This window comes from Ailuropoda melanoleuca, chromosome 9, assembly GCF_002007445.2.
Source record: "Ailuropoda melanoleuca isolate Jingjing chromosome 9, ASM200744v2, whole genome shotgun sequence".
Lineage (NCBI taxonomy): Eukaryota > Metazoa > Chordata > Mammalia > Carnivora > Ursidae > Ailuropoda > Ailuropoda melanoleuca.
In genome coordinates this window covers 48825968-48970146 of record NC_048226.1, presented here as the reverse complement: position 1 = coordinate 48970146, position 144179 = coordinate 48825968, and the positions used below count along the sequence as shown (strand labels likewise).

At 34.0% G+C, this 144179-nt stretch overlaps 1 long non-coding RNA gene across 1 annotated transcript; it reads right to left on the bottom strand.

Annotated features, from left to right (window-relative positions):
- Positions 1 to 70906: 70906 nt before the first annotated feature.
- LOC117803845 lies at positions 70907 to 143650 on the bottom strand. The gene is made up of 3 exons (XR_004627980.1): positions 143539 to 143650; positions 122968 to 123073; positions 70907 to 71061 (listed from the first exon to the last, which is right to left on the bottom strand). It is a non-coding gene; the product is annotated as an uncharacterized LOC117803845 (long non-coding RNA).
- Positions 143651 to 144179: the final 529 nt, after the last annotated feature.

The following is a 144179-nucleotide window of genomic DNA, read 5'->3' as shown; positions in this document are numbered from 1 at the left end:
AGGTGCATATATATTTCTAAGCTTAAGAAAACCACATTCAAAGATACAGGTGCTTCAGATCCAGAATTTAATGGCAGAGCAACATGGATGCATACTATGTTTGAAATTCTAATAAAGATGAGATTGAGGATAGCAAACAATAAAAAGAGGAGAAAGGGGGCAAAAGGAAGGGGAGAGATCAAAAGGAGAATGTTGCAGTTTGTGAAGGACAAAAGGCATACAATCACAGTGACTGCAGAAGTGCCTCCAGCCCTGGGTGCTAGAAACTGTTTGCTGCAGTTTGCAGACGTTTTAACCAAGTGCAAATTTATACAAGCTCTACTGAATCGAATTTCATCAGTTTGTAACAGTTGCTGATGAGAGCCGTGATTATTTTGTAATTATTTGACAAGTTTAACTAATTAGGTATCAGTAGTTCATTTGAAAGTATCCTTGTTATTTATGCATTGATAATAATTTATTTGCAATTACCTAAACTTGATCATTTTTGTCCTGTGTAAAGCTGTAAGTTACATTAGTAGTATATACACATTTAAAGTCATAGAAACGTGTGCCTAAATCGAAGTCTATATTAATAAAATACAAATGAATATGAAATCAACTACCTATAACGCAGTGGGCAAAAATTGTTTACTTCAGAAAATCCTGTGGGCTCGATCTATATGGGTCAACAGTGGAATGCATATTTGTCAATTCCAATAAAATAATTTAATGAAACATGGCATGGAAATGAAGAGATCATAGACACTGATGATGACAGGGAATAGCAGGCCGCTGTTATAAAAAGTAATAATAAATAAATAAACAAATAAATAATAGGATTTGGCAAAGTGGAGTCAACATGAAGAATGGCCAAGTTATTGCTCCCTTTAACTGACAGCCCACTATCTGGATTACTAGCATCTGGTATAAGTAAGGTGTACTGCTTTATACATTCTTTTGTAAACATTGTGATTTAACTTGTAAATTTATCTACGTGGGTTCTAAAATTACTGCAATTCCCACATTGTTTAAAATGTTCAATCCTTGAGATAAACAAACCTGAAGCAGAAATTTAGTACACACTGAATTTTTTTCTTTTTTGAACGAAAACAGTTAGGTTTGTTTTCCACCCCCACCTCCAACCCCTGTTCATCATGGAGAATTTCCCATAGCCATAGCCAAATGTTTTAATTTATAGAACATTCTGTGTTTTGCCACTGGCAATGAAATCATAACTAATAAGTTCCACAGACTGCAATAAAGCCCTAGAGAGAACTATATGCTATCTGTCGAGCATATAATTTTAAGGTTTAATAACGCAAAATATGTTTATACAGTTTATCAAAGCACATCTCTTTTTCAAAAGAAAGAAAAAGAAAAAAAGGGAGAACCTTAAAAATACTTCTTAAAAGGCACTGCTTTTTAAATGAACTATTGTTAATTGCTTAATAATTGAAAATATTACCATTTAAAGCAACTGATTATGTGTTCATTTCATTCGGGTCTGTGTTATCAAAAACATTAGCAATGCTATGGTTTTAACAAAAATCACAAAGGGATTATATCTACCTCGGAAGAGAAATTTACCAAATATATTTAATTTGGTGTGTGTCCTTGTTTACAAAATACTGAAAATTTTGGTATTTTGAATAATCATTCAGTCTTAAATGCTACAAAAATCTGAGTTTTTTAATTTTTCTAACATTTTTCTTAAAATGCAACCATGCTCTGCTTTATGGTGTTGCTGAGACAGAGAGGGAAGACAGTGTGCTTAATGGCATACCTTTATGATCTTGAATGAGAACCAAGAATGTTTTTCTTCTAGTTATTAATACTGCCATGCTTACATATCCTTCATTGCCAAAAAGTCTGTGTAGGTGATATGATTTGACAGGGCAGTGGAGAATTCTTATTCTACATAAAATCCATTGGGAAGTAGCTAGGTAGTAACTACAGGACCTGTATTCCCCAGATATCTGTATTAGTACAATAATTCTTACTACTGAATTCATATCTCATATTGATTTGTAAATCACATAAATTTCTACATGCAGGTATTTTTTCCATGATCTTACCTGAGACTTCTGGGGCCTACAGGCTCGTAAACTTATCAAAAGCTAAGTGGGAAAATAATGTAGTATTTTAGATTATATGGGATTTTGAAAAAAGGAACATGCTAAAATGAAAAACAAGAAAGGGAGATATGTGTTGGGATTTTCCTGATAAGGCCATTCGTATGAGATAAGAAAAGGAAAAAAGAATACCATAAGAAATACATGGGTATGAGAAATGGGACATGAAAAAATGGAATTAGAAAACGAATTATCTCAACTTGGCAATAAAAGAATAAATGTATATATTTAGGGCATGGAGTTTCAGTAATTTGGATTTATTAAGTCTAGCTTTTATATGAATGATGAAATCCTTTGGATATTTTCATTTTACGGCAGAAAATCTCTCTGTTCTCTACCAAAGAAAACTAAAGGATCACACACACACACACACACACACACACACACACACACACACTGAATACAAGTATCACTTTGTTTCTAATAGGTAGAACACAAAATTAAGTCAGAAGGATAAAACATTTAACCGTTATATAAATAAATGAAGATATTCACAGTGTGATATTAAGGAATGAATCATAACATGAGAGCAGTGCATCATGGAACCAAAGTGTGTTTCCACCGTGTGTGCATCAATTTGAGGTATTAATTTTTCCACATATTGGGCTCACTTAAATATTAGTTCTAGATTTCGTTAGTTGAGGTTTCTTCTTAAATATAGCAGAAAAATAATGAGGAAGGGTAAGTGGTAAGTGATGAAATGTTTTATCACAGCAGTTGTTATTTTAGAGCTTAATTGATTTTTCCAGGATTGGAAGCACCAGGGCCAGTAGATACAGAGGCTTGCCTAAATATTGCCTAAAGGAATAAAAAAAATTACCTAAAGAAAATCACCATGAAAATTTCAATGTATGGTAATGAGTAAATGAATAATAAGTACAGAGGAGTAGGTGGGACTCTGAGAATTCCTGGCAAAACCGTTTATGAGCTGTGTGGCTCTGGATGTATTACTTAAAGCCTATATGTTGGTGTCCTCATTTTAAAATGAAGGCAAGTATCCACTTTTCAGAGAGCCATAAAAATTAAAAGTAATGTTTGTAAAATAATGTACCTAGCAGAAGTATATTTAGCTTAGAAGCAAAACTCCATGTAAAGCAGTTATTATTATTGCCAACATAGTGTCATAAACATATTTTTCTTTGTTTTCCTCAGCAATGTCCAGCAGTTATCGACGACACCCAGGACTCCACTTCATGGTGGACCACTTGGCCTGTCTTGTTCAAGCAGGGCTCATCCTCCTGATTCTTAGAGTCCTATGAAAACTTAATGTCCTATGTCCCATTACCTCATGGCCTTGCCCTATCTCATGATGGCTACCTAGTTTTACAGCCTGTGATACTCTTAATGAGCTACAAGATTTATTTAGGTCTTGCTTAGAGAATGTAATAAATATGTGTTGATTGATGTGTAATTTTCCCAGGATATTTGAATTTGTCTTAGAAATTTGAAATAGCCAGAAGAGATATTCATGGTCAGTCAAGTCTCACTGGTGTTCTTCGAATATGAGATGCAGCATAATCGGTTGTCAGCATAAGGCATCCTGCTTGTACAGATCCTCTGTATCAGAGTTAGCAACACATTCAGAATAAAATAGATGCTGGGAGCTCGCAGGGGATCTGGCAGTGTGATGGCAGGAATAGGGGGTGGGTGTGTATTGAATCTCAATTACACACACACACACACACACATAAACACACGTAATAATATTAAAGAAAATATTACGAAAAGAAAAATATGCTACCAGTAGTCCTCACTCTAAAAGAATACTTATTTTCTTTTTTTTAAGATTTTATTTATTTGACAGAGAGAGAGAGTGAGTGACAGAGTATGAGCAGGGGGAGGGGGAGAAGCAGACTCCCCGCTGAGTGGGAAGCCCACGTGGGGCTTGATCCCAGGATCCCAGGATCCCAGGATCATGACCTGAGCTGAAGGCAGAAACTTAACCAACTGAGCCACCCGAGCACCCCAAGATTATACTTATTTTCATCTCTTACCTATTCTCTTCCAACATTAAGTTGACTACAACTCCACCATTGGACAGCATTCTGTGAGTGTGGTCTTACTGAGTCTTACTGAGTGAGTGATCTTCTTACTATAAAGCTGATCAGTAGGGAAGGTAAATGAATCAAACCTTCGCCTACTGAGCCTGGTCCAGACTTTCTCATGTGCCACCCTCTGTTGCATACTTTGTTCCAGGTGGGCAAAAACTGCTAGAAAACTGACCCTTATTTCCATACACTGATAAACTGATGGTGGAAGGAGGTACAAGAGATCATTTCTCTGAAACAGCTAGGCACTGACTTGTTCTGGATTCATAATATTTATGTTTGAATATCATAATACTAAAAAAAGACAGGAATTTTAGCATACTGGAACTTAAGGTATGGTAAAAACAAGTTTAATTTAAATGAAATATACATATTTATAAATGTAAGTGTATATAATGTATAATGTATAAAATATTTTAACACACTTTAAATGTTTTATAAAATAATCGAACACTTTAGTGAACATACTACATCAATCAAAATAGGAAATAGAAAAATGTTTTCTTAACAGATATTAGTTATTTAAGTTTAATAAATATATTTCACTTGTGGATTCTTCTGCAGAAAATAGGTTTGCAATTTGCTCTCATTTCCTTAAAAATGTCAAAGAAGGGTTTTATAGTGACTAAAAAAAATCAGTCACTTTTGATGTATGGAAAATCTTTTTAAACAGCAGATAGCATAGTAAAGTGACTTATTATGAGAAAATACAGATACCAAAGTTCTGAACATATCCACTGGAATCATCTGAGTGCCTTGTGATGCTTTTCCTTTGCAAGTTGTCCCCTCAGTCTGCAAATCTGCAGTATTTTTCTACTCAGTAGCTAATGTCCTTCATGCTATTAATTCCTTTCATTAAATTTGAATTTTTTACAACATAAAGTTGCCACCAATAGCTGCATTGTATCTGCTACATGCAGTCTAGCTCAGTCCTTCTCCATCTCTTGGCTTATACTCCTTCAACATAATGTTTTTAAAATATTGATATACAATTTTTGAATTATTCTATTGTTAGGCTATCTTGCTCATCCAGACTCCTACCTACATATTCTTCCACTGCATAGCAAAAGAAGCATACAAAGCATCGGTTCTGGAGTCAGGTATAATTGGAATCCAGTCCTGGTGCATCATTATTAAGGGAGTGGTCTTGAGTATGGTATACACTGCCTCAAAGCTTCAGTTTCCTCATGTGTCAATTGGGCTTTTGGTCACCATCCACATGATTGTTGAGAAGGCTAACTGAAATAATGTATATAAAGCAATCAGCAAATATCCAAGTTCTTAATAATTTAGGCCATGTACTGATTTATCCGTTAAATTGATAAAAATAGGACATCTTAGAACAATTTTCAAAATGTTGGTTCCCAGAGTTTGTAAAAGACTTCCTGGGTAGGCTTAACTGAGTGCAATTTTCCTTTCTAAACTTGCTCTAATTGTCAAACCATGCCTCAAAAATCTTTCAGAGGAGGTGTGACTGTTGCCAATTTATGGACTTCCGTCATCTCTTCTTAATACTAATCCAGATATAATTTCACTTCAATATATATGCTCTGAAACTAAGGAGGGACTTTGCACTTTATGTAGAATCTGGTCTCTGTGCAAATTATGCTTTTCCTTTGTACAAAAGGAAAAATAGATACTGAAACTCATTCAGTGATATTATGTTACAAAAATATATTTTATAAAGAAGCTCTCAGTATCAAAAAAACTAATGTTGCAGATAACGTCTCATTTAAGTTCATAAACAGCAAATACCCAATAAGTGCTAGGTTGTGTATTTTTCTTTTAATTTTACTCAAATGACATTTATTTCATAAAAATCTCAATAGTAGAAATATGGAGTTGGATTTATTTATAACTAAATTTAAAGAATGATAAAAATTGTTTGACTAAGCAGTAAAAATACAAAACCTTGTGTTCAATTTCTCAATTTGCCAATTGTTTCCAAAAAGCATATGGTCAAATGTGGCACAAACCGTAATTGCACAGGATCTTAGCAAGGCTTTTTTGAAACAGCAGTCAATGAAAATAAAATTATTTTTATGAAAGTTGCTACTATTAGCTTACTATCTTTGATGGTAATGATCTGCTGGTAAAAGGACAAAACTTCATTCTATTAGCAATTTTTACCTTTCTATTCAACTTTCATATGTATTCATACTGTGATGACAATTTAAGATTTTATAAAAATGTTACATAGCACTGACCTTGTTGTTGCGGAATGCTTGGACATTTTATATCATATGGTCCCTATGTTTATATTGCCGAGCCACATGATGAAGATGCAATCAGTCTTGAGGAGAGTCAAGTGTATTCCATTACTCTGAGAATATATTTGCTGAATTCTATCATGGGAATAAATTTAAACTTGCTTAATCATTTTGGTCAGTTCTAACCTTCACTATTTTCAGAGATGTCTGGTATTTTAAAATAAAACTTCACAAAGATAAACATTTAAATATCAGGTCTTATTTTTAGAACTGAATTTTAGTTACCATATGTATAAATAATGGCATTCTTGAATTTATTTGGGAAATGAGTATGGTTTCCAGGAAAAATGATTAGAGCATACACATATGCATATACCCTCTCTTTCCCTCCTTCTCTCTCATATAGATACAGCTAGACAAGCTTAAAAAAGAATTTGGATAATATCACATATAATAGAGAGCAACAACAAAAAAAAGGCAACTGTAACCACACAGGAAAATCAACTTTTTAAATTTTTTTTATGATTTTCTCCACTTTTTGTTTATATGCATGCATCATCTTGGTTGGTTTCAACTTTGCACCAGTAGAAAAATAATGCTGCAATATATTTTTGAGTAGAATACTTATTAATTTTTTAGTGTTTCTCTGAAATAAAAATTTCAGAAATTAGATTGTTGGATTTTAGTTCATGAATATTTCCACAATTAAAAATATTTCATTCATGTCTATAATTGTAAACCAGTTTATTTTGCCTTAAACAATATAACTACATACATGGAGGTTATCGTGATCCACAGCATAATTGTCAAAAAGAACAAATAATAAAACCATCTGCAATTTGACATTTTTTTAAATAGTAAAGGAGCAAATATGGTAAACAAATTTTGCAATCTCAGCAGGAGATCTGAATGCGCACATTGGATGAAGAAAATCAAGACAAGCAAATAACATGGATGTTGAAAACAGATGCAGGGTCAACGATTTCTTCTTCTCTGTGTCAAATTAACAATTTCTAAAAATAGCTCCAACCAATTCTCGTGCTAATTAAGTGTTTGACCTACCAGGAATGCCATTCAGATTTTTTAAGCACTTCCAACACTGAATCCAATGAACCAAATATTTAGGGTCCATTTTTTCCTTCATCACCACTGGATACTCGGGCTAGAGACTCTGTAGATATCCAAATCCAGACTGACGCTAACTCTTTCAAGAAAAAAAAAAAAAAAAAAAACCCTACCAAACAAAAACTAATACCCTAGAGGCATTTATTAATATCAACCTGGCAAGATTAATGAATCCTATAACACAATCAGTCCACTAGTGTTTAAACATTACTTGATATAAAATAGGTCCACTGAGCTAGATTTATGAAGAAAATTGATGATAGAAGAATGCTTAATAAGATCTGGATAGCACGCTGAAGCCAAAGGAAACAGGGCAGTCAGAAAAAATGAGAACTCGCTAAAATACAACTTCAAGCAATACATCATTCCTGGAGGGCACTGGGTAGCACTGGCATTGGGGACACACAGGTGGCTCCAGTAATAAGAGACCTATTAGATTTCTGGAGCCTTTTGGGTAAAGCACAAGCAAAGAAAACTGGGGGGCAAAAGGTCTGTTGTCACGATCCACAGAACTTTGAAGAGGGTCAGTGATAATTAATACTGCTAATAATCCTTTCCAGCTCTTCCACATTTGGATTAAAGTGAGAAGTTATGAACAGTCTAGGGAAGTGTGAAAAGGAACTATTATTTGTTGATTACCAGCACTACAAGGCACTCTAAGTTATGTGATTTAGTGCCACTTTAATTCTTACAATATTACTTATATTTTATAAATGGGGAAATGTTGGCTTCCATAAATGGGGAATAGTTCACAAGGACATGCAACTAATGTGAGAGAATAGTCCGATTAGCTCCAAAGCCCAAGCTTTTAGCCCTAAAACCTTACTCTAGACTATGTTCACACAAGATTAATACTAAGTGAAGGAGAACTGAAACATGGTTTAATATTATATTCTGCTGTTATACATAGTTCAATTTCTGTTGGTGCTTCCATATAATTCCTACATGAGTGTTTAATCAAGCATCTTGCTTTTACCCTTACATTGTTGTGATCTACCATTTGAAAGACGTTTGATGGAAAAAAGAGAAGAAATCATGTAACTGAATTCTTGCCTCACTAGGAATACATTAACGTAACATGAAATTTACATTAAATTATATTTAAATTCAGGAAAGGTGTTCTATAGGAAGCAATGTATTAAATGTGATTGTTTGACTAACTTTTAACTTTTACAAAATGTCTGTGTCTCTAAGACCAAATGCATTGTTCACCATATGGGGATGCATTCTGAGGATGTTACCACTGGAAATCAGACTCCCTAGAGATCTCTTCAGGGCACTTACTGAAAAGTAGACTAGGAACTACATAGGAAGGTTGGAAGATTTCAAGCCAAAGCTGTAAAGTAGGTCTCATTTTCAGAGAACTGGATGCAACTGCATAAATGTCTATCATTTAGGCCCTATCGATCCAATATTTTAGGGAGTATTCTTTTCTTTAAAAGTAAGCTGAAATACACTTTTAAAATACAATGAAAGGTCTAGCATCTAACAATGATTTGACATTTAAAAATGGTACCTTAGAAATGAAATGAAATAATTTAATCAACTCCTTACTCAACCTGACACTAAAGCTCAAAATCTAAATCAAAGTCAGAGCTTCCTGACAATACTGTTCAAGAAAACCATCACTGACTGGAAGGCTGACTGAAACTTAAGAAGAATCTATTTTAATAGGGATAATCAGTTCAAGAAAAGAACAAGAGTAGCAAATCTGTTTTGTCCTGTGAATCTACATTGCTCTACCTGCCTCAGGAAAAGTAAAGGTGCAGATGTCTAGCTTTTATGACAAAATTAATGTATCAAATAAATCAAATTTGCTGAAAATTTGGTCACTGTTATGCTTTGCAAAACTGCTTTGCAGGAAATCCTCAAATTCAGATGGCCTGTATTCCAAAACTGTATCTGGAAATTGATTACAGGAATTGAGACAGAAGTTTACCCTTCCTTCCTTCCTTCCTTCCTTCCTTCCTTCCTTCCTTCCTTCCTTCCTTCCTTCTGTCCTTCCTTCTTTCTTTCCTTTCCTTCCTTCCTTCCTTCCTTCCTTCCTTCCTTCCTTCCTTCCTTCTTTCTTTCCTTTCCTTCCTTCCTTCTTTCCTTCCTTCCTTCTTCCTTCCTTCCTTCCTTCCTTCCTTCCTTCCTTCCTTCCTTCCTTTTTTTCTCCTAAAGACAGCACAATTGTATTTATATATGAGGTAGTCAGGGGAGGGGATAATCTTTCCCCCAGAGAGATACTTTTGGTAACTTTTCTAGATTTACCTACTAGATATTGTTTCATTCCCAATATTTAAAGTGAAAGGAGGGGCGGGGAGGGAAGAAGGATTTTGAAAGCAGGAGAATCTTTCTCAAGTGTGTCATAAAAAGCTGCATTATGTTTTTGTGTGATTATGTATGAATCATTATAAATCTAGATTATAATCTCAGCAAGGGCATAGCTCATGTCTGCACTGATTTATTGATGTCATCCAGTGTCTACCACAGCACTTTGCATGTATTAAATGTCCAATGAATATTTCTTAAATGAATAAATGAACTATGGAGAAGACAGGAAATTGGAGAAACTGAATTCAGTTCCCCTATCATATGTTTCTGAGGATCCTAGGTAGATCTTAGAATTTCCAATTCCTACACAAGGGAGCTTACACACCAGGGGCATGATTCCAGCCTCATCGTCCTGTACCGTGATGAGCTAGGATGCAGGAAAGAGACACAATAGCAAGTAAATATGCGTTGTGGGCCAGTAGGTTACCAGGTGAGCATCCGTGTTCCCAACCCAAAGTACAAATTATGTGTTTGTGTGTGTGTACACGTGTGTCACTAAATCAAAGACACCCAGAGGAGAATATCACTTAATTGCATGATTTTCAAACTTTTTATTCATAGTGATTTTTGAAATGGAGGTAATGAGTTGTGACTAGAATTTATAAAAATAAGATAGTCTATACTGGAATAAAATTTAAATTAATAGGATGAAAGAGGAAAGTGAATAGAATACAATACATTAGCAAAATTTCTTAAATTTCATTCTCATATATAAAGCATTCTGACAATCCCAGCAGGTGGCAAGTATCTTTATTATATATGATATATATTATATATAGCTATATATATACGTGTGTGTGTGCGCACGCGTGTGTGTATATATATAGAGAGAGCATTATTCTATTCTGTTTTGTGTTGTGTGCATTTCTAGTGACACTGGAACTACAGGAATACAGCCTGGGGCAGAATCTTATAGTACTAAGTACGTCCAACTGTTGGAAAGTTGTATTTTTGAAACAGCATATGAATTGGTTAGGGTCAGCAGACCTAACCTCAAAATCTGTTCTCCCCATTTCTTATTTACTATTCCTTCAAAAGATATTCAATCAGTGTAGACCCATGCTTTTTCATCTGTAAAATTAGGGTTAAAAATTTTCTACATGTTAATTGATAATAATTAAAAGAAAATGGAAAGCATGTAGCACAAGCTGGCATGGGATTTGTACAAAATAAGTGCTAGTTATCATTATTATAGTTCAGAATATGTATCATGCAGTGTATTCCACTAGTATTTATAGTTTGGGGAGCTTTCAAACAATGTCAGACTTTCACACAAAGTCAGAATATCTTTTAGATTCTTGCAACTACCCAGCTCTATAAATATTAAAACTATCTTACAAGAGACTTAAGATTTTAAATACTACTTAGACCCTTTCAGCTTTTTTTCCCCCAAAGATTTGTTTTTGAAAAGGAACATGAAAAGAGGATTTATTTTATTTATCAGGAAGCTGTGCCTGAATTAAGTTAAGAATTACAAGGATTTCAAAGAAATTGGTAACAAGTAAACACAGTAGTATTTTAAAATTAATTGAATAAATATTCAATTAAATTAGTTCCCCCTGCTGTAAAAGATTACCTTGCGATGAGTTAGTAAGGTGTATATAAAATCAACTTTTGATTTTAGAGAAAATAGTGAAAAGAAGACACGATAATATTATTCAACTATGTTGAATATTTGAGGTCCTTTCTTATTTAAATCTTCTGATGAGTCATAGAGAAAATAAAATTAATTGTGTACTAACAGTGAAGACACCAGAAATTGTCTGTATGGAGCTACGAGAATTTTTGATGTTATGCTGACATATATAATTGCAGCTATGATCACTCTAAGGAAGGAGGCTTGATTCAAACACAGATTCATGGTTACGTTGAAGGAAACATTCAATCTACACCTCAAGGGTAAGGAAAAGTAAGGTATACAGTGGGAGCTCCAAAGCTGAATCTGGATTTGTAAAATAGTTACTAAATTATTTCTTTAAGATATATTATAATTGTGGGCAATGTTTTTGTCTCTGGTTGTAAGCTACAATGATTAGACTATTAAAACTTTATGAATCATAAATATATAGCAAAAAATATTTAAGAGTGTCACATTGTTGAGCAAACAACTGAATTGCATAGAATATCTCTGTCATACCTATGACAAAACTGGCTGCCAAAATAAAAAGCCATTGTTATGCATTAAACTGTGTCTCCCCACTCCCCCCCAAAGATAGGCTAAAGTTCTAACTCCTAGTTCCTCATAATATGATCTTACTTGCAGATAGTCTTTACAGAGGTAATCAAGTTAAAATGAGGTCATCAGGGTGAACCCAAATCTAATATGACTGGTGTTTTTATAAAAAGGGGAAATTTTGGACACAGCGAGAGACATACACACAAGGAGAACACCATGAGAAGCCTGGAATTAAGCTGCCACAAGCCAAATGACTACCAGAAGCTAGGAATGAGGCCTTGGAACAGGCTCTTCCATTGAACCTCCAGAGGGACCATGGCCTAGCTGACAGTCTGTTTTGGACTTCTTGCCTCCAGGACTGTAGGGCTATAAAGTTCTTTTGTTCTGATCCACTCAGATTTGTGGGACTTCATTACAGCCATCCTAGCAAACTAATACAGTCATAATTCCATTGTTTCCTGAATTAGGACATATTACCACCAAGAAAGTGGTTATTCCTTAAAGCCACTGAATTCTGATGAAATGTTAACCTCTCAAATGCTGGTATTCCAAACTCGAACCTTAAAACTGACAGTTAATATCACTTTATTCAGGTTGGAAGTTCTGAATGTAAATTGAAAACGTAAAGTGTCCTGAGATTTCTAGATAATCTGTTACTATACATTGGATCAACTAGGTAGCTGAATGACTGATTGCAAGTTTTCGTTTTCAATAGGATGCTTTGGTGACCAAGTTCTAAACTATAACTCCTAACTTTTAGAAACAGAAGAGTTTTGTATGTTAAAAAAAATTCCAAACTGTTGCCACAGCAAATGATTTAGAACTGATTTTTAAGTAACTTACTTTCCTTCCTTTTAAACAGTGTTTTTATTTGTCTTATTTAATCAGTGCATGACTTACTCCATGTCTGGGGTTGTAAAGTTTATGTAATAAGATACTTTGTGGAATAGAAGTTAGGCTTGCTCTCTGTTGCTCAGCCCACCATTAAGTCATCTGGAGTGTGTTGAGCTAAGACAAATGTATTAAAATTTATATCAGTACAAATCTATAGTTATTATTTCTTTAGGTAACAAAAGAGCAATGAGAGTTATTTTTATGGTTTAAATGCCAAATTATTTAATCTTTTAATGTTATTTGCAAAATGTCTGGCCTTGGATGGAAACTTTCTCTAACTTTGTTAATAAAGGGGATTTTTAACCACTTCTACTCATATATACCAAACTATACACAAAATAAGATGATGAATTAGGAAGGAAATGCTGTTAAGAGAATTACTATAAGCATGAGGAAACTATTAGACTGGAGTTTTCAGTAGTCTAAAATTCTGAGATTTGATTTTTAAATGATGAAACATCCAATAAGCCAAATGACTCTGCATAAACATGTACCATGGAATAAATTATTCCAAATGAAAGCATGGATATTATTTGTTCAGCTGTTTTAGTGGTTGGAACGTTAGGAACAAAAGCTATTATTGTTCAATGTATTTTTTCACAGGAAATAGACAGTGGCAAACATACAGTAGTTCAACACATGAGATCAGAGACATGGTTTTTATAGTAAACTAAGAACAGATGTTGGAACTATTCAAGACCTTTACAGAATTATTAGTTATGTTTGCCTTTGAAAGCAAAGAAAGTTTATAAAGACTCACATATCTGATTATATTAAGAAACAGACAGGTTTTCAAATCCAAAGCTTTAATTCATTCAAGCTAAAAGTTTCTGCTGCATAAATTTTGAATGTGTTACTCAACACTATTGCAAATAATTACAATAGGTTCCATGTTACCCTACTGTTTTCAAAAGTATGCTTACTTTTGCAAGATATAAAAACTACTGATTCCTCACATACAACCTAAGGAGCCCCATGCATTAAAAATCACATAGAAGTAGGATTTATGCTGCAGCCAAACATTATTATTTAATAGCAATCACTAGAATCAATTGATTCATGTACAGTTAAAAAAAAAAAAAGAAATTGTCTAGGTAACTTGAAGGCATATTTTCTGAGGTTGAACCATAGCCAACAAAAGCCCTTTGCACCATATATGAAACACCTGTATAAAATCATTTTACCACATCAGTCCCTCTACATTATTGAGCTCTAAGCTTCAAGCTTTTTATTGTTTCTCTTCTGTTTCAGGATATCTATCCCCTCTCACTCAGTTTATATTCCATGGTATATCATGATAATTACCCCTTAAGAGACATTCTCAGTTTCTGTGTTCCTCCCCACTCTCTAGCACAACTTGGACAAAACCAAATCTGGATTAGCACCTGATTAAGTTCAATTCAGTTCCTACTCTGAACCTCTATCTTTACCTCCAATTATGACTGAAGAAAATGCCCAACTGTGCTGATGAGCCTTATCTTAAATTTATGACCTCTAACTTCAGATGGGTCCTTAGAGCTGCATAACAATCATTTTCTTAGTCAGTTCCTTCTCCTAGGTACGAGTTCATATCTTTGCCATTCCAGTAAATTTCCAGAGAGCTCTCGCACCCCCACATAGACAAACTTAAACTTTTGGTTGATGGCTCAACTTGGAATTCCCTGAGAATATGGAACTGATCATTAGAGACTTTATGGAAGCTCCACCACCAGGTCTACCTGTATCTCTACCGACATGGGCTACTTTTCTTTCTTGTTATAAGGGATACATTGTTTTTACTCCTACATAAGGCTAACATCTCAATTTCTGACTGTATACTATACTTTCTAGGTCATACTGAACTGGCATTTTTTTTCCTCTTTCTGGATACGTATGTGACTCAGATTGTTCCCATCCTCATATATACAAACTAAAATATCTCCGATTATAAATATAAATGAATTTTAAAAACCTCCCTCTATCTTATATTCTATTCCAGCTTACTTCTCCAATTCTGTGCTCCCATTTACATCTAAACTCCAAACTCAAAATATCATCTATCTTATGATATGGAAAATATATCTTGATAAAGTTGTTTAAAAAATGTGTTGTCTGCCATGAAAAAATGTTCAAAATCATTAACCATCAGGGAAATTCATATCAAAACCACATTGAGATACCACCTTACACCAGTTAGAATGGCAAAAATCGACAAGGCAAGAAACAACAAATGTTGGAGAGGATGTGGAGAAAGGGGATCCCTCTTACACTGTTGGTAGGAATGCAAGTTGGTACAGCCACTTTAGAAAACAGTGTGGAGGTCCCTTAAAAAGTTAAAAATTATGATCCAGCAATTGCACTACTGGGTATTTACCCCAAAGATATAGATGTAGTGATCCAGCTACCCTACGATCCAGCAATTGCACTACTGGGTATTTACCCCAAAGATACCGACATAGTGAAGAGAAGGGACATATGCACCCCAATGTTCATAGCGGCATTGTCCACAATAGCTAAATCGTGGAAGGAGCTGAGATGCCCTTCAACAGATGACTGGATTAAGAAGATGTGGTCCACATATACAATGGAATATTACTCAGCCATCAGAAAGAATCATTGCACAACATTTGCAGCAACATGGACTGGACTGGAGGAGATTATGCTAAGTGAAATAAGTCAAGCAGAGAAAGACAATTATCATATGGTTTCACTCATTTATGGAACATAAGAAATAGCAGGAAGATCGGTAGGAGAAGGAAGGGAAGAATGAAGGGTAGGGAAACAGAAGGGGAAATGAACCATGCGAGACTATGGACTCTGGGAAACAAACTGAAGGCTTCGGGGGGGCGGGGAGACTGGGGTACCGGTGATGAGTATTAAGGAGGGCACATATTGCATGGTGCACTGGGTGTTATACGCAAATAATGAATCATGGAACACTACGTCAAAAACTAAGGATATACTGTATGGTGACTAACATAACAATAAAAAATTATTATAAAAAATAATAATAAAAGAAATGAAAAATGTGTTGTCTGCACTTTTTTTCACTTAAACCCACTGAATATGGACATGCAGGTGCATAAATCTCAAAAGTCTCCAAACAGGTTCAATCCAAAGAGGACATCACTGAGACACATTACAATCAAAGTGTTAAAAATTAGAGAAAAATAGACAATTTGAAAGCAGCATGAGAAAAGCAACTCATCACATACAAGGAAATACCCATAAGACTATGACTGGCATTCTCAGCAAAAACCTTGCAGGCCAGGAGAGAGTAGTATGATACACTCAAACTGCTGGGGGAAAGAAAAAAAGAAAACCTGCCAACAAAGAATACTTTAACTAACAAATCTGTCCTATAGATATGAAGGAGAGATCAAGACTTTTCCAAACAAAAGCTGAAGAAGTTCATCTCTACTAGACTTGCCTTACAATAATAGTAAAAGGTCTTCCCCAAGCTACACTTACAGTGGCAATTAGTAACATGAAAACATATGAAAGTATAAAACTGATAAAAACAAATACATAGTCAAATTTAGAATACTTTAATAATGCAAATGTTATATAAATCATTTTTAATTCTAGTATAAAGCTTAAAAACAAAAGTATCAAAAATATATATAGTTAAAACGATTTGTTAATGGATACACAATATTAAAAAATATGGATTATGACATCAGAAACATAAAATGTGGGGTGGGTAGTAAATGTGTAGAATTTTGGCATGCAATTGAAGTTAAGTTGTTATTAGCTTAAAATAAATTGGTATAGCTATAAAACATCTTATGTAAGCTTCATGGTAACCACAAAGCAAAAACCTATAATAGATACACAATATACATAAAGAAAGGAAACAAAGCATATCACTACAGAAAATTATCAAATCGCAAAGGAAGACAGCAAGAGAATTAGACAGGAACTGTAAAACAACCTGATAACAATTAAGAAAATGGGATCCTAACCTACCAACAATGTTTTAATTGTAAATGAATTAAATTCACCAGTCAAGACATAAAGTGACTGAGCAGATATGAAGACAAGATCCAACTGTATGCTGCATACTATCCTGCAACTATATGGTGCATACATTTCAGTTTTAAAGCCACACACACACAATCAGTGAAGGAAAGGAAACAGATACTCCATGCAAATGGAAAACAAAGGAGAGCAGAGGTGCCTATATTTATATCACACAAAATATACTTTAACTCAAAAACTGTAACAAGAGACAAAGAAAGTCATTATATAGTGATAAAAGGGTCAATTCATCAAGAAAGCATAGCAATCATAAATATATCTGCACCCAACATTGGCGCACCCAAGTATACTAAGAAAATACAATGAGATCTGAAGGGAGACCTAGACAACTATACGGTAATAGCAGGGAACTTTAATACCCCGCTTTCAACAATGGATACATCATCCAGACAGAAAATCAACCAGGAAATGTTGGACTTGAACTGTATTGTAGACTACACGGTTCTAGCAGACATAAACAGAACACTGCAGCGGAATATACATTCTTTTTAAGCACATGTGGACCATTCTATTGGATAGATCATATACTAGGCTGTAAAACAAGTCCTAACAAATTTAAGAAGATTGAAATCATACCAACTGTTTTTTTTTTCTGACAACAGTGGTATGAAACTAGAAATCAATAACAGCGGGAAAACTGGAAAATTAGCAGTAAGTGGAAATTAAACAACACACCCCTGAACAATATATGCATTCGTGATGGAATCAAAAGGGAAACAAAAAATACCGTGAGATAAATGAAATTGAAAACACAGCATATGAAAGCTCATAGGATGCAGCAAAGGTAGTTCTAAGAAGGAAGTTTATAGTGATAAATGCCTACATTAAAAAAGAGGTCTCAAATAAACAATTTAAACCTCAAGAACTAAAAAAAAGAACTGAGCCCCAAATCAGAAAAATGTTGGAAATAACAACTATTGGAGGAGAAACAAATGACACAGAGATTAGAAAAAAAGGTAGCGAAACTTCAGCTAGACTATCTAAGAAAAAAAATTGAGAAGACTCAAATATATAACATTACAAATAAAAGAGGAAATATAAACACAAAGGATCATAAAATACTACTATGGACAATTATATTCCAATGAATTGGCTAACCCAGGAGAAATGGGTAAATTCCTAGGAATACACAACGTTACCAGACTAAATGATAAAGAAATAGTAAATCTGCACATATCAGTAACAAGTAAGGAGATTGAATCAGTAATTAAACATCTCCAAATGAAAAGCCCAGGAGCAGATGGCACTAGTAAAGTCATTTTTATATACTAAAAACAAACTATTTAAAAAAGAAAAGAAAACAATAACAATCAAGTTAGCATCAAAATTAATAAAATACAGAGATAAATTTAACAAAAGGACTGAAAGATCTGAACACTGAAAACTAAAACACTAACTAAAGAAATTGAAAAAGACACAAATTAATGGAAGGACATTCCATGTTCGTGAATTGGAAGAGCTAATACTGTTAAAATGTCCATACTACCCAAAGCAATCTACAAGTTCAATGTGATCCCTATCAAAATTTCAACGGCATTTTCACAGAAAGAGAAAAAAAAATAACCCTAAAATTTGTATGGAACCACAAAAGACTCCAATTAACCAATTTCATCTTAAAAAAGGGCAACAAAGTGAGGCATCAGACTTCCTCATTCAAACTATATTATAAAGCTATATAACTCAAAACAGTATGGCTCTGGCATAAAAACAGACACATAGACAAATGGAACAGATAGAGAGCCCAGAAAGAAACCTATGCACATACGATCAACTCATCTTCAACAAAAGTGACAAGAATACACAATGGGGAAAATGTAGACCCTTCAATAAATGGTGTTTGGAAAACTGGATATGCAAAATAATGAAACTGGACCTTTACACTATACACAAATATCAACTGAAAATGGATTAAAGGCTTAAACCTAAGACCCAAAACCATACAACACCAAGAAGAAAACATAGGGAAAGAGTTCCTTGATACTGACCTTTTCAATTATTTCTTCAATATACCATCAAAAACACAGACAAAATGATCAAAAATAAACAGGACTACATAAAACTAAAATGCTTCTGAAAAGCCAGGAAAACAATCAACAAATGAAAACACAATCTACACAAGAGAGGGAAATATTTGCAAGCTATATGTGCAGTCAGCATCACCAGTAAGGGAAATGTAAATCAAAACCAGAAAAAGATATCACCTCACATCTGCTAGAATGGCTATTATCAAAAGTACAAAAGATAACAAGTGGTGGTGATGTGGAGAAATGGAAACCTTGGTACACTGTTGTGGGAATGTAAATTGGTACAGTCATTATGGAAATAGTATGGAGGTTACTCAAAAAATTAAAAATAGAACCACTATGCAGTTGAGAAATTCGACTTCTGGGTATATACCTAAAGGAAATGGAAGTGGTATCTTTAAAAGATATCTGTACTTCCATGTTCAATGAAGCATTATTCACAATCAACAAGATACATAAGTGTATCATAAGTCCATTTATGGTTGAGTGTATAAGAAAACTTTGTACAAACACACACAGTGGAATATTATTAAGCCCTAAAGAAGAAGGAAATCCAGCCATTTGTGACAACATGGTGGAACCACTTGGAGGACATTATGCTAAGTGAAATAAGACAGGCACAGAAACACAAATAGTGTGCAATCTCATATGTTCAATCTAAAAAGTCAAACTCATAGAAACAGTGAATAGAATGGTATTTGCCAGTGCCAGGTGGGTGGGGAGGAAAATCAGGAGATGTTGGTCAAATGGTATAAATTTTCAGTTATTAGATGAATAAGTTCTAGAGATCTAATGTACAGCACAGTGACTACAGTTAATAATTATGTTATAAAATGGAAATTTGCTAAGAGAGCAGATCTTAAGCTTTTTTTGCCACAAATAGACAAAACCCTCCTCTCCCCATCTCCTTCAGTTCTCTGCTCCATGTCACTTTGTTAGAGAGCACCTCATTACCTTTCCTGATATCCCTTTCAAAAACACAAAGTTCAAGTGTATTTTTCTATATTTTTTACTAACACTGCTTTCTCCATAGCATTTATCACCATATGACATACCATACATTTGTTTTTTTAAGTGTCTATTTCCACTCTTGAAATATTAAGTTCATAAAAGCAGAGATTTGTTTTCCCCCATTTTGTTCATTGCTATGTCCTTACTACCAAGTTTTCTAGAGTCTGGCACATAATATTTATACATTAAGGGGATGAGTGAAATAAATGAAACAAATAATATCATGAAAATAGCGGGGGTTTTAACTTTTAGGAACATACTCAGTTTGATTTGATCTATCCATGTGGATAGAGAACTCTCATTTTTATCTATGAGACTTAGTTTACTCATTAACTTCTCTGTTAAGAGTACTTACTAGTAAGGTTGAGCTAATCAATTTTTATTTACATGAGTCTTTGAACGAAAAGATATGGGAACATAGAAAGCCCTCCATAGGTGTTGGCTCCTATCATTGCTATTGTTATTAAATATATAAAGAATAAATCATTCCATAGTTCAACTGAATAATTTTTTCAAACATATGTACAATGTTGATAATGCAATTGATTGAATGTTCCGGACTCTTGCTATACAATTTCTAAAAGCATATAATCTCGATTAAAGAATCTCACAAGAGAAAAGGTGCAGTTACAAGATTCTGGCCAAGTAAAAGAATTTAATAGATAAATTGCTGTTTGCTTATGATTAGCCAGTGATGTGATTTAAGACAAACTGCATGGCAATATATCCTATTTTCTTGTGAGCTTTCGGAAATGCAACACTTTATTTCAGCAACTCTGTCATTATCAGGATAATTCAAGCTGAATAAATTATAAATTAATTCTCTACAATAATAACTAGCAAGCAGTAGTCTGCACTTTAAATAAAGTTACCTGAGTTTTTTTCTTTTATTATTCAACATTTCAGAATAATTTACATATATGTGTGTATGTGTATATATGCATGTATATAAGAGTGTGTGTGTGTGTGTGTGTGTATGTGTATATCTCTGTGTATGTATGGTTACAGGTATCTACTAATATAATATTACCAAAAATGAAAGAAAACAATGAATTTAATTAAATATATTAAATCTAAGCTTTCTTTTCATATATCATTGTCAAAACATAACAGAAGCTGAGAAGACAGGCGTTAGGTTAGTCTTAGATTCAGATACCATCTTTAGCATCTGCTTTGAGACCTCAGATAAGTACAAGAATTGCATTATCCTCAGTGCCTTCATCTGCAAAACTACTGCACTAAATTTTCTCACACATGGTATGATTATTTAATGAGGTAATGATATAGGTACTTAAAACAGTACTTGGCATATAACAAAAGATCAATGCATGGAAAGGAAAGTAATTCAATGAACTCAAAGAGACAAGCTACTTTCAAGAAATTCATAATTAGAGGGGGGCATGGGTGGCTCAGTTGGTTAAGTGTCTGCCTTTGGCTCAGCTTAGGGTCCTTGGATCAAGCCCCCCCCAACCTCCACCCCGTTGGGCTCCCTGCTCAGTGGGGAGTTTGCTTCTCCCTCTCCCTCTGCCTCTCCCCCACTTGTGCTCTTTCCCTCTCAAATAAATAAAACTTAAAAAAAAAGAAACTGAGAATTAGAGAAAAGAAACAGTCTAATACTGATTTACATTTACATTAATCACCTTAAAAAAAATCTACCTTCATTTTTTTTCTTCATTTTAAACTTTATCATCTTAATTGCAGTGTAGTCAACATACAATGTTGTATTAGTTTCAGGTGTACAATATAATGATTCAACAATACCTCCAATTTTTTTAAAGCAAATAAGCCAGCCAGTGTTTCTCAACCAAAGTGTTGAGTAGAAGCCACACAATAGTTACTACGGCACATCCCCAGAGGACTTTTTTTGTAATGTTCTGATGGCTGAATGCCAAAGCAAGGACTACAGTATGGAAGAAGCTTGAGAAATAATTTTTTATGGTGTTTTCTCTCAAACAATTGAAAAAGGTTATCAGATGGAATAAAAATTTAAGTTCAAAATCTGATCCAAAGTACCACTACTATTCCTAATGTGGCTCTAGTTAAAGAAAATTAAGACACTATTTTTATGACCTTATTTAAATGCTTGAAATTGTTTACTGAGTAGTAAAATGTAATGCGAAACTGCTTCATCCTTAAAAATTCTGATAAAATTTATATTAACAGGAATTGCATTTACTGTTATGATTGAAGAGTTAAAAGTACAATATTTTATAATCCAGGAAAATCTCAGCTGTGATAGGAAGAAGCAATTTATAAATAATTTTCATTTACTAAAAATTAAATAATAGAATGTTATAGGATATCTGTTTTGTATTTTTAGGATAAGAATAATTTAATCTTGACCACCACCTACATATTTGTTACATTTAATTTTTTCATTTAATTTTTAAAAGGTTGATAAAATGTATTTTATTAGAATATAAAATTGGCACGTAAGCAATCTACTCTTGGTAATTATAAAAGTACTTGAAACATTTAAGAAACAACGTGTACTGGGGCGCCTGGGTGGCACAGCGGTTAAGCGTCTGCCTTTGGCTCAGGGCGTGATCCCGGCGTTATGGGATCGAGCCCCACATCAGGCTCCTCTGCTATGAGCCTGCTTCTTCCTCTCCCACTCCCCCTGCTTGTGTTCCCTCTCTCGCTGGCTGTCTCTATCTCTGTCGAATAAATAAATAAAATCTTTAAAAAAAAAAAAAAGAAACAACATGTACTACTTATGAAAAAGGAAAGGAGGGAAAGAAGAAAGAGAAAGGGAGGAAGGAAGAGAGAGGGGAAAAGTAAGATGAAAGGAAAGGAAGAAAAGAAAAAAAACAAAGGAAGGATAGATGGAGAAAAAGGCAAATCCTTCTTTATTTAAAATGCCATAAATTTAAAATTAATGGAATCATAATTAATGACATTATATCATAACTAAAACACCCTCCAAATACAAGGAAAACAAAGTGTTAATAGATTCTTAGGTGTGACAGATTTCAAGTATACCTTCTTATCTGCATGTGACAAGTTCATTTATCAAAACAAAGCTCCTTTCCAAGCCTATGCTATAGTACTCTATGTCATAGACCATGGGGGTTCAGGATGCCCTACAAATGTGTTTGTTCTAAGCAAGTATGAAAATGCAGCTTACCTAGCTAAGCCTTAGAAAGACTACTTCAAACAACTGGAATAAAAAGGTGTAACACCATTCTAAAATGTTACTTTCCTATATTTTCCTCATAAACATCTAGATATAAGATACATAAAGTAAAAGCATTCCATTTCTAAAACTGTTCTAGTAATTTTGTTCCCACATGAGAACCAATAAAAGAAGGAAGAAAAAAAAAAAACAAATTCAAGCATTACCGTGCATGAAACCTAGCCTATGAAACCATAGAAAAGAATAACTTCCAAGGATGAAAAAAACACAAAGACATAATATTTTAGATAAAATTTATGAAAAAAGTTATTATACTTATTTCACATGATCTGTGAATCCTTGGCATATCTACCCCAACTTATGTAAGATTTTAAAACAATCAGTAATCCTTATACCTCAAGTTACATTTTTTAGAGATTGTCTTTTTCCAAAGTATCTTAATGGTATCTATTATTATGATTTTCAATAAGATTACTCCCATGTATGGTGAGCAGATGGTTAGAAAATAAACATGAGCACAAGCAGGAACAAAACAGATAATTAGAATTTTTGATGTTAAAAGCAGACAACACATCCCTTACTAGAAACCTTGAAAAGTTTTGGTGAGCACTTACTGAAACTCTACTTTTGACTCCGCCTGATATATTGTAGGCACTGAATGGAAGGCAGCATGTTATAATAGAAAGAGCAGTCAGATAACAAAGACTAAAACTCAGATCTTCCAATTACTATGTATAATAATTATCCAATTACTATCAATATAACTCAAGGAAGATAATGTAAGTGCCTAGCACAGTGCCAGGGCACAGTAAATGCTAAATAAAGAATGGCACCATTTCACTGTGAAACAAACCTGGCCTAAAAATTATAAATAAAATTAAATTTTAAATAAAAATTTATTATGGAATTTGAGTCCCATAAATCAAAAGAGGGTAATGATTGCTTCAAATATGATTAAACAACTCAAATATTAATGGCATAGAAATCCTTTAATATACTTTTTATTATGTTACAATATGACAGTATACTTAAGACCAACTTTTTCAGGGCACCGGAGTGGCTCATTCAATTAAGTGTCCAACTCTTGATTTTGGCTCAGGTCATGATATCAGGGTCGTGATATTGAGCCCCCCGTGGGCTCTGTGCTGGGTGTGGAGCCTGCTCAAGATTTTCTCTCTCCTTCTCTTTCCACACTGAAAGCAGTTTAACAGTTTCATAACAATAGTGTTAGAAATTTCATGTTATAATTTTTATAAGTAAATGTATAATTAATTATATCACTTGGGGCATAACTTGTTCAAATTGTTTGTAATTCGTATTCATTTGGCTTTCAATTATAAGCTTAACCAAAAAAAGAAGAGATTATATCAGAGAAGACTATTATCAATTTTTTAAATTCCAGTATAATTAATATACAGTGTTACATTAGTTTTAGGTGTACAACATAGTGATTCAGCAATTCTGTACATTATTCAGTTCTCATCATGGTAAGTGTACTCCCAGTTTAAAAAGGATTCATTAAGTGCAGAAACTAGTCAATAGTTCTCCATTTTGGCCTTTTCATCTTAGTGCTAGAACCTCTTATTTCCTTCATAAGTATAAAAATATTAATATAGGGCACCTGGGTGGCTCAGTCGGTTAAGCGTCTGCCTTCGGCTCAGGTCATGATAGCAGAGTCCTGGGATCAAGTCCCTCATCAGGCTTCTTGCTCGGCAGGGAACCTGCTTCTCCCTCTGCCTGCCACTCCCCCTGCTTGTGCTCTCTCTTGATCTCTTTCTCTCTGACAAATAAATAAACAAAATCTTAAAAAATATTAATATAGATTTCAAAGATAAGACAAAATTCATTTTATTGTGGTAAAATATACATATCATAAAATTTACTACTTTAACCTTTTTTAATGTACAGATTTGCGAGATTAAGTACATTACATTGTGTGTAGCCATCACTAGAATCCATTTCTAGAACTTTTTGATAATCCCAAACTGAAACTATATACCCATTAAACAATAACACCAAGATGCCTGGTGATCTTGTTAAAATGTTGAATCCGATTCATCAAGTCTAAGACAGGCATTCGTGTGTGTATTTTCTCCCAAGCTCCCAGGTGCTGCCAATGCTACTGGTCTGCAGAACTTACTTTGAAATTAAAATTCTAGAAAGTTATACAATTGACACGTCAAGTGAGCAACATAATTTGAAATCACAAGAGTTACCGGTCTTCCTCAATTTACAAATGTAAATGCTATGGGTGAATTAAATTGTATTTTCCCACTAATTGTCATAACATCAGAAATACATGTTATGGAAAAACAAATGAGTGCATAAATTTTCTCCAAATCCCTAGGAATAGGTAACATTATTATCTAACTGGGCCTTTCCAAATGCTATATAAAGCATCTCTGCTTGCCACAGACTCTAGGAATATTATCGGGTCTTAAAGGCTCCAAGGCGCAAGTAGCAGAGCAGCTTAGAGTATGACCTGGATCTGCTGCTCTGGCAGTCTTATGGGTTACTAGACAAATGGGTTATACCAACACTTCGACAATGATATGTAGTATCTTCAATATTCAGAGGCCCTTCAAGCATTAAACCGGAAGCTTAATAGTAGATGATATAATGTATGTAACTTTTCAAGTTTACTTTGGCAAGTATAGCTCTAGACAAATAAGCTCCCCAAAACTTAGGTGAGGTGTCAGGACTCTGAACATAGGGTCCTTTTCCTACTTTATTAAGGTATCTATGATACTTGCCACCTCCTCTTCATAAGATCTAATCATTATGATATAATCAGTATATTGGAATAGTATGTTGAGGGTTATCAAGACAATTAAAATCTCTTCAGATTGCTTTACAATAGAGAGCAGGAGAGGAGAAACCTCTCCAGTATACTGCTGACCCTGCTAAGTAAAAGTAAATTTATTCTGGTAATCTTATAAATAAGAATAGAGGAGGGTAAACAACTGTCAGACTGACAACTGTACAGCAGCTACCTGCAGCTGTACTGTTTGCTCCCTTAAATATGTTATTTTTGGTATTTCAACAACAGTGGAATCACCTAAGTTTGCAACCATCCACAGGTGTTCTCCAAGATATACTTACTTTTTCACAGGCTAATCATGCCCGGTAAGTGGAAATAGTGGTCAAAATCGTTTCCACCTCACGTCATTTATACAGTTCCTTCAGGGAAGTGATATTGCTATAGCGATACTATGCTTCCACTCAGTCCTTTCCAGAACAATAGCCCTTGGTGCATGGAGTGCCAGTGTGGGAATTATGCCTATTTCTGATAATGTCTAATGCATTTACTACTTAAGAACTGAAGAAGTAACCATAGGGTGGTTCTGAGTCTTGGGAGTTGAATATAGCCTGTACATAACCCCTATTTATCACCCAGATGTCATAATCCTCCACTTTTATAATTCAAACGTAGCACAGTCCTATATAAAATAAGTAATAGTATCATAATAATCTGGCTTTCCTTTCAGATATTGCATTAATATATCAACAAAAACCAACATGAATAATTGTTTATTTGAGAATTATGTCCCAATTTTAATTATGAAATAAAAACAAGATACAATCATATTTATTTACTCTATATCATTTGATTTTTTTCTATGAATAGAAAACATAAATCTTATAATGAGTTGCAAACTCTGCACCACAAATTAGATTTCCAAATAAAATTCTCAATGCATATGGCAATTTATCTTATTTTCACTATATTGGAGTTGGTGCTGGGTGACGTGATGATATGCAGGCAAAAAAGGTGCACTTTGATAACATATTTTGGAAGGGAGAAAAATAAATCAAGTTATAGTTCAACTAAAATTAATTATTGTAAGAAACATGTAATGTGAAAGGCCTGGAATGTCACTTTAAAAATGTTTCAAGTTTTCTAAAAGAATAACATCAAAGAAAATAGTTATAACTGGAAAAATTATTATTTGGATTTTCCAAATAATATCTTAATCATTGTAGCACTGTTTTCAGTAACTATATCCAGTTCATTAAAGTCTCTCTTTAACAAAATGCTTTAGTATCAGGTTCTGTATAATGAAAACATAAATACTTGAGAAAAACTAGAAATAATCTCATATCACATTATGATCCTAAAACACATTCTGAGGCTAGAAATATTTCGTTTCTATTATATTAATAAACCAGGATCAAATTCATATTAATTAAAAGATGAAAGACATTAACAGTCTTAACCACATACTAATTTGTATACAAAACTATCAATTATCCAGAATGACCTTTCTGTAAAGATTATTTCCATTTTAAAAATGTTATGGGTGAATTAAATTGTATTTTCCCATTAATCACCATAATTGCAGAAATACATATTATGGAAAAACAAAATTTTACTGGAAGATAATGAATACAATACTTAAAAAACTATTAATGGTTTTTCTAAACATCTGCTTTTGTAGGATAAATTCTCCAGAGTTCTAGGTAAACATAGAAAGATTAGAAACATAGAAAGTATAATTTAGTATCCAGAGCACTATAACCATGTAAATAAATTCTACTTTTTAAATTTATTGAGCAACTTATTTTTGTATTAAGTATATGATAATCAAAGTTATATTGATCAATCTTAAATATAATCTCTATTGACTCAAATATCTTAAAATATAAATTAAATGGAATACCATTATACTTATTTTTCTTCTTAAGGTTTACTGATAGTAATCACTGGATAAAGACTTAAGTACAAATAGATGAATTAAGGAGGCAATATTTAAATTACAAAACCGAATGACTTCTGAAAAAACACAGCAATCATATCAACTACGTAAATGAGAAACTAGCTCCTGAGTATTTTCACTAGCTAGAGCAAGGTCAGCAGAATTGTTTTCTGAAATGGCCAAAGAGTAAATATTTGGGGCTTTATAGGCCATAAAGTCTCTTTTGCAATGAATCACCTTGGCACTATAGAGAGTTAACAGCTATAGACAAATGAGCATAATTCCATTCTAACAAAACTTGATTTCCAAAACCGGCAAAGGGCTGGATTTGCTTTATGGGACATAATTTGTGAACCTCTGAGTTAGGATAAAAAGAAACAAGTCTGCAGTTTTTTGAGGATTTTAGAATGGTCAGTAAAAGGAAATAAGGAAACACTATAAAAAGATGTTACCCTATTTGCAGTAGACACTCTGGAACCAAGATTCCTGGTCATCTTGATTTTTATTTTAATGTTAATATATTATCGAAATAAAATGTGTTTACAAATAGAACATATCAACAAGTATCAGCTGATGGCATATCCCTTGAGAACTTCATTAGGAATAAAAGAAAAATTTAGTAACTGAGTACACATTTGTAATATCTCAGCCAATGATGACGTGATCACCTCAAAGTGACAGAAACAAGCTTGTTTGGGGCTCCCAGTTAGCACCACCTGAGTAACAATGCCACATGGACCAAAGTAAACATCTCTGAAACTCTCTGGCTCTTAACTATACTTTTCCAACCCATGTGTCATGAATAGAAGTGAGACCAAGAAGGTTTTCTATTCAATGAAAAAAAGTTTTGCCTAAGATATGTGTCCAAGAACAGGAAAAACATACCAGGAATGTAACCTTCAGGTGAATAAACCTTTTGTTATCTGTTCTCTAGAAAGAACTGGTGAGTCAGCACCATGAATACCACACAGAAGTATACACCGAACAATTGTAGATGGACAGCAATTGAATGATGGCATCTTAAAATATATTGAAAATCAATTTGATCTTTTACCTTTTAAAAGAGATTTCTAAGAACTAGACTTAAGAAAAACTTTCAAGTGAAATCAGAACAGGCAATTACAGTGTCTCAGAACATCTGATCATCTGCTCTCATGTCCTTTAAAAAGTAACTGGAAACATATCAGTAATGATATAAATTCTGAGAAAAAAATAGACCCATAATATAAATGTTTTATCAGACCAATGAAAGTATTAATATCAATAAACTAAAAATAAGCAATAAGTGGGGCGCCTGGGTGGCACAGCGGTTAAGCATCTGCCTTTGGCTCAGGGCGTGATCCCGGCGTTATAGGATCAAGCCCCATATTAGGCTCCTCCGCTGGGAGCCTGCTTCTTCCTCTCCCACTCCCCCTGCTTGTGTTCCCTCTCTCGCTGGCTGTCTCTATCTCTGTCGAATAAATAAATAAAATCTTTAAAAAATAATAAAAATAAGCAATAAGAAAAAAGGAAAAAAATTACATCTTTTGATAATTTAATGAGTGCTATAAACTCAAATTGACAAATTGTCCCCTAAATATTTTCACAGGAATGAGAAGATAAAGGAAAGTTTCTTAAATCCATTTTAGAAAATCCATTTTAGAAAATCCTTTTTTTATTAAAAGTGAACACAATAATTATATTTTTCTGGGTTTATGTATGATGAGAATAATAATAAACTATTTAGAAAATACTGAAAAGTTTCAGCACTGCCCCAATAACAAGAATTCAAATGCTTCAAGGTTTTATATGCTGAACAATAAAAACCTGTAAGGAGTGAAAGAACTACCACTAAGCCTAGTTTCACTCACACACACACACACACACACACACACACACACAAGTGGGCATGGATATGTGACTATAAACCCCACTATTTGACTGCAGGCTTAGTTTGGTTCATAAGCATCTCTCACTCTCTAATTTTGAGATACTTGCTTTAATTTATAACATTGTTTTCCTATGCAATTGTTTCATTCTTCAGAAAAGTTTCTACATATGGTGAGAAATCCTTATACCACTTCAGAATTACAGGAACCTTGTAGTTTGTGATCTTAAAAACAAGAGACTCATGTTTGCTGGCACCTGTTGCAAACCACACAAAGGACTGTGGTCCTGCTTGAGTAAATTACCCATTGCTAGAAAATACTCCTCCAGAGAGTAGGAGTACTGAGTCAATTAAACCTCACCATTTCCTTACATGCAGACTATCAAATTCATTTCAAATTCGTTTGAGTAGGGATGCAGATTCATTACATCCTTCCTCCCTTTCCTACTTCTCTGTTTAGGCTTCCCTTTCAGTTTCTCACAAAACTATTATCCTTGTTTTGGTCATTCCATTTGTATGCACTTGGGATTGAGTTTTACTCCTTTGCCTGTCTAGGTCTTCTTTAGATCTGACTAATCAGATATAATCGTGTTTTCCTAAACCTGTCAATCAAGAACATACTTGAACTCTCCCTCAATCCATTCCCTCAGTCGTAGGTCAGGTCCACCGTATCTGTGAGCCATACCCAGGCCATGCACCAAGTCCAGGCTTACCCAAAAAGAGATCTGGACATGAGTTCAGTTTGTCTTCTAATTTTGCTCCTTCTACCCCCTAATACTTTTTTGTGTAAGACACTCAACACCGAGTTACATCAAGTTTATTAATGAATTAATTTTGTTGCCCAAAAAGTTGATGACATCTATGCCCTCCATTCTCTACTTGTCACATATTTTATGATCAAAGCGAAACACCCTCCTAGAAATGAATGACTAAAATGTCTTTGTCAGTGCATTAATTTTTTTTAAAAATATACACTCAAATATAAATAGCATTCAGTGTTACATTAATGTCAGGTGTACAATATAGTGATTCAACAATTCTATACATTACTTAGTGCTTGTCATGGTAAGTATAATCTTAATTCCCTTCACCTATTTCATCCATCCTCCCACCCACCTCCCCTCTGGCAACCATCAGTTTGTTCTCTATAATTGAGTCTGTTTTTTAGTTTGTCTCCTTTTTTTCTTTGTTCATTTGTTTTGTTTTTAAATTCCACATATGATTGAAACCATACGGTATTAAGAATATATATGTTCAGCTTTATCATGAAAATTTAAAGGATCAATTTTCTCTATTCTCCTTCTACCTGACACCATGCAACCAGAAAATGTTGTACACTAAAATCATTTTTTTCTTAATGGTAAATTTATAAAATGTTTTAAGATTACTCTTCTAATCTTATGCTTCCCACCCATATGTAAATGTAATTGCTTATTTTTAAATTATATGTACTGGGGAAAAAATGCTCAGTAGTATCTATTCGGGATAAAGAAAAGTCACCACATTCTCAAATACTCTTTAGCTTACAACTACCCATATTCATGGCTGTTATGCTTTCTTGGTTGATACGTAATGAAAACATTGTTTCTGGTAGGAAAATGAAGCAGGTGATATTTAAATAGTCTTTGAGAACTAGGACCTTCCTTAAAGATCTTAGGGCTGAAAAACAAATCACAATGGGTACTTCATTTCTTCTTTCTTTCACTTCCCAAAATATCCCTGTATATCTGAAAGGAAGGACACAAAGAAGTTAGAGAAATGTTTCAGAAAGGGAAAAGATTTGGGACAGAGGGGCACTGGTATTCATTCATTTAGTAGATCAGTATTTGGGGAACAACAAGGCATTGGTAGTATTCTAAATAATCAATTCAGTAGCAAGCACAATAGATAAAATCCATACTGTCATGTGTCTTCATTCTAGTGGGAGGGACAGCAAATAAACAATAAATAAACATGTAAAACAAATAAAAATCATTTTAAAGAGTGACAAGGGTTCAGAAAAGGGAACTGTTATGAGATAGAGATCTTTGGCAGAAAGGGGTTATTATAGGTTGAATGTTCCGAGAAAGCTTCTCAGAGCAGGTAATATTTCCACTGAGATTAGAGTGGCAAGAAGTGATTCATGCGAAAAGTGAATATCTGGAGTGGAATATTCACTATCTTTACATGCACTGTCTTCTGTCCTTCAAATATACGAAACTGAGTCCAAATTCAGAGTCTCTTTGCTAGAACTTCTCTCTGCCTGGAATTACAGCCCCTCAAGAGCTCGTGTGGCTTAGAAAAGACTGAAATTAGTAGATATGGAGTGAAGGGTGTATGGAAAAGTAGATATTAAATCTATTCAACAGTGTTACTGGAAATTGCTGTGCAGTATTGGAGATATTAAAGATTACTCCTAGTTTTTTTGAAAGGGAAATGAAATGAGTGTTATGTACTGAAATGGGAAATATTAACTGGAGTGACTTACAGGGTTTTTTATGGGCTAGTAGATTAGGTCAGGGTGGGAATTTAGACTTCATGGAAATTTTAAATTAAAGACGTCTATTAGGCATCTTATCTACCTGCTGCCTGTCATATATAAACACTGTTGTTAAATTACTTGATAATCCATTCCCATCTTATTCCTTCCTACCAACATCAGAATTTTGCAACAGGGGATTCTAGCCCCTTCACAAGCTCCAGGTGTGTTACACAACTAAGGTATGCCAACTGACAAATGAAATTCCTCTAGAAACTATCTTTGGTCCAGGCATGGACAAGTGACCTAGGTTGGACCAATCAAGCTAAGGGAATTAGCTCTAAAATTCTCTAATATTGTGAATGACAGGCCACAGAGAAGGCGGGAAAATATTGGTCCTTGATGCAACTGAATCAACTCACTCTGGAAGCACACTACCATTGGACTTCCTGTTATGTAGAATATTAAACTCTCTTCTATTGCTTAGCCCAGTTTGAATGAAGAATTCTGTTACTTGCAGCCAAAGGCTTTCTCAGTGATAGACAACCCCTAAGATAGGAAAGGAATTTATAATTCTAGTCACATTCATCTGTCTCCAAAGGTCATGTGTATGACTCTTATCAGCATGAGATAAGAATACATTATTAATTATATTGAGAATATGAACATGGATGTGAAAATTGGTATATTTCTTAGGAGGTAGGTTATTTCCCTTTGATTGAAAGGTATGTCTTATTTCTCTAGATCAGGGTTTTCCCACTTTACACTACTGGCATTTGGGGCTAGATAATTCCTAGCTGTGGGGGGCTGTCCTGTTGTCTTCTGCATGTTTAGCAGAACCCCTGGCTTCCATCCTAAATGCCAGTAGGAATTTCCCAGTTATGACAACCACAAATTTTTCCAGATACCACCAAATGAATCCTGGGTGACAAAATTATCCACTCTTCCAAATTACTACAAAAGTATACAAAGAGAAAGTCACTGGTAACAAATTGTGATTTTTACTTGCCATGTGTTTCCAAACATTTTTTCATATGCCCCTTTCAGAATGAATTCTTAAAAATCACCTTGAAAAATTGTCCAAACAAAGGCAGAAAATACCAACTCTACCTGTTTGGTCCTGATGATAGTAAAGTGGTTTATGGGCTAACTGAACATATGTCCAATTAAGTTAACAAGGTAGAAATGACGATCCCACCCTCCACTTCAAACATGTTTCTGCCAATATTTGATACCCTCCACATGCAAGGCTCAGGGCGATCACTCTCCTTCCAAAAACTGAAAGGATAATTGAATGTCAGGTCTATCCACACCACAGTTGCAACCCCTAGGGAGGTAATCATTCTAGGATCTATCTTTATGTAATGCATTTGTAGTCACACAGTTTGAGAACATTAACAACATAAAGAAAATTATAACTATACTGAGCACGGACTCTTCCATGTTGTTTAAAAAATAGTAGGCTTAATACTTGCATGTGAAACATGTACCATAAGACATTTTTTCTAAAAAAAACTCATATTTTTTTTCCAAAGGATAAAAGCCTTACTTAGTGAACCAGTTAATTCTAACTTTCATCATATTAGCCTATGGTCGTATAAACCTAATTAATACATATGAATGGATTATTTAAATTGACAATAAAAGTGACACAAAGAAAAATTACTTAAATCTATGGACTTGTATAAGTAGATGCAGACATCCCCATTTTCATTATCAGTTTCTTCTATTTTTTTCCATATGAATTATGTCCTTTTTATAAGAGATCTGCAAGGTCACAAAATGAAAAGATAAAAGTCTACTTCTGTGAAATCAGCTCAGAAATTTCACAAAAAGCCTTAAAGTAATAAATCATGACTCAGAGAATGTCAGGAAGTTGCAGTAGTATTCACCTCATTTGAAAGTACATCTTGTTCATTCTGAGAAGTTATAACAAGGCTTTCAGTCCTAGCTTAAAATCGACTATTTTTCTCCTCCATTTCTTGGTATAGATGTCATGGAACTGTTTAATTCTGTTCCTCTTCTCTCTATTCTAATTGCAAACTTTTAATCATAACCTGCTAAATATTAAAAGTAGTCAATAGCTATATTTTAGTGTTGAAAATAGAGTAGTCCTATCATAAAAAATTCACCCAAAGGATACAAACCAGATAAGCATAGTTTCAATGTCTGGAAAACGACAACTTTAATAAAAAGAAGAGTTCTGTTACATTTTTACAACTGCTATGTTTTAAATATCTAGTCTGAAATTTAAAATTTATTTTCTTAACAATGTTTTCAGGTTACAGATTAAATTCAGATATCTTCAAATACATTGTCTTTCTCTTATTTTACATAAAGCCTATGTTTCACCCAACTAACCATACAATAAAGAATGTTGGGTACAAGTAGGGTAGTCAATAAAAGGCTCTCAAAAGAATCCTGACCCTTAAATGACCCTTGGAGAAGTGTAAGACATAATTTCTATTTCTTATTAATTCATGATATGAATGAAAAACAAAAATTTAGATGAGCAAAACAGGAGATTTCAAGGAAAAGGTGAAATTTGAAGGATAAATAAGACTTTAATAGTAAGAGACTATGTGTGTTTGTGTGGCACATGCAATTGTATGTGGGGAAGGGGATATGGTGAAGATGGGGAGTAAAATAAAATTCCACTTGGAAAATCAAAGACTGGAGAAACATATCTAATTCACCTAACAATAGTAGTCATAGAGGTAGAATCTGGATAATTTAGAGACATTTGGTGGCTGAATGTGCATATAGATGGGCTGAGGAAGAATTCAAGGTTTTAGAAATTATTGCCTTTTGCTTTGTGAACCCATTTGCAGGGGAGAAGATTAATTTGTTTGTTTTAGATTTCTTAGATTTCTTGGTTTTAGGCAACAGTGAAACATCTATTGGTTATGGGTAAGGAATGGTTATGATAAATAATAAACAATTAAAATTATACTGAAGGTTCTTTTCTTTCAAAATTATTTAAATATTAATATTTATTATGTCACAGAGGAACACATTCAATATTGGATGCTTTACCAACCAAGAAAGCTATCTTAATAAATTAACGTATATAAATGTGAGCAAGCTCTTGCTCCAGGAAAAATATATAAACTTAATTCTTGTAGCTCAAGATTTATTCTTTAATACTGATAGACTAATTGGAATTCACAGAATACGTACAAAGATGCCTGGAAATTTCAGTCTAATTCCTGTGGAAGTAGAAGTCCTCGTGCATGTTTTCTGTGGATTCTTTAGTGGCCTCAAATTCTTACACCATTTAACGATGTCTCCTCAGGAATCCTTCATGTATGTTTGTCATTGTGAAATCCAGTCTCTAATCCTACTTCCCCAATAAAACAAGAGTTATTAAGAGTACCTAGGAGTGTAGAATATTTTACCTGGTAATCTGAGGGTACAGAGAAGAGGAGTTTACATTATGATTATAAATAACTTCAGAAACAACTTCTGTAACAAATTCTGTTCTTAAAATTCTTTTTGGTTTTTCCATTCCAAGAAAATGTATAATAGCCCTTTACATCATACAGAAATCTCCTTTATGCCACCTCACTGACTTCTCTTTTCTCCATCTGATGCCTGTCAGTAATAATAAAATTAATAATTAAAACATCTCTTCTGATCATTTCTATTTGAACCATTTAACTATATCTGCATTGGTCTCACAGTCTACCCTAATTCGTTTATTTTTTTTTTCTACACAAAGAAAATCTACTGCCTAAAAGGAATATATGAAATGGAAATAATGTCAAATAGTTCCAAAATAAACTTTATTAGCAAAATGTAAAGACATTTTCTAATGTTATGGCAGCACTTATTTAGAAGTATGTGATTTAAAGTTTATTAAATGAACTGCAAAGTTGTTTTTTTTTAATTTACAATGGGACCACCCATTAAATGTTGGTAGCACTTTTAATGACTATGATAATCAAAAAAGCCTAACATGTTTAGGGGGCATTTTATAGAGTGTGGGACCCTCCCTTTGAGAACCACTTCATTAAGACAAACATAAGACAGCTTGTACAGAGTCTCTATCGCCACTGCCCATCTCAGAGATCATCTCTGATGAAAATCAAAAAAGATCTTCCAAGAGGACAAAACTGGAAAGGCAGATTGGTGGACAAAGAAGTTTTCTCCACTGCTAGGCAGCAGATATTACTGATATCTATATAAACTAGGTCTCTGGTTATTCCTCTTTTGAAATGGGAACTTTTATTGAGAGTATACTGCCTGTTTCCACATTTGCATATTGAGAGAAGGTAATTTAACTTATTATCTATCCATCAGATGTTAAACAATAATAGACTATCATCTGTATATGATTGAAAGGAATGCACAATTATCTAGAGATCTGGATTTTGCTGAATATCTCATTTTCTGTTATATCCTTTGGAAAGAGCTGAACCCCAGTGACCACACTCCTGGCTACAGGAATGTGCAGATAAACCAATTGGATCCGATGGTAGAAGAGGAAATGTATGCGGTGAATTCTGGGTTAGAGAAAATCACTATATTTTCGGATGCCCTAGGAGCTATTAGGAAGGCCCACTTTATTTCAATTGGGTTTATAAATGTGAAGACTGGAAAGGATTCAGACACTTGCAAACTCTACAGGGAAGGTTAAGAAATGCACAGAGAGCTACTGCATGGATTCATGAAGCAAACCCTGCAAAGGCAGAATACAGAGAGGGAGAGAAACTCGACTTCCCATACCCTACAAAGGCCACCAAATCAAGCACATTTGAAACTCAGTTAACTTCTGGGATTTTAACTTTGTGAGCTAATAAGTTCCTCTTCATAAATGAAGTCATTCTGAATTAGATTTTGATCATTTGTAACAAAAGAATTTCAACTGATTCACTTGCTACTAGATATTCCAGAGGAAGTAAAAGTAAAAATGTGTGGGAGCAGCAAAACTGTCATGATTGTGGGACATAACAGCACCTTCAGTGAAAACAACGTGCAGGTTTCTTGACTCATCCTCCCTCCTAATAAGGCTTAATAAAAAGTTACTGATGAGCTCAGTCTGCTATCTTATCCTCCATCACACCTATGCTCCTGACTCACAGATCAAACTTATGTGGAAAAGAGATAGCATTGGTGAGTATGTATATGGGGTGAGAGTGAGGGGAGTGTGAGTAAACATGGCCCTGAATTGCATAACATTTGTCAAAGCAATTCTGCCTTTTTATGCTTATATATTTGATATCCAATTAAAATTCATTAAAAATATTTAGTTATTTAAAAAATGAATGAAAGAATTTTAAATTAAAACTTATGAAAACTGTGTGCAAATTCTCTAACTTACAGATGTTAATTTTTCTGTTAAATATTCACATCCAAATACTTGAAAGTTACAAATCCAGGACACCCAAAGATGAATTAAAATGTTGATCTGCTTGAACATGTTGGAACGTGGACGGGGCCATGAACCTGCGCAAGTTTAAGCTTGGGCTTTAATGGCAGAGCATCCACATTCTGTTCTCATGGCCTCATCTTTGGAATCACTTTGACTTAACAACTGCCTCTCAAGAAAATTTTCCTTTTTCATGTAATTCATCAGTTGAGAACCAACTTGAGGATACTTGCTGGGGAGACACTTGAATCCATACAAGAGCTTTAACAAGTCAAGCTTAACCTCTCCATAGCCCCTCTCATAACTCTGAATTAGAATGGATTTTGGAGCATTCAATTTAGCATTGACTACTGAGGCTTTGCACCAAAAATATAAAGCTCAACCTCATTAGAGCTATAGAATCCACATAAAATTTTATTGGAGTTTAAACAACAAATAAAAGACTTGAAGTTGGAAAAATAATTTCCCTACAATTGAATCCTTAGGTTAGCTTCCCAGTTTCCTAAGTGTTCTGTGTCTTTCTAGTCTCTATGAAGATCTTCATGGTGCCCACTCACGGGTGCTCAGGTCATAATATATATAGTTCAATGCCAAGCTGCAGCTCCCCAAAATAGCTTGAATTGTTACCTCGAGCTAACTTCGTGATCTTTATTTTAGCTAAGAGCCATGTCCACTGACATTTGTTGGTAACCAAGGCCTGAATTTTTCCAACAACCTGGGGGCCTAGCAACGTGGCTGAAACCCTTCCAAATCTTTACATAAGGTCACATGGTTGAGTCTCTCATGCACTATCCTAAGGCCAGAACTATTTTGAGGCCCTGAGAACTTTAATCAAGATCTGGTAAGTGCTGCCTTTCTTCTATAGAAACAGCAAAGAATCTACTAAAAAAACAAAACAAAACAAACAAACAAAAAACAGCTTCTCACCTAAGTTACAGTCCTCTCTGAGGCCTAAATAACATAAAACCTAATCCTCCAGCCAGTTCAAAAGAAGTCCATGTGCTGTCAAAGTCAAAATGCCCTGCCCGTATGCTAATGTCCAGAGTCCAAAGCCAAAGCCGTGAACCTGACCCCAAGCAGAAGCTTTATCCATTATGTAGATTTTGGTCTCCAGTTGCCCCAAAACTCTAAATTGAACTAACAACTCCCCAGCTTCCAATACTGCAGGCACTCCCTTAATCACAGGGTTATTACAGTATGAAGACAGTTTCTTCTCCCAAGGAGTAGCATGCTCTGAAAAGATAGGAGAAGAAAAGGGATTGTCAAATATGCATGCACAAATTCTACTTCCAAACCAACCAACTTCCTCCCTTGGGAAGATGTAAGAAGACATGGAGAGAGTTCAGATATGTTAGTTCTTGGAATCACTATGAATTGAAATAGCTCCACAGTACAAGGAAAATTACTTTTCTACTAGTTGGGCATAGTGAAAATTAGTTTTAATTCTTTCACCTTCAGATCTTACTGATTTAGTGTTTTGGATATTGTCATGTTATGAGGAAATTTGTCAGAATTAATAATTAATATATTCTTATTTTTATTTATTCAATTCATATATTTTATTAAAATATTTTCATATTTTAATTTATATCTTTTTAAATGGAAATTTTATAGATAATAGAAAAATGTCAGTGACCAAGAAGTCATTCAAATTTCAGCTCTGTTGTAAAAGGATACATAGCATTCTCTGAGTCTCTGGGTGGCAGGATTACAAATTATTTTATTTTCTTCTATATATGATTATAAATTCAAAGGATGTGTATGTAATATTTAAATATTATTAAATATTTAAATGTATTAAATATTACACATATGTATCTTTTGAATGTATAAACATATAAATAAATATTCCTATATTTTATAAATAAATTCCATATAAAATATATAAATCTTTTATATTTTATAGTTTTGTATATTTACATATAATTAGATATAACTTTCCATTAGAAAAAAAGGGTTTTTTTAATTAACATCTTTCCCAACAAAGTTTCCCAGATCTGTCAATATAACAGTATGTAAAATGAAGCATACTAAATGAGTGCTAAAAAGGGAAATAACTTACACAGTCCATCCTGTAGCTGTAGTATATTCACATAGTCCTTTTATTTCTTAACTTTATTTCAGTTGTAGTTCATGATGTTGAGCCTCACGGTATACCAACATAATTTAAGATACACAATTAAAAATGAAATGCTATTTAAAAATCTTGGTTGCACTGATAAATTTTCTTCTCTTTACTCTTTTTTTAAAAGACTGATTTATTTATTTGAGAGAGAGAGAGAGCATGGGTATGGGGAGGGGCAGAGGGGGAAGGAGAGAGAGAAACTTCAACAGACTTCCCTCTGAGTGTGGAGGCTGCCACAAGTCTCAATCCCAGGACCCTGAGATCATAACCTTAGCCAAAATCAAGAACCAGACACTAAACTGATTGAGCCACCTAAGCACCCCTCTTCTTCTCTACACTCTTAAAAACATATTAACAAGCATGTAATATAAGAAATACTTGTTTCACTGGCTGAGAAAATTATAGTGTGCTTGCATGGATTACTATATTATTGCATCATATTTATATAATATACACACACATACACACACCTCACTGGACAATATGAAATTCAAGTCCAAATACTGTGCCATTTAATTTCTTTGAATTCTATATTTCAAAAATTAAGGAATCAAAGTATTTTCAGGTATATATTAGGTAGTACACATTTTAATATCCTCTTCATTCTCAGACTCTTTTATTTTATAATTATGCCACTTTCAAAGTTATGAAAATGAAATCACATATGTTAACATACGTACAAAGCCAATATTGAGAGTAGCAGCTGTAGTGGGGTTTGAGATCATTACACGTTGTTACCCCTTCCATTGAGAGAGAGCATCAAATTCATTTTCCCTTGAATCCGGGCTGACCTTAATGACATGCTAAAACAATGGAATGTGATGAAAGTGACATTCTCAGATTTGGAACATTCTTTCTGAGACTCTTGAGTTTTCAGATAGGAAGCCTGATTACCCCGATACTTTCCAACATGAAGAGGCCACATGCAGGTGCTTTCAGGCCCAGCAGATTCTACTTTTCCAGTCATCATTGCCAAGGCAGAAGACAAAGGAGTGAAGCCATCTTAGACCCTCCAGATGAGCTTATCCACCAGATGGACCCCACACAGTAACATTAACGATGTCACAGGAAATAAAAGAATTTCCCTGCTGATGCCTGCTTTAATTCCTGATTCACAATATCATAAAACATAATAAAATTACTGTTTTAAACCACTGTATTTTGACATAGTTTGTTATTCAACTATAAGTAACTGGCATAGATTCCTAGATATGATCCTCACGAGAAGACTTGAGAGTTGTGTTTATTCAGTGAAATTGTCTAAATGATTAGTTTTTCTCAAGCTTCTCTTTTCCTTTTCTGACATGACATAATTAATGGATGACTTTAACATGCTCAAAAGACTGCCATTAGCATCACTTTTTGTTTGGTCTGCCTCACATCTACTTTACATTGTGGCACAATTGTGGGTAAGTCCCAATGCACTTGTTATAATTCAGTCCCTTTCTCTTCTCTTTCTCTTCTCATGGTGACCACTGTATCTAAATCATTGTTGGTAAACCTCTACTCTAAGGTATAAAAAATGTCAAAGATATACACAGAAGTTGAATTAAGGTCATGAGCATTAGACAAAATAATAACCCAAATAAAACAATTCCTAAAACATCTATAATCATAATCCACTTCTGTAACCTAATTCAAATGAGCCACTTTCTTCTATTTTTTTTTTTAGATTTTTATTTATTTATCTAACAGAGAGAGAGACAGCCAGCGAGAGAGGGAACACAGGCAGGGGGAGTGGGAGTGGAAGAAGCAGGCCCCCAGTGGAGGAGCCTGATGTGGGGCTCGATCCCAGGACTCTGGGATCACGCCACTTTCTAATCTTGGAAAAATTAAAGGCCTGGATATATAAACATAAATATTTATTATAATCTGTTAATGTAGTTAATATAATTCTTTATATTTTACTTATTTTAAGCAGATATTTGCTTCATATATTTCAAAATTTTGTGAAACAAAAAAAAAGTTTTCTTTCATATATTTGCCTAGGTTTTTACTCTTCATCAATTAAAAATACTATTATCACCACTGGCACTCAAAACCAATATATTTCACTTTAGCATCACACATTGGTTTTCCAATGAGTATCTGATGTGGTAAAAGAGACAGAGAGGATTTCTATCTTTTCAGAAGTCATCTCCAGTTTTAAAAGTCCCAATCTTTAAGTTCTGGTCACTATGAACAAAGTTTATTTCATGTGTGCCAAAATAATTACAGTTTGCCAATATGATATACTTTTTCCTGTCCTTTTATCTTTTTTCATGTTAGTCCTTCCGTTTGCATTAACCTTTACATATTCTTCCCTGTGAAAAATTGCAACCGTAAACTGCACACTCAGCTTAAAAATGACCTCTTCCTCTGGTCTCTAAAACCTAAGGCAATTGGATATCTCTCTACTTCCTACACATTTCATTCTCTTCCTCTATAAATTGAATATAGTAGCACACCCTAATTTATAGGTGGATGTTAATATTAAATGAGATGAAGTATGTTGAGCTCCTATAAGAGTTATATTCTTAGAATAGGATATATTGGCCATATAGTCTCTAAAATATATATACCTTAATACATCTTCAAACATTAAATTAAATATAAATGACTATTGATAGATATGAATACTGTATTTTTTACTACAAAACAAAAATAGAGAAAGCAGACGAATCATTAAAGCTTTTGCCTCTTGAAAGCAAAAGGGACAAGGACACTATTCGGGTTAAAGGTGTTTAGCTGTTCTTTAAAAAAGATTTAAAAAGATAAAATAAAAATTAGAAGTCATAGATTTCCTATATTTAGATCTCGAGCAACTGTAAAATTAAAATATTTTTTCACTTTAAATACAACCAAAACTATAAAATCAGTACCATAAACATTAAAACAAATGTAATATTGCAAATGATGTTGTTTGGCAAAAGTTGCTGCGAAGTGAATCTGAGGGGATATATTGGAAAATGCACTGTGGGGGAGAGAGCCTCCATAAGCCAGCTACCAGAAAGTGATATAGCCCCAGATCACAATATCGGAACTTTCAGAAATCCAGTCCAGTGAGAGACATCCCTGCCTGAAACGTTCTCAGGTGCAAAGCGGGGCAGAATTCTAGGTGGGATAATGTGGTTTCAAGATCCCTGGGGTCACAGAAAGAATGGGGGTGCCTGAGCCAACAGAGTTTGCAAGCACTGGAGCAGGGAAACTGGCTAAGGTCAGCAAGCCTGGGAGTGGGCTTGCAGCTTGATTTGCCATAAACTGGAACTGCAGGGCGATCTGGCAACCGCTTTCTACGCAGGGGCCCTGCAAAGGGCAGAAACATGGTGACCCTTTGCCTTCCCCCAGGAGGTTTGGTGCAAGTGCACATGGCAGGAGTCTGCAAAGTTTGACGCACACAAAAGTGAAGATTGCCTTTCCCTGAGGGTTTACTGAAGAGAGGGTGCTTCGATCTTTCAGCTCCAGGCTGGAGATCGGGGCATGGCCATTTTAATTTTCATCCTCTAAAGAGGCAGGGAAAGCCTTCAGGGAACAAAAGTCACATACGGCAACCTGGAGCAGCTTACACTGAGCCTGGCTCCCTGAAAACGGGCAGGGCAACTCCATCCAGGCAAAGACACCTAAGAATCAGGCCCCTCCCCCAGAAGACTAGCTAGAACATCAGGGGAATACCAAGTTTACCAGGCACACAGAACTGCAAAACTTCAGCAGAGGAAAAGAGTATATAGAATTTGAGGTTTTTTCTTATGATTCTTTTAATCTTCCAGTTTAAAATCTTCCTTTTCTTTTTTTCTTTTTTTCCTTTTCAACTAGTTTCTTATTTTATCAACTTTTTAAGTCTTTTTTAAACTTTCAGTTTTACATTTACATTTTACATATATATTCTTCATTTTTGGCTTCCTTTCATTGTAATCAATTATATATATTGCATATATATATTTTGCATATATATATACAACATATATAAAAACTTATATATATAAATGGATTTAATGTCTTCTAACAAAGACCAAAATGCTAAAATACACCAGGGAAGTTATATTCTCTCTTTTTTCCTTTTGTTTTCCTTTTCCTTTTCTTTTCTGGTTTTCTGACCTCTTCAGATTTGTCTAGTGTGCATTTCGCTTGAGTCATGCTTGATATTTTCATTTTTTCCTCTCATTCATCCATTCTTCTCTGGACAAAATGACTAGAAGGAGGAATTTGCAACAAAGGAAAGAACCAGAGGTAATACTCTCTGCCACATATCTAATCGGTAGGGATATAAGTAAAATGTCAGAGCTGGAATTGAGGATAACAATTATAAAGTTACTAGCTGGGCGTGGGGGAAAAAAGTATAAAAGACACTAGAGAATCTCTTAGTGCAGAAATAAAATCGAATCAGGCTGAAATTAAAATGTTTTAACTGAAATGCAGTCTAAAATCAATGCACAGAAATCAGTTGCATTTCTATACGCTAACAATGAGACAGAAGAAAGAGAAATTAAGGAACCAATCCCATTTACAATTGCACCAAAAACCATGAGATACCTAGGAATAAACCTAAGCAAATAGGTAAAGGATCTGTACTCTAAAATCAACAGGATACTTATGAAAGAAATTGAAGACACACACCAAAAAAATAGAAAAATATTCCATGCTCATAGATTGGAAGAATAAATATTGTTAAAATGTCTATGCTACCCAGAGCAATCTACACTTTCAATGCAATCCTTATCAAAATATCATCAACATTTTTCACAGAGCTGGAACAAATAATCCTAAAACTTGTATGGAACCATAAAAGAGCACAAATAGCCAGAAGAATGCTGAAAAAGAAAACCAAAGCCAGTGGCATCACAATGCCAGACTTCAAGCTGCATTACAAAGCTGTAATCATCAAGACTGTATGGTACTGGCACAAAAACTGATGTATTCATCAATGGAACAGGATAGAGAACCCAGAAATGGACCCTCAACTCTTATGGTCAACTAATCTTTGACAAAGCAGGAAAGACTATCCAATGGAAAAAGAACAGTCTCTTCAACAAATGGTGCTGGGAAAATTAGACAGCCGCATGTAGAAGAATGGAACTGGATGATTTTCTTACCATACACAAAGATAAAATGGATGAAAGACCTAAATGTGAGACAGGAATCCATCAAAATCCGAGAGGAAAATCAAAATCCAAGAGGCAGCAACCTCTTCAACCTCAGCCACAGCAACTTCTTGCGAGACGCTTCTCCAAAGGCAAGGGAAACAAAAGCAAAAATGAACTATTAGGACTTCATCAAGCTAAAAATCTTCTGCACAGCAAAGGAAACAGTCAACAAAACTAAAAGGCAACCTATGGAATGGGAGAAGATATTTGCAAATGACATATATGGTGAAGGGCTGGTATCCAAGATCTCTAAAGAACTTAGCAAACTCAACACCCAAAAAACAAATAATCCAGTCAAGAAATGGGCAGAAGACCTGAACAGACATTTCTCCAAAGAAGATATACAAATGGCCAACAGACACATGAAAAAATGCTCAACATCACTCAGCATCTGGTAAATACCACAATGAGATACCACCTCACACTAGTCAGAATGGCTAAAATTAACATCAGGAAATGACAGATGTTGGTGAGACACAGAGAAAGGGGAATGCTTTTACACTGTTGGTGGGAATGCAAGCTGGTACAGTCACTCTGGAAAACCATATGGAGTTTCCTCAAGAAGCTAAAAATAGAGCTCCCTACGACCCAGCAATTCCACTACTAGGTATTTACTCCAAAGATACAAACATAGTGATCTAAACGGGCACCTGCACCCCAGTGTTCATAGCAGCAATGTCCACAATAGCCAAACTGTGGAAAGAGCTGAGATGTCTATTGACAGATGAATGAATAAAGATGTGGTATATATATACAATGGAATGCAACTCAGCCATCAGAAAGAATGAATACTTAGCATTTACATCGATGTGGATGGAACTGGAGGATATTATGCTGAGCGAAATAAGTCAATCAGAGAAAGTCAATTATCATATGGTTTTACTCATATGTAGAATATAAGAAATAGTGCAGAGGATCACAGAGGAGGGGAGGGAAAACTGAATGGGAAGTCATCAGAGAGGGAGAAAAGCCATGAGAGACTCAACTATAGGAAACAAACTGAAGGCTGCTGGAGGGGAGGTGGATGAGGGGATGGGGTAATTTGGTGATGGGCATTAAGGAAAATACATGATGTAATGAACACTGGGTGTTATATGCAACTGATGAATTATTGAACACTACACTTGAAACTAATGATGTACTATTGGCTAACTGAATTTAAATTTAAAAAATAAAGTAAAATGTTAATCTCACCTAGAAACAGTTTCAGATACAACCAAAATAATGATAGACCAAACGTTTGGCCACCCTGTGGCCTTGTCAAGTTGACACATAAAATTAACCATCACATACTCCTACCACTATTATATGTTCAAACTGGTCTTGGGGCACCTGGGTGGCACAGCGGTTAAGCGTCTGCCTTCAGCTCAGGGCGTGATCCCGGCATTATGGGATCGAGCCCCACATCAGGCTCCTCCGCTATGAGCCTGCTTCTTCCTCTCCCACTCCCCCTGCTTGTCTTCCCTCTCTCGCTGGCTGTCTCTATCTCTGTAGAATAAACAAACAAAATCTTTAAAAAAAAAAAAAAACTGGTCTAAAAAAATTTTTGTTCATTTGCACATCATGACAACTTTTCTTTTTTCATACATCATCATTTATACATTAACTTTGCTATAGTTCTTTTCACTTAACCATTGGCTATTGGAGTAAAATTAATCATTGCAATGAGATTAATTTCTATGCCTGAGTTTTTATTTGAGTGTTCAATATGAGAGCATCCTGCTGAAGTAGTGTCCAACTGATCCAGGATATGCTTATACTTTTAACTATAACATATAAATATTATATACATGAAAGAACAAAACGAAAGAAAAAAATCATAGAAAATATCATCGATGGATACGCTGGACCAAAGAAATACATGGACTGCAATTAAGAAATATGTGATTTAGTATGTATGTAGTAAGTACCAAAGTATGCTATTAAGTCCTCTGAATATATATATATATATATATATATATATATATACATCCACATAAAAAATATATACATTTAAGTATGACAAAACAAATAGGCAGGAGCTAAGGCATTCTTTTAATAAAAGGAAATTTGGGAAAAATGAAACAACTTATTTCATTACAAAATTATTTTAGTATCAAAGAAAAATTTATTCCATCATTTTCTCCTTTTCTTCACACTACTTTGTCAAGTACTCAACAAATTAAAATTTCTGGGCTCAATCAGTTAAGCATCTATTTTCAACTCATGTTATGATCCCAGGGTCCTGGGATCGAACCCCACATCAGGCTCCCTGCTTAGCACGGAGCCTGCTTCTCCCTCTCTCCTTACCCCTCCCCCCAACTCATGTTCTCTCTCACTCACTTTCTCTCAAATAAATAAATAAAATCTTTTAAAAAATTTAAAAATAGAATCTGTGTTTCTTACAAACCAAAGCTCAACATTATCCACTGCATGATACTATATATATACACACACACACACATATATACACTATATATTTGCATATATATATATACTATATATGTATACTCTTCACTATATACTATTCACTATATATGTATACATACACAGTATACTGCAGTATAAATTCTCTATAGATGATGGATGAGTAGATAGATAATGGATAGATATAGAGATGATAGATGATTGATGATAGATGATTAATAGACATAGACAAATAGGTAGGTAATAGATTGATTTCTGGCAAAAGACTTTTTTCTAATAATTGCTTAGAGGTATTTTTATCAGCAAATGTTAGAATAAGGAATTAACCATTTTATTTTAAATGGTCTGGCAACAAGTAAATTTATAGTTATTAAATTTTTCTCTCACAGTTAGAAGCCCTCCTCCACTCTTCTTTATCCTCTTTCTCCATGTGATATACCAAATCACTTATTGCCACCCTCATCACTCTTTTCTAAACTCATTTGAATCATGTCTGTGCCAGTTATGGAGCCTTGCATTGCATTTACACTTTTTGACTGATCCTTGGAAATGGATGTGGGCCCTTTAAATATTTTTCCTTTGTCAGATGGCACTGAAGTTTAGTCACTTTCCATCTAGAGAGGAAAGGGTATTGCTTTCTGATTTCAGTGTGTCCACTTGGCTGGCTCCTGCAGTCCCAGTTTCTCCAGCACTAGGCTCCTGCTGGGCCTGGCTGCCAGAAGCATCTAGTGGCCAGCGGCTTTCCCCTACAAGCCCTTTAGGTGGTTTTATGGCAGAATGCTTCTGGTGAAATCCCTCCTGATCACAGCTTTCTCCTACAACCCAGGAGGCTGATTTCCAGCAGTTCCAAAGGTCAACCTCTGGCAAATTCCACCACTGGCAGGGCACCACAGTAACTTCTCTGCTTTCCGGTGTACTAGAGTCAGGCTTTCTCCACAAAGGTCTGGATTTCAGCCTTGAGGAGATAGTGGTATTTACTTGAGTGCTTTGCCTCAGCCCTGGGGATAATTTACTATAGTATAGTATAGAATAGTATAGGATAGGATAGTAGTGTAGTATAGTCTAGTGTAGTATAGTCTAGTGTAGTATAGTCTAGTGTAGTATAGTCTAGTGGTGTAGTATAATATGGTAATATAGTATAGTATAGTGTAGTATAGTATGGTGTAGTGTAGTATACTGTGGTATAGTATAATGTAGTGTAGTACAGTAGTATAGTATAGTATGGTGCACTATAGTATGGTGTAGTATAGTATACACTATTGTGTGGTGTAGTATAATATAGTAGTATACTGTACTGTAGTGCAATAGTATAGTGTAGTATAGTATGGTGTAGTGTAGTATAGTATAGTATAATATTACAGTGTATTATAGTATGGTATAATATAGCATGGTGTAGTGTAGTATAGTATAGTATAATATTACAGTGTATTATAGTATGGTGTAGTATAGTATAGTAGTATAGTGTGCTGTAGTGTAATATTGACAGTGTATTATAGTATGGTATAGTATAGTATAGTAGTATAGTGTGCTGTAGCGTAGTATAGTATAGTATAATATTACAGTGTATTATAGTATGGTGTAGTATAGTATAGTAGTATAGTGTGCTGTAGTGTAATATGACAGTGTATTATAGTATGGTATAGTATAGTATAGTAGTATAGTGTGCTGTAGCGTAGTATAGTATAGTATAATATTACAGTGTATTATAGTATGGTGTAGTATAGTATAGTAGTATAGTGTGCTGTAGTGTAATATGACAGTGTATTATAGTATGGTATAGTATAGTATAGTAGTATAGTGTGCTGTAGCGTAGTATAGTATAGTATAATATTACAGTGTATTATAGTATGGTGTAGTATAGTATAGTAGTATAGTGTGCTGTAGTGTAATATGACAGTGTATTATAGTATGGTATAGTATAGTATAGTAGTATAGTGTGCTGTAGCGTAGTATAGTATAGTATAATATTACAGTGTATTATAGTATGGTGTAGTATAGTATAGTAGTATAGTGTGCTGTAGTGTAATATGACAGTGTATTATAGTATGGCGTAGTATAGTATAGTAGTATAGTGTGCTGTAGTGTAATATGACCGTGTATCATAGTATGGCGTAGTATAGTATAGTAGTATAGTGTGCTGTAGTGTAATATGACAGTGTATTATAGTATGGTGTAGTATAGTATAGTAGTATAGTGTGCTGTAGTGTTATATGACAGTGTATTATAGTATGGTGTAGTACAGTATAGTAGTATAGTGTGCTGTAGTGTAATATGACAGTGTATTATAGTATGGTGTAGTATAGTATAGTAGTATAGTGTGCTGCAGTATTGGGTGCTGTAGGGTAATAGTATACTGTAGTATAGTATCGTAGTATAGTATGGTGTACTATAGTATGGTGTAGTGTGGTGTAGTATAGTAGAGTAGAATAGCGTGCTGTAGTATGGGGTGCTGTAGGGCAATAGTATAGTGTAGTAAGTATAGCAGTGTAGTGTAGTATAGTATAATGTTATTGTATGATTATGGACTAAACTATGTCTCCTCAAAATTTGTATGTTGAATTCCTAACCCACAGTACCTCAGAATGTGACTGTATTTGGAGACAGAGCCTTTAAAAGGGTGAATAAGATAAAATGAAGCCCTTTGAAACCCAATAGTATCTGACTGGTGTCCTCATAAGTGGAGGAAATGTGGACACAGAGACACAAGGGATCCAGATACACAGAAGAAAGACCATGTGAGGACACAGGGAGAAGCCAACCATCTGCAAGCCAAGGAGTGTGGCCTCAGGAGAAGCCAGATCTGCTAACCCCTTGATCTCAATTTTCCAGCCTCCAGAACCATGAGAAAAAGAAAAATTTGTTGCTTAAGCCACCTACACTGTGGCATTTTATAACGGTAGCTCTAGCAAACTAATGCGTATATAATCTCCTATTACATTACTTATATCTGNAAGCCAGATCTGCTAACCCCTTGATCTCAATTTTCCAGCCTCCAGAACCATGAGAAAAAGAAAAATTTGTTGTTTAAGCCACCTACACTGTGGCATTTTATAACAGTAGCTCTAGCAAACTAATGCGTATATAATCTCCTATTACATTACTTATCTTGCTACATTCTTTAAAGTTCTTGTTAATTCTTACTGGCCAATCCCTCCTTACTCTAATCTCTTATTATAATTTAATAATTTCTATATTAAACTTTCCTTGTTCAAATTGCTATTTGGTTTCTCTCTCTCTTAACTGGACCCAGACTGACGGAATGTTCTAGCAAACACAATTTATCATCCTCCCTAAATCACATAATGCCCACCAGAGTGAGACGGAAAAGATCATCAAAATTTCTGAAATTTTCTTTATAACCATACTAAGAACGTCACACATGATAAAATTTTTCTTAGATATATCACATCTTTATTATCCACATAAACCCACATTTTCCATTTGCATGTGTGTACCTTTATCACACTTTTTTAGTGCAAACATGTCCATTTTTTCATTTAAAAAATACCTTGCTTACATTTTGCAATCTTGTACCCACCAAACATTAGAGACATTATCAAATACCCTGGTGAAATCAAGATCAGTTATAGCTATAACATTTCTATTAAGAAGTTAGATTTTAGTAATATCTCTCCTGTCATTCATGATCAGTCATTAATTAAATTCCTATTATTGCCCTGTGTATTCTGGACAAAAATGTGTAGAAGAGTAATGCATGCAGTTCTCATTATAGCTAATATATAAACAAATTATTACAATACAAATGAGAACAGTATTGCAGCTGAGGAAGTTTGAATAAAATTTTATGGAGAGTAGATAAATTAGTTCATACTGGTGTGGTTTGGTAAGACCAGAGACACAGCAGAGGTGCTATATGAATTAACTTTTAAACTTTCAGTAATAATTTACCAAACTGAGAAGAAATAGGCAAACACAGTATTAACAAATGAACGATATTTTTTAAATGTGGCAAATTTTGACATTAGCGAAAAATCAGGTATGAATAGATCTCCTGATTAGCAGCATGGAAGAGAAGAAAACTGAAAATAAATTATAAAATATGTATGTGAAAAAAGGCTTTTTATTCTATCAATAATATAGTAGAAAAGGTTTCATCAAGCTCGGCTCACATAGTGTTGTATTTGGGAGTGTGGTGTTAGCCAAATGACCACATTCTCAAGGCTGTATGGGAATACATGATATTAATAATAGAAGGCAGTACTATGATATGAGAAAGCAACTTTTGGTGCTGACAAAGTACTCCTTCAGCTTATTTAGGAAATAATTTCCTAGGTTCTGCTGGACACAAAATTTCTATACAGCCAATCCTTCAGGTCTTATTTTGTTTTCTTTGTTGTCTTAGTTGACAATGGACTCTGGTACTGGAGATAGAGCTGTTAAGAAGTAACACAGTCCTATCCTTGTGGCATTTATAATCTAGAAGAAAGCTCTTTAACAAACAATTACAAATATGTGACTGCTACTGGTAACATGGAGTGTTAAGAAGCATACTAAACCCTACCTCCTTAATTACTTTCCTTCCATATAACTAATTTATTCCCAAAGTCTAAAAGTCATTACATAATTGTCAAATTGCACTCCCAGCCAATATAGAATAATAGAAAACTGTCCTACAAAATTTGCCACATTCTAGATTTTGCTAATTACATCCTTGAGATGTTAACACTTTTCTCTGAGCTCTGTAATTTCTTTTAATGGCAATTAGACCTAAGGGCTATTTGTTTATTTAATTACTTATTTATTTGCAGAATATTTTACAGATGGTAGCAAGTACTTACTATTATATTATACTTGAGGGCCCATAAGGGCTTGTTGTTTCTTTCTATTTTATGTTAATATTGGTCATTTTGTCTAGGTTTAAAGATTCCCATCAGTTTTTCATTTAATAATTTTCTCAGCCATTGATGATCATTATCTAACTCTAGTGTTTTTTTAGGGATTATAAAATGGTCATATCCTATGCTTTTTCTTCATTTATTAGCTGGCATTCTTTTATTAAATATTTTACATTATCAATAATTTGATTTCTTTCAGATACTATTTTATAGGAAGAAAAATATTTTATTCCCTCTTTTTATTTACTAGTATTCAGAATAAGTTAATCACCTAGCAATCTCAAGAGTAACAAATGAGGATTACTTTTAATATTGAATTTGGAATAGATTTTAATATTTTTCTGTCTTTCAATAAACTGCAGTTATTTTTATTTTTATGTTCAAATTGTACCATCTTTGGACCAGAGAAAGCCCTGTCAAGTTGGTTTCGAACTCCTTTTTTACCTTGGAAAAAAGGAAAACATTTTCTTTTCTCTTCCAGTATATATATAACAGGACTTTTATTTCTAGCATTTTGAACGGCAGTCCATATTATGGAGTTTTGTTTTTGTTGTTTTTCTTCAAGATTTTTTTTAAATTCCATTAGTTAACATGCACTTTAATATTAGTTTCAGGTACAGAATTTAGTGTTTCATCAGTTATATGCAATACCCGGTGCTCATCACAATCACCCTCCTTAATACTCATCACCCATTTAACCCATCCCCCCCTGCACCTCCTCTCCTATAACCACCAGTTTATTCTCTGTAGTAAACAGTCTGCTTCTTGGTTTTCCACTCTCTCTTTATTCCCCCTATGTTTGTTTGTTTTGTTTCTTAAATTCCACATATGAGTGGAATCATATGGTATTTGTCCTTCTCTGACAGACTGATTACACTTAGCATAATATTCTCTAGCTCTATCCATGTCATTGCAAATGACAAGGTTTCATTCTTTTTAAGAAGGAAATTATCTCCTAAATAAGCATATATATATATATATATATTTATCCAGTCATCGGTCATCAGTCAATGGGCATTTGGGTTCTTTCCATAATTTGACTATTGTTGATAGCAACAATAGTCAAATTAAGCAACAACTTAATTATAAACATTGGGGTGCATATATCCCTTCAAATCAGTATTTGTGTATCCTTTGGATATATACCCAGTAGTGCAATTGCTGAATCATAGGGTAGATCTATTTTTAACTTTTTGAGGAACCACCATACTGTTTTCCACAGTGGCTACACCAGTTTGCATTCCTACCAACAGTGTAAGAGGGTTCCCCTTTCTCCACATCCTCACCAACCGCTGTTGTTTCTTATGTTCATTTTAGCCATTCTGGCAGGTGTGAGATGATAGTTCGTTGTAGTTTTGATTTGTATTTCCCTGATGATGAGTGACGATGAATAGCTTCTCATGTGTTTGTTGGTTATCTGTATGTCTTTGGAAAAATGTCTATTCGCGTCTTCTGCCCATTTTTTAACTGGATCATTTGCTTTTTTGGTGTTGAGTTTGATACATTCTTTGTATATTTTGGACACCAACCCTTTAGCAGATATGTCATTTGGAAATATTTTCTCCCATTCTGTAGGTTGCCTTTTAGTTTTGTTAATTGTTTCCTTCCCTGTGCAGAAGCTTTTTATCTTGATGAAGTCCCAGTAGTTTATTTTTGCTTTTATGATCCTTATATTTTTGTTTTTGCTTCCCTTGCCTCAGGAGACATATCTAGTAAGAAGTTGTTATGGCCAATGTCAAAGAGGTTACTGCCTATGTTCTTCTATAGGATTTTGGTGGTTTCCTTTCTCACATTTAGGTCTTTCACCATTTTGAATTTATTTTTGTGTTTGGTGTAAGAAAGTGGTCCAGTTTCATTCTTTTGCATGCTGCTGTCCAGTTTTCCCAACATCATTTGTTGAAGAGATTGTCTTTTTTCCATTGAACATTCTTTCCTGCTTTGTCAAAGACTATTGACTGTATAGCTGTGGGTTCATTTCTGGGTTTTCTACTGTTCCATTGATCTATGTGTCTGGTTTTGTGCCAGTACCATACTGTTTTGATCACTACAGCTTTGTAACATAACTTGAAGTCTTGAATTATTATGCCTCCAGCTTTGCTTTTCTTTTTCAAGATTTCTTTGGCTATTCGGGGTCTTTTATGGTTCATACAAATTTTAGGATTATTTGTTCTAGCTCTGTGAAAAATGCTGTTGGTACTCTGATAGGGGTTGCATTAAAGGTGTACTTTGCTTTGAGGATACGGACATTTAACAATATTTGTTCTTCCAATCCATGAGCATAGAATGTCTTTTCACTTCTTTGTGTTAGCTTAACTTCTTTCATCAGTGTTTTATACTGTTCAGAGTATAGATCTTTCTCCTCTTTGTTTAGATATTCCTAGGTATCTTATTGTTTTTGGTGGAGTTGTAGATGGGAGTGATTCCTTAATTTCTCTTTCTGCTGTGTCATTATTAGTGTATAGAAATGTATCAGATTTCCTTAGATTGATTTTGTATCCTGTGACCTTATTGAATTTGTTTATCAGTTCTAGCAATGTTTTGGTGGTGTCTTTTGGGTTTTCTGTATGTAGTATCACGTCATCTGTGAATAGTGAAAGTTTTACTTCTTCCTTGCTTTCTTTTATTTCTTTTTGTTGTCTGATTGCTGTGGCTAGGACTTCCAGTACTATGTTAAATAAAAGTGGTGAGAGTGGGCATCCTTGTCTTGTTTCTGACCTTAAGGAAAAGGTTCTTAGTTTATTCCCATTGACGATGATGTTAACTGTGGGTTTTTCATACATGGCCTTTATGAAGTTGAGATATGCTCCCTCTAAACGTACTTTGTTAATGGTTTTTATCATGAGTAGATGTTGTACTTTGTCAGATGCTTTCTCTGTAACTATTGAAATGACTACATGGTTCTTATCCTTTCTTTTATTGATGTGATGTATCACAGTGATTGATTTGTGAATATTGAAACACCCTCACAACCCAGGAATAAATCCCACACTTGATCATGGTGAATCATTTTTTTTTATTGTATTGTTGGATTGGTTTGCCAGTATTTTGTTGAATATTTTTGCATCTATGTTCATCAGAGATATTGGCCTGTAGTTTTTTATTTTTTTTGGTGTTTTTGTTTTTGTTTTTGTGGTGTCTTTATCTGCTTTTGGTATCAGGGTAATGCTAGCTTATAGAATGAATTTGGAAGTTTTCCTCCTTCTACTTTTTATAATAGTTTAAGAAGATTAAGTATTCACTCTTGTTTAAATGTTTGGTAGAATTTGCCTGTGAACCCATCTGGCCCTGGACTTTTGTTTGTTGGGAGTTTTTGTTTGTTTGTTTGTTTGTTTGGTTTTTTTTGATTACTGATTCAATTTCTTTGCTGATAATTGGTCTGTCAAATTTTCTATTTCTTCCTGTTTCAGTTTTGGTAGGTTATAGGTTTCTAGCAGTTTATCCATTTCTTCAAGGTTGTCCAATTTGTTGGCATATAGTTTTTCATAATATTCTCTTATAATTGTTTGTATTTCTGTGGTGTTGGTTGTTCTTTCACTCTCTCATTTGTGATTTTAGGTATTTGGGGACTTTCTCCTTTTTTCTTGGTAACTCTGCCTAGAGGTTTATCAATTTTATTGTTTTGTTTTGTTTTGTTTTGTTTTGAAAGAACCAGCTCTTGCTTTCATTGATCTGTTCTATTAGGTTGTTATTTTATTGTTTTGGGGTTTTTTTTTAGTTACTGTATCATTTATTTCTGTTCCAATCTTTATTATTTTGTTCCTTCTGCTGGTTTTGGGTTTTGTTTGAGTTTCTTTTTCTAGCTCCTTTAGGTGTAAGATGGTTGTTTGAGATATTTCCTTCTTCTTGAGGTAGGCCTGTATTGCTATAAACTTTCCTCCTGGAACCACTTTTGCTGTGTCCCAACAGTTTTGAACTGTTGTGTTTTCATTTTCATCTGTTTTCATGTACTTTTTTATTTCTTCTTTTATTTCTTGGCTGACCTATTCATTGTTTGGTAGCATGTTGTTTAACCTCCATGTATTTGAGGTCTTTCCAAATTTTTTCTTGTGGTTGCCTTCTAGTTTCATAGTGTTGTGGTTAGAAAAGATGCATGGTATGACTTTGATCTTTTTGAATTAGATGACACTCGTTTTGTGGCCTAATTTGTGATCTATTCAGGAGAATATTCCATGTGTACTTGAAAAGAATGTATATTCTGCTGTTTTAGGATGAAATGTTCTGAATATATCTGTTAAATCCATCTGGTCTAGTGTATCATTCAAAGCCATTGTTTTCTTGTTGATTTTCTGTTTAGATGATCTGTCCATTGATGTATGTGGAGTGTTAATGTCTCCTACTATTATTGTATTTTTATTGATTAGTTCCTTTATGTTTATTAACCATTTTATTTATTTGGGTGCTCCCGTGTTGGGTACATAAATATTTACAATTGTTGTGTCCTCTTGTTGGATTGCTCCCTATACTATTATATAGTGCCCTTCTTTGTCTTTTATTACAGTTTTTGTTTTAAAGTCTATACCGTCTAATACAGGTATTGCTACTCCAGCACTCTTTGGACATCGATTTGTATGATAAATGTTTCTCCATCCCCTCACTTTCAATCTCTTTGCAGCCTCTTTTTGTCTTATTGTATAAATAACTTGAAATTATTCCTCTCTGTGTAGTTAAGTCATTATTTATAGGAACCATTTTTAAGAATTTTTGGTTTATCATTCCACTGACTGTTTATTTGAATACATGCATACCTTCTTTCCCAGATGAAATATTACAACACACACATCTTCTTTCCCAGATAAAAGTTTGCATAATCTACCCAATTCTGCCTTATTTATTTGTTTGTTTGTTTTGCCAAATTATATATTCTGGAATTCAACACATTATAGTCTACATAAATATTCCTCATTCCTTTTACAGCTTTATCATTCAGTGAATGCACTAAGGTTCATTCAAGCATTACTATATGATGATCTCTGGGGTGAAACATTTATTTTCAATAAATATTTTCAAAAGGTATTTCAGTATAAAGCATCTCCTTCTCCTGCCCCCGTACCTGATTAGTTACCATCAACTCATTTTATTAAAACTAAGTTTCCATTTCTTGAACATGTTCCAGAACTTTACAAGTATCTCTGGGTCTTCCTCCTGTGAATCTCTTATATTTCCATGACATTCTATTGATTACACCATATATAAGACTCACCAAACGACATTGTGCTAAATACTTTTCTTCTCTACTTCAGCTAATAGGTTGTGAGAACTGTGAAATTAGAGTTCTTACCTTCATGTTCTCACTACCAACCTGGGTCCGTGGTCAAAAATGTTGAATAAATGAATTAAAAACAAAGGTGACAAATCCACTTGAAAAGTCCATAAATAATTCCTTCTACATTAAAATGCCAAAGAGTAATATCATTGAGACTAACATTTATAAATTCATAACAGAAGAAACCATTTTCATACTTTCAATGAGCTCTTCAATAAAGATATTAAAACATATTTGTAAATTCCCACAATTCTCAATATTATATCTGACATTCCCAATAATATATTCATTTCTACTCACGTGAAACAGAAAGCTCTTTTTATTAATTAAGAGGGAACTACATATGAAACATTAGCCAGTAACATGTGCTTGGTTAGCCCAAGGCTTTATCCTCTTGCTATTATCAGAGTGTCAGATCCTTTCTAGTCATGAATTTAAAAAAGGGAGAGTTTGTAAGAACAACTTGTAGGCTATACCATGGTTCAGATTTGACTCTTAGTTTTAAGGTCAGCACAGCACAGTACTTTACTCAACCTGTCTCACTCACCCTCAAACTTTTCTCTTTTACCTACATGGCCCACAGAACAAAGGTGTGATGTTTCCCACCTACAGGGTATTTTTTCCCCCACTTATTTTTTGAAGCTTTTCAGAAATGCTTTAAGTGGGTTTCATGGCCCTCTGTGCTTCATAGGGATGTTTTAAATTAACTTTTTCCCAGCATTCTAAAGTTGAAAAAAAATACCGTTTATAGGATCATATAATTTCATCTCATGCTCATCAAAAACCTAAGTAACGCAAAGGATCTCACATCTTGCTCTTATTGCGTAATCTTTGTAGAATACGGTCTCAATTTAGCATAAGCCTCTTATTTACTATATGAAAATCAATTGTCTTATAAGTTTACTTTTATTTTGTCTAAATGAATATCTCTACCTCTAATTGAGTTAGTCATGTTCCCCGCTTATCAATCAACTCTTACTTCAAATACACAAATATTTATAAATATTTTGTACCTCACTACATCACACATTAAATGTTCTCAAGGTACCAAAGATTAGCATGCACTTTTTCCATTGTTAAATGTGGGATAGCTTGTGCCCTTAGCTACCTTCCACCCTCAATATCACCTACTTACTGTCCACCCTCCACACTCTACCCACTAAAATAATTTTTAAATAGATTTTAAAAGTACAGGTAAACACACATTCCAGTGTTATATCACAAATATATAATGAATTCAGGGTGTTTAACAGAGACATACAAATCATATATATCAAATTAATATTGTGTGGGTTTCAGTAGAATTGCTTTTAAAATCGTCACCAAAAACAATGCTAATAAAGTAATTTAAAACTATTAGGAGAAACACAGATTACAATTCATCAATGGAAATAATAATACTACTAAATTGCTTAGATATCATTCAAAAAATTAATATTAAAATATAATGTTTTTGTTTCTAAAAGAGACGTGAAATTTCAAAATAATATTTAAAAGCCCTACCACATAGAGAAATATATTGAATAATTTCTCTAAATTAGCAGTTTAACTTTTATAAATGATAGCAGCTATGCAGATTATAAGATATTTAAGACATATTAATGTGTATAACTTTCCATGTAGTCAGCAGATAACTTATACTAAGCATATAAGTTATTATTAATATATCAATTAATATAAATATTTGATAGTTACATTAGTAATATTTGACAGTTACATTAGTATTTACAGATAAATTAATATAAATATTTCATTGCAAAGCACTAACAATAAAATTGAGACTATTTCAGAATATTTTCTTTTAAAATCCTATACTTTATAAAAATTGCTTTTGCTTTAGTTTGTAGTTATTTTTAATCTCTCTCCTATATAATCTAGATATTCTAAAAACTTGTGATTCTCTTTACCATATTTCTCTTCATTAAAAGTTCAGAGACATTACATAACAATTTAGAAAGAAAATAAAGTCTGACTGATTTAAAAATATATTCACAAATCATATTACATAGGCAGAATTTTTGAAAAAATATGAAAGCATTTTAATCTTTTAATGTGTTTTTACCTATGCATTAAGTGAACTTGATTTCTCTATGTAAATCCAAAATCTGAGGATACCTGACCACTAGGCAAGTAGGTGCATGCCACCCCAAATGTATAAAAGCAATGTGTAGTTCCTAAACTGGAGCTCTTCCTTGGCTTAATTCAAGAAAGAAAGACTTGCCCACCTCTTTTCGCAATCTTTTCTTGACCAACCTCCCCTTTGCTCCTCCACTAGAATGACATACTTGATTCCATCAGTTTCATAACCATTTAGCATGCGTTATGTATTTGGATTAGCCAGAGTCCTGGTAGAAAATAGAAGTCATAGTCTAAGTGGGAAATGCAAGGAAAGTTTAATACAGTTAAGAGACCATTTACGAAGTTGGGTTTTGGGGGAAAACAAACCCCAACACAGTAACTGGTTGGTAGCAAAAGAAAGGAAGCCCTATCTGAGTTTGAAGCGGCAAGGGAAGGGGTGCATTCTAGAACCCCAAGAGTGTGGCTACACAGAGAAGGACACTTGACAGAGCTGTGACCTTCAGCAGAGAAGCATAACCAAAACACAACAAACTATCAGGGGGAATAAATACTTCAACCTCACTCTTTTTCAGACCCTCATCTTCCGTAGACACTTCCCATTAGTTGAACACTACCAGGAACCTGAAGGCAAAGGAGGCTTTATGCAACCTGATCTGGTCACTGCCTTTCAGATAAGAATGAAGGGGATTCAAAGAATTCTGGAGGGACAAATGAAAGGTAAGTAGCATGATATTCTAATTGATAATTTGAAAAATAGCAATCAATTAAAAAAAAAGTACTGGGCTATATGCACGTTTATTATAATTTTATAATAGAAATATAACCCTGTCAATCCCCTCTAGTATATTATTCTTCATGTACTTATCACCATTTACCATAAAATATATTTTACTGATTTATTTTGTTATTGTCTTTATGCCCTCACTAGAATATAAATACCATAGGGTATTTTTCCGTTTAATTCCCTACTATGTTCCCAGAACCCTGAACGCTGCTGGGCTTATAGTAGACACTGGAGTAGTTTCTGAATGAATGAATTTGAGAATATAAAGACGTTTTAATATAAAAACTGTAACTAAAAACTAAAACCTGTGAAAGTAAACACATTCATATAATATAAATACCTCACATATAGAGGACTATTTGGGGTTCTTATTCATGTTTGTAAACTGCTTTGGATTTTGAAAGGCATGAAAAATAAGGGGTTTCTTTTACATTTGTATTTCTCCACAAAAATTAGTTCTGTGCAGAGAAGAAAAGTGGCATGTGTCTGAAATATAAGAAGCAATAAACTCAGCTGTAGTAAGTGCCAACTATTACCCTACTCATTTTGCAATAATTAATTTCTTTGTCTTCAATTCCAAAAGACAATAGTGCATTTTCTAATTATTTTCCAAATAGTCCTAAATGCACAAAATAGTGCATTTATTTTTAAATGAAAGATACCTGGAAGATAAATCTGTACATAGGTGTAGGAACCTCAAAACAAAGAAGGTATTATAATAAGTACACTAAAGTGAAATGTGTGTCATGGCATCTTCTCATTTGGCTTTATCTTTTGTTACAAACTGGTATCTAAATGTGCTTATAAGGAAAGAAAAAGGAAGCAAAGACTGAAAGTCTTCTAAGATCTTAGGACTGAGAGTAATTCTGTCATTTGCCAGCTGTTTGACTTTAAGAGTTGTTACACTGCCTCTAGACTTCAGTTTTACTGTCTATATTATGAGATTAATAATATCTATTTCTCTGGGTTGTGCAGATTATAAGAGATAATGTATATAAATCGTGCTGGCCTCCCACTACTCTGCTTTGCAAGGTATTTCCTGGGCCTATAAGCTTCTGAGACCCATTCTTTGGTAATCAAGAGCCAAATTGTATACATCTTTAAATCCTAAAATAAGTGGCACTAAATTAAAATCAACCAGTAAATTCTTAGTTATTCCACATGCCATCTTTGCCATCTTTCCAAGCATTTAGTCAATGTAGTAGGAAGTTCTATTATGTTATCTCCAACTGCAACCTCAAAGTTCACACACTGAGAGTCTGGGTTACATGAAGTATAGCAATTTAGAAATACAGACTTTATCTTTTATCTATCTTTTGCCTATCTTCATGCTCTTTCTTCCCTTCCAACTCTAGAAGGTGATAACAAGGGATGGAATGCCTTGGCTTACTGTTTTTATTTTCTTATTAACATTCTATTGCAACAAATAAGTCTTCCATTGCTTTCCTCTTTTAAGAAATGAAGGGTTAAGTCCATGCAATTAGTCTTCCTCAGAACTCTTGGTTAATCCACCAACCGATCCAAAATACTGCTGGATCATGTTTCTATTTGGTTCTGACTTTGGACTAGAGGGACTGATATGTTAGATCTTTTATACATTTGCTGTTTTTATACATTTTGCTATTTTTTTTTCAAAACTGTCTGGTTTATTCACAGTTCCTTGTATGCACTCTTCTCAATTTACATAGAGATAAAATATATGCAGAAAATTATGAACAGATGTGTGCTTAATGCAACACTGATTTATTTGATAAATATTTATTGAGTGTCTAACATATAAGCCAGAGACTATTCTAGATGCTTGGAATACATCAAAAAACAAGTTGACGGAAATCCTGGCCTATATGAAAATTATAGTCTAGTAAAAGTTAGACAACTGTTCACCTCAACAGAGAAATCCATATATATCTTTAACAGACAAAGATCTATACATCCATATAGGTCAAGAGAATAATTGATTTTTAAAAAGCATTCTTTCTGTACTTATTTTAATCCATAATATTATCCAAACATGGACCAGCCAGGGAAGGAATAGGTCCTGAAAATCTAACTAGGGTGGAGATTCCTAATCAAGGTGAAATAATCTGTGACACTGGTTTATTGAAATCCATAAAGAAGAATAAGATAAAAAGAAAAAAACTGCATTTGGGACAAAGTACAGAAGAGGAGCTTTGAATTGAAAATGGGTAACAGAATCAAAAACAATCTAGGAACTAGATCAGAGCAGAAGCATCTCCACAAAATGTGTTAAGCATCATGGCAACTGCCAAACATACCATCATATTTTGTTCACTTTTAAAATTCAGTGAACTTGAAGGGGGTTGAATAAAGAGAGATAGGTACACATGTATAGAAATTATTAGCACCCTCACTTCCATCATATCGTATTAGTCATACCTGGAGGCAGTAGACCTGGTCTATAGCTAAAACATCCCTAACCCATAAGGCAGAGAGGACGGTGCAGGACCATGAGTAATTATGCCAGACTGTTCCTTTTTTTTCTGATTATAGGTAAGAAAAATATTTTTGCTATTTTATTCTCTTATACTCATCATTCATTTCATCTTCAATAAACAAGGGTGTCCCATACATCCATTATTTAAATATAGCCAATTGAATCACAGCTATGTATAACTTACACTCCTACCGGATATCATGAGCTAGAGCATCTGAAGACATACTCCTCATAAACTACACGAATTCTTCATCTGTGCCTATTTTCAAATGTTTTTCTTACTATCAGTACATTATAGTTTTGAAAATACGCAAACTTTTTTTTCTTGAAAATAAATGACCAAAAGGAGAGTGCCCATCCACAAAACAATGGAAACACAACTATAACAAAATGAATCCTTTTTATTTCACCAAAAACTACCAAGAACCAAGAAGAACAGAACTGACATTTTTTAGACTAAAGAAAAATAGCATGTTAAAATTACACCATAAAAAACACCCCCGTTTTTTCCCTTGAGAAGCAACAGGGAAACTTTGCATGTTATGAATCCTAAGCCTAAAATGAAAGAACATGGCTAACCTTTCTAAAACAATTGTCTCTCCTAAGGGTTTGGTTCTGCCTCTGTGTTCATATAATTTTCATGTTGTTTTATGCATTCCCTATAGCTGAATCAACTACAATATCATTGCATATTAAAATTTCAACACAGAAACGCACATTTAAATTCTGTGCTTGATATAAAAGTCATAAAGAGACTGGAGGCAAGTTGGAGAAAAACTGAGCTTAATAAAGAGATCAATATAGCTGAGCAGACACATTATAGCCCTATATTCCAAGACTTCTCATACAAACACAAAAGGAACCAAAAGAACAAAAAACAAAAACAATCCCCAATTTCTTCAGAATGCTTTTGGTGGGAGAGTAGATCTCCTTATGAAGTAATAAAAACGTCATTATTTTTTGTATACTATTTTTGAAATAATTTTAATCTGGCTCATATATTTTTAGCAGTCCATTAACTCTCAAAAGTTAGAATGCACAATATATAAATTGATACCTAAGAATTATTATCATCGATTTATGCACTTATGTAAATTTATAATAGAATAAATGAATTTATTATGAATGTCATCTGAAAATTATATTTCAGGTAATAGGTAGATGAAAAAGTCAGTCTTTCAAGAGTATCTATTTTATCCATGTCTACACATTCACACATATAAAAAAAAGTCACCCTTCCCTCAGAATTTATGTAAAAAGTTAGTCTTTACACAGGTATTCTGTTCAAAAATAAATGTCCTCCCAAATTGTGACTACCTCTCTTCCTCAACCAAATCAAGTGTTCACACCACACTCACACACACACACACACACACACACACATACGCACCTTAGTGTTTTAAGGTAATTTAAAAATTTATTTTATTTTTATACTCTAAAACTTTTCAACTATTCAGTACTGAATCTATATTATTAGAAAAACAAATATCTTAAAAACAAAAAGAGAACATTTGATACCATGGGCCCCAAGTGCCAACAGCTTATTTTCCATAATCATAAGAAACATTTCTTTCAAATTAAAACATCAAAGGGAAACTTGGATAGTTGGAAAATTCACTGATTAAGAAGATAGTGACTATTTTAAATGCTTCAGTTCCATGCTTACTTATGCTTCAAATTAGACATAATTTAAAATAATCTATTAATAAAAGGAATAAACAGCCCACTGTTTTTCAAGCCAAAGGATGTAAGTTCCTCTTTAAGGTAGAAAAATATCCCATCCCTGAAAAATTATTCTGGGTCAAGTCTGAGAAACAGTGATAAAAAACCAAAATACTGTCATGAATACCTCTCAATTAGATTTTCTGAAAAAATCACAAATTATATTTACAAGTGGTTCTTTTATTAGTTATTATAAAAACAAAAATGCAAAATAAAAATATTCTCCCAGAACTACTGGATCTCAGAGAATAAATCCACAGACCATATTGTGGGAAAACATTGAACTGAAAACCTAAAGCTCATACTAGGAAATGTCTTTCAATTACAAATCATGTCTTAAGAAGTCTTTATTATTGATAACATTTTCCTGGAGGTACAATCAAAATGAGAATTCTAAACTTTAGAAATGTCCTAGACTTCTGTTTTCCAGATTATGTCTTCAGACTAATTGAGACTCTCTGATGAAAATAACTGCATTGGGTAGCAAGACAATCTCATTGTAATAATGAAAAAAAACCCACTTAAATATTCATATCTATACTTGCATATGGCCTGTGGCAATTTTGTAACTGTTTATATTTTTCAATAATGCATAATTTAGAGCATGCAAAATATTTCTTGGAACTAGACAGGTTTTTTTGACTATTTCACATGATATCTAGTAGTTTCATTCCTATACATAATTTTCACTTGCTTGAATTATCTAGATAATTGAAGTCAAAGGTCATTTTTGGTTTCAATATCCAGACAATTTATGCATAGATTCAACTGCTGTTAATTTATAGCAGAGAAATAAAGTGTGTTTTTCAAAATGTATAATGACATATGAGATTCAATCTGTGGCTGTACATGGATCTTAGTGCACTCCCAATACTATTTCGTGAACCTTGATAAACATTGATTGGTGGTCTCACTTACTTGCCACATATGCACTACTTTTTGTTATATGGAGGGAAGAAAGAATTTGTTCAATACCACAAGAAAACCATATACACAACTGTTATGTACACACAGAAATGCATTTCCTTAAATTTATATCTAAGCCTACCTTAATTGTCTCATTTCTGCTATCCTGTCTTTAAATTACATGCAGATGATTTGTTATATAAAAACCTCTGCATTGTGTTTTTATTAGAAAATACGCTGAAAAGATATTCAACATAGCTTTAAGAACTAGAATACTAATTCTTTTTTACAATGCATTGCTGTCAACAGCAATATCAGGGCAGAGCTACACAGAAAATGATTCAACCTCCGCAAGCTGCCAGTGTGAATACTATACACCACATTCATAAATATGAAGACTGAAAGTATCATTATTCAATGTCCCAGAGAAAATGAAAACACGAGATTTTCCAGGATTCATCCTTTATGTGGAATAATTTAATTTAATTTTATCATATACAATATTTTCTCTTAGCAAAGACCTGTTTAAACTCTTTTGATTCCATAAAACAATCGAATATTGAATCAGCATGCAAGAAAATATTCAGATACGTTCTTCTTTGCTTTTTTGCATTCCCATAAAAGCATTTATGATATGGCATACAAAACAGAGAGCTATAACTTCAGCTCCAATTATGATAATTTGATCATTGTTTCTTAAAAGTCTTAAATAATAATTAAGAATATTTTATCACATAAGTAATTGTTCTGTATGGCAAATTGGGCAATAAAATTTTCTGAAAAGAGAGACTACATATATATGTGTATAACAGGAACAACAGGGCACATAGAAGTCAAAAGGTCATTATTTTTCTAAAAATTACATATTCTCATGCAAAATCTGATAGTCTTTATTGATGGACAATGTCATAAAGCCATCACTGTGTTTATAGACATTTAATTGAAGACAGCATAAAACGATAAACTAAGAAACATGCATGGTTGACTCCTCCAATTCAAACCATAAATCATACTGATGTTCAGACAAGTCGCCCAGACACAAATTCTGATGATAGATGAACCATTTAACTTTGATTTTTGAAAGCAATGAGCTTGCTAGCAATACCTCACACTGACTAATACCACATATGGTCATATAAGAACTCATCAAAAATCCATTTTTCCCTTGTGTGGATGCTAAAATTATCTTCTAAATGATCATTATTAAAAGTATGCAGTGTGTAACATCTTTCTAATGTGCATAGCTGGATTCAGTGTCTCCTTGCTTCAGTAAGCAATGATTTTATCACTATTTCTGTCTTTAAAAATTCTTAAAATACAATAAAGAGATAAGATAGTGTGTAAAATTAATAAATGAAAAAAACAGTATAAGCAAGTTAATTGAAAAATGTGGAAAGAAAAACATCTTAAATTTCTTAACATATTGCATATTATTCTGTGGTCACATATATATCAGAGTAAACACAAATCTTGTATCTAATAATTTCATCACATATCACCCTAATAATCAATATGTCATGAGAAAAATAAAACTTCCTCCTTGTAGTCATTTTCCAATTTTCAAATTCTAAGTAAGGGAAATACAAGCATATGAGATGTCCTTAATGATTCCTGCAACATACATTTTTGAAACGGTGTAACTAATTTAATTTTTATTCAACCTAAATATATTGTTTTCCTTGAATACAAGGAAAAAGCTATATCTTACCACCAAAAAGTTAACAATATGCATGGTTACATTAATCTTTTAGAACTATTTAATGTATTTTTAAACTACAGGTCGCTAAAAAATGTTAGCATGTAGTTTAGGATAAATGAACTATTTGAGAATGTTTTAATATACAAGTTTGTGCTCTTTAAAACTCTATAGACAAATAGTTAAATAACCATTTAAGAACAGAATAATTTTATGCTTCTGTATTACACAAAACCAAAGTGAAGTAGTGAATGAAGAAAATCCTTGCACATTCTAAATAAAATACCAAATTGTTAAATAATCAGAATTAACCTCATTTTAACTGAATTGCACACTTCAATCCACAAAGCATACGATTAAAAATCTGTGTAATACAGAGGAATACCCCTTCAGTACTAGAAATTTGTTTTTAATCTACCTGAATTTTGTTGTCAATAATATCACATACAACACTTTTTAAAATATTATAACAGTATCTTGGAGATTGAGATATATAATAAGAACACAGTTTTATCTTATGGTTTGTAAAGAAAAGATAATATTTCACCATGTACACTACAGGCTCCAGCTGGTGGCTCTCTCCAACTAGCCTAAGCCAAATAGCTGCTAAGGAGTCAACATTTTAATGCAAGGGCAAAGGATCAGAAATTTCCTCTGGGACTTGTTTAGCTGTGTAGCACAATGTCAGATTTGGGGTCTTGTTAGTAAGCAGTATTAGGAGGATATAGTTTTGGCATAACTGATAGTCTTTAAAATTCGTTAAAATTACCTGCTTTATTTTTCTTCTCTGTTATCTGAATGCCATCTGCCATACTTAAAAGGGTTTTTGTTATCAACCTCAAAAAAAATTTGAAATTAAGATAGTAGATTTGAGAGCTTTGAAAGTAAGAACTATGCAAGATTGAGTCCAAGAATGTAAACTAATATAATAGCTTGTTTTCAAAGACAATTGAACATGTCCCAAATCCCCATCAAAACATTTGAAAGTGCAGTGCTTCGCACAGCAGTGCTCATTCAAATGATGTTCTGGCATGTTCTCTTACTTCAGCCCTTGCCAAACCGCATTTTTGCATGACCAGGACAAGATCAGAATGCACCCCTTCTGCTGTTTTTGTGGTACCATACAGCAATAATAAATGAAAGAACGGTGATATTTAGATGGATGAGTTGTGTGCCAGGAAGAGAAAACTACCAAACAAGGACCTAAAGCGATCCCCTGTCTTCACATGCTTGATTTCATTCCTTAATTAGAGCCATTAATCAATAGGTATGAGATATGAGGCTTTAGAAAGGCTTGGTGACACGACACCTTGCCACCTGTCAAAATTACAGCTTTCTGTTCATGCACCATCCCTCAAATAGTTATTTTCTGCAAGCCTGGCTGCATCCCACAATTCATTATTTACTATATAGTTCTATCCCAGTGCGATGTCAGAAGATAACCCATTGATGATAAGTAATGTTTTACATTGAATGGTTAATACTCGTGTGTGCGCACATGCACACACACATACACACACACACACATACACACTCCCTGCTTTGTAGTTAAAATTTTCAAATATGTGATCATTGTCCCTGGTTGGCACACTTGCACTATACTAAAACAATAATTTGCTACTAATTAAACATTTTATTTTAAAAAAAAATGTATACTATTTTTTAAGTTAAAGAAGGACAAAATTTTCTATTTAAAGAAAAACACATCTAACAATGTTCATCATAGAAAAAAATGACCTATTACTGTATAACCTTATTGGATGATGTTAAAATATCAAAGAGGAAAGCACTTTGGTGTATCTAAAAGTAGATGGCCATTCCAAAATAAAAGTATTTCTGAAGGAGATAACAATATAGTGAAAATGATATATACATGGGTATTTTTTCTCTTGAAAAACAAGTCAATATTCAAAATCCATGCCAGTTTACCCTAACATGCAATCTCTATTAATATAGCTACAAAATGGATTATTTCAGACAAGCTTTCATAGAATCCTGCCAAGAAATACAGAGGGTCCAGCTCTGCTTTTTACTCAGAATAGAACAGTGACCCTCAATTAATTTTTCCTAGAGAATACCAACAACCATCAGATAGCTCTCAATCACAAATGACCTTGGCATAATTTAAACCTTGAATGAAAGAGTAGAAAAAGACTACATTTCAGTAGCCATTCCTTGTATCACCCAATCCCCATACACTATTTAATATAATTGCATTCTATTCAGTATTATTACAATACCTATCCACTGAATGTCATGACAGCAACCTCTCTAATTGATGCTATCCTGAAACAAATACTTTTCTCATATTAACTGTCTTAAAACATCCATGATTTAGCTTGTCATTAGAAATTTGGAGAATAGTTCATTTAAAACTGATCTTATATATAGACATTGCATATTAAATGATGATTGTTTCAAATGAGAAACATGACATCATCTACAAAGGAAATCATCCCTTAAATTATTGACCTGCAGCATACTGTCTTTTGTAATGTTGCTGATCTCTTTAATGTTTCAAGATATTGCCTGGATTGGCTAAAACGACACACTTTGAATTATAACAGAAACAACATATGCAGTAAGTAAAATAAACCGTAAATGTAAGAGATGGAAATATGAATTAGAAAAGTATTTGCACATACTATTTATAAGAAGTGGTCACTGATGACTTAAGAAATGAATTTACTTATTGTGCTCATTTGGATTTCTCTTTAACTATACACATATACCTAACACAGAAAATACTATTATGTGCAATATGGGAAACAATGGGGGGAAAATCCAAGCATTATTATTCAACTTGAGAATTTTGTTTGTGAAAAATTATGCGGGTTACTAATAAGTTTCCAGATAAACTTTATGCGATAGCCTCCCAATGTCACTACTTTTTACTTTCAAATATTTTTTACATATATGATTGAATTTTCAAATGAGTTCTGGAAATTGACACATGAAATACATTGCACATATTAATATAAGTGTATTTATTATGTATTTACTCTGAATTGATGGTATACAGCCTAGTAATTTACATATATAGTAACAATATTGAGATCAATATCCATCAGTGGTCAGCAATGTAGTAGAATGCCTATACTAATTCTGTTTTGAATTTAGTGTTTGCTTATTTAACAGTAATAGAGTTCGTCATCATAACTAATTGGGGTTTGTTGATTTTATATGAAGCTATAACTGTATTCATTTTTTCCTTGTTGTTTATCTAAAAATTGAAAAATTTGGGACTGTAATTATGATAATTAATAAGTAAATACTTAAGTGGAAATAAATATGATATCCCGAATTCATTTAGTCTTCTAAATTGCTGCTCATTTTAGAGGTGTCTGGGTGGCTCAGTTGGTTAAGCATCCGACTCCTGATTTCAGCTCAGGTCATAATCTCGGGGTCCTGGGATCAAGCCCTGCATTGGGTTCTGTGCTCAGTGGGAGTCTGCTTGAGGATCCTCTCCCTCTTTCTCTGCCCCTCCCCTGCACGCTTGTGCACATTCTCTCTCTCTCTCCTAAAATAATAAACCTTTAAAAAAATAAAAATAAATTGCTGATTACTTTAGCTTATATTTTCTAGGCAAACCCTGGTCTAAAACAGCATTCTGAAAATTATGTTCCTTAGTACACTAACCTCAGAATATTCCACCATAAAAAAGAGGTTCATAGGATAAAAACTGGGGCCTCATTATAAATAATACACTATACTTGTTTCTTGTGTATTCCTTAATGTATTTGCATTTTAAATACAGTAGTCCCACCTTATTTCCAGGGGAGAGATTCCAAGACCTCCAGTGGATGCCTGAAACTGGGTAGTACTGAACTCTATATATACATCTTTTGTTATACATACCTATGATATAATTTAATTTATAATATAATTAAGCATAGTAAAAGATTAACAACTAATAATAAAAAACAATTATAACAACATACTACAGTGAAAGTTATGTTAATGTGGTCTCTCTCTCTCTCTCTCTCTCTCTCAAAATATCTTATTGTATTGTACTCACCCTCTTCTTCTTGTGATGATGTGAAATGATAAAATGCACTCATGATGAGATGAAACGAGGTGAATGCCTAGACATTGTGATGTAGTGTTAGGCTGATATTGACCTTGTGATGAAACATCAGAAGGATCATATGCTTCTGGTCTGCAGTTGACCCCGGGTAACTGAAACCAGAAAGAGAAACTATAGGTAAGGGGGGACTACTGTATTCAGAACAGCATTATACACATAAAAACCATTTAACTTTTAGCCCTTATTAATCAAACATTTTACACCAAATGCCTTTTTTATGAAAGCACTTTTCAACATGCCTTTGAACGAATTTTTCAATAGAAGACTCTTTGGGAAACACTAAGTTTCTCAAGAACTAAAAAAATAAGAAATAGAAGTTAAGGACATGAAGATAGTCTACCTTTCTGGGAAAAAGAGTATGGATGAATCAAGCAGATTTCCATGCTAATTTTAACTCTGCACCCAACTAATGATTGAAGAAATTATTTAACCTCTTTGATGCTAAGTATTCTCATCTCAAGTAGTAACCATGCTTAACCATTGGTTTATTATAACAATTAGATTAGATATAATGAAGTTAAAAACTCTATTAGAAGCTACTCTTAGATTTTTTTTAAGCAGCTCCAAATTACCATTAGTTTTTTCAGGATTGCAGGGCAAACGTCTACCAAGATATTGGATTATGTCCTCCCTATTGGATGACCCTTGTATTATGTAACTTTTGGAGTCACGATGGACACACTATGACCTCATTCTTGTCCCAATCCCCACTCCATATTCCATCTCCTTATACCATAGTAGGTGAAATTGATTCTCTCTCTCTCTTTTTTTTTAATATCTTATTTATTTATATGCCAGAGAGAGACAGAGCATGCACAAGCAGGGGGAATGGCAGGGAGAGGGAGAAGCAGGCCCCCCACTGAGCAAAAAGCCCTATACGGACTCGATCCCAAGACCCTGTGATCATGACAAGAGCTGAAGGCTGACACTCAACCAAATGAGCCACCCAGGCATCCCTGATTTTTTTTTTTTAAGGATTTATTTATTTGAGAGAGGGAGAAAGAGAGCATGAGTGGGAAGGGCAGAGGGAGAGGGAGAATCTCAAGCTAATTCTACACTGAGCACAGAGCCTGACTCCAACTCACAACACTGAGATCATGACCTGAGCCAAAACCAAGAGTTGGACACTAAACCAACTGTGCCACCCAGGCACCCCAAAATTGATTATCTTAAAAAAAAAAAACAACCTCTGGCTCCATCCATTCTTTATGATGGAGTAATATTCCATTATTATATATATCTATATATTATACATATTAATTATTCCATTATATATACATATATTTATATCATATCTTCCTCTTTTCTTGGTGTTCTTTTTTAATTTATTCATTTGAGAGAGAGATAGAGCCTGAGCAGGGGGGAACGGAAGAGAGAGAGGGAGAAAAAACCCCCCACTGAGTGGGGAGCCCGACATGGGGCCCAATTCCAGGACCCTGAGATCATGTCCTGAACAGAAGGCAGATGCTTAATAGACTAAGCCACCCAGGCACCCCCACATTTTCTTATCATTCATCAGTAAATGGACAATTGGGCTGTTTCCATAGTTCGGCTATCATAGACAATGCTGCTATAAATATTGAAATACATGTATCCCTTTGAATTAGTATTTTGCATTCTTTGGGTAAAACCTAGTAGTGCAATAGCTGGATTGCAGGGTAGTTCTATGTTTAATATTTTGAGGAATCTCCACACTGTTTTCCAGAGTAGCTACACCAGTTTGAGAGTACAAACTGATGGTTATCAGAGGGGAGGTGGATGGGGGAATGGGTTAAATAGGTAATGGGGATTAAGGAATGCACTTCCTGTGATGAACACAGGGTGATTTAGGGAAGTGTTAAATTACTATATTGTACACATGAAACTAACAGAACACTGTATGTGACTAACTGGAATTAATATTAAAACTTAAAAAAAAATAAAAGCTCTAGCAAGTAACTAATATAAACCTAGAATCATAGGTTTAAGCTGTTTGAGATTATCTAAATTCTAAAACTTGTCCTAAGGCACTCAGACTAGACCTGGATACCAATGAGGCATCATGACATATGACACCAGCACCATAATTATTCATCCTACATACCTTATATAGATCCAGTCATTTGTCTTTTCCCAAATTCTTAGGGCATTATATCACTGAAGTGATCTTCAAGGGGCATTTATACTGCATTCTTCTATACTAACCCTTGCTAAGGGTTAACAACATTTTTTTTTTTAAATGTCTTTGCACATTCTTTTTTTTTTTTTTTAAAGATTTTATTTATTTATGTGACAGAGATAGAGACAGCCAGCGAGAGAGGGAACACAAGCAGGGGAAGTGGGAGAGGAAGAAGCAGGCTCACAGCAGAGGGGCCTGATGTGGGGCTCGATCCCGTAATGCCGGGATCACGCCCTGAGCCCAAGGCAGACGCGTAACCGCTGTGCCATCCAGGCGCCCCAGGGTTAACAACATTTAACAATTAAATGATGGTCCCTGTTTTTGGAAGCAACATTTCTGAACAAAGTTGCATATAATTTTAATTTTTTATATTCAACCTTCTTAGAAAATAGGTATTTTTTTTTCCAAAAGGAAGAAAAAACTCTCATATATAAGTTGCTGAGCTGTGAAATAAAAGTGTAAGAGAGTCTGGGAGGGGATTTAAGACACCCCAGGATTTAAAGACTACATTCCTTTTACTTAATACTTTTATGTCATAATAATAATAATGTATATATGTTTTATTTATTAATATTGCTTATTGTTTGTCTACCTCCTCAAAAATGTAAGCTCAAAAATATTAGCTCAAGTTTTGTTTTAACTCACTGTCATACCTCTAAGACTTAATACCTGGCACATCACAAGAGTTGGATAAATGCTTATTAAATAAGTTAACCTAGAGGGCTGTAAATGAGAGCATGTCAAGTGCAAATATTTGTAAAGACTACCAAAAAGAAAATCCTAGATATTTCCTATTTCAATTTTCTGTGGCTAGAGTATTAAAATTATTAGAAACTGTATTTTAGAAAATAAAAATAAATATCCTTAGGTTATATTAATGAGAAGTAAAAGCTGCTTTTCCAAAATAATTATAAATCTCTGATTATAAATTATAATCATAGGAAAATATAAATATATCATCATTAAAAACTTCTGTCTTCCATTAGTAGGAACCCTTCCTGCCTTCAATGAATGCAAGGCTGATTTAAAATTTCTGGGAAACTTTTCACAAAATATGGAAAAGCTAGTAGAAAAAGGACACTAGAAAAAAAATGTGATGAGTAATAAAAGGTGTTGCAACTCAACCCATCAAGAAATTAATATGAAGATATTAGCCCCAAGAGTGAGGGAAAGAGGGCATAGATAAATTTAAATAGATATGGACATGATTACCAATAGTATTTATAAATGGCAGCTAAAAGAAATTATGATATTCTTAAATCAGATTTGATAAAGGACATGAACTAGAGGCCCAGCCTCACATATCCTGTTTGAATTCTGTGAGCAACACCATGTGAAAAAGTTCACATGATTCAAGGGTTTTATCCCAGATACCAGTTCCCAGGTTTTTATATCCCTATGCTATATAGTACAGCATTATCACATATATAAAATAATCTCCATCTGTGTGTGTGCCAGTAAACCAGGTAATTTGGCAAGGAGTCACATTCCTCAAACAGCATGTGTAAGATTTTTCCAAGGCAATGCAGGTAATATTATTCCCTAATGTGAGTGTGTGTGTGTGTGTGTGTGTGTGTGTGTGTGTAATCTTAATTCTGTATTTTTCATTCATTCACTCATTCATTCATTCACTAAATTAAAAGTGTTTTGGGCACTCAAGTATTATGCTAGTTACTGGGGCTGGAGAAATGAATAAAATATATTTATCTGCCTCAGGAGACTCACAATTCAGAAATATGAATATATCACCAAAAAACTGACACTACAGTTGGATAAACACCATGGCTTAAACAAAATGTTTTTCATTACACATGGACTGAAGCTCAAAGCACAATAATAAAAATATTATTTCTGTTTTATGTATTTAAATCATCACTGTAAAATTCCCTTTTGCAAGATCTGATAAGCCTGGTAGTCAGGTAAAATGTGCATAATAAATATGTTTTGTAATAACATAATGCTAACTCATTTGATTGTTACTGTAATTATCATTTGAACACCGAAATTTTAACTCCATAATTTAGTCTTTTAATACAATCAGTTACAGTTAAAAATCTTCAAAGTCTTTTATATTGCTCCAAATAAAACACAAAGCTGCTCTCACCAATTCAACAGGAAAAGGCCTGTTTCTGAGAAAGCATTTGAGTATATATTTTATTTGCACAACATACTTATTCAGGACTTAATACACCAGGTAAATCTACAGACCTTTTTGCTATAAAAAGTTATGCAAGAAATATATACCCCTGATATTCCTTAGAGGAAAGACTTCAAAAGCATTACTCTCAAATAGGGATAGAATTTCCAAGAAGTTCTTCATATCCCTGATTTTAAGCTAGACATCTGCAGGAAGAGAGAAATTTGAATTTGTTGGGAAATAAGTGAAAACAAATTCTGTACTTGATGAATATTGCTGAGTACTCAAACATAGATGCCCGTCAGAAATAAGTCATCTGCAACAGTAAAAACACTAAATTTACCCAACACCTTCTTCTGAGAAATTCATTTAGCACTAAGTTGGAAAATGCAAAAGGAAGCACTATTACACTTTAAAAAGATTATAGAAAGGAGAAAATAAAACTGGCTGTGACTCCCTAGCAAGACGATAGACCATTTTAAGCAGGAGTTAAACCAATTGAAAAACAAATTTTACCGATTTAAATCAGGGAATTAACCAGTTGCTTGAGATAAATGAATCAACAAACTTATGGTATCACCTACATAGATGATCACATTATTTTTGAATAAAGATCAAATAATACCAGAGGGCATTAATTGAAAAGTTAACGTTTTAAAAAATGTTATTTTGAAGTAAAAATAGACTACTTCAGATGTCAAATGAAACTATTTAACAACAAAATGAACCTGAAAGCATAGAAGACAATCATCACATCAGAAATAATAATAGGAACCATTATTGATAAACTTCCAATGATAGTATTAAGACCTTATTTTTTTATCCATCTATCACATTTTTACTGAGTTTCTTCTTTGTGTCAAGCAAGTTACTGGGCTCTGGGGGATTTCAATAATGAATAACACCACCACAAAAAAAAAAGAGAGAGAGAGAGAGATTTCTTCCTTTACGGAGTCTTATTCAGTGAGGACATTGCTCTTTGTAAAATGTGTTGCTTTAAATCCAATCAGTCTTAACTGATTATCCTCTTAACATGAAATTTAAAGAAGAATAATACTGACAAAAATTTGTATTAGTTATTTCTCTTCTTTTTTTTTTTTAAGATTTTATTTTTCTATTTGACAGAGAGAGACAGCCAGCAAGAGAAGGAACACAAGCAGGGGGAATGGAAGAGGAAGAAGCAGGCTCCCAATGCAGGGCTCAATCCCAGGACCCTGGGATCACACCCTGAGCCAAAGGACTGAGCCACCCAGGCGCCCCTGTATTAGTTATTTCTTAACCCTCTGTAACTCCAGTTTTCTAGTCTTTTATTTTATATATAAAAATATATTCTATCTATAATATATACTATTTAGTATAATACGTATGCAAATATATACATGTGTGAATACGTATAATACATATTTATACATATATATACCATATATATACGATATAATCACACTGCAATACCTAAGAACAGTTTAACATTGACCCAGTAAAAGCCTCTGACAACTTTTTGAACTTACATATGGTAATTTTCACAACAGGGAAGTGTTTAGGACAGATTCTATTGAAAGCAGAGCCTGAGGCAAGGATTAAAATGCTGATCCTTTAGTTGAGAAGTACAAGCCCAGGGCCAAGAATGAAAAAAAAACGGAAGTGAGGCAAAGGTGCAAAGCACTAGTATATAGTATTATCCTACTGACTGCCATTGTAAGAGGTACCCCTAAGACACAAAGCATGTTGTTCAGAGGCAGGATAGCTTGATAATGCTGAGAGTTACAAGTTATCTTGAGGCTTATGTGACATCTCTTGGGAGACTCTACAAAATAAAGACCAATGTGTAATACAAGTTTAGGGAGACTCTGAACAAAATTGGGCTTCTCAGAATCCTGCTTTGCAGGACCCAGGTAAATGTTGCTTCCTAGACAAAGTAACTCATTGGTACCTAGACCCTCCATACGATTATGTTTATTTCCAAGGATCAAAATTAGGTATAGATTTTGGTAAAAAATCAGAATATATTCTTGTTAGTTTGACATCAAATCTATTAAAGATTATTTTTAATATTACACAATGTTTCTGTGCTGCATTCAAGTGTCTTTAATCACTGTTTTTGTTAGTTATTGAAATTGCCATCACCCCTACTTTCCTACAGTTTTTTATTCTCCGAAAAAGGATTTCCTTCATTCAGTGAGTATTCCGATTTCTCTAAACACTGAGCAATCTTAAACTTTCAACGGGGGAGTCTAATCTCATTCATCACACCTCCTAAAACACTGCAGACTTTAACAATGCAAATCTTAGGTATAAATTCTTACTTTACAGCCATTAAAAGGTCATGCTTTCCTACTTTTGTCTGAAAATTTTTTTTTCATTGAGAATGGGTGAATGAAATGCTGACAGCGTAGTGGAGTGAGGAAATAGCTTTGTCATCTTATGTTTATTAAAGTTTTTAAAAGCAATTGCAGTAACTAACAATCTATTTATATTAATGCTGATTAAATAATCCTACTAAGTGGCAGTAGATTCCAACTTTCATTTAAAAATAAGCATAATAACAGCCACACTCCAAGGAAAAACATTCCTAAGGAAAGAGATAGGGCAGGGATTTTGGCAATTTTAAAGCAATTTTCAATATTCAGAGTTACAAAATACAGTTGAATTTGCTAGCGACACATCTGAAATAGACTTGAGTCTAAAAATGATCATTGCCAGAGTATTAAAAGGTACTAACTCAATGATAATTTTTTTTTGCTTTGGGTATTATTAGGTACCTGAATAAATGAAAATCTGATATACTAAATTAAAGAAGCATGTTTAATTTTCTTCCATTCAAATAACAAGAACAAAGAATATATACACACACTAACTTTCTAGAATAATCAGTTAAATATAAAAATATTGTGAGGGAAAACAAATAAAATAAATTCTAGAAATAAGCAAGAGAGCTATACAATAAATTTAAAAGTTATGAAATCTAAATTCTAGTCTTGACTCTGTCCACAACTAGTAGTGGGCCTTTAGTAAAGCAAATATTCTTCCTGATTTTAAAGTTCTTTATTTATGCACCAAATCAGAGTTGAAATAGACGTCACAAAGACCATCTACTACTGTACAAATATGGCAGACAATGCAAACATATCCCAGCCCTCTTTGCCGCTGTGCCCAAAGTGGCAAAATTAATTCTTATCCTACCACTTCAAGCAGTCACTAGTAGCTAATGGACTTGGCACTAGACAAGAATAATTCTGGCATCTTTTGATCAGATAATCTCTAGTAGCTCTAGCATTTCTTAACTCTAAGCATCAGTTCTTTGTCTACACATTTGTAATTAATTGTTCTTTAACAAAATAAAACCAAATTCTGGTTTTCAGTGAGCCCATTTACAGAACACCTGTGTACTGCTGACATTCAGAAATAGGGAACTATTCCATTTAGCAGCTAAGGCCTAAGGGAGAAATCAAACAGCTATTTAAATTAATGACAGCTGAAAATTAATTCAATTTGAGTGACTTAAGTATCACACAGACAGAATAAATTGCAGAGTTAGAAGGTCAAGATTTGTGGATTAAAAAGCTATCTTCTCATCTTTATCCCAGTTGAAGTATTCATTCATTCAACAAATATGTTTGAAGCCCAGATACTCTGCTAGGTGGTAATACAATGTGAAATGAAACTGACATAATCTTTGTTTTTGTGTTGCTCACAGTCTTGTGCAGGAGTAACGGAATATAAATATATTTTTCACATGAAATTAAAAATTTACAAAATGAATTCTATTATTTTATTAGTAGGAGCTGTCATGAAAAATATGATTAAAAATGGATATTCAAGCTAAGATCTGAAGAAGCTAGACTAGAACTAGAGTTGGTACTCTGAGGAGGAAAGAAGTGGGCAATCTTCGAATATATTTTGCAGGAAGGTGAAATATGGAAAAGGATTAGTTGGCAAAGGATTACATTTAGCAGATAAAGGAGATAAAGTCTGACACCAAATTTCTGGCTTTACTCCTAAGTAGATACAGGTACCATGACTGAAAGGGATAATTAAGAGGAGTGAAAGATTTGGAGAAAATCTTAAGAGCTCAACTTTTGAATTAGAAGCTTATAATGCCAATAAAACATTCAAAAGATAATGCCAAGTAGAAACTTGATCTGTGGGTCTGGAAATTAGAAAAAGTATCCAGGATAAATATTAAATGTGGGGACCATAAACATGTGTATTGTATTCAACACCATGGGAACGGATGAGTTTGCCAAGGGAGAGAATTCTTCATGAGAAGTTATAAGAGTTACATGTGTGTGTCTTGAGGATTTTTAGTGATCTTATAGAAAATTTCCTCAAACTGTGGTCTATGAAATAACAGCATCACTTGAAATCTTGCTAGAAATACAGTTGACCCTTGAACGACATGGGGGTTAGGGGTACCAACACCCCACAGAGTCAAAAATCTATATATAACTTTTAGGGGCACCTGGGTGGCTCAGTTGTTAGGCGTTGGCCTTTGACTCAGGGCGTGATCCCCGCGTTCTGGGATCCAGCCCCACATCAGGCTCCTCCGCTGGGAGCCTGCTTCTTCCTCTCCCACTCCCCTTGCTTGTGTTCCCTCTCTCACTGGCTGTCTCTCTCTCTGTCGAATAAATAAATAAAATCTTTAAAAAAAAATCTATATATAACTTTTAACTCCTCCCAAACTTAACTAATTAATAATGTACTGTTGACTGGAACCATACCAGTTACATTAACAATCAATTAACAATTTATGTTATATTTATTACATACTGTATCCTTATAATAAAGTAAGGTAGAGAAAAGAAAATATTATTAAGGAAACGATGAAGAGAAAATACATTTACAGTACTATACTGTATTTATAAAAAAAAAATCCATGTGTAAGTGGATCTGTGCATTTCAAACCCAGGTTGTTCAAAGGTCAACTGTACTGTCTCAAGACCCACTGCAGGCCTACTGACTCATAACCTGCATTTAGAAGACCACTTGATGATCAATATGTTTAGCTGTGAGAAGCACTTGAGTAAAAGAGAAGGGGTTGGCAAAGGAAACTGAGAAAGAAAAATGAAAGGAAAACCAGTGTCACGGAGGCCATTGTAAAAGAATGCAAGGAAAATGAAGTAATAGTCAATAGTGTGCAATGCTGTTGGGAGGACCTGTAAGATGACAGAAAAAAGTGTGCATTAAATTTAACAGTATGGGGTTTGATAAGTGATATTAGCCAGGTAAGTTTTGATGGAGCAATGAAAGTAGAAGCAAAAAGTTTAGTTAGTTGAAAAATGTATGGAACGTGATGAAATGGCAATAACCACATGTAAACAACTCTTTGAAGAAGTTTGCCCTTGAAAGAGACAGGCTAGGTCAAGAAGTGAAGAGAATGAGAGGGTGATGGGAGAGTCAAAGTGGATGATATTAACGCACTGACAGATAATGTTTGAATGTTACTGAGAATAGTCAGTTATAAAAGAAAAAACTCGAAACTAACAAGAGGTGGGCAAATTGAAGTTCAATATTAACAAAGGGAAAAAGCAAGGAGTTTGCCTTTGAGAGATGAGAAGTTTTCCTTCATTGTTAAAGGAATAAAGACGACGAGTATAAATGACCACAGGCCCAAAGATTTGGAGGATGAGTGTCCACTCATCTATGGTTTCTAATATGAGAAAAGGTCATTTGCTAAAAATGAAAGTGGGAAGGGGGATCAAATATTTGAGAAAAGGGAATATTTTTATTCTTCCTAGATAAAAATGTTACTTTATTCAATTCATAACAACCACTCCAGATATGCCCTTTTATACCCCAATATTATAGATAACAGATTTCAGGTCAAGTAAATTAAAAGACTGGATACAAACCTAGCAAATTTACTTCAGCTGCATTTCTTGTCAACTATGTTTTTTTTATGGAGAGAGTGAATTTATTTCAGAAATATAAGAGTATGATGTGATGATGAATTTTAATGACAACTGTCAGCCAGATGGTATTACACTAGTAAAACACTGTCCTTGCACAAATGAAAAATGACTTAATCTCACTCGGACTCACTTTTTGTCTTCACATTGAATATACTATTATGGACCATTAAGAATGTATAATAATAATTAATAATAGCAAAAATAATTAACCTTTATATAACAGTTCATAAAACATTTTAGCATACTTTATTTTACTACATATTATCCCATAATATTTAATAATTGAGTATATTTTCTTACAAAAATCAGGTTTTTTAAAGATATTTTTGATGTTGGGTCAAGAAGTAAATGTTGATAGGATAGTTTCTTTCTCATAGCATTGTTTTAAGGTCAAATTAGATAAAATAGATGAAAGCATGTTATTCAAAGGAAAAGCTTAAAACTTCATTACTAAGGATGAAAAAAGAAAAAAGAAAGTTCAAGGAATGAATGTCATTGCAATTTTTAAAACTATGAGCATAGTCCTAACTTGTCATTCAATAGATTTTGATGAAAGTTATCATTTATGGTTGATATCGACTACTGTACTTGACCATAAATCAATGAAATGTAAGTGTCCATTTTTTATAAGCATACTTTTGAGATGACTGGGATAGTATGACTCTGGCACAAGTCTATGAAATAAGAAACTTCCATAGGAAACTATTAAGTACACTAGAAAAACAATATGTTCTAAGAAACCTTACAAAATGCTCAGAAGATTACTCTACACAGCCCTTTGCAAATGTTGCCAGGACAGTAGAAGATTTGAAGATATCACCATAGGATTTGGTAACAGCCAGAGGACAACTGAGAAATAATCAGCATGCCAAGATGTTAAGAGGAAATCACAACAGCCCAGAGCGATGACACAAAGGATAAAAGGGTCAGGCACCTAAAAAACAAACAGTGATTGCCAACTCTGTAAGAAGTATCCTATGGGCCTAGGGCAATAAAAACAAATGAGCAAACAAACAATTCATCTTTGTCAAGAGGCCAAACCATATACTCAGTAAAACAGGCTCTGGCCAAATCTGGCCAAAGACTATCTCTTGGGAGGTTTGATGATTCTGGCCTATGAAATAATACAACAAACTAGCAAGAGAAGTAGGAAGCTGTTAAAAATACAAATGATTAAAATTCAGCAGGATAAAATACACCCATTCCATCCAAAAAGTTTAACTTCCTTTTACTTTTACACTGTACCTTAGGATAAAGATGACTTTTATTTTTAAGTACAGATTTTCTTTTTTATAAATGTGTGGTGAATCCTAATGTGGATAACGCTATACAGGCATCATTCTAAATGGGATGTCATTTCCCGAGGATATCAGAATCTAGATGTAACTGCCAACTGGTCTAACTTAAAAAGGTTTTTTTTTTTTTTTTTAATTTTAAGAGTTAAGGTTTTTATAAAGAAAACAAAAACACAAAATACTTGTTGAAAGTAACTAAACTCATAACTACAGAGTAAAGTCTATATAGTTTTAGTAAACAGGAAACTGAAAGACAAGTTTACATAAAATGCAAATAACATGAAGACTGCATCTCTGTAGAGTTAGTTTCAAATTTTTCTTCAGTAAATATTGCTCAAAACACTACTAAACAACACCAAGGGAAGTATCTGTTTAGATCTTTCCTGTCTAGACATTATTATACACTAGATTCTTGTTCAATCAATATTGATGATCTTTTTGTATTTTTTTGTATTCATTTAATCTTTCTTCTTTATGGTAATCACTGCTAAAATGATCCCTTCTTTCCATTTATAGTGAAAACAATAATAAATGAAAATAAATGCCATCAATATTTTTTCTTTGATCATTATTAAAATTTTGAAGTTCAAAATTTTCTTCCATTTTCATACAGCACATCTGGATAATATTTTTCTATTGACAAAGCAGAGGTCTCTTCAGTACTAGAGCATATAGAGTTACCACTTCTCCAGTGCCTAAGTTTCAAGAATACTGATGTTTACCATAGCAGTACCAGAAAATGGCTTCTTCTATCCACTTTTTACACTACTGGCAAATGAAAGTTCATAGATCAACCGCATTTTCAGAGGGAAAAGAATCCCTTTTAATTTGAAAACCACTTGCCAAAGTGTCTCCATTACTGTAAAACAAGTAACTCTATAAAACCTCCTGTGTTTCACAACTCGTGTCCACTTAAATAGGGCTAAAAATAATTTTAACTTAAAACAAAAGTATGTCAATAAAATCTTTTCTATGGAAAACTATAAATACCTAGATGGAAAATGTCAATAATCATAATATCAGAACTTTGAGTCAAGAAAATTCACTAAATGGCCTGACAGCTAATTACTACTGTGCAAAATACCAATAAGCGTACCAAGCACCTGCATTTATTTCCAAGTTTGCACCATTACATATTTTAATACAGATTTACAAAGTATACTATTTATCTCTTCATTTACCATTTTTAGTAATTTTATTTTGTATTGAGTAAGAAAGCAAATATACATAGAATAAAACAAAAATATGTTGGAATATCCAATAAGTATAGTATTTATTAATGAAATCTTCATAGGAATTGGTACACGTCTAAGAAGACCAGTAGGTGTGTAAAAGTTATATAATGATTATTATTTTACACATGGTCAGAATATATTTAATATTGGGCACTAATTTTTAAAATAATAAAAGAGGAGCACCTGGAGGGCTCAGTTGGTTAAACATCAGACTTATTTTGGCCCAGGTTATGATCTCAGGATTGTGAAATCGAACCCCATGTCGGTCAAATAAAGTTATAGATAGAGATTTACATAAATTCATACACAGTGTAAGGATATCCACAGAACAAACTACAAAACTACAAAAATTTTATGCCATTAATAGTTATACAAAAATAAATCACATTAGCACACTTTCTTTGTTCTTTTCATAAATCGAAATTTTAAAATGTTTGATCCTTTGAAAAAATTTATTTTAATAAATAAACATGTTTGTTAATGAGTCCTCTATCTCTTCAAAATAACTCAGAAAGCTTCAATTAAAGTATCAATAGAGTACTAAAAATTTCAACATGAAACGCTTTAAAAAATTTTTTTAAGATTTTATTTATTTGAGAGACAGCACAAGGATGGCGGAGAGGCAGAGACAGAAGGAGAAGCAGACTCCCCAGTGAGCAGGGAGCTGATGCCAGATGATCCCAGGACCCTGGGGTCATGACCTGAGCCAAAGGCAGACTTTTAACTGACTGAGTCACCCAGGCACCCCAACATGAAACACTTTAAGCAAATTCCCATTACTTGCGGGGGGTAGGAGGAGAAGCTTACAAACTGAAGCTAAAACAAAATATAAGACTAAATTTTATAATTCTAAAATTTAATCTTGGAATATATTGACCTATGTTTAGAATATCTTGGTGAGGGGCGCCTGGGTGGCACAGCAGTTAAGCGTCTGCGTTTGGCTCAGGGCGTGATCCCGGCGTTGTGGGATCAAGTCCCACATCAGGCTCCTCCGCTGTGAGCCTGCTTCTTCCTCTCCCACTCCCCCTGCTTGTGTTCCCTCTCTCACTGGCTGTCTCTATCTCTGTCAAATAAATAAATAAAATCTTTAAAAAAAAAAAAAAAGAACATCTTGGTGAGCCCATTTATATTCTTTATCATAATGAAATGAAATTGAGAATACCTATTTCTTTTGAGATATCTCAATATGGGAACATATTCGAAAGAATTATAAAGACAAGATTGTTATGGTTTCTTTCACGTAAAAAAAATAGTTGTCAGAGAAAGCTACTTTGAATGGAGGCAAAAAAAAAAAGTAATCTGGAGGCAAAAAAAATAATCTGTTAAAATACTTGAGCGGAAATAATTGCACATTTTATTTGTGATCTTTATACATCATCCATTTATCAGGACTGGCTTTGAACTTACCAGTACCTCAGCATCTGTAGAAAGTTTTTTCTCTTTTAAAATATTATTGTCTGGGTCCCTGCTATAGACTAGAACAACTACAAGCCACATGGGCCCCTAACATGCGAAGTGTGGCTAATACAAATTGAGATATCCTGTAAGTATAAAATACATTGGATTTTGAAGACTAATATAAAAAATTATTAATCTTTAGAGATCATATATTAAAATTATAATATTTTCGACATACTAAATAAAACAAACTATTAAAAAATTTTACCTGTTTCTTTGCACTTCTTAAAATGTGACTACTAAAAAATTTAAAATTGCATTTTTGGTTCACATTTGTGACTCACATTACATTTCTATTGCATAGCAGTGCTCTAAGTCCAGAAAAGAGTCAACTGAAGGAACGATTTAAAATATATTAACTATATGTCTGACATTAAAAAGTTATAATTGAATTTATTTTTATAATATAAAAACAAAAACACTATGTTTAAAAAACTTTTGATAAAAACCAGTGATATATTAGAGAATAAATATAAATAAATTAGGCAAATAAATCAATATAAATTAAATAAATAGTAGGCAAATATGTTCCAAGAATACATATTTTGTATTTGTGATTTTTAATGTCCACATAATCAATAGAAAGAAGTGAGATAATAGGTATTAAATATATCCATGGGAAGATGAAGAACTTAAAACAGTTTTACTTCTGGAAGCTAAGGTCTAGCTTATGAAGGATTCTGAAGAAAAAAACACTGCCAAATGATGCCTGGAGCTATTGATGCCTGTCTTAAAAACAGGGCATATAAATACCAAAGTGTCTCCTAGTAACTTAACTGCATCCCAGAATAAATCTCAAGAATACATACAGATGTGGAAAAAAACCAACTTCAATACCCAGTAAGGTAAAATTTAAAATCTGTCACCCAATCAAAATTTAAAGCATACAATGAAACAGGAAAATATGATCCATAATCAACCAATTGAAATCAATCCAGAACCAACACAGATGTTAGAATTTGTAGACAAATGTGTACAGTTAAGTTGTTGTTTTAACTGTATTCCATACGTTGAAAAATTTAGAGACATGTTAGATATGAAAAAGACACAATCAAAATTCTAAATATTGAAATATGATATACAAGAAGGAAAATGCATTTGGTGGAATTTGTGGAACTTAGATATTGCAGAAGAAAAGATTAGTAAGATTACTGAACCTGAAGATAGCGATAGCATCCATTCAATATGAAACACAGAAAAAAATATTGTTTAAAAAAAATAAGCAGAGCACCAGGAAACTGATGGATAGCATCAAATGGTCTAATATTGGCATCATTGAAGTCCCTGAAGATGGAGGGTGAGCCACAGGGACAGAAAAAATATTTAAAGAAATAATGCCCCAATATTTCAAATATGATGAAAAGTATAAACCTACAGATTCAAAGAGTTCAGTGAACTCCAAAACTACACCATATCACAACATATTAAAATACTGAAAACCAATGATTAAAATCTTAAATGCAATCAGAAAATAATGAAGTGTAATACAGTGAGGAACAAAATTAAAGATAACAAGAGATTTTTCATCAGAAATAGTGCAAGCAACGTGCTGTGGTGAGCACCAGGTGCTGTACAGAAGTGTTGAATCACTATATTATATACCGGAAACTAATATTACACCGTATGTTAACTAACTGGAATTTGAATAAAAACTTAAAAAAAAGAAAATATTCTTTTTCTCTCAGTAGTGATGAGAACTCAAGAAAGAAATGAACATTGTAAAAAATATTACTATTTTCTGCTTATATAGTTTTTAAGTTTGTAATAAAATACAGCATCTTTAAAAAAAAAAAAGAAGAAGAAGAAGAAATAGTGTAAGCAAGTAAACAGTGGAGTAACATCTCTAAAATACCAAAACCAAACACAATTGGAGCAGCAGTCTTTTCAGTAAATGGTGTCGGGAAAATGGGATATTCACCTGCTAAAGAATGAAACTGGATCCCTACCTTACACCACTCACAAAAATTAACTCAAAATAGATTAGAGATGTAAATGTAACATCTAAAACCATAAAACTCCTACAAGAAAACAGAGAAAAAGCCCCTTGACATTGTTCTTGCAAATGATATTTTTGGATATGACACCAAAAGCTGAGATACCAAAATCAAAATTAAACAAACAAAACTACATCAAAATGAAGTTCTGCACAGCAAAGGAAACAATCAACAAAATAAAAAGGCAACCTACAAAATGGAAGAAAATGTTTGCAAGCCATATATCTGATAGATTATTAATATCTAAAATATATAAGGGCATCATATAAATCATTAGCTAAAACAGGTTTTTTATTTAAAAATGAGCAGAGGATCTGAATAGACATTTTCCCAAAGAAGTCTTACAGATGGCCAACAAGTATATGAAAAAGGTGTTCAACATCATTAATCACCAGGAAAATGCAAATCAAAACCACAGTAAGATATCACCTCAAACCTGTTAGGATGGCTTTTACCCAGAAAACAACAGATAACAAGTGTTGGAAAGAATGTGGAGAAAAGGGAAACTCTGTACATGGATAGTGGGAAAGTAAATTGGTACAGCCATTATGGAAAGTAATATGGAGGTTCCTCAAAAAATTAAAAATAGAACTATTATATGATCCACCAATTACACTTCTTCTGTGTAAAGGAAATGAAATTAGTATCTAGAGATATCTGCACTCCCATGTTCATTGTAACATTATTCACAATGGCCAAGATGTATATATGGAAACAACCTAAGTATCTGTGGGTGAATGAATGAATAAAAAAGATGTTTCATATAGACAGATAGATAAATATAGATATTATTATAATAGAAAATATAATAGATATAATTACAATTAGTATAATATATAATGTATAATTTTATAAATGGATATATATGATTAAGGTGATAGATGACTGATATACAGATGATTGATAGATATGTAGATATAGACACACTGGAATATTTAGCCATGAAAATGAAGGAAATCTTATTATTTGCAACAACATGGATGAACTCAGATGAATTATGTTAAATAAAATTAGCCAGCCATAGAAAGACAAATACTGCATGTTCTCAATTATATGTGGAGTCTTTAAAAAAGTCAAACTCAAAAACAGAGATTAGAATGGTTGTTTTCAGGATCTGGGGGATGGAAAGATGGGGAGATGCTGGTCAAATGGTACAAGCCTTCATTTATGCTATGAATAAAGTCTGGAGATATAATATACAGTATGCACCATGGTGATTATAGCTAGGTACTTGAAATTCACTAAAAGAGTGAACATTAAGCATTCTCAAACCACACACACACACACACACACACACACACACACACAAAGAGGTAACTATATGAGGTGATGAATGTTAATTAACCTGATTGTGCTAGCCATTTCACAAAGTATACGTATGTCAAATCATCACAAATATACAATTTTACTTGTTAATTATCTCAATAAAACTGAAAAAAATAAATGATGGATGGATAGATAGAAGATGATGATACATGATAGATGACTGATGATAGATAGATGATAGATATAGATAGATGATAGATAGATAGATGATAGATAGATAGATGATAGATAGATAGATAGATGATAGATAGATAGATAGATGATAGATAGATGATAGATAGATAGATGATAGATAGATAGATAGATAGATAGATAGATAGATAGATAGATAGAACACCAAAAACAGGAGGTGGAGAAAGCACCCTGGGTTTTCAGCTCTCAGAGTCAGGTGGGGCAGGAGAATTGAAAGAAGTTCTGTGAGTCATTCTGGGACTTCACAGACTATACTCCAGCTACACTCTTCAAAATGGGAACCATGCAGAATGACAGAAGGAGAGAGAGACAGAAAGACAGAGATCACCTGAGTTGCAGAAAGCCAAGAGCACTTTCCTTCAAGCCAAAAAGGGCAATCAGACTGTAAAGTAAGAGAGGAAGGGAAGGGGGGAGGGAAGGAGAGGAAAGAAGAGGAGAGGAGAGCGAAATGGACAGAAAACAGAATGAAGTATGCACTAAATTCAATTCACAATGAAATCAACCTCTTGTCACATCACAGTGTGCCCTGCTTTTGACATATGATATTCATCCTTATGTGAGTCTTTATTGCTCTATTAACTTGTACTTTTTTATGGATTAAACAGTTCTCTTCATATTTATATTTCATTAGTACTTTTTGAAACCGACATGACTAAATAGGCATATTTATATCTTGGCATTAAACACCTGTTCTTTAGTGGATTGTTGTATAACAAATAAATTAGGGATGTTAAAAACATCTATTCATTTTAGAAAGTACATTTTCTGTATATCTATTTCACTGGAGAATATTGTTTTCTCTTTATGTTTCTCAGTTTCCATCAGTCATCTTTGAATGTCTTTAAATATGTTTTTCAAATCCCGTTCTATTGTGCAACTTTTCTCTGTGGCAGTCTCCTGTCTGCAAAGGTCATTTACTATCAAGTTTACTGTATATGCCTAATTTTATATTGTGCAATAAATCTTCAACAGCCCCTACATGTGACAAGTCTGAAGGTTCAATCAGAGGTTGGATGTATCAATGTTTAATGCATTTCTCAATAAAAAATTAGCACATGTCTTCAACTAAAATAAATGTTCTTGTTTTATGTGCTCTGTTTTACAAGACTATTAAAATGGTTTTTTTATTATAGTTTTAGTATTCAGATAGGGATAGTATCAAATTGAACTGCTCAGTTAACAAAGTAAAATACACTGTGAAACATGACTACATTAAATCTGAAAAATTTAAGAAATAAAGGTGATCAAGTATGTGGAGAAAAACAACATAAAACAAAATATATTTTATCTATATGAAATAATAAAATGTTTTCATATTTGAGAAAAAAATGTTTGTGTATGAAGAATTGAAAAATTTAGCTTGCTTTTTTTCTTTTATCTTAGACGTGAAAATGACTCAAAATATTTTATTTGGAATAGCAAATAGTATATGAACAATGATAACACCAAAACCACTGAATTATTTTCTAAATTATCAATACCTGAGAACTTGCTCTAGGATGTAGGTTTTGATTAACAACTTAACTTTTTTTCCATTTCAATCGTGGGACAGTCTGAAAGCTAAAGTAAATAGATTCAAAGAACTCTAATATGTACAATAAAAAGTAGCTTATTCACATTAATGTATGTATGTGTGTATATATCATAATTAAATACCAAAAGAAATATTTTATATACATATATGTATCGTTTTCAAAGCAAAATACTTTGCAGTACAAAATCTCATTAATCCTTCCCATAAATTATTTTAATATAGAGATTTTGAGGCCAAAACCATGCTACTGATCTGAAATAGAAATCAACATAGCAACATATGCACATTAAAATTGATATAATTTTAAGATTCTCCATGGTCATTTGGAGGGAAAATATAAGCCATCTTGCAGATAGAATCAAGGGCTCTTATATTCAGTCATTTAAACCAATGCAATTTCTAATGGTTCTACTTGTGCTGTGGTGAATTTACTATAAATCCCACCAGTGTGACAGATTCAATCAGTCTATTTGTTGGAATGACAGGTCATATTTGCAGCAGAATGATCCAGCACCAAATATTTCAAAATCACTAAAGATATTAAAAATGACAAAGAATGCAAAGAGCAAGAAAATAGCAGTCAGTACAACACAATTTCAGAAATAAAAAGCCATTTAGATAACTGCAAAATTACCTGTAACTTGCTGCTGAAAACAAATTGCTATCAAATCTTATATTAAGAATACTTTGCACTTTAATTAGCTTCTACTAAGTTTGACAATATTCTCTTTGGTACAACGTTTCTGCACGTAATTTCTTTGAGAAGCAGTGAAGTATGCCAAAAACAACAGTAGGTACTGGGAAGCACTGCCTCCTAGACCCAGCTTTGTGAACTTGGGCAAATCTTTTAATATCCCCAGGCCCTGATTTCTTCAGTTGGAACATACAAACACATCTGCAGTCCCATTATGTCACAGTTCGGGGGTTAAAAATCAAATTTTAAAAAATCATCACCATATGAATAGGTACTAAAAACTGTAAAGCAACAGACACTTGTAAGATACTATTATTTTCATAATTTTGTGTTAAGAAATTTGTTTAAATGAAAATTTCCCTGATTAATCCTTAACATTAATTTATCTTATTACTGCTTTGAAAATTACGTGTTGTTCTTTCTGCACAGAAATTAGTTTTCTTCTTTTCACAGCAATTCTTTTTCTATACATTTTCTGACTGTGCCATTTTCATATTAATATATCTGATAAGATTAAATAAAAGGCCAAAAAATTGCATTATAAGCTAATTTACTGAAGTTGATTTCTAATTTCTTTTTTAAATAGTACTACGACTATTAATCAAACTACGTTCCATAAGAAGGTTATAGAAAATGAAATACAGTTTTAACTAAGATATGGGGAATAGTCATTAGTCTCAATCTGGAGGCTGAACTATTTCTCGCCGAAATATTTGGAAGTCCCACAAAGTTAAAATTTTCTCCATTTTCTTTTAAAGGTCAAAGATTTGCCGATATATTTACCCTGACCAATGGAACTTAATGCAAGTTTCCTATAGTTAATCACTAAACTGTTGACTGTAACTTTTATACAAACACACAAACACACACACTAATCCTGCATAGCTATCATCCTGACGAGTCTCTAAAAGTTTGCTCCATATTTATTCATATTCAAACAGTATACTGCCAATTAAAATAGACAATAGATAGACAGATGATAACAGATAGATGATAGATATAGATAGACAGACAGATGATAGATATAGATAGACAGACAGATAGATGATAGATAGATAGATGATTAGATAGATGATAGATAGATGGATGATAGAGAGATAGATGATAGACATAGATGATAGATAGATAGATGATAGATGATAGACATAGATGATAGATGACAGATAGATAGATGATAGATAGATAGATAGATAGATAGATAGATAGATAGATATAGATAGACAGACAGAAATAAGGGTTCAGGGATACACTGCAAGTGCCCTTGGGCATATTATTTAACCTATTTATTTCTTGGGGCTTCAGGTTCAAAGAGGATGATAATAGTACCTAATTAACAACATTGTGAAGATTAAATGAGGTAATATCTAGAAGACTACTGTACTGCACCTGACTCATAGTAAGCACCTACCTAGTAACTGCTGTATATTTATGCTATTATTTATCATTACTATTCCAGAACAAATTTTAATACTTAGCATTATCCTATATCACAATTTGTAGGTCCACATCACATTAAATTCCTACACATGGCTATTATATGACTGCATCATATATTTTTCTAAACAGTACCATATTTGGGGGCATATGTTTTCTTGCAAGTCTTTGTTATTTTTAAAAAGTCACTGTAACGGTATGGAAAGAAAATATGTTTAGTAAGACTACATCTATAATGAAGCAAACTATGGAGAAATAAAAATTCTTATTTTTAATGATGTAAAACATCATTTTAAGGTATTGGCACTAACCATTAATATATGGAACATCGACACATTCCATTCTTAATCAGTTTCTAATTAGAGAGCATATTATTACATCTAATTACTATGTAAACTGACAATTCTAGAGTCTATTACCTTCATATATAATTTTAATTTTTAACAATGCATTATGAGAGTTATGCTTGAATATCTGGCTGACTTAAATTAGTAGCAAACATAATTTTTGAACTAATGACTAAAATATTCTGACTTAGGTATTTTTTAATGTTACCCTTTAATCCAAATGTGAAGTTAAAATTTATAAAACATTAAAATATATTTAATGTCTCATCATTTCCTTTGTTTTGCTTAACAATAAAAATATTAACATATAATATATAACATTAAATATGATAGTAATAATAAAACCTTGAATAGCAGGAAACACTTCCACAGATTTAAAAAATTATATGCAAATTAGGGGGCACCTGGGTAGCGCAGTCGTTAGGCATCTGCCTTCAGCTCAGGGCATGATCCCGGCATTCCGGGATCAAGCCCCGCATCGGGCTCCCTGCTCTGCTGGGAGCCTGCTTCTTCCTCTTCCACTCCCCCTGCTTGTGTTCCCTCTCTCGCTGGCTGTCTCTATCTGTCAAATAAATAAATAAAAAGTTTTTTTAAAAAATAAATAAAATAAAAATTATATGCAAATTAGATATTTGTTCATCAAGCACTTTATCTCTCACCCAATAGTATATATCCATTTGCCAAAAGTTAGGGTTTCTTTATAAAAGAGTTTTTGAAAAGAGATTTGATAGCTAATCTGAGTTATTTTAAAATGTTACAGACATAAATGGAAATATAAAATAATACAAATACCACTTAGAAAGAGAGGGTGGAGGTCATCAATGAAATGCTGACCAGAGCTAGCATAGAGGTGATTTAGATATAGGGCTGTGATGACATTTCATGAGGGGAGGACAAGTTTTAGATATAAAAAAGAAGTATCTATCTAAGCCCAGAGAAACGACTAAGGAATGACTAAACCTCACATCAGTTTGTTACCATTGATTAAGAAATCATATCAGCTATTGTTCACTTGCTCCCCGAGTTGGTCCTGCCCAGTGCAGTACACTACTGGCCAGGTTTGCCCTCATAGAAAAGCAAATGTGTGCAAAGCTTCCAGATTATGCTGCTCATTTCTTCTCATTTCACTCATAAGAGACTTGAGCCTGAAAAATCCAGCACACTGCTGGCTAGCTGCTAAATTGGAACTGGATATCAGGTTTCTCCTTTCTTCCACATGACAATAATTTCTACCGCCTACACATTTTTAATTCATACAACAAACCTTCCAATCTAGCATTTGAACTTGACTTTAGCATTTGAACTTGACTTTGGCTTTTGACACCTGGGTTCAATAATTTATATCTCCTAAAGTTGACCTTAGCTCTTTTTATACATGCTTTAAGGGTTGCTCATCTTGTATCGTAGAACCAAAATGCCTTCACATGTCATTTCATCCAACCCCATATTTATGCTGATAAGGGAACAGAAACAGGTTAAATTAAGTGATTTCTGAAAGCCAGAACCAAAGTTAGGGAGAAAGCAAGACTGGGACGTCTACAATCCTATAATGCTAAAACGTTTAGGAGAACTAACCCTGTGTTCCCTGGCTGTCATCTGGAAGGAGCCTTGGTTTCTCCTTTATCCTGGTACGGGCTGCCATTTCTCAATCCCAGCAGGGCAATTGTAAATTCCAGCCAAACTGTGTTTGAACAATGATTCACATTGCATCTATAACATCGATTTGCGTATGTTACGTCTTTGTATTGTATATAAAACGGATTTATGTGCATATATATATCTATACCACACATAAGGAATACAGAATATATTGTCTTATTATAAATAAAAACTCCAACATTTCAAGCCTCCCTGGATAATCATTCAACTGATGCCATGAAGATTTTTCCTTAAAGTATTTCTAAGTTCTGCTTTCCTTTTTACACCCTCACAACTGCGATTAAATGACAAAAATAAAACAAACCTCACTTTCTCAGCAGTTTCAACAAAATTCTGAGTTTGAGCCTCTGGCTCTCATTGGCTTGGTTTAATCATGAGCATTTGTCTTTTTCTAAATAAATCATCTCATTCTGACGAATCAAAGGCTCTAAGTGGTCAAGCCTAATTCACAAATCAGGTATATATATTTGTTGTGAGAACAAATGAAGTCAATTTCACCTCATGGAATAAGAACAAAGGAGGACAGTGCTCCAAGAAAAACTGGAAGAGTATTATCAGAATCAGGCAGAACATCAAATATGCACTACTCAATAGATAGCTGTTATATTACCCGTATGGTAATTTACTTAAAAAAAAAAAAAAAACCCTGAGTAAAAGAGTGTGATGTATCCATCTGTGCATAAGCTAACTCTAATCTTAAATCCACATACTATTAATTAGCAGGTACTTTAAACAGGATACAATACACTCCAGAGATTGTTATTTATGTCTTTAACTATTATTACAAAAATTTTCACCAGATTTTGATTAACTTAAGAGATATTAGAAATAACTCTCATTGGGGTGCCTGGGTGGCACAGCAGTTAAGCATCTGCCTTCGGCTCAGGGCGTGATCCCGGCGTTGTGGGATCGAGCCCCACATCGGGCTCCTCTGCTATGAGCCTGCTTCTTCCTCTCCCACTCCCCCTGCTTGTGTTCCCTCTCTCACTGGCTGTCTCTATCTCTGTCGAATAAATAAATAAAATCTTTGAAAAAAAAAAAAAGAAACAACTCTCATTGATGAAATCTTTGCACAGGACAGATGACTAGTGATAAAAGTTATCAGTTCCTTTGCCTGTGTATAAATAGGTCTAAGGATCCTCCAAATGTCACAGTCTATCAATCTTAGTATAACTCAAGAACTGTAACTACAGTGTCCCATGTTCCTCCATTTCATAGAATGAGCAATGTTCTGAACCATTAAAATATTGGTTGCTTTTGATGCAGTGAGATTTTCATGTACGATGCTAATAGCAGGATGAAGCTCCAAGTGAATAAGGGGCCACTGAGTTTCATTAAGGTGTCAAGTTTTTGATGATGGTAATCATTAATTTAGCAAAATAACATCTTAATTTTTTTAAATCATTAGTATAAATGTTCAGAATATAATTGTATCTAACTCAACTGAAACTTAGGAATTCATAACCAAATACATGAATTGAGGCACCTAATTACACTACCAAGAGCAATATTAAAGTGTTTTATTATAACTTGATGCTGCAAATACTGAAAAGCAGTAATGTATTTTGTTTTTGATCAAGATATCAATTTGAATTTCAAATGATGTTGATTTTTTTAATATAAACTATAAATTTTTTAGTTACAAATTTTCTTTGTTGTGATGGGGACTTTTAAAATTTGCTCTCTTAGCAACTTCTAAATACACAATACAGTATTATTGACTATATGTAATCACCATGCTGCACAGTAATTACATCCTCATGACTTAATTATTTTATAACTGGAATTGTGTACCTTTTGATCTCCTTTATCCATTTTGTCCATCTCCTCTCTTACTCCTTCTGGCAACCATTATTCTGTTCTTTTATGTCTATGGCTTGGTTATTTTTTTTCTGCAAGATCCTACATATCAGTGAGATCATACAGTACTTGTCCTTCTCTGTCTGACTTATTTCACGTAGCATAATGCCCTCCAAGTCCATCCATATTCTTGCCAGTGGTAAGATTTTCTTCATTTTTATAGCTAAAGAGTACGTGTGTGTGTGTGTGTCCTATTTAATGCTGCTGTGAACATGAGCATACCTATATATTTTCGAATTAGTATTGTCATTTTCTCTGGGTAAATACCCAGAAGTAGAATTGCTGGGTCATATGGTAATTCTATTTTTAATTTTTTGAAGAACCCACATACTGTTTTTCCATAGTGGATGTACTAATTTACATTCCCACCAACAGTGCACAAGGGTTCTCTTTTCCCCACATCCTTGCCAATTGTTATTACTTGTCTTTTTGATACTAGCCATTCTGACAGATGTGATATCTCACTGGATTTGATTTGACTTTCCCTGATAATTATTGAAGTTGAACATCTTTTTATGTGACCATTGGCCATCTTTGCAAAATTCTCTGCCCAATTTTTAATGATTTTGTTTGTTACTGAGTTGTATTTCTTCTTTGTGTATCTTGGATAATAATTTCTTATCGGATATATGATTTTCAAATATTTTCTCCCATTTGTTTGGTTGCTTTTTCAATGGTGTAAAATCTAAAGTGATGTTTCATGTCTATATCCATCAGTCTATAGCAATTGAAAAGTTGAAACATTGGTAGGTGAACCTGTTGGAAATTGTGGTCTTTATCTTGCTTCATTCCTGTAAGGGAAACTAGTTCTACTTATTTGAATAGGTACATGTTCTTAATGTAAATTATTTAATATAATCAAATACATTGATTATAAATATTAAACATGTTTTATGTTATTATTATTTTATTAGGAACTTTGAGAATAATATATTATTATGCCTCAAAAGAAGAATAAAGCACAGAAAATGGTAAAAAGTAAAGCATTTTTTTGTTTGTTTGTTTGTTTGTTATATGAGTCCTAGAGTTTCTTATTTTTAAATGCCCTTCAAAAAAAAAAGAAAATAACACTGATTATCATGTACTTGTCATGTATACATGCTTTGTATTGACCAGTAAGTGGAGAAATATATCTCATATTTACATTTAAACTTTGATATGTGAAACACAAAGTTAACATGTATCAATTCATAGTTTATCCAATTATTTATTGCTTCTACAAGTAATACTTCAAAGAAAAGGATTTCAGGCAAGCTTGAGGCTATATTTTTATATTACGCTAATAATATATTTTTATGAGATATAATTAACATATAACAGTATGTTAGTTTCAGGTAATAACAAAATGATTAAATAAATGTATATATTGCAAAACGATCACCACAATGAGTCTAGTTAGCATTCAACACCACACATAGTCACAAATTTTTTTTCTTATTATTGATAAATTTTAAGATCTAACTTTCATATTTATCAATAATTACTCTGAATGTAGATGGACTGAATGTTCCAATCAAAAGACATAGATCATCAGAATGGAAAAAAAACAAGACTCATTTATATGTTGCTATAAGAGACTCACTTTAGACCTAAAGACACCTGCAGATTGAAAGTGAGAGTATGGAGAACCATTTATCATGCAAATAGACATCAAAAGAAGGCCAGAGTAACAATATTTATATGACAAACTAGATTTTAAACCAAGAACTGTAACAAGAGATAAAGGTCACTATATCAAAATAAAGGGGGCTATTCAACAAGAGGATCTAACAGTTGTAAATATTTATGTCCCCAACTTGGGAGTAGCCAAATATATAGAAAACAATTTATAACAAACATAAACAAACTCATTGATAATAATAGAATAATAGTAGGGTTATGGACAGATCATCTAAGCAGAAGATCAACAAGGAAACAATGGTTGTGAATGACACACTGGATCAGATGAACTTAACAGATATATTCAGAATACTCCATCCTGAAGCAGCAGAATACACATTCTTTTCGAGTGCATCTGAGACATTCTCCAGAATAGATTGCATACTAGGTCACAAATTAGGCCTCAGCCACCACAAAAAGACTGAGTTCATACTAGTTCATGTTTTCAGACCACAATGCTATGAAACTTGAAGTCAATCACAAGAAAAAATTTTGGAAAGACCACAAGTATATGGAGGTTAAAAAACATCCTACTAAAGAATGAATGGGTCAACCAGGAAGTTAAAGAAGAAATAAAAAACACATGGAAACAAATGAAAATGAAAACAGGATGGTCCAAAACCACTGCGATGCAGCAAAAGTGGTCATAAGAGGGAAGTATATAACAAAGCAAGCCTACCTCAAACAGCAAGAAAAATCTCAAATACACAACCTAGCCTTCTAGCTAAAGGAACTAGAGAAAAACAAATGAAGCTTAAAGCCCACAGAAAAAGGGAAATAATAAAGATTAGAGCAGAAATAAATGATATAAAACCAACAACAACAAAAAAGTATAACAAATTATTGAAACAAGGAACTGGTTCGTTGAAAGAATTAACAGAATTGATAAACCCCTAGCCAACCTTGCCACTAAATTAAGCTATCTGGAAGAAATGGGTAAATTCCTAGGAATATATAAACTACCAAAACTGAAACAGAAAGAAATAGAAAATTTGAACAGACCCATGACCAACAAAGAAACTGATCAGTAATGAAAAATCTCCCAACAAAAAGAGTCCAGGGCTGGATGCCTTTCTGGGGAAATTTACCAAACATTGAAAGAAATATTAATACCTATTCTTCTGAAGCTGTTCCACAAAATAGAAATAGAAGGAAAATGGCAAGAGTTCTTTCTTTTTTATGGCTGAGTATTATTCCACTCGTGTGTGTGTGTGTGTGTGTGTGTGTGTGTGTGTGTGTATAAAACACATCTTCTTTATCAGTTCAGCAGTTGATGGCCATTTGAGGTGTTTCCATAATGTGGCTATTGTTGATAATGCTGTTACTATCAACATTGGCATGCATGCAGCCCTTTGAATTAGTATTTTTGTACCCTTTGGGTAAAAATCTAGTAGAAGTACAATTGCTCGGTCTTAGGGTAGTTCTATCTTTAACTTTTTAAGGAACCTCTCCATACTATTTTCCAGAGTGGCTGTACCAGTTCACATTCTGACCAACAATGCAAGAGGGTTCCCCCTCCTCTACACCTTTGGCAACACCTGTTTCTTGTTTTGTTGATTTTAGCCATTCTAACAGGTGTGAGGTGATAGCTCATTGTAGTTTTGATTTGTATTTCCCTGATGATGAGTGAGGTTGAGCACCTTTCTATGTGTCTGTTAGACGTCTGTATGTCTTCTTTGGAAAAACGTCTATTCATGACTTCTCCATTTCTTAATTGGATCATTTGTTTTTCAGGAGTTGAGTTTGATAAATCCTTTATAGATTTTGGATACTAACCTTTTATCAGATATGTCATTTGCAAATATCTTCCCCAATTCCATAGGTTGCCTTTTAGTTTTGTTGATCGTTTCCTTCCCTGTGCAGAAGCTTTTTATTTTGATAAAGTCTCAATAGTTTATTTTTGCTTTTGTTTCCCTTGCCTCCAGAGATGTATCTAGAAAGAAGTTGCTATGGCCAATGTCAAAGAGGTTACTGCCTGTGTTCTCCTCTAGAATTTTGATGGTTTCCTTTCTCATATTTAGGTCTTTCACCCATATTGAATTTATTTTTGTGTTTGGTTTAAGAAAGTGGTCCAGTTTCATTCTTTTGCATGTTGCTATCCAGTTTTCTCAACACCATTTGTTGAAGAGACTGTCTCTTTCCCATTTGATATTCTTTCCTGCTTTGTCAAAGATTAGTTGACCATTTAGTTGTGGGTCCATTTCTTGGTTTTCTATTCTGTTCCACTGATCTATGTATCTGTTTTTCTGCCAGTACCATAATGTTTTGATTACTACAGCTTTCTAATATAAATTGAAGTGTAGAATTGTGATGCCTCCAGCTTTGCTTTTCTTTTTCAAGATTTCTTGGCTATTTGGTGTCTTTTGTGGTTCCATATAAATTTTAGAATTGTTCTAATTCTGTGAAATATGCTGTTGGTATTCTGATAGGGATTACATTAGATGTGTAGATTGCTTTGTGTATTATCAACATTTTAATAATATTTGTTCTTCTAATCCATGAGCATGGAATGTTTTTCCATTTCTTTGTGTTAGCTTCAACTTCTTTCACCAGTGTTTTATACTATTTAGAGTACAGGTCTTTTACCTCTTTGGTTGTTATTCCTAGGTATCTTACTGTTTTTGGTATAATAGTAGATGGGTTTGATTCTTTAATTTCTCTTTCTGCTGCTTCATTACTGGTGTATGGAAATGCAGTAGATTTCTGTATGTTGATTTTTTATCCTGCTACTTGGACCTAGGCCAAACTACCAACACTGAAGAAGTCAGCAAGAACAAGAAAATCCCATGTGAAAAGACTAAAGAAAGTGAACTTTTGCCTAGTAAACTCTTTGCCTGACCAATCATTGAAGTACAAATCTAGCCCTGTTTGTCAGCACCAATGAGGTCTTCTTTAAAGCAACTTACCTCATCTTCCTTTTTTTCCTCATGAAAACCCTGAGTCCACTTCCTGCCATCGGGACACTAATTTGGGTTTCTACCTAAATCTGTGTACAGCAGATTGCAATCTTTTGAGCCCAAATAAATACTGCCTCTTGAATTGGTTTCATGTTTTTAGGTTAACAGATAAACAAAATGTTCTATAGCCATACAATAGAATATTAGTCAGCTATAAAAAAGAATGAAGTATTGATATATGCTACAACCTGGATGGAGCTTGAAAACATATTAGGTGAAAGAAAGAAATACAAAAACTATGTATTGTATGATTCCACCTATATGAAATATCTAGAATTGTTAAAGCCCTAGAGACAGAAAGCAGATTAGTGATTTCCAGAAGCTGAGGATAAAGGAGCAACAGGCAATGACTACTAATGGGTACAGGTTTCTTTTGGGTGTAACTAAAATATTCTGGAATTAGATAGTGGTGATGATTGTACGACAATATACTAACACCCACCAAATTGTAATTTAAGAGGATGAATTTTATGGTATGTGAATTAATCTTAATAAAAAATAAAGTTTATAGTCTTTAACTCTTTTTTTTTTGTATCTTCTTATTAACCATATCACAATCCTATGATGGCATGTCCAGAACTATCTACTACGTTCCAGCAATATGCTAGGTATAAGAGCCATAAAAATACAGTACCTAAAGTCAAGACACTGTCTTCTTAGTGGAGAAAATAGAAACGTAACAAAAATCTGTAACACCGTGAAGCAGGATAGAAGGTGCAGTATATAAAAGACTACCGTTAATGGAGCTGGACTTTGGATTCAAAAACCAGTTTAGTCACTTTCTGAATGTATTCTTATGCAAAGTAACCTTTGTAAACTTCTATTTTCCCCCAGGGAAACCAAATGACAGCACCTATCTCATTTTATGCTTTGAGTATTAAATGAGAGTTTGAATGGAAACATCTGCCTGGTTTATAGTCTAAACACTAAATAAATGGTAGCCATTATCATTATGCTAGATATGTGTTCAAATTGTTATGGGAGCTTAAAGAAGGAAATACATAATTCTTTCAATAGTCCAGGCAAGGTTTCAAGTGTGAGGTTGAATTTGAAGGCTTAGTAATACTTAATAAGCAAAATAATTGAGAAATGACATTCATAACACAGTAAACAACAGATCCTGTGAACAAACAGGTCTTGGCCATAGTTCCCATTCATTGGTTCTTAGACAAATGCCATTCTGTGATGAACATTTAACTTTCCTCAACAAAATTAGAAAATTTTAAATAAAGAGACTGAATTGAATTTAAAAAGCTGCTTTTATGTACTTTATAGAACTGACCATTATTTTGTTATTAATCATATTCCAATTCTGGTAGGTTTTCAAATCTTCACTATTTTATTAAACAAGAGAAGTAGCACATGGAAGCATTGTTTTGAATTCTGACAGATAAATAGCCAGTTTTCTCTTGATTACCATAATTTATTTACTAACTTGGTCTGTTTCACATTTTACTGCTTAATACAATTTGAGAATCTGGTAACCACTGTTCAGAGTGGGATTAAATGAGTCCAGAAAAGTAAGCAGGAGTTTAACTGTGAAGATTCTCACACACCATATTAAGATTAGATTTTGTTTTGGTGGTGATAGGAAGAGAAAATGGGAGAATGCTAACAGGGTTGTGACATAATCAAATAATAGTAACCACTAATAAACATTATTATGTCAGTAATTCAAAAAAAAAAACTTCCTCAATAATTTAAAATTTCAAATTACACAGCTCAGAGGCAGGATATACAACATACAAAGGTTAGAGGGCTTTAATTAGAGTGTATATGTATGTACACATGCATGTGTGCTCCTTCAGAAACAAACAAAAACAAAATAAAACAAAACCACATTTAAACTAAAATATTTGATAGTGTCTCTGGTACACAGAATTTAGTTGCCATGGAAAAAGAATGGAATATAACTTCTACAAAGTGAAATAAAACTGTTATACTTTTATGTGACACACTTTATTCGTTTTCCAAAGAAACGCTTATTTTATGAAATAATACAAAATGTCTAAAAATAATATTTTAAAGTAATCCAAATTATTTATTATAGTTTTTTCCTTGAATTGAATAATTCCATATACTTGAACATTTAATGTTTTAAGCGGTGCAAAAGATAAAGATAAAAGATAAAATAAAATTATAATTATTATGCATAGCCTTCATATTATTTTTGTCTGAGTTCAGTGGAAGATAAAACTGAATTTAAAATAGACTATTACATAGATTTCAATAGTAAGAGCCTTGCCAATGCTGAGCTTCACTCACAGGCTACATAATCTGAGAAAATATTTGTACAGTTTCTCTATATAAATTCTGAAACAATTTATAGGTGTTAGTAATGCCACAGAACATCATTCATTCACATCCATTTATTTCAATACATATAACTGAGTTAATTTGTACATCTTAAGCCCCTACTATAACCCATTAGATGAAATCACTTTTAGAGAGGATTTTAGTCTTCTAATGCATAGCACTATAACGATATGCATAATGTCATTATGATATTATGATACTGAAGTGGTCAAAGAATGAAAAATCTCCTCTAAGAGGTTTGATTCTTCTACATCAAATTATGGAAGAGATGGTTAAAGATATTTAGCTCATTCTGGCTACAAAGCGGTGAAGTCTGAAATATACTTATAAAAGACTGTATGTCTAATATTGATATATTTTATTTTTCAATTTTAAAATTTTTGTCATGACGATATGCCTTTGAAGTATGAGCATTTATTTCCTAAGTACCTATCGTTGTTGAGGAATGAGAGGTAGTATATTGGAAAGGAGACAGTGTCAGAATTAGATTAGAGAAATAAAACTACTAGTGGAGCTGTAGAATAAGAGGTTTACTATTGGGCTTGACTTTCTGCACTCACGATAGCTGACATCATAGTCTTGGTCTACTGTTTCATCTCCATCTACTACTGGACCTGAAGGCACAGGACAGGAGTAAGTTTTGAAAGATGGACAAGTAGAGAAGAGCAATGACAACTGAAATCTGTGTCTGTATCACATGGGAGCCCCACACTGGCCTCTTCTCATTTCCAAGCGTTCAGTCTCGCTGCCATGGATGACTTGTAGACAGAGCTGTCACTCTACCAAGGAACCAAACTTGTTTCTGGCTCAGAGCTGAGATGTTGACAGTGGGATTCCAGAAGGAGCTGAAGGCCTGGGCTGGGCTGCTGCCCATGCCAACAATGTGCGTAAGCAAAAGTGCAGCAACTTTGATGAGCTAGAGAAGAGATGGTTCTCCACCATCCTAGAGCAGACATACTACTGCTTTATTTTCCAAGTCTCATGCTTATATCTCTTGTGGGCAAATACAAGCAAAAAGATAAAAGGAAATATTTCTGAAAAATGTAGTTCAGCTTACCCAAGTCAACAACTTCTAGAGCCATTACAATCACCTAGGCCCCCAAACACCCTTCTTTTAACCACACTTAACTTCCAAATAAAGATGATAATAATGTTATGCTTTGACCTAGTATTATATACCCATCCTGAATACAGCAAAAAGCATACTAACCTTCTCCTCTTACAAGTACAATGTCTTTGTGCTCATTTTTAATTAATGTCCATTCTTCTGGCTGAGTCACAGTCCCTCTTTGAGATCACATAACTAAAATATTCAACTATTAAATCTACTAGTGTTTACAAATATAATGTTAGATAGTAGGAGACTGAGAAAAGAGAAAAATAATTGGTTACTAAATTTGTAAATATAATTATAAAAGTTAGGAAGAAATACACGTAACTTACAGTTTTCATTTCTGCAAGTAACAACATGATTGTAGCTGATACACACCTAACTTCTTTCTCTATCCATTCTTTCTCCTTTGCCCTCAGTTATTCAAAGTTCCTTGCATAGTGAGGTGACTCAACCTTTAATACTCTCTGAACTGAGTTGTTGAGTTGGTTCAATCCTACTTGCATTGTGTTGTTATAGTTCTCTATTGACTTGATCCATGAGATATGGAAGTACTAAGAGACATCCCAGGGAAACTTCTAAGTTCCAGATATAATCCTCTTTTCATTCTCATTGTACAGTAGTAACCCAAGTCCCTCCTAAAATTGAAGGTTAATCACCCTAACCAGTACAAACTCACTACTTTGCTTTAGAACTTAGTGGCATACGGAACCCCAAAGAGCAGTCTCCACTTTTGGTTTAAAATAACCCATTGTGTGTCTCGTGGAGGAAGCATTCTATCTTTAGAAACTAAGATCTCTAGATCAGCAAAATTTAAACTTGTGGGGATAGGAAACAAAATTTGGTTAGTAGATCAATAGGGGTAATACGGAGAAAAGCTATTCACATTAATACCCCTTGATTAGTAAACCTATGAATACTAGCTTAGGAAAAAGCCAGTATATACACTGTATACTATAAACTGGAGGATATTGCCCCATCCCAGTATAAGGCAATATCCAGTATAAGGCACTGGAATATTTGATTTCTTTATCTAAATTGTGGGAGATGTAGTATTATTCTTGCTTTGATTAAAGAGTGGTATGGTTTGAAATATACACTTTTCTACAGATTTGCTTGCCCTGTTGTGCTATCGTGTTTCAATTTCATTTTTAAATTGCTACGACTATTTCTTTAAATATTATTTATTTCCTAAGTAATGCTGATTATTGAGCAATGAGAGGTAATACACTGGAATAGAAACAGCTTGGGTTGTGGAAATACATAAACTGGGTTTGGGTTTACATCTTTGCCTTTTCGTGTACTAGGAATAATCTTCAGGGAATTAATGTCTATGACTCTTAGCTTTCTAATTTATAAATGGGTATAAAAATAACACCTCACAGTATTTTGTGAGAATTAGATAAACTATATATAAATTAGATTAATTATAGGCATACAATAAACATTAGTATTCTAATTGCATTTTAAATGGTGAAATGCAAACTCCTATAAATGAAGCAGGATAAAATATTATAAGGTAATGGGAAAATCATAAATCAAATAATTTTATTCAAAAAGCATTCTAGGAATTGCATTTGCTGTTTGTCCTATGAACAAATATGGAAACAATGTATCTACATTTATTTTTACATATCTTTATTGATCATCAGAAGAATGTAGTTGCATTTATTTAAATAAGTATTTTGAAAGATTAAACTCTTATTAAATATATACATTATATACATATTATATATTCATTGTATACATTTTATATGAATTTATTTAATTTCTCTATAATATTTATATTGGCAAATCTGACAGAAATTTGTGTATCCCATGTTGTGTTTGGTAGTTTATTTTCCATCAGCTTAGTCTGAATCTACACTGTGTAGTCAAATCCCTAAGCAACCTTTTAACTAAAACAATGAATTTATAGAAGATCAAATGGTGAATATCTATCCTATCTTTGATTAAAATGGCTGCCGAAATGTACCCAAAGCATAATGTTTTTTTCAGTAGGGTGAAGTCAATATACCAGCATTTGGTCAAGATTGACAATGAGTGCTTTCAATCTTTTATTATTTTTTTCTTTTAATTTTGAAGTGTCTTAAATCTCTCACAAAAACATAGCCAAATATGTCTTTCATTTAGCGTGCATGTTCTCTAATCTTATTTATATTCCAATATCTGGTTAAAACATGCTATTATGAGTTCCTAAAATAAATGTCCCTCTTTATACTAAGCGTTCAAATTACTTCCTTGTTTATTCTAAGTGATCATATCATGAGAAGACACTTGTTTGCTCTCTTCTAGGTTAATATTTATAAGGATAAGGCCTGAAATCATCACCCCTTTCAATGGTTCTTTAGAAATGTAAAGTAAAAAACAATAACTGTATAGAAACATTCTGAGCTTTTAGTTGTAAATTGTTGGAAGATAAAAGAAGTTATGATAGCAATTATGTAAATGAATATAGAAAATTAGCTTGCCTCTGTACTTGTTTCAGGAATAATTTTAAAAGCAGGAGGCAAACAAAGGAATTAGGAGCTAGTTCAAAAACACAACACTGTCATTGACATAAATGGCTTCCATTCATTTGATCATCACAGAGACAACACTAACCTTTATTTTTTTTAAATTGTTACTGATTTATGTGTTTGTCTTCTGTACCATATGCTTATTGAGTTAAAATTTCAGCTTCTCAAGAATTGCTGTGTTGAAACACAAAATATTTGAAAAGGTTAAGCCTTTCATATATAATGAGAAAGTAACCTACCTACTTAAGCAAAACTAAATAAATGGTTAAAAAAAAGATTTCTGCCAATCAAACAAAAACCTAAAAATAAGGCGTCTGCTCTTCCTATTAAATTTTACTATATGCTACATTTTTTCCAATGTATTATTGTCCATTTTGAAGAAATCAATTCTAATTTATATAATATCAGGCATTCAGATCTCAAGAATTCTGAAAATAAACTACAGATGACGTGCAAGAAATGTAAGTGCTGTATAGTTGGGTGTGATGTGCAAGAGAATGTATGGGTGCAAATATGAAATCTTTTCAGACAATAAATCTATGAAAAATACATGTAGCTCTTCCTCCATCCCTCTATCAATAGCTTCCACATCAACAACAAATGTTTTTTTAAATCTACTTCTAATATAACAATGCATTACAGATTTGGGATTCTATGAGGAATAAAAAACCAATTCTTGTTCCTCCAAGAGTCTTACAATCTAGAACAAGTTAGAAAAATTAACACAGTAGGGTAGTTAAAATAAATACTTTAATATTAAAAGACAAGAGTGATTATTAAAGGAAGACCTAAGGGACGAAACTAGAGAAGGTAGTTTGTGAAAGATAATGCTACTATCTCTTTGATAAATATTAGTTGTGTGCAAAGAAATCTCTAAATACTTTATAAACATGTTCTCAGTTAACCTCACAACAGAATATGGAGTGGGTGGTATTGTTTTCTTAACTAAACCAATGGAGAAAAAAGGGCATAAATCAAATTGCTCAAAGCTACACCACTATTAAATGCTACAACCTGGATTTTTCCCGCTCTGAAATTTAATCTGAATAAAGGGTAGGAGGAGCAAGACTCTGAAGCTAGGAAGGAAAAAAAGAAAAAAAAAAAAAAAAAGACGATTGTTAAGAAGTATAAATGCACATATACAAAGCCCAAACAGAGGAAACATTATGGGGCACATATCTAATATAATTATTTTAATATCATATTCTAATTATGAATGAACGAAAATGATTTTGTTTACTCTAGAGTTTATGTATAAAAAAGGATAAAGTTTTGTCACTACTTTTTAGAAACTGAGATTCTCTGCAACGATATTAATTTATATTTCTAATTACCTATAATTATTGTAGATCCTGAGCCACTAAATATTCTTCTGGGTACTGTGACAAATATTTTACATCCCTCAGGTCCTGAGTACAATTTGTGGACACAGCACCACAGGTCCAGCAAGAAAATCAGAAAAACCTCCAAGGTTATACAATTTTTACAGTCTTTATTTTTTAGTTCTACCTATAGCTGCAGACCTACTCTTGAATAACATCTATTTAAACTTGGCATTTAGTATTTTTTGGAAAATTCTACTTAAATAGTTTCAAATAGAAAAATCCTTTACCTACTTTTTTTTTTTTTTTAGATTCTCCAGGGGAAGAGAGAATCTCTTTAAGCTAACCAGTTTCTATCTTTGCATATAAGTCAGGAAATTCTTTAGATGTATTTAAAATTTCCTGTAAACTAACATTTGGAATTAATAAAAAGTTATTGAATGTTTATACATAACATTTTAATGTAACATAATGTAGTAAGCAAGGTATTCATTTTAATTTTGAAATATATAACATTATATCAGAATCATTTTATATGACCAGAGTCCTGTGAAGAAAAAAACAAAAAAAGAAATTAAGGATTAACAGAAAGAAGAAAGAAAAAAAAATTCTGGTCATGTGATTATTTTAAGTGAAAAAAAATAGAATATGTGATTAAAATATATATATGTAACACTAGGAATTAGATGAAATAAAATTTACATGGAACTTACAAATCTGACAAGCATAGGAAAAGTAATAAAAATATATTAAGTGCAAAGCTTGGCTCTGGCATACTAGGAAACTAGCTCTCTGGGGAAAAAAAAAGTCTGGTTTGAAGCATTTGCCAATTTCCATTTGTAAATATCCCTACCAAGGTCAATTTCGAGTTATCAATATATCACTGAACAAAGAATTGGAAAGAAGTGCTAAACAATACAGTCTCTTTATACAGTGGGAGCCATCTTTACCACACCTCTGCTTTTGCTCTTCTGTCATCTACCATGAGAAGTTCCTTACAAGCACAGATTGAATTTCCTATTTTGTAAGTATGATGCACGTGTAAACTACTAGACAATGACCATAACACAAAAACAGAAAAGCCTGAGCTGCCCAGGCATTGTTTACTTAACCAGTATTGTAGCATTCACATCTCAGTTCTATCCAGAACCATATTCAGCTCTGATACTAAGTTACTGCTCTTCCCAAAGACAATGAAACAAAATCCCTTTCCTTACTGCATGAGTACAATACAAATGTTCTGATGATATGGAGCAAGTTGCACAGCCTAGGGAGTAAACCAGCCTTATCAAAAAAAAAAAAAAAAAATCCCTAAGGGTATGAAAAGCTTCAGGGGGGAGGGGGGTGGAGGATTGGGATAGGCAGGTGATGGGTATTGAGGAGGGCACGTATTGCATGGTGCACTGGGTGTTATATGCAAGTAATGAATCATGGAGCATTGCATCAAGAACTGGGGATGTACTGTACGGTGACTAATATAACAAAATAAATATTACTTAAAAAAAATACACCCAAAAAAAAAAACTCAAAACAAAAAAGTAATTTTCCATGGGTGCTTGAGAAAAAATAGGAATCCTGTGTTTCTTTGGAAGTTTAATACAGTGCATAATCAGAAATGAATAAAAGAGAAATTCACTGTACAAAAAAAGTTAAACTCTTTTTCTAAATGAACATTATATTAAAGAGCAATTGTTGCAGGAAGCACCCTGAGAAGCGTTGTATTAACTGGAGCTGAATAACAATAAAAATGCGGTGTAGAGAAAAACGTTTCAAAAAAAAAAAAAAAGCTGAGAAGACTGTTTTGCAGCAATCATTGGAGTAAAGGATGCTTCTTTAGCTGTAGAAATGATTAAATCTCCTACTTGAAATCTGTTTTTGAAGCAAGTGTATGAGTAGAAAATGAATAATAAGATTTCTGATATAAGAAAGCAACATTGTTTCTCAGAGTCCATAGTCTCTCATGCTTCAAACTGAGGGCTTCAGAGGGGAGTGGGTGGGGGAATGGGATAGGCTGGTGATGGGTAGTAAGGAGGGCACGTATTGCATGGTGCACTGGGTGTTATACGCAACTAATGAATCATCGAATTTTACATAAAAAAAGAAAGAAAGAAAGAAAGAAAGAAAGAAAGAGAAAGAAAGAAAAGAAAGCAACCTTGTAATGTAGCCCAGTATTATTCAGGAACAGTTTAAGACACGCAGTAGAGTTTAGAACATGGATAAGACCAGAAGAGGAATACAAACTACAGAACATAGTCTTTGAGTTTTTCCCTAACCGGAAAGTAAGTGAAATAAGTAAAGCAGAGAAAGACAATTATCATATGGTTTCACTCATTTATGGAACATAAGAAATAGCAGGAAGATCGGTAGGAGAAGGAAGGGAAGAATGAAGGGGGGGGAAACAGAAAGGGGAATGAACCATGAGAGACTATGGACTCTGGGAAACAAACTGAGGGCTTCAGAGGGGAGGGGGATGGGGGACTGGGATAGGCCGGTGATGGGTATTAAGGAGGGCACATATTGCATGGTGCAATAACTGGGTGTTATATGCAAATAATGAATCATGGAACACTACATCAAAAACTAAGGATATACTGTATGGTGACTAACATAACATAATAAAAATTATTATAAGAAAAAAGAAAATATGAAAACTTTACTGAATGTCATTTATTATCTATTTTATACAAACTATGGTGTTAACTATAAAATCTAAACCACTGTTATTTCATGATGTGCCTCTTTCAGGAAATACTACAGTATATTAAGATCTGGGGTAAATTATGTCCAATTTTAACTACCTCAATCAACATTCTTAAATCAGAGGGGACAAAATCAGATTCAGCAGCATTTCTTTACAGATTTTTGCTGAAATAGGGCCTGTCTTTCACTGAATGAACTGAATGTATCCATGCCTACATGTGAGATATTAGCTTTCAAAATATGATGTTTATTAATTTTGGCCAGGAAAATGCTTTATTTGTGGATAGCAAGAGTTGACAATAAGCTGGGTAATCAGGGATAAGAACTAGTTTCCTATAGAAGAGATAAGGCTTTCAAAAGAGAAAAAGATGTATGCATAAGAAAGTGTTATGATTCATCTGTTGCAATTACTATTAAGGTATAACAGAAAGCAGCAGAAAATAAACTGAGAGGTAAATAAAGTTCATGTGGGCTTTTGTTTCTTAAGGTTTGCAGTTTATCTGGCAGATCAATTGTTTTAAAATTTTTTCGTAGAACAGGAGAGCTTTTATGTGGTAGATAGTATTATTTAATCACTATCATTCATGCCTTCTCTCCCCCTGTCATAATTTCACTATGGGTTAAGTAGTCTTCTTTATTATGTGACATCGTAGGCCAATGTCATTTGAGCACATAAGATCTGAGAAGACTCTGAAATGTGCTTGTATTGAAAAAGGGATGAGTTAAGGGGGCACCTGGGTGGCACAGTGGTTGGGCGTTTGCCTTCGGCTCAGGGCGTGATCCTGGCGTTGTGGGATCGAGCCCCACATCAGGCTCCTCCGCTGTGAGCCTGCTTCTTCCTCTCCCACTCCCCCTGCTTGTGTTCCCTCTCTCGCTGGCTGTCTCTATCTCTGTCAAATAAATAAAATCTTTAAAAAAAAAAAAAAAAGAAAGAAAAAGGGATGAGTTAAGATGGTGCAGTAGTAGAGGGACCCTGAGCTTGCCTAGTCGCTCAAACACAGCTAAAGCAACATCAAATTATCTTGAACAACTAGGAAATCGATCTGAGGATTAGGAAAACAATCTGCATAATTGGAGGGAGAGAACATGGCAGATGAGAGGTTCAGAGCAATGAACTCGGGTAGAGAAAAGCCACGGTACTGGGAAGGGAAAGGAGCCCTTTTCATGGGGTGAAGTTGAGGAAAGGGTAGCACATAGCATTTGCACAATACACTGCAGTGAGGGGATCCCCTGGGCTGCACTGGGAGAGATCACTCCCCTTCCTAGAGTACATTTGGAAGAGGGTATTTTTCCTGTTCAGGACAAAGGACCCACCAGGAGCCACTGACCAGCCATTCAGCAGCAGGGGACAGAGGCATGGGCAGAAGGCAGATAACCTGGTCGTACTCTTTCACTATGCATCATAATAGACTCTAGCCATGGTTGCCATGTGACTGCTTTTCTGGGACACAACAGTGCCTGGTGTGCTGCGAGTCTCTCCACTGGAGGAGGAGAGCAGGTTGACACCTTGCTGGGCCCTTTAGGATTTGGAGTTTTGAATTCCAGCCACTGGATAGAGATAAAACACAAGAGAACTGTGGCACCAGCTGTCCCAACGTCCTGAGCCCAGATAGGTTAAAGGCCCCGATCTGATGAAAGCCTGGGACACAGGAGAGGAGATTATTCACTTTTCTGTAGGGCCTCCTGAACAGGGGCGGCAGGGAGTTTCCCTCCCCAGAGACAAGAGGGCAGAGTGATGCCATCTTCCACACCAACCCCACACACCCCCACCCCCACCCACCAGCACAGTCAGAATTCAGAGAGAAACACAGTGCCTCCAGTGGAGACTGGAGTCACTTATGCCAAACCCCGGCCCCCTGCACCCGGCAGGGGCATCTTTGCAAAGGCAGGTCTGATTGTGAGTCAGCACAGTAGACCCCTCTCTCAGAAGACCAACACAGGCCCCCCTGCATGTACCAGGGTCTCCTGATCATATAATGTTCCAAAGTGTCAGCTTTAGTTCTGGTGGAAATAGGACCAGGCTTTTTTCTTTACTTTTTTTTTAAACTTAATTTAATTAATTGATTAATTATCTATAGTTTTTTGTTTGTTGCTTGGTTGGTTTGCTGGTTTCCCTTTCTCATTTTTTGGATCAGGCTGCTTTTTTTTTTTTTTTCCTTTTTCTTTTCTTTTTTCCTTCATTCCTTCTTATTTTTAGAATCAGGCTTATAGTTTGTTTGTTTGTCTATTTGTTTTTTTGTTGTTGTTGTTCCTTTTCCTTTTATCTTTTTTTGGATCAGAACTTTTTTTTTTAAAATCAGGCTTATCTTAACAAACAAATCAAAACACACCTAGTTAAAGGTCCAAATACTCCCCATGGCAAGCAAGAAGGAACTGTGTAGAGGATTGACCTGTGGGAAAGAGCAGCCAAAATACAATAGCAGAATGCACACAGCACACACCAGATACACTTCCTGAAGAACCAGGCCCTGGGCACTGTATGACACCTTCTTAATAAAGTACTACTCTCAGGAGCAGGAAACATAACAAGTGTTCATAATACCTGACAGACAGAAACCTAGACATAATGACAATACAGAGAAATTCTCCCCAAAAGAAAGATCAAGAAGAAATCACAGACAGTGATTTTCTCAAAACATATATAAGCAATATATCTGAACAAGGATTTAGAACAACAGTCATAAGAATACTAGCTGAGCTTGAAAGAAGCATTAAAGATACCAGAGAAACCCTGGCTGCAGAGATAAAAGACCTAAAAACTAGGTAGACCAAAATAAAAAATGCTGTAACTGGGATGCAAAACCAACTGGATGTAATCATAATGAGGATGGAAAAAGCAGAGGATTGAATAGGTGACATAGGGTATAAAATTATGGAAAATAATGAAGCTTTAAAGAAGAGGGAAAGAAAATTATTAGATGGTGAAGGTAGACTTAGGGAACTCAGCAATTCCATAAAGTGAAACAATATCTGTGTCATAGGAGTTCTAGAAAAAGAAGAGCAGGAAAGGGGGCAGAAGTTTTCTTAGAACAATTATAGCTGAGAACTTCCTTAATCTAGGAAGGAAACAGGTATTCAAGTCCAAGAGGTACAGAAAACTCCCCTCAAAATCAAAGAAAACAGGTCAACACCAAAACATATCATAATGAAACTTGCAAAGTTCAAAGATAAAGAGAGAATTCTGAAAGCACCTAAGGACAAAAGGTCCTTAACCTACAAGGGCAGACACACATAAGGTGGCAGCAGACCAATCCACAGAAACTTGACAGGCCAGAAGACAGTGGCATAATACAGTCAATGTGCTAAATGGGAAAAATATGCAGCCACGAATACTTTATCCATCAAGACTATCATTCAGAATTGAAGGAGAGATAAACAGTTTCCAAGAGAAGCAAAAAGTAAAGAAGTTCGTGAACAATAAACCAGCTCTGCAAGAAATACCAAAGGGGACCCTTTAAGGAGGAGAGAGACAAAAGCAACAAAGACTAGAAAGGAACAGAGACAATCTACAGGAACAGTGACTTTACAGGTAATACAATGGCACTAAATTCGTATCTATCAATAATTACTCTGAATGTAAATGGACCTAGTGCTCCAATCAAAAGACATACAGTATCAGAATAGATTAAAAGAAAAAATCAAGAACCACTGATATACTGCTTACAAGAGACTCACTTGAGACCCAAAGACACCTCCAGACTGAAAGTGATGAGGTGGAGAACCATCTATTATGCTAACAGACATCAAAAGAAAGCTGGAGTAGCCATACTTATATCAGACAAACTAGAGTTTAAAACCAAAGACTGTAAGAAGAAATGAAGGGCACTATATCATAATAAAGATATCCAACAAGAAGACCTAACAATTGTAAATACTTATGCCCCCAATTTGGGAGCAGCCAAATATATAAATCAATTAATAAGAAACTTAAAGAAACTCAATGATAATAATACGATAGTAGGGGACTTGAACACCCCACTCACAGAATAGACAGATCATCTAAGCAGAAGATCAACAAGGAAACAATAGCTTTGAATGACCCACTGAAACAGAAGGATTTAACAGACATATTCAGAGCATTTTATCCTAAAGGAGCAGAATACACATTCTTTTTGAGTGCATATGGAGCATTCTCTAGAATAGGTCACATACTGAGTCACAAATCTGTCCTCAACCAGTACAAAAAGACTGAGATCATATCATGCATAGTTTCAGACCACAGCACTATGAAACTTGAAGTCAACTAGAAGAAAAAAAATTGGAAAGACCACAAATACATGGAGATTAAAGAACATCCTACTAAAGAATGAATGGATTAACCAGGAAATTAAAGAAGAAATTTAAAAACATATGAAAGCAAATAAAAATGGAAACACAGCAGTCCAAAACCTTTGGGATGCAGCAAAGGCAGTCATAAGAGGGAAGTATACAGAAATAAAGGCCTTCCTAAAGAACTAAGAAAAGTCTCAAATACACAATCTAAACTTACACCCAAAGGAGTTGGAAAAAGAACAAAATAGAGCCTAAAACCAGCAGAAGAAGGGAAATAATTAAGATTAGAGCAGAAATAAATGATAGATAAATTTAAAAAAAAAGAAGAGATCAATAAAACTAGAAGCCGATTCTTTGAAAGAATTAACAAAATTGATAAACTGATACCCTTAGCCAGACTTATCAAAAAGAGAAAGGACCCAAATAAATAAAATCACGAATGAGAGAGGAGAGATTACAACCAACACAGCAGAAATACAAACAATTGTAAGAGAATATCATGAAAAATCATATGCCAGCAAATTGGGCAATCTGGGAAAAAAATTTATAAATTCCTAGAAACATATAAACTACCAAAACTGAAACAGAAAGAAACAGAAAATTTGAACAGACCCATAACAAGCAAAGAAATTGAATCACTAATCAAAAATCTCCCAACAAACAAGAGTCCTGGGCCAGATGGCTTCCAGGGGGAATTTACCAAACATTGAAAGAAAATTAACACCTATTCTTCTGAAGCTGTTCCACAAAATAGAAATGGAAGGAAAACTTCCAAACTGATTCTAGGAGGCCAGCATTACCTCAGTCCCAAAACCAGACAAAGACCCTCCTACAAAAGAGAATTACAAGCCAATATCCCTGATGAACATGGATGCAAAAATTCTCAATAAAGTACCAGTTAATCGAATCCAACAGTACATTAAAAGGATTATTCACCATGATCAAGAGGGATTTATTCCTGGGCTGCAGGCGTGGTTCAATACCCTCAAATCAATCAATGTGATTCACCACATTAATAAAAGAAAGGATAAGAGTCATACGATCCTTTCAGGGCATCTGGGTGGCACAGTCGTTAAGCGTCTGCCTTCGGCTCCGGGCGTGATCCCAGCGATCTGGGATCTAGCCCCGCATCGGGATCCTCACTAGGAGCCTGCTTCTTCCTCTCCCACTCCCCCTGCTTGTGTTCCCTCTCTCGCTGGCTGTCTCTCTCTGTCAAATAAATAAATAAAATCTTTAAAAAAAAAAAAAGAGTCATACAATCCTTTCAATAGATGCAGAAAAAGCATTTGACAAAATACAGCATCCTTTCTTGATACAAACCCTCAAGGAAGTAGGGATAGAAGGAACATATCTCAACATTATAAAGGCCACATACAAAAGACCCACAGCCAATATCACCCTCAAGGGGGAAAAACTGAAAGCTTTTCCCTAAGGTCAGGAACATGACAGGGATGTCTACTGTCACCACCATTGTTCAATATAGTACTGGAATTCCTAGCCTCAGCAATTAAACAACAAAAAGAAATAAAAGTCATCAAAATTGTCAAGGAAGATGTCAAACTTTCACTATTTGAATATGACATGATACTCTACGTACAAAACCCAAAAGACTCCACCAAAAAACTGCTAGAATATACATGAATTCAGCAGTCACAGGATATAAAATCAATGTACAGAAATCTGTTGCATTTCTATACACCAATAATGAAACAGCAGAAAGAGAAATCAAGGAATTGATTCCATTTACAGTTGCACCAAAAACTATAGGATACCTGGCAATAAACCTAACCAAAGAGGTAAAAGATCTGTATGATGAAAACTATTGAACATTTATGAAGGAAATTGAAAAAGACACAAAGAAATGGAAGAACAGTCCAGGCTAAATATTGTTAAAATGTCTACACTATATAAAGCAATCTACACATTCAATGCAATCCCAATCAAAATAACCCTAGCATTTTTCACAGAGCTAGAACAAAAAATTTTAAAATTTGTATGGAACCACAAAAGACCCCACATAGCCAAAGCAACCTTGAAAAAGGAAAGCAAAGTGGGAGACATCACTATTCCAGACTTCAAGCTCTATTACAAAGCTGTAGTCATCAAGACAGTATGGTAATGGCTCAAAAACAGACACACAGATCAAAGAAATAGAATACAGAACCCAGAAATGGACCCTCAACTCTATGGTCAACTAATCTTTGACAAAGCGGGAAATAACATCCAACAGAAAAAGAAGACAGCCTCTTCAACAACTGGTGTTGGGAAAACTGGATAGCGACATGCAGAAGAATGAAACTGGACCACTTTCTTATAGCATACACAAAAAGAAATTCAAAATGAAATGTGCTTGTATTGTTTGACCTGTCTCTGTTGCTTCTGCATGCTTCACGAAGAAGGCCACAAACAGCCACTCATACCAGAAAGAAAGTCATGTGAAGGAAACCAGAAGTACCTGCAGCAAAACCACCTCAACCAATCCAAAGACCTATTAACAGGAAAAGTAAATGTTTGTCATTGTAAGACACTGACATTTGGAAGATGGTCACTATACAGCATTTCACAGTGAATGGTGACTTTTTCTTTAAATACAATTTTAGCTGTTCCTAATAAATCAAAAATTAGGCAGACTTGTTAGAGTCGACTGGGCATGAGAGATTCAACGCATGATTTGAGTTAGCTTCTTTTTTGCCTACCCCCAGTGGCTTTAGTTTGAAAAGAAATTCAAGTTCACCTGGAATTTAAAAGGATTTTAGGCAGAGGACTAATCTGATCAGATTTTTGCATGTTCATATGTGTACACATTTTAAGTCTAATCTAGCAACAAGAGGGTAAATAGAAGAGGATGAGCAATGGGAGAAAGAGGGGATGCTGAAGACCTGAATCAAGTAGTGGGAGAAAGATAAAGAAATGGATTTAAGACATTTATAGGGTAACTGACATGACTAGAAGATCAGCTGTGAGAGGATCTGAGGAATGGTTTCCCCCCACCCTCCAGTACTAATGAACACATTTAAAACAACAACGATCTAACATTTCCACCCTATATTTTAAGTCATTTGTCAGGCAGAACAATGAGGTGAGTAATAGAGCTTCTTGTATGTATCACACAGTGATAGGGGAACACAGATATAACACATGACACATGAGGAAAGTTGAATAAGGATAGGTAGGCAATATCAATAAATTAAACGTCATTTGGTTTCCCTCTTGTTTATATGTCAATTTAGAATAAGAATGCAGATGATGATGATAACTATTTTAAAATTATGACTTCTCTAAGTAAGGAAACTATAAAGCTATCAGCCTGACAGATTAAAATGAGAAACTACCACAGAATTTTTAAACATAAATTACAGTTTTAACGGTCAGAATAGTAGAAAAGAACATGAGTTCTGGCATTAAATAAAATGGTAGCTAAAGAGAAGGGAATATACAGCAGTGTAGACACTTTGGTTTACATGGACTCTCAACAACTACTGTTTGAAGCAATCAGGATCCTCACACATGTCAATCTCCCAGGAATCGTGTGTAAGTCAAGCGAGAATCCTGAGCAGTGGCCGCCGTATGGAAACAATAACAGGTCAAAGAGGAATTGGAGACAAGTGCTCCTGCTCAGGAAGATCTCAGTGGAGGCCAAAGGGTTTAATCGTCTGGTTCCCTAATTTATCTTCCCATAACAGCACCTTCAGATCTTGATGGTGAATCAGAGCACTAAGCATCACTTCAAGAAAGTAAGTGCTTAGCTGTGGATCACAGGGCAGGTCTGCTTTGATGCTTAGGGTTTGCAGACTGGTGAATTGGAAGCTTGAAGTTTCCACATTGAAGGAAACAACTTTGATATAAGCCTTGGGGCTGAAATATCAAGAAAGGACTTCTAAGAATCAATTGATGATAAAAGCTCTACCCTGTTTTAACTTACTTTTGTGTATGTGAAAAGAATGGTACCAATTATTCTGTTTGCTAAGCTGGTTGGTTGTTCCTGGTGGCAGGATACCCATACTTCATAGTAAAAGGATGCTAACCCACAGAGAAATATCAAATTAAACCTTTAATGTAAGGAAAAAATATCAAGAACCTTAGAACCTTCGGAAAATATTTCCACTTAAGCAATATTAGATGGAATAGAAAGTATAAATACTCACCTGCTTTAAAAGTAAATGTGTAAATAATGAGGTTAGAGTTTCTCTCCTATTAAATAGGATGAACTAATGCAAATAGTTGCAAGTAATGAGAATATTTCAAAACAAAGCTTATTGGGCTTAAAATTCAGAAAAAAGTAGAAGAATATGAGGTCATGAGTAAATGTGAGATTATGCAAGGTTTGCAGTTATTGGAAAAGTTATTGCAATAAAAGACATTCTCATTGGAGAAAAGAACGTCAAGAAACTAAATGACCATAGTTTTGGAAAGATCAGATATGAACACATAACTCATAGAAAAAATATAAATAGCCTTTAAATATATGAGGAGATATTCAATTTCATTTAGATTATAGAAATTAAAATTAAAACTATAATGAGTACAAAGAGATACCATATTTTATCTACAAGACTGTCAAAAGCCAAAAGACTTATCACAGTCCTTGCCAGCAAGCCATATTCTCATATAATCCTTGTGGAAATGAAAATAATTTTCTATTAAAAAATTAAATAAAAATTATAAGGACACAGAGGCCTTTATGGGGCCTTTATGAACCAATAGTGATAATACATCATGAACTAAGGAGAATGATTAACTCAGCCATGCACCTAAAGTTAAAAAAAAATTTACTGGACTGTAAAAAGTGATAGTTCAATTTAAATAGGAAATGATATCTAGCATCAAATTTCCCAATACAAATACTTCTGACTGTTTATATGCCTTTAGCACAACATACAATATATGACATAGATTATTCATTCATCTATCAAACATTTCTTAATTTCACACTTCTTCTAGACTGTGCTTAGATGTCGTAAATAGAAAAATGAATCAAATATACATCTTGCCTTCAAGCAATTCATAATCTAGTGAATACACAGAAACTGAGCACACAGTTTCAATGTAGAAAGTTAAATGTTAGAATGATAGACGTTGGTATGAGCAAATTTGGATCAGATAACCTTGCAATTAGAATAGAGCTCACTATTTTAAGCACTCTGGCTTACTTTTTATGGCCAGTTTCTTCCCTTACTGTCCAAGAAAAAGATTTCATCCCTTCTTCTCACTTTTCAACCCTCCAACACTTCCTTCCCCATCCTTACTTTAAACTGATAACCTTACTTCGTCTTTCACTGGAAAATTCAATAGCTCAAGACCATCACTTCCACTTTTCCACTGTGTCTGTGCCCACCCACCCTCTTTAATACTGCTTGGAAAGATTTGCCCATGTTCTCGACTATGGCCAAACTTTCCATTTTTCTAGTAGATCCTATCAGCTCTTTCATTCTCAAGGCATTGTTCCAGCAATGATCCTGTTTATTTTCTGCATTATCATTTTTTCTACTATGCTGACCATTACAATCAGGATAGACATACACCCACCAGGATGCTAAAATTATTTTTGTCAAGATTGCCAATGACCTAAGTAGCTAAGCTTAACAGTTAATTTTTAGTTCTCATCTTACTGACTATAAGCAGCATTTAACACAGGTGATCACTTCCCTCTCCTTAAAATACTTTCTTTACTTGGATTGAAATCGCCTGACTCTCCTGGATTTCTTATTATCACTGGCTGTCCAATTCCTTCCCTGGTTTTTCATATCCTTGACCTCTTAATGTTGGAATACCAACAAGCCTTCTTTCTCTTTGATTCCCTTTTATCTTAACATTTATTTCTTGGTCATATTATCACTTCTCTTGGCTTTAATACAATTGGTGTGTTAACAATTTCCTAATTTACATCTCCAATTCAAAACTTTAGCCTGACCCTGAACACTTCAGTCCGTCTGTCGGTTTCTCTCTCTCTCTCAGATACACACACTCACACACACACACACACAAACACACACACATACATGCGCAGGCGCCATACATAACTTCTCCACTTTAGTGTCCAATTGAAATCCCATGAATTATAAAACTAAAAGTGAGTTTCAAATATAGTCTTCCCAAAACCGAAGTTTTATCCCCCTGTCACAGAAATCTACATTTGATTTTCAAGAAATAATAGGCATTTGATATTTCCAAACAAGATTCTGAGCCCTTTGTGGACCCCCTAATTCACAAATTCTGTAATAGCAAACACTTTCTCTCTTAAATTTAAAGAAAATACGGTTAGGAGTTTAAGTTAGCCAGTCATTGCATGTATCATTGCATATATGAAAATGAGTAGAAAACAACAATGCCTCTTTGAATACAGCTGCTAAATTATTCTCCCAATGCTATGATATGTGCACAGTGTATGTGATGCACACATTACAACTCTTTATGAGCTTTCAGGGTTATTCACAAATAACGAGAACGTTAAATCCTCATATGGCCACAAGCTCCTACAGTATTAATTAAATTCTGCATGAAATTTTAACATGGATTATCAACTACAATGTTACCTGTGTATGTCTTGTAGGAGCAATTAAATCTTTAACACATCCCTGATTACTCCAACCCACAGAAATATTCAGCTCTCTGAACTTTCAGAACAAGTAATACTTATTCCACATATATGGAAGAGTTGGCAAGTACCTCAAAAGGTCCTGAGTCTAAGTTCCATTATTAACTCCATTCTCAGATACATATCTGAATTTAGGAGAGATAAAGAAAACTGCCAAAGCAGAGTCACATACATCTTTACATTTGGTTTACTTTCACAATTTGACTGACTCTATTACAGTTAACTATCAATAATAAATTATTAAAATAATTATAATACCTAAAATCAGACTGTCAATCCCTAGTGAAATGTTCTAAGGTTTAGATACTGAGAACATAAGAATGTTCTAATAAATATCTTTTGATTAGTGGATTATTATTTTTTTAAAAGATTTTATTTATTTATTTGACAGAGAGACAGCCAGAGAGAGAGGGAACACAAGCAAGGAGAGTGGGAGAGGAAGAAGCAGGCTCCCAACAGAGGAGCCCGATATGGGGCTCGATCCCAGAACCCTGGGATCACGCTCTGAGCCGAAGGCACAAGCTTAACAACTGAGCCACCCAGGTGCCCCGATTAGTGGATTATAAAAGCTACATAATAGAGGGCAACACAGTGAGGTTCAACAGCCCTCACAAAATCAGTATATACAAGGTCAAAATTTGAAGAGTAAATTTTTGTCTGAAGGTATTCTCATATACATTAGTCCTACTTACCACAAGAAATTGTAAGTGACCATTCATACTATAATTTTTCCACTTCAAAAAAAACTCAAGATTTTAGAGAAAAATCTAAAAAAATCTGAAGGTTTACCAAAGAACTTTCTTCACTGAGATTGCTCTACAAAAGTATAGTTTAATGGTAAATTGGTAAAAATTAATTTCCAAAATGTAATTAAAGCAAAATAGTTTTTGAAATGAACATAAGGGATCTTTTATAAAGATAATTTGGTAATATCACAACACTAATAAGATGAATTCATCTGTATATTTCTTTTATTCCAGAAACCAAATTATATGTAACAATGAGAAAAAAAAATTCAAAACTACCTCAATATTGTTGGCAAAGAAAAAATACTACTCGGGATAAAATTTTAAATAGAAACTCACGGTACATAAAACCACACTACCAGAACATAGATGTAAATGGACATTTTTTTCTCAACAATCACAAGCAAGAGAAGAACTAATTGAAAACCAATAAATTAAGTACAGTGCAGCAAGCGGTCTCTAGCTAACTCGGCCTATACATCAATAGGTCATTTTCAGTTAATTAAGTGAAGGCATAATCAGCTTAATTTATGTAGTTCACGGAACTTAATGATATCATAGTACAGTACCTGACGTTTGGCCTGTCCATATAACTTGTTTTATATGTTCAGTTCATTTCGCTGTTCCTCAGCATGGGCATTTTATTTCTGTAGCTCACCTCCCGTGTTTGTTTTCCTGCAGAAAATAGGAAATGTAACAATGAAAAACAATGAAGATTAAAAAATCACTTAACAAAAAGTTATTTTAGAAATGGCCTGACGTTTCAGTGAATTATTTTGCATTATATAAATATAAACTGCAGCAATGAGCAGAAGCTTTCTGAAATAAAACCAAATGTTAAAATAAGATCAATGTAAATGTATATAATATGCATATTTAGATATTCAAAAGATATCAGTGAAGAAACAAAGTATTGTGCAATCATAAAATATAAGCATGAATGAACTTAATAGATGTAATAACTATCTGGTATATTTGTAAATCGTGTTGCATTTCAACACTGGATTATACAAGTGGTAGTGAACTCTTCTTTCTCAGGGAGAGAGTTTCTTTCCTCTGTCTCTAGCTCATCTTCTCTTTTCTGAAGCTGCAAGTTTACACACAAAGACAAACCACAATGTCAACCAATTGGACCTCACTTAAGGAACCTAGGAGATCGATTTGTAAAGCAAAGAATGAACAGGACCCTATTTCTGAAGTACGTTGCTCAAACTGCTCTTTCATTAAAAGATGCTCTTTCTTATTGATTTTGGCTTAAGTAATGAGAAAGCTTATCCAAAAATCTTTAGCATTTGGGCTCAAGTTAAGGAAATCAATACAGTCATTTCCCATTTGAACTGCATATGTGAGTTTTATGTACGAGAGACAAGACAAAGCCAAATTCAGATAAATCAATAGCATTGTCAATAGAACATGAAACTGACAAATGGCGTTTTTCAGCAATTAAAGTGAGCTGTAAACATACAAAGACTAATCAATTACAATGTTTTGTCATTAACAGTTTTTAATTGGTACAAAAGTTATGTGTGAATGTGACTCCCCAGGAATGAAGAATAGAGAACCTGCTTCAGCATCACGTGGGACCATTTCACGAATGTTTTCACGAACATACAGATAACTTTACAACTGACAAAGTAAATTAAGACCGTCATTAGGCAGATTGTATTTGAATATCAATGAATCTATATAAGCCAGTGAAATATTTTATAAACACAGGAAGTATACATAGGCAGTAGCCTTTCTTTTGGAATGTACTATTTTTAAATAGTGTTTTAAATTTTCAAAGAGTTTATAATATATTTTTGTAACTATTAATTGAACAAAATTAAAATAACTTGTATTTAACTTGAAATTATTATTTCCTTCCCTGGAAAAGTAAAAGCCAAGTAAGCATTACATTTCTTTCATGGTTGTATTCTAAAAATACAAAAAATTCCTTAAAATATATATTTTGGTTATACATAAAAGATTCTAGAATTTATTCAAGTAACTTTTAAAATGTTTTGTTCTAATGATAACCTGCAATAAAATACTGAGCCCTACAGCTTGCCATTATCCTAAAGTATTCAGGAAAATTGCAGTACAGATAGCCAAATATAATTCATAATATGCTAAGATAGGCATATCATTAAAATGCAGATAAAACCTTTGTTTTTAATAAAAAATGATATAACAAAAGTAAAAGGTTAATTGAAAAGCAAAATAAACTACCGAATTTAGTAAGGCACATTACCTAGATTAACAGAAATCAATGAAATCATTAAAACAATTAATAACTTAGAGCTCCATTCAGACTAAGATAAACTCTGTGGCTATTAGAATGCGGATACAAGGCTACAGAGACATATCTATTCTGACTGGGTAATTTCCTCTCCTCTGTAACAGTTCAGTAATATATGCAACTGGCATTATACGGCCACCCATTTCTTCTTGTGAGACAAGAAATCTTTCATGCTTTTTGCTATCTATGCTAAGTGAATCATAAGAACCACAGTCTTTACAGAAGGGAACGTATTTCCCCCCAGTGTTCAGGATATAAAATGGGCCATTAAAGCATCAATAGTATTAATCAAAGCCTCATAATTGTTCAGCCTCTTCCCTGGATAGAAAATGTGCAGAGTTCTACCCATCCTCCAATCACAAATAGGGACATATATACAGCAAAGCCAGGCCCAGATATCTTTTCAATAACTATGAGGGAACACCTAAAAACCAACATGTACTTCTCTGAAGAACATATTCTGAGAAGTAACTGAAAATAAGTAAGCATAACCTCATGAGTTACAAAAACAGGACAAAATTTGTAATTATAAATGCTTTTTGACTGATGTATTAAAAAAAAGAAGTGAAATTGTAGAAACAGAACAGAAATATAAGATAATATCATGAAACAGAAAATGATGCTTGAGTTTTAACCCTATTCCAAAGCTTTGGCTTTGATCTGAAGGAAGTTCATATCTTAAGTCTTACAAAACAAAAAACACAGATGAGTTTTTAAACCTACTTCAAAGTTTCCTTGCCAGCACCCTCAAATCCCAGACTCCATGTTCACATACTATTTCGGTGTTTTCTCCCTGACACTAAAACCAAAACTATATTGGTGCTCCTTAATAGCAATATGATCTTAGAATAAGTCATCATTTTAGATAAAAATCTCTGTTCAATAGGGAAAAAATTTGACCTATTAAAAAAGAGCAGATTTTGTTAACTACTTTAACCTCTGGCTAAGGAAATGAAAATTATTAGTAAATGTTTAAGAAATAACACACAACCAACCAAAAGCTAAAATCTTAAGTTTTGGAAAGGGATTCTGATGACTACTACTACAGAAAGATGCTCTACATAAACATCCCGGAAATTACATTAACAATTTATAAAATATCAGTAAACTAGAAAATAGTTACTAAAACAAAAGAAAATGCTCATTCTTAATCCTTTATCTATGGAAAAGGATATCCCAGTTTAAAGAGGTAGCACAATTCTTGCAGACAATGTATATTAGACAAAAATCCTGCTAAAAACAACAGATACAATTTTAATGACTAGTTCTACTAAAGCTGAATTGCAGGGGGCTCTGGAGGCTATAGATTTAGTTTGACACTGCAACTCTGCCATTTGCTGGATGTAGTGACTTGAGGCATAGTTTCATTTTCCCTGAGAGTTTCCTTATCTGTAAAAAGTGGAGAAAATAACAGAGCATCCTCATGTTAGAAAGATTAGATCAGATGGTATATCTTGTCCTTGGCCTCACACATATTAGGTAGGCCTGTGTTAAGTGCTTCATGACCAAATGAATTAATTCGTTTATTCATTAATAAACATTAATCTTATTATAATGTGGAATTTGACAATATTGAAATTTCAAAATATATAGCTATTCAAGCCATTTTATATAAATGTAATTCAGCTTCCATTTCTGTAACCTCCTAAAATTGCCTGTTATATCTCTATGAGAGCCCTTCCACTATTTGATAATTGTCTTTCCATTTGTCCCCTGACATTACCACCCTGGAAATTCTTAGGAATAGGAACCATATCTTACTTGGGTTTTTTGTCTGTTTGCTTATTTATTTTAAGTAGGCTCCATGCTAAGTGTGGAGCCCAATACAGGGCTTGAACAACCCTGAGATCAAGATCTGAGCTAAGATCAAAAATTGGATGCTTAACCAACTTGTTTTTTTGTATACCTGACACGACAAGGACATCAGTAAATGTTGGTTAGATCAGGAAGTGAATTAATATTATGTTTGAAAGTATATTTTTTAGGGCTTATTATATACTACATATCTAGAAAGCACTTGATATAAGTTATCTTGGTTTATTCTCGAAAAGAACACTCTAAATATGATTGCTATCCCAATATTATAGATGTGTAAACGTATGAGAGATTAGGTAACAGCCCAAATCACAGAGGTGGTAAATGCTGGATCTGAGGTTCCAAGTTCTCTCAATCGTTGCGTAAATTGCCTTGGTCTAACTGACTTCTCATTTTCACAGGTTCGGAAACTGTATTATCAATTTTCCAAGACAGATCAGGTCCTGGTTTACTGATGCAATGTAACTAATGTTTTAAGAGACCAAAGCATATGACAGAATACTAATATATTACTTTCTAATACAGTATAAAAATGCTAAGTAGGCCAAAATACTATTTTGTGTTTCATTATCTCACCTTTAAAAGACTACATAAGCTATCAAATTTGTTCATCCTTTCAACAAATCTTATTGGCCACTTATTATAAAGTAGGTGTTGAAGATAAAGCACTGAACTAGATGGGGGGGGAAGCCATGCTTTTATAGAGTTTATATTTTAGCTAATTGTTATTTGATACTTCGAACCAGGCACTAAGCACTTTAGTTTATTAATGAACATCATCGTCGTAACAACGTTATGAAATTGTTACTATTATTATCCCAGTTTTGCAAACATGAATATGAAGTGAGAGAGGTTAAAGTTCAGTGTGAAAGTTTTTAAGAGCTGCACTCACAGTCTGGACCAGGCTTTCTGTTCAATGAACTTGCTGTCCAGCAAGGGAGCTGTGTTAGCGGATCACATCACTCAGCCTGATGGGATGCTAGGAACAATGCTACAGTGCCCTGGATGTCATGAGCACTGAGCCCTGGCCCCTTTCCTCAGGGCCCCCTGTTCCCGGAGTAATGCTGCAGAGGCACTGATACAGACCTACTTTCCAGTCTCCTTTATGTTCATCCATCAAAAGCACCATTACCTCATGTCTCCTAGGTGTAATACAATTAAGTCAGTTACATTCCCTTCATATGAATTGCTGGTTGAAATTAAGAGACAGCTCACTTGTGCACATTTCCCGGAGTGGGGGATCTATTTTATGCTTTGTTTTTAATTTTGGATTGTTCTCAATTTTATACTTCAGGGGTGCAGAGGCTTCTAGTCTTTGACTACAGCTATTGCAAAACCTGGAGCCAGAAATAAACTCTTCTGTTATTAAATCATTCCCGTATCAGGAGATTAACAGCACATTGTTAATACATAGTATCAGCAAGGACATAGAAATGTTTTCTTTAAGACTTTTGCCGATTAATATTTTAAGTATAATATATATTACATGAATATTACATAGTTATTTATATTTTATTATCTATATTTAAATAGCATTTCACCAGGTACATGCATGTTGCACCCTACAATGAAATAACACCGTCTTGTTTTTCAGTCCTCCCCAAAAGCTGGCCTCCTACATACTAGCAATGACATTGTACCAGAGCTGCAAGCTGAAATTGAAATTTTCAGTAGCATTCAAGATTGGCTGCAAACAAAAACTGACTGAAGATTTCTCCTTTGAAAAATTCCTTAAATATGTGCTTATATTTCTTTTCTCTTCTGGTTGCTCCCTGTGTCTCCTTTCTCTTCTTTTTTTCTTAACATATGTTAGTCCCATTCAATTTCCTTCTCAGTACTCTACTACCACTTCCTCTCAATTCTAACTTAATCTCCTATCTTCTTTCCCATTAACCTTTAATATACACACTTGCTATCTCCTCTTTACTTCCTATCTGGCCCATTCATCTCTCATTTCTTTCCTAATATAATAGACGTGAGAAAGGAAACTCAATACTCTGTAACACAAATACAGAAATTAAGGTCTCAAAGATTAGAAAACAGGATAACTCAGCTGCACCACTTGAATACAAACGTATTTACATATATTTTTCCTGAATGTTGTTTCCTTCTGTTTTTCTAAACCAATATTTTCAGGGGGGGAGAAAAGGCACACCAATTTTTAATACCTCTCTGCTCCATCAACTGCAATTTCTCAAAACAGCATTTGAAATAACCTGTTCAAAGAATTACGAGTACCTGGTATTTATCTTTGTATCTCTGCTACCTAGCAGAGTGACTGCTACAGAATAGGTCCTCCATGAGTGTTTGATGAACAGAACTGAAATAAGTAAGCTTCACACTTGATAGGAAAATAAATAGGAAAATTAAAAGAGAAACCCTCTCACCGATATCCGCAGTGAAGACTGCGGAGGTGGAGGTTGTGGGCAGTCTGTACTCACAACTTTATCCCACTATTGAACCTCTCGTTATTCTCCCTCATTGTCTTTTCCCTTCTCTCCTCGGCCATTTATTCAAAGGTTCAAGCAGCTGTTTGAGAGTTAGAGTTAGGGTTATACCTACAGGTTCAAAGACTCAAACAGCTGATGCCATAAGTTGCCTATTTTTGATCCCTAAATAAATGGTGAGCCAAATCTAGGCTAAAACTTTAGCCAAACACTAGGCTAAAAGAAAAACCTAAATGTAAACCTTCCTTTAATGATCTTGCTCTTCCTTCCTATCTCCCTATAATACTCAAATTTTAAGATAGATTGTCTGAATTAAATCTTCATATACTCTCAATACAACTTGTACTCATGGATTGTCACATGTGCAAGTAACACTACATATCATGGAGAACAAGTTTTCAAAATTAACTTTTCCAAAGGCTTCTTTCAGGGGGTTCAAGTTTTCCAGTCCACTCCCCAAACTTTAACCAGAGGGAATTTGGTTTACTTTGCACATTTCACTCCAGTGTACATCTTTGTTTGGAGACAGGAGTCTGTTGCTATCTATATTCTGGCAAGAGCAGACCTAACCCAATTCAATCATTCAAAAATACATAAAATCAGGACTAGAAAAGTTAATAACCGACTTGTTCAAAAATAAGCTGGTAGGAAAACCAAGATGTGAACCACTAAAATTGCCATGTAGATTTTTCACCTGTCAGGACTATTTTTCCCCCGGTCTACTCTATTTGAGAATGTAGAAAGGGTTGATAGAAAAATTACACTGTGCTACATAACGAACAACTGCTCTACTGTTAATTTTTGCTGTATTCAGAGGGAATCTCATTCTGAAACTTAATTAACCAATTCTGGAATTGATATACAGTGGAAAACAAGAAGAACATGTAAGACAATATGTTTTACTTAGTTAACGAATGAGCTAATTTCATACTAGAGAATGGGAACCTGTACGTGGAACAGTGGAGGTCCATTACAGGAGCAGACAATACTTCAAAAGGTACCAAACTGAGATTGACATGAGTGAATGGCAGTAAGTCTGGTAAGAGTCAGGAATAAGCACCAGTTGAGGCAGGCAGCTTAACTCAGAGTTGACTCAAGTCTGAAATAGATTGGAGCACTCAAGTGGGAAATACTTAAAGCAAAGAGTCTTCATACTTGTCCGCCAATAAAAAGTGCTCTGAACTAAAGATCTGTCGTGTGGATAGGTCCTTGAGCATTAGAGGATTTGTGGGCTTTCTAGCAGTCTTACACATTCAAGATCTAATTGTCCTTAACCCTAAGTCATTTCACCTGACTGCTTAAGGAGCCTTTTTTATTAGCCACTATAACACCAATCATCTTCATTCTTTTTGGATCCCCTATCTGATAAAAAAAGTTTTAACCCCCAAGTTTAGAATTCCTTTACTTGACAACATAGTCCCCATAGTTATTAAAGCTTCATGTTAAGTGTGAGAATTTAATCAATCAGTTATAGGAAACATTCTCTATTTATGTGTATATATGTGTTGTTCCTATTTTAGCTTCTATGTTTTGTTCTTGCTATTCTATTCCTCTCCTCAGAGAAATCTCCATTTTCTGCAAGATCAAGACCTTCGCACATGAATTATATAGAAAGTTCAAAATCCACTGTAAGAGGCACTCTTCTTACTCATAGTAAGGTTCACACTAATATTCCACAAAATATGTGGAGGATAAAGCAGCGTGGGTTGGTGCACACAGTTTAGTTACATTGGAAAGGGTTATTGTCAATCTCTCAATGAGGAATTTATTCGGTATGATATATCATGTAGGAATATTGTAGCAAACTCCAAACAATTCTCAAAACAGAATGAAAATTCAATTATTCTCATAATAAATGTTTGTCACATTTATAAAGTTTAAAAATAAAAACACATACTTCAGATACTGTTAAAGAGAGCTATCTAGCTAAATCTCATTTTGATGCTCAAGAAAAAGATATGAAATAGCATGATTGTAAAGGAATTGTTGAATACTCTAGATAGGAGAGCATAAGATGAATGGTGAGAAAGTAGAAAAAAAAATCCATTGGTTGTTTTAAATCCTAATGGACTAGATAATCAGAATCTCTCTCAATTTCCAATTTAACCAATACTGTGTTAACATCACACATCCCAGGAAAATATTTTCACTTTATCAAATTATTTCCTTTGTACACTCCTTTCCAAATGAAAGCTAGAGCCTACATTTACGCTTTTTGTCCCAAACCTTCTCAACTCTTTCTTGTAACACTAATATAAACCTACAAAAGAGATTAATAAACTATGTTTTCTCAGGAAAAGCTCCAAATAAAACTAAGGAATAATGACCATCAATTTCAAAACCACACTTATTAAAGGTGAAACTCCAATAACGTCCCTTTCTAACTTCTCTCAGCTTACTGAAGTGGAGGAAGGAATTCCAGAAATATTAAGGAAGATTTAATTGATTAGAGGGAATTGCTTAGGATGATTTTCAAGTGTCTGTCTTAAATAATTGGATGAAGGTAATGTCTGTCATGAATAAGGACCAATGATATTCTGATTGGATTTCCATTCTGGAAAAGTCAAAGCTGTGGGGACACAGAACAGATCAGTGGTTGCTACGGATTAGGGATGTGGAAGAGGTTTAATAAAGGGCAGCATGAGTGAATTTTTAGGAATGATTAAACTATTCTATATGTTGACTGTGGTAGTGTTTACATATTTCCTTGGAATGGTCAAAACTCAAAGAACTGTACATCAAGGCAGCCAATTTTACTATAGATAAAATAAGAAGTAAATAAAAATAACTGGTGCTTACTAATGAATTATTTCAGATGAGGATATCTTAAGAACTAGAAATATGTCAGAATGATTACAGAGGAAAATACGTCAAAATTAACGGAACACTAAATTAGATATTAGAGTACAGCAAGAAAAATAAGATTGTAGCAGACTAAGAATGAGAACAGAGTAACTATTAAATTAAAAGTGAGTACCAGGGTGCCTGGGTGGCTCAGTTGGTTAAGTGTCTGACTCTTGATTTTGGCTCAGGTCGTGATCTCAAGGTCCTTGGGATCAAGCCCTGCACAAGCTCCCCACTCAGTGGGGAGTTTGCTTCTTTCCTCTCCCTCTGCCCCTCCCCCCACTCCTGATATCTCTCTCTCTCAAATAAATAAGTAAATCTTTAAAAAAAAAAAAAAGTTAGTGACAAAAAGTAAAGATGACACCCCCAGCATTTCCCCAGGTGTCTTGTGTTTGAAAATTACTTCTGAATTTCTAAACATAACACTTTCAAAAAGTCATTTTCCAAACAGTGGTTGCTTCAGTTGTTTTTGCTCTACTTAGCTGATTAGCAGAATTCTTACTGTTCAGTGTAGAAACAGATGAACAAGCAACATAACCTAAGACAGACAATTGAGGCAAATCTGATGGGTTACCATCACAACCTTGCTATTACTGACTTTGGAATGCCAGGGGAAAATGGCATTATGCCACTTTATATCCCTATTGGCCCAGGACAAATCCCTCGACAGCAGTGGCCTGTCTCTTCTGACTGATTCTCCTAACCATATCCATCTTCTGAGTTTTCACCTTCTGGATCTCAGGGTAAATCATCAACAAATAGCTTTTAAAGTTTATAACAAACTACTTTCGTGAAAAATCTCGTTTCCTGCTTGTCTCCATGGAAACTTGGATCCCCCACGGCACTGCTTCTACAACTGTTCAAGTAAGGGGTCCTTTTCCACACCCCTTCTGCCTCTGGGCCTAGAAATGAAAGTACATGTCTTTTTTGCTCCTCATTGCTCCTCACTGCTGCTTCCAGACCAGTATCCTTACATTCGCAGTCATCTAAGCCTCCCCAGTGAACTTCACCCCTTATTTTGGAAAGTTAGCCCCCAACTCACTGATTCCAATTCCACACCTGTACATCTTCTTGGCAATTTCAAGTCCTACATAGAAGTCAGTACCTTGATCTCTCAAATCCTTGACTCAGTTAGCCAATGATCTTGTTCACCACCCTATAGAAGCTATTCAGTACCAAGGTCACACATCTTGACCTTGACATTTTCCATAACAACAAACTCTTCATCTCGATTTAACACACCTCCTTTCTACTATCATTTTATCTTTCCAGCTCACTCCTTCTGACACCCATCTCTAACAAACTTTGGACTTCATCCAAACTTTCAATCCATTTATCCAATTTGTCACTGCTCCTTATTACCCTCATGTCCTTTCTTCACTATCCACCTTAAATTTATGGTAAATTATTATAATAAGCCTTTCTCTTAATTCTACCTACTTGCTTGACAAAAAAACCTTGCTTAAAACCAAAACTTCCCACCAACTCTACTCCAGTACCCCTGAAGCTGAAACTGGTTGGAAAAAATACACAATTATGCTGACTGCTTTATTGTGATGACAAAACTTAAGTGGACCTTTAAATATAAGAAATATATTTGTCTAATCTATTTTTTCACCTACTATCTTAGATAATCATTCTCCCTACACCCTCAAAACCTATTCCAATTTCTTTGCACCCAGCTCATGACTTTGCTTCCTACTTTAGTGAGAATACAGAAGGAATAAAACAGAACTTCCAAAAACCACCCCTAAGTATTCTCCATACTGTTACTGTGGATGAACTCTAAATGCTCATAGGTAAGGCAACCCTCCCACTTACATACCAGTAATTGACTCTAGCACTTTTCTTTTTCCTTTGCATTCTCCATTTTTCCCTCCCCATTGGATCATTCATCAGCATACAAGCAGCTTCCATTTCAACTTTATTTATTTATTTATTATTTTTATTTTTAAAGATTTTATTTATTTGTCAGAGATTGAGAGCGCACAAGCAGGGAGAGCAGTGGACAGTGGGAGAGGGAGAAGGAGGCTCCCCACTGAGCAGGGAGCCCAATGCCTGACTCCATTCTAGGACCCTGGGATCGTGACCTGAGCTGAATGCAGATTCTTAACCGACTGAGACACCCAGGTATCCCATTTCAACAATATTTAAAAATGAAAAAAATAAAACCACCTAGACCCAGTTCCTTCATCTAGCTCACCTATATCTTACCTCCAGTTTTATGACAAAATTCTCTGAAAGAATCTATGCTTCCCGGTCTTCTATTTCTTCTTTCCCATTTTCTCTTGATCCACTAAATTAGGCCCCATTATTGTCACTGCACAGAAACCATTACCAACGACAGCAATGACCTTCACTTTGCTAAATCCAATAGTCATTCCTCAGACTTCATCCTATTTCATCAATCAGCAGGATTTAACATGGTTAGTCATTCTCTCCTCAAAATTTTCTTTTGTTTTAACGTAGATTTTCTCCTACTTTTTTTGGCTACTCCTTCTCAACGTCCTTTTTTTTCCCCCTTCATATGTGACTTCTAAATGTTAGTATGTTTCTGGCTCAGTCTTTGAACTTAGTCTCTATTCAATCATTATAGTGATGGTGTCATCCAGTTTATGGCTTAGAATAGCATGTATTTATGTTGACAGCTTCCAAATTTATGTTTTCTACCTGGACTCCCCCATGAATTATTGGCCCATATTTTCAAGATCCTTGGCATCTACACTTAGATATTTAATTGGCAACCCAAACTTAACACACCGAAACTGCTCTATGACACTCCCCTGAAACTGTTCTTCCTATAGTTTTCCCCATCTTGGTTAATGGCCACTGTTAGTTTGATAACAAACCCTATGATCTCTAATTCCAAAAATATATTCAGAATCATCGCTTCTCCATTCCACCACTATTACCACCTTGGTGAAAGCCAAAAGCATCTCTCACCTGGATTGTTTCCATTAGGCTTCGCCAGGTCTTCCTGTTTCAAAGCTATCATTCTTCAGTCTATTCTCAACATAACCCCTGAGTTGATCCTATTAAAATCTAATTCATAACACGTCACTCCCCTGATCAAAATCCTCCAATGTCCCTCCATCTCAGAATAAAAGCCAAATCCTCACAGAGATTTTCAAGGCCTTAAATGATATGGGTCCCTATTACCTCCCTGACTGTGTCAACTCCTGGTCTCTCTCCTCTCCCTCCACTCCCACTGCTTTAGTAGGACTGGCTTCCTTGTTTCTCATACAGCTCAGAAATACCCGCACATTTACACATGCTACTTCTTCTGCCTGGAGCTTTTCCCTGTTATCCACAAGGCTAGTTCCCCCACTTCCGGTAGGCCTTTATTCAAAAGTCACTTTCTCAGTGACACCTACTGTGGTCACTCATTCTAAAATTTAAACCAACCATACCATCTCATCACTATTCTCTATTTTTTTTTCCTTAGCATATGTATTTGATGTAGTTATATTATTTATTATCTATCTCTAATAGTAGAATTTAAGATTCATGAGAATAGATTTTTTTTTATCACTTTCATTTATTGCTATATTACCAGGACTCAAGATAGACAGTTTCTGGCACATAGTAGACACACAACAAATAATTTCCTGAATTAATGAATAAATGTGTAAATGAACTTTAAATCCAATCTATAAAATAAAATAGATAAGATGGACGTTTCATTCTAATAGTTATCTTAAACAAGTTTTCCAAAAACATAATTATCATTTACCTATTTGAAGCAGTTACTATATAGTAGATAAGAAACTGATAATTTAGACAGTTAGAAACTAGGGATAGGGAAGCATATGTGAGCTGCCATGAAGAGAAATCTCAAATGCCAACTGCTTAACATATTAGAGATTTATTTTTTATTTATTACATACCCAGCGCAGGTTAGTAGAGGTTCTCCCATATCCAATGGCTCAAGAATTCAGGTCCCTTTTATTCTGAAGTGCAGACATCTTAACATGAGACCTTCATGGTTTCTAGACCCAGGAAAGAGGTAACAGAGTTCCCTAGCGAGTTCTTAAATTTCCCAACCCACAAGTGACAGTTACCACTGTCATTTACACTTTGTTAGCTAGACATAGTCATAGAGTCCTTGCCTTGCAGCAAGATTCAGGAAAGCTCACTAGTTACAATATGCTCATGAATAAAATGATATGTAAACTTCAAATGTATATGTTCAAGAATCTATATATAAAAAATAATTGAAAACTATACCAGGAAGCATAAGGAAGTTAACATTGAATTGAAAAGAGCATAATTACTGAAGCAAATCAGTGAGGAGTAGGATTTTCAAATGGAACTTTAGGATGAAAGTAAAACTTAGCCAAAAGAAAAGAAAGTCAAAAAATTATTGCAAGCAGAATTACTTTAATATTCTACTTTATTTTGCTTGCCTGATGGCCAAGTTACATTTTCATGTTTCTGACAAGTGGTTAGAGACACTGAGCATGACCAAAAGTGCAATAATTTTATTTGCATGTTCCCCCTGGATTAACATATTAACTGTTAATAGATTAAGAGCATTGGTATTAAATATATGTCTGTGGCATTATAACTCTTATAATACATTATTCTGGACCATTATGGTACATCTAGCATGAAGATAGATCCACATTTTTCTAATTTTTAGGAACTCTTCTTAAGAGATTCTTAAAAATATGCATAAAATCTGCAATTGTTGGCGATAATACTTTAAAAATACTTAGAGATTTGTATGAGGAAAACAATTTATTATAATAAAAATACAGATAGTATTATGTAAAATTAGGCTATTACATAATAATTTCATTCCCTATAAAACGTTTATTGCCAAATTTCATATAAAACCACTAAAGTTATTCAAATTGGATCCAATTAGTAAATCCAAAGCTAGATATTCCAATATATTATTTAAGGCTACATTTTCAATATACTATGCTATAGTGAATGAGACTCTATCACAGACCAAATACAGAGAGCTCATTGTCAGTCTCACTTCTAACATAATTCTATAACAAATCAAAATAATAGATTTATAGAAAGTGTTCCATGTAGTTAAAAATGCAAAGAAAAACATAACCATTTCATCTTGTTTTATTTTTAATTTTGTTTCTCATAAGTGTGAAGATTTTTAAGTATTAAGAAAAATTGCCTTCTTGATTATGTAGTATTAAAGTTTCTAATATAAATATTGAAGTAGGGCACTGATTTTCTACTCTAAACCTTTTCACAAAAATGAGGTAACTTTTGCTTGACTTCCCAGGAGTAAAAATTATTGTAGAAACATTTCCAGTTCTTTCTTGCTCATCAATTTGTTTTATCAACAAATTGATACTTGATAGCTAAGTATTTGTCAGGCTTCCATTTATAAACATTGATGCTAGATTGACTTTAAATCTTAATCATTCACAAATACCTTAGGCTAGCACTTTGTATACATATCATCAATGTAAAACATTATTATTAATATGTGAATAAAGTAAGTTTTTTCTTGTTGTAATGGGGATGGAGGGAAAATGTGTTTTGGCACTTTACTTGTTCTCATTATCTTAGTACCATAAAATATGTATCTTTTATTTTTTTAAGTTTTTATTTAAATTACAGTTAATTAACTAACATACAGTGTTATGTTAGTTTCAAGTGTACAATACAGTGATTCAATGTTTACATACATCACCCAGTGCGCATCACAAGTGCCCTCTTTAATCCCCATCACCTAATTTACCCATCCCTCCACCCACTTCCCCTCTGGTAACCATCAGTTTGTTCTCTATAGTTGAGTCTGTTTCTTGGTTTCTCACTCTCATTTCTTCCATATGCTCATTTGTTTTGTTTAAGTTCCACATATGAGTGAAATCATATGGTATTTGTTTTTCTTTGACTGACTGGTTTTGCTTAGCAAAATACTCTCTAGCTCCATCCATGTTATTGCAAATGGCAAGTTTTCATTCCTTGTTATGGCTGAGTAATATTCCATTGTGTGTATATATCACTATCTTCTTTATCCATTCATCAATCAATGGACTCTTGGGCTGTTTCCATAGTCTGGCTACTGTAGATAATGCTGCTATAAATATGGGGTTGCATGTATCCCTCTGAATTAGTATTTTTGTATTCTTTGAGTAAATACCTAGTAGTGCAATTGCTGGATCATAAGGTAGTTCTATTTTTAACTTTCTCCTCAGACACCTCCAGACTGTTTTCCAGAGTGGCTGCACAAGTTTACATTGCCACCAACTGTGCAAGAGGGTTCCCCTTTCTTCAAATCCTCGCCAACACCTACTGTTTCTTGTTTTGTTGATTTTAGCCACTGTGACAGGTGTGAGGTGATAATCTCATTGTAGTTTTGATTTGCATTTCCCTAATAATCAATGATGCTGAGTATCTTTTCATGTGTCTGTTGGCCATCTGTATGTCTTCTTTGGAAAAATGTCTATTCATGTCTATTTTTAATTGGATTATTTGTTTTTTGGGTGTTGAGTCTTATAAGTTCTTTACATATTTTGGATACTAACCCTTTAGCAGATATGTCATTTGCAAATATCTTCTCCAATTCCATAGGTTGCTTTTTAGTTTTGTTGATTGTTTCCTTTGCCATGCAGAAGCTTTTCATTTTGATGAAGTACCAATAGTTTATTTTTGCTTTTGTTTCCCTTGCCTCAGGAAACATACCTAGTAAGAAGTTGCTATGGAAAATATGTATCTCTTAAATTGATTCTTTTCTTGCAGAGAACTTTACTATTTATCAGAAAATTTATTTTCTGCCTAAGAAAAGGTAGAGCATACCACATAAAACATAGGCTGGACAGTTTTTTAACCTATTAGATCAGTAGGTCACAATAACTTTTTTTGAATATAATGTTTAAACAGCCGGATTTCAGAGAAAACGTGAATGCTCTTAGTGTTCTTCCGATTCATCCGTATGTTATTTTCCCAACTGATGGGCATGCATGTGCATTCTTTGGGAAAAAGTATATTCAGTATAATAGATACTCTTTCAATAAACTGTATAGTTAAAATGAAAAATAAATAATATTCTTTGCTTTGGTGACTCAAGATTAAACTGGCCTCTGTTTTTCCCAATGCCATCATTTGATTGTTCCCAAGATTAATTTTAAAACCTCAGAGTAGTAGAATTATGGATTCATACAATTTATCCTCTACTGCTCTCTCTTCCCCCCCAAATAAAATTAGTCACAAAATTCTCTTGTTTTTTTCTTTAATAATATCTTTTAGATATACTCCTTCTTTTTTATTTTTCTAGTTTAAGTGCCAATCTCTTCTTACTTGGAAAACCCTATACTGCAAAATTAACCTCTGATACTCTAGCTGTGATAATTCCCTAAACATCAGGTGCATCCTGTTACTGCTATGTTCAAAAGCCTTTAACGACTCCTCATTGCCTTCATTCCTGAAAGTCGTAAGGCCTCTCAGTTTTCCAGATTGGCCTGTTTATGAATCTCTCGTGACCCTCTGGAGAGCTAAGAGGACTCACAGTGAGTCCTCAAAGAAAGAAAGATTTTTGATGGTATAGCGCTTAGTCTATGCTCCAACCTCCAGATTTAAGAAATAAGGAGGAAAATAATACTTCTACTTTCTGTGTTATATAATTCAACTTGCCTGGTTTCAAAGTAGATGGAATTCAGGGAAAATACTTTGTCTAAAAGTAAAAATGTGTATGTTTGACTTTTAGGCCTAATGTGTAGTTCCTCTAGGCATACCATTTGGTGTAGTTTTAGGGAAAGAAAGAAAGCCCCCAAATTTCTAAATTCTCTTCCAAATCCTATGTTCCATAATATAGTATTTCTGTTAATGTTACATTCCTATATTTTAATTAGACCTCAAATTTCTTTATTTTAAATACCTAGGTAATAGAAAAAACAATATAGAAGCATGCTAAATTGACCATTCTCATGAATTTTGCATTATTTCTAATATATATATGCAACAATGAAGACATAATATAATATAAAATAGAATAAATCCTAGCCTTCATGGAAAACTACCCTCAAAGCTGAGAGAGAGTGACCTCAGGCAGAATGGTGCAGTACTCCAGGAAGAAACAGAGCCTTGACTTGGTCCTTAAAGGGTACGTAGGTTATAGAATGTTGGAGAAAAACAGAGTTGGACTGTGGCAGTTGGAAAGGATGGCAAGAGTAAAGGTACAATGTTGTAATGCTCTCTAGAACAGATTAATCAGAGAGGACTAGTCATGATGCAATGTAGTAAGCAATAAACTTGACTGGAAAGGTGAAGCTAAGATTGGTAAGAATGATGGGAATGATGAGAATTTTATAAGGATACAAATGAGAGAACTGGAATGGGAAAGTTCACTTAGAGAGGACTTTCAAAGAAAATCAAGAGGACTTAGAAGCACATTGGTGGTAGCAAGAATCTTATTAAAATCTTACTAAAGGTGGAATGAAATCCTTAAAAACAGTAGAGCTACCCATCTGAAAGATTTGTTTAATAGAGGTGGATGAAATGTGTGATGTTGAAACATCTTTTCCAAATCTATAGTTCTTTCAACACAGACATGCAATTAATTCATGTTTTGTGCAACCTGTTCTTGCCAATGTTCATTTTAGACTGTGAACCTAAAATAGAATAAGAATTATACTATTTAATAGGTTGTGCATGTAAAACGAGTACACCAAATATTTTCATTTGAATATATGCCAATTCTGAAACATGGTGAAATTTTGGAATAATTCAGGGAATTCTCACATATTCAAAGATTATATACATGTTCCTAAATTTCAATATTGCTTACCAGATCAAGTTTCCCCATAATCACTACTTTGCTACTAGAGTCAAAATACAAGTTGAAGATGGGATAGGGGCCCCTAGGTGGCTCAGTTGGTTAAGCATCTGCCTTTGGCTCAGGTCAGGATCTCAGGGTCCTGGGATCAAGCCCCTAGTCCCTAGTGGGGCTCCTGCTCAGTAGGGAGTCTGCTTCTCCCTCCACCCCTTTCCTCCCCACTTGTGCTCGCACTTTTTCTCTCTCAAATAAATAAATAAAATCTTTAAAAAAATACAAGTTGGGAAGTAGTAAAGTGGTGAGACTCTAGAAATACAATATAATCATAAGTCAGGCCTGGGGTCTGTGTGAACAATTGGGGATGACTAAGTAGCACATCGGTTAAACAACTTTATCTGTGTAGTTAACAGAAAGGCAATTAAAATATTATAAGTAGGTTGACCTACTCTTACACATCATCATAATCTTATAGCAACAAATTAATAAAAGGTTTAGGAAAATAGGGTAAATGAATAACAATCAGAATTATAGGAGTACTACTAGAATATTTGGAAGTTAGTTTTAGAGGTTTTTTTGCCTATGCTTCCAATTTCATTTCAGTTATCCCACAGAGATAAAAATCAAAGAACATTCCCTACTTCTCAGCATCACAACAGACCTTGTATTTGATCTTCAGATAAGTACACATTTATTTACACTTTGTGTATCTTAAGGAGGTATCTAATGCATGCAGACACTGTAAATAACTTGGTAATATGTGTCTCATTAGGATATAAACATGACTTTATATGTAATTACTATATTGATCATTTTAATTGGATGTTTTTAATGTAGGCAGTATTAATTTGTGCACACAAATTACAGTAGATGGTAAGTATAACTACACAATTAAATCATTCTTATAACAACATATTTCACATAAAAAAGGACAAATGCTTATGTAACAAATCCTGTATTAAAATACCCCTCCTTCATTTAACCAGTAAACGTCCTATTGTAAATCCTTAGCAATAAACAAAACTCTTTGAGATCAGGACCTTTATATTTATCTTTATTAGTTTCATTCGTCAGGCATGTATACAGTGGCAATCAAATGCCAGCACTATCCAAAAAAAATAAATAAATAAGACATTGTTTTATGTGCTTGTCCAATATATAACTTTCCCTCTTCTAGTAACGGTAGCCCCAATGTCTTTAGGAATCACCTTACTCCTATTCTTGGTAATCTATTTTTGATAATATTGTTTCCTCAAACTGTCTCCTTAAATTTTAGTTATTAATCTCTGTTATTACTTTCTTTATTCACATAATTTTACTTCTATATACTTCTAATACCACCATTATGAAAAACTGTTATTGTTCATCTACCTGCATTTGAAAAAAAAAAGGGGAACAACTATGCCAGAGTTTTTAATCATCAAAAAGATTCAAAAGATTCTAATAATCTAAATTAATAATGAAAAGAACACACTGACCTGGTAATATAGAGAACAGAACAGACTAGCTATATTCATTAGACATAAAGACAACAAAAAAGGTGACCAAATGATGCCAATTTAGTTGAGTAAAAACAAATTTAATTCATTAATTCTCATTAAACACAAGAGAGTTTGAATGTTTTCAGTTTGGAATGAAAGAAACTGGAAAATTTGGTGAAGTGGAGAAAAATTGTCAACTACCATTCAAACTACAAATAGTTGTCTTCATGTCTTTCACGGTCCTCAAGAAACATTTTGAAAAGTCCAAATTACTCAAAATCATTCTATCCATCTTGGAAATGATCAAGTAGAGGACAATTTGCCCAGACCATGTAACAATCTAAAGAAGTTTGGGAGCTGCCTTTGAGCACAGTAAAAAGGAATCAGGGAGAAAGCTGAAATAGAATAGCTATCATACAAGACACACGTAATGGAAGGAGAGCTGTTTCAGAAAAATTTTAAAAGTTATTACTATTTCCTTGCATTTTGTCTGTGTGTGTGTGTGTGTGTGTGTGTGTGATCTCTGATCTCTGTTCTACCCAACATATCTTTCTGGAGGGCCTAATAAATGAAGCAATCTGTCAAATGATGGAAGAAGCAAAGACAAAAGATACAGATACCTTAGAGAGTCTAAAATTGACAAAAAAAGGAGGGGGCTTCCATCCTATATATTCATTTATTCATTAATGAAATATCGAGTTGATCAATATTCAGAAATGAAGAAAGATCCACGGTCAGTTCTCTACCAGAAGAAATTTCTATTAGTAGGAGATATCCACAGGTAAAACTACATATAAACGAAAATTTTAGACATAAGGAAGGATGATAGTGGGTGACAGTGGACAGAGCCAAAAATTCTCTCTGGTGAGAGAAATATGATCAATTAAGGTGCCAATTTAGTGAGATAGTTATGAGGGAACGAGGATGTTTATTAAGCAGCAACAATTTGTAGCTCCATGAGAATGTAAAAATTATCAGCTGTCTTAAAACTGAAGATAGTAAAAATAGATGTGGGTCTATTTTGGGGAAAAGAGAAAAATAATTCCTTTGTAAATTTCAAATCTATAATTGTCACAAAATTTTTATTTTACTATTAGGGAAGATTTTTTTTGAAATAGACTCCTAGGATAGATAAATGTGTTTATTTACACATCCTCCAAAACCCCAATAATAAGGATAGAAAAAGAAATAAATGTAAATGGATTACAGAAAAGAAATAGAGAGAGGCTCCAGACACACAATAGAAGGTTTAATTAAGGATAATTTATGGAAAGGACTATTTATACCTGTGAGAGAAGTGTTAAGGAGACAATTAGGATGCTGGGCACCCAGGGACCAGTAACAGTGGAATGTCATTACTAGCCCTAGACCTGAAGGGCAAGGGGAACACATGGTGCTTCAGAAGCTTGGAAAGAACTAAAGATATGAAAGCACACCCTCTGGAGAACAGCTGTGGCCACTGTGGAATCCATTCACTGCAGGAATCACCATCAGACATGGAGGAGTATGAAATACCTACCCACCTTTCTCAATGCCTGCCCGTTCCTCATGCCAGCACTTCCCATTGGCCAAACCCCAACCAGAAGCCAGGATGCAAGGGAACCTATGTAATGCAGTTGATAGAGGTCAGCATCCTGTATGTAGAGAAAGGAATAGAATGGTGGAAATTTCATCTGGAAATGGAGCACATGACAGAGATTAACCAATACACAAACAATAAGACTTCAGCTTCAGCTTTCTTGGATTTGCACTCTTCTTTACAATTTATTGCACATAAGTTAGTGGGAGTGCTGTCGGTTAAAACACAGGGAAATCAGCATTTTGGGAGTGTGGGAAAGGCAATTTGAAATCTGCCAGTTTTCTCTTTTGGATATTCACTATCTGTGCAAATCCCTTTCTCAAGAGAAGCAACTTCTAAATTCAGTCCTATGGATGCACTCACAACAGATCCCAGGATGCCCATGCAATATAAAATTCTCTCCTTTAAGTCTAGATATAGCTTCTCATGATCCAGTGGTCCCTAAATTAAAAAGTCACCACGTTTCATGTACATTACACAGGGTGAAGCAGAAACAAGATTACAGAAATTAAATCTCCTATTTGGATAATGGAAGAATAGGGTATCTGTGGCATTTTCAAATCCTGCAAACAGGAATCACAAAAG